Source organism: Panthera tigris, chromosome B4 (assembly GCF_018350195.1).
Source record: "Panthera tigris isolate Pti1 chromosome B4, P.tigris_Pti1_mat1.1, whole genome shotgun sequence".
Classification (NCBI taxonomy): domain Eukaryota; kingdom Metazoa; phylum Chordata; class Mammalia; order Carnivora; family Felidae; genus Panthera; species Panthera tigris.
Genome location: NC_056666.1, coordinates 35,394,166 through 35,538,344, shown reverse-complemented (window position 1 = coordinate 35,538,344; position 144,179 = coordinate 35,394,166). Strand labels below are relative to the sequence as shown.

The following is a 144,179-nucleotide window of genomic DNA, read 5'->3' as shown; positions in this document are numbered from 1 at the left end:
ATTAATCCATCCTAACCCACTTTCCTAGGGCATCTTGGCACCAGGCACTGGAGATATGATGCATAGAGCTGGCATGAAGATTGGACATGGTGCATGAGATAGGGCTCAGAGTCTTTACAGGAAGGCCAATCTCAAAACAACAGCTTAGGGAGCTAAGTGCTGTGATGCATAAGCGAAGTATTTGGCAATGTAGTAGAGGGGACATTATTCTCTCCTTATGGTGGGGAAAAAGGAGGAGGGAAGTTTTAGGGAAGCCTTCACAGTGAAAGAGACATTTGAATTAGGCGTTATTTATTTATTTATTTATTTATTTATTTATTTAAACTTACATCCAAATTAGTTAGCATATAGTGCAACAATGATTTCAGGAGTAGATTCCTTAATGTCCCTTACCCATTTAGCCCATCCTCCCTCCCTTAACACCTCCAGTAACCCTCTGTTTGTTCTCCATATTTAAGAGTCTCTTATATTTTGTCCCCCTCCCTGTTTTTATATTATTTTTGTTTCCCTTCCCTTGTGTTCATCTGTTTTGTCTCTTAAAGTCCTCATATGAGTGAAGTCATATGATATTTGTCTTTCTCTGACTAATTTCGCTTAGCATAATACCCTTCAGTTCCATCCACGTAGTTGCAAATGGCAAGATTTCATTCTTTTTGATTGCTGAGTAATACTCCATTGTGTGTGTGTGTGTATCTATATCTATATCTCTATATCTCTATCTCTATCTATCTCTATCTCTATCTCTATCTCTATCTCTATCTCTATCTCTATCTCTATCTATATCTATATATCTTCTTTATCCATTCATCCATTGATGGACATTTAGGCTCTTTCCATACTTTGGCTATTGTTGATAGTGCTGCTATAAACATTGGGGTGCATATGTCTCTTCAAAACAGCACACCTGTATCCCTTGGATAAATACCTAGTAGTGCAATTGCTGGGTCGTAGGGTAGTTCTATTTTTAATTTTTTGAGTAACCTCCATACTGTTTTCCAGAGTGACTGCACCAGCTTGCATTCCCAAGTCTTTATTTATTTTTTTAAAGTTTTATTTATTTAAGTAGTCTCTACACCCAACGTGGGCTCAAACTCACGACCCCGAGATTAAGAGTTGCATGCTCCTCCGACTGAACCAGCCAAGTGTCCCTTGACTTGGGCTTTAAATGATGAATAGAGTTCACCAATGGGAGATTCCTCAATGGATAGTTATAAGGAACAGACAGCATACAAGAAACAGAAGGAGCAAGAGTAGGAAACCATGGTCATGTTATGTTGTATACACTTGTTGGAAAATAGTCAAAATATCAGATATCCATAACTGTATACTAAATTATACTTAGTGGCTTAAAATAAATCAATATATTATTTAGTTAATGAATTGTGCATTTTGGGCAGGGCCTAGCAGGGAAGGCTCTTCCATGCGGTGTCAGCAGGACAGCTTAATGGGGCTGGAAGATCCACTTCCAAGGTGGCAAGTTGGTGCCGACTATTGGCTAGGAACCCAGCTCAGGCTGAGGGCTAGGAGACTCAGTTTTCCTCCACATGGCTGCTCAGACTTCCTCTTCGTGGACAGCTTGGGTTTCCTCACAGCATGGTGACTGGGGTCCAAGAGTTAGAATCCCGAGAGAATATACTGGTTATTGTATTGCCTTTTATGGTCTGCCATGGAAGTCCCAGAGCATCACCTCAATTGTGTTTTATTGGTTAGTTAATTATCAAAGGGAGGAGACACAGACCCTACCTCTCAATGGCAAGAGGGTCAAAAATTTGCAGACATGTTTTAAAGCCACCACTGTGAAGGTAGTAGGGTGAGGGATAAGGGAGGATGGCAAGGGTGGAAGGGTTGGGGGTAAGTGAGGTGAGAAAGGTGCTGTAGGAGATGAGGCTGAAGAAAAGTTAGATTATACCTAAATTATGAAGGGATTATATTAGTTCTTTCTAAAATATAACTCAAATCTCCCCTGCTGCAAGTCCACATCTATTGGAAAGTACCCATTTATGGGTGTGGCAGTACAGGGGAACAGGGGGGTGGGAAGGAAAAGAAACAGGGAAGGAAAAGATATAAAAGAGTCATGTATCTGTGCTAAGCTCCTTTGTGCACAGACTACAAGTGTACTTCTTTGTCTATCGCTCAGTGAGCACTGGTCAGTGAGAATTCCCAAGCTCTCCTCTTTAGGGTGTGCATCCTGCCCTCTTCTTCCCTTGTCCCCTTTCCCCGCCTCCCCACTCCCACTCTCCCCCTCTTCTCCACACACACTTTCTTTACATTATTGGTGACTGTCCCTGTGGAGTTGGTCCACTAGCTCCTCAAGGACTAAGCTTAGGTTGGAGCTCACTCATCTCTGGGCTCTTCCTGTCTGAGCAATGGAAGGGCAGACAATGGAACGAATCAGGTCTCTAGGCCTGATTCTATAACCGAGTATGACAAATCAGTATTTCCCACCATTCCATGTCAATTTCCCCTTCATTCCATCAATATGAATGAGCACAGCTGCAGGCGAGGCCCTGTGCCCAGGCTCCATTTCCCCACTGGTCATCGAATACCTCCCCTACCTGCTTCAGGGGATAGTGAAGATCAAATGAGGCAAGAGCAGTGTATTTCATTGACAAAATATAAAATATGCTATCAGGGATTTCAGAACATTTTGTTAGCAATTGAATCATTTCTTCAAAAGAAATTTTTGCAGAAGCCAAAGAAAACTATTTCAGTTAATGGCAACCCTGTTCTTCTAGTTTTTCAACCCAGAAACCTTGGAGTCATTATGACCCTTCTCTTCTCACTCCTGCTCCATCCAGGCTGTTAACAAATTCTTTTTGTTTGTAAGCTCTGCCTTACAAATATATCCAGAATGCAGCCATTGCTCCCCAACCCACAGCCACCACCCTGGCCCAAGCCACCATTGTCTCTTCCCTGGATTGTGACATCCTTCCTACTACTTATGCTGGACAACTTCTGTTTGTCCCTCCAGATCTAGGCTCTATGCTGTGTATCCTGCTCTGTGCCCTGGGAGTCTCATCTGTATGGACCACCTCTGCTGAGGCTAACAGGGAGCTCAGCTAACAGGGAGCCTCAGCAGGTGCCTGGAAAGAGAGTGAGGTCTCCTTGTGCTGGCCACGATCTTCAACCCAACACCACTATGCTTCTTCAGGAGGGCACCTCTGAACAACCATCTCTGTGTATTAACCAGTCTTCTCCAGGAAAACCGAACCAATAAGATGTGTGTGTGTGTGTGTGTGTGTGTGTGTGTGTGAGAGAGAGAGAGAGAGAGAGAGAGAGAGAGAGAATGTGTGTGTATATACAGATTTATTATAAAGAATTGGCTCACACAATTAAGCAGGTTGACAAGCCTCAAGCTAGCTGGAGACCCAAGAGAGTAGACGGTATATTTCCAGTCTGAGTCCAAAGGTCTGAAAACCAGGAAAGCTGATGGTGTTTCAGTCCAAAGGCCAACAGTCTTGAGACCCAAGGGGAGCTTTGATGTTTCCTGAGTCTGAAGGAAGGAAAAAAACCCCAATACCCTGGCTTGAAGGCTGTCAGGAATTCTTTCTTACAGAAAGGATCAGCATTTGTTCTATTCAGGCCCTCAACTGATTCGATAGGACTCACCCTCATTAGGGAAGGCAATCTACTTTACTTAAGTCTGTCCATTCAAATGTTAATCTCATCTAAGGGCACCTGGGTGGCTCAGTTGGTTGAGCTGTTGGACTCTTGATTTTTGCTCAGGTCATGCATGATCTCATGGTTTGTGGGACCAAGCCCTATGTTGGGCTCCTCGCTGAGTGCATAGAGCCTGCTTGGGACTCTTTTACCCTCTCTCTGCCTCTCCCATGCTCTCGCTCTCATAAATAAATACATACATACATACATACATACATACATAGTTAATCACATCTAGAAACACCCTCACAGACACACTCAGATTAATGTTTACCCAAATGGGTGGGCACTCTGTGCCCCAGTGAAGCTGACATATAAAGTTGACCTCCATGCTCTCTTTGGACTCCACTAGTAACTGCTTCCTTCCCATGACTTGGAAAATATTAACATCTCAGTGGCTCCAAAGCTCTGGGTTACCCTTGTGTTTCCTCTACATCTGCACCTTTGTAAGAAACTTTCCTCCAATTTTCCCATTATGAGTGTCCCACATATTTCCTGCTGGGCCTCTGTCTGACAGCTGGTCTCCCTGCCTCTGCTCTTGCCCTTTTTCAGTCTATTCTTAGAACAGCAACTGAGGGCTCCTTTTAAAAGGTAAGTCAGACCGTGTCGCTCTTCTGCTCAGAAGCCTCAGAGGCTATGCATCTTAGGGTAAAAGCCAAAGTTTCTGCCATAGCCTACAAGGCCCTACATGAGCTGAACCTGGCTTCATCCCTGGCCTGTTTGTGCTGTCTGCCCTTACTCATGGGCCCCCTTCCACAGTGGCATCTCGCTGCTGCCTGAGCAAGTCTGGCCTGCTTCCACCTCAGGGCCTTTGAGCTTGCAGTCCCTTCAGTGGTTCTGCCTGCCCTGCTGCCCCTGGGTGGCTGGCTCCCTCATTTCCATCAGGCGTCTGTCAGTCAGGGTCCCTGGCAGGAAGAGACGGCATACTTGAATTGGGTGCCTTGAGAAGAGTGCAATAAAGGGACTATTTACAGAGGTATGGACAGGGTGTGTGGGGAAATGACAGGGACACTGCCTTATCCTGGGTTGGAAACAGCAGGCACCCAATCCCTAGGCATGAAGGGACAAGGGGAGGAGAGTCCCTGGAACCTGGAGAGAGAGTGAGCTCCATGGAGATGACCATCTCACAGGGACAGTGGCCTCAGGATGCAGCCAGTCTGTGGGGACCCCACCCAGAGGGAACTTGAAGAGTAAGTCCTCCTCTTTTCTCCAGCAGGTGCTCCCAGCTATTTAAGCCACCTGGAGGCCCCCATAGAAGGAGCCCATTGATACAGCCCACCCATGTTCTGGGCCAAGAGGGGCAGACAGCATGGAGGGAGGAGCAGATGGAAGGTATCCAGCATAAGATATTTCTCAAAAATCACCTTAAATGCTGAAAATGTTCTGGAATTAGATAATAGTGGTGGTATACAACTTTGTAAATATACTGAAAGCCACTTTAACATGGGGACTCTTGTGGTGAGTGAATTACATTTCTTTTTCTTTAAATGTGTTTTTTCAGTAAGTAAATCCTTCCGTGGCTACAGGATCTAAAATTTTGCGTGCCTTCAACATTTCATATCCCTCTTCCCAGACTCTTCTTGCTTTGGGCTTTCGCTGCACTTTTTTTGCTTAGGGGTTGCCATCAAATATATCATGTACAGTATTTCGTTATGGCTTGTGCTCATCTATTGTCCACTCCACCAAAGCATAACCTCTGTGAGGACAGGGACTGTGGTCTGATTTTCTCTGTGCCGTATTCCCACCACCGTCTAAATCAGTGCTCAGTGCAAATGGGAGAATACGTGGGAAATGGATGAATGGTTGGAAGTGGAGATACTCTGGTAGGAGACAGTGTGAGGGGGGTCAGTCCAGGTCCTGCTTGCTCTCCCCCCCTCCCTTCCCAGGGCCCTGAACTCAATTTGGAAACCACCGCATAACCATGCAAAGGCACTCATTGCCCCTTCCTTTTGCAAATGTGTCTTGGGTGGTTCATTTCATCTTCAAATGACACAGAGGACATCACAAAGGGCATCTACAATATTTGTACACTACAATATTTGTTCATAGCAATATTACTTGCAGGAACCAAAAGCTGGAAATAACTCAACTGTTCACTGATGGATGAGTGGATAAGCAAAATGTGGTATTTCCACACAACAGAATAATCCATACAATAGAACATAGTAGAAGGAAATTCTGACTCAGCCGACAACTTGGATGAACCTTGAGGACATTATGCTAAGTGAAATAAGCCAGTCACAAAAGGACAAAAGAAGGGGGCGCTTGGGTGGCTTAGTCGGTTAAGTGTCCGACTTTGGCTCAGGTCATGATCTCACAGTTTGTAGGTTCAAGCTCCACGCCGGGTTCTGTGCTGACAATTCAGAGCCTGGAGTCTGCTTTGGATTCTGTGTCTTCCTCTCTCTCTGCCCCTTCCCTGCTCATGCTCTCTTTCTCTCTCTCTCTCTCTCTCTCTCTCAAAAATAAATATATTTTTTTAAAAAACAAAAGAAGTCTGATTCCACTTATATGAGGTTTCTAGAGGAGTCAAGTTCATGCAGACAGAAAGCAGAGTGGTGGTTGCCAGGAGCTGGGGAGTTAATGTTTAATGGGTAGACAGATTCAGTTTTGCAAGATGAAAAGAATCCTGATGGTTGGTCTTGGTCACACAATAATGTGAACGTACTTAATGTTACTGAATTGTACCCTCAAACACTTAAGATGGTAAATTTTGTGAGATTTTTTTTAACCACAATTTTTTTTTAAGTAGGAAAAAAGAGGAAGCATGTATAGCTGCCATGAGCAGAGCCAAGGGAGTTTGGACACTCTGCTCTGTCTTCCTGAGGCTGCTTCCCATTTTAAAAATGTCCATTGCTAAAAAATACTAGTTCTGGCTGGATTCTAGACCTTTGAAAGAGAGAGTAATGTTCATATTGCCAATGCCTTTAATCATGGCTTAGCCAATTCTTACAAGGGAAAAGGGAGGAAGAATATGGCCACGGAACAAAGTGCTGTGGTCTAACTCAACATGCCTCCTTCCACCCAGCTGCACACACAACCTCCCCCCTGACCACATAGAAACACCACATGGATGCAGGTGACAACCCAGCACCAGCCTAACTTCAACCTGGATTTGCTGGTGCAATTGCCTGTGGGACATCAGGCCCCTGACTTGTCACTTCTGCCTGGAGGGTCTGAGGCACATCAAAGCCCCAGGGCAGAGGACACAAGGCTGATTAGAGGTTGGCCAAGCAGGCAGCTGGAGAGGGTCACTAGGAGACCTGTGGGGTCTGTAAATACCTGACAGGTGGCTTATTAGAGGAAGGTGTGCAGGTGTGTGTGTGTGTGTGTGTGCACACGTGCATGTTTGGGAGAGGCAAGAAAGGAGGGTGGGAGACTGGGGCAAAAAGAAACCCCAGGAGGAGGTCCCTGAGCGGGGAGAGAGGGGCACTTGGTGATAAAGGAGATGGTGAAAGTCCACAGCTCTCTGCATCTCCCTCCTGCTCGGAGCTCCAGGAGGAGTGTGGGGAGGGGTCTCGAGGAAATTCAGGCTTCAAGGAATAGGCTTTGAGAGGAAGGACCAGGAAGTGCTTGCTGAGAGGTACCAGCCACAAGCCAGTAATTCCCTCATTTTACCAAGTGAGGGCTTGCAATGAGCAATGGGCCAGGATTGTGTGCTTCCAGTTCTGGTGTTGGGGACTCAGGACCCCCATGTATGGATAGTGTGGCAGTGTGACATTGTCCATGCCAGAAACCGATGGGCATTCACAGGACAGCAGCTTCATTGTAGAGACACACACTGGGAAGCAAAGGGCTCTGTCCTCAAACCTGGTCCACCTGTTGACCAAGTGGGCTTGGAGTCACAGTACACAGAGGAGCTCTGGAAGCCTCTGGGAGGCCACGAGTGCACCCACCTGGGGAAGGAGGCCTGGTGTTGGGTCTCAGCTTGGCCCTTAGCTAGAGGTAACTTTGGGCAAAGTGCTCCCCTCTCTGGACCTCAGTTTCCTCATTGTAGGTAGAGGGGCTTAGGCTAATTTGGTGTGCTGGAGTCCTCCTCAGGCTACCCTGACTTCCTGCCTCACTGCCTGTATCTGAAGAAAGATTGTGTTTGCTCAGCCCCAGTGAATCCCAGATCCTCTTGTGAGGGGACAGCCATGTGGCTGTGGCTAGGGGAGGACACGCATAGCATTGGGGACAGGGGCCAATGCGCATGATTTAATATGAAGATAAGTTTCATTCGTAATTAACCTGTAATTATCCTTTTAAATAGGATAAACGTTCTCCTTGCAAACTTATTTATATTAATAATTTGTTTAACAAAACTCTTTTTAGACAATAAGAGAGCTCAGGCTCTTGTGTGCAGGGATCTGGGTTTGAGCTCTAGCACTATTTCTTCCTTATTCTGTCATCCAAGGGATTTCATTTCTCTTATCTGTGAAATAGGGATGATACTCCCTGTCAGGTAGGAATGCATTCAGCTGCAAGTAACAAGATACACAGCTAACAAATAAGGATTTGTTAACCTAGAGCCAGGAGTCTGCAGTCGGCAGTTGCTGGTCTGGGTTTACTGCTTTGTGATGCTCCCAGAAGTCCTCCAGAGCTCCCTCTTTCTACCCTTCCCTCCTTCACTTGCTACAGTCCTCTTCTGTTTGTTATCTCATTGTCACAAAAGGGCTGCTGCTGTTCCAAACATCGTGCCTGAGTTCAAGGTAGAGTGAAGGTGAAGCACCATGCCAGATGCTTCTGTTCATTTTTTAAACATGAGACAAAAAATTTCTCCAGAATTTTACTCACCTCCCTGCCCCTTGCCAGCAGGCTTGTGTTTCTGACCCATTGGGTAGAAGTGAGTCACATAGTCACAATGAGCTACAAGGTAGATTGGAAATATGGGAACAGGATTGTTTCACCTGGTTTAATAAATCTTGATGTCCTTCCCGGGGCTGGACATTGTTACCAAGAAAGAACAGGAGAAGGGGGTGTTATGTGGGCAACTGGTATACCACACTCCCTAAGCAGAATCAGGATCTGGCCCTAAAAAACATCCTCTATTACTATTTACATATAAATTCTCTTCCATAGAAGGATCGACAGGCAGACCTTAACTCCCAGGACATTTTAAGGGGAGCTGGCAAAGAGCTTTTTCCCTCTTTTTCAGGGGAGAAGACAGGGTATGTAGAAAGGTCAGGGAAGGGGAGGACTCAGCTGCAGGGCACGAGGATCCATGGAGTCTAGGAGCTTTTCCTTGGCTACCAAATTCCTTCATAGTTTGGAGCACTGGAAAGAGCAGCTGCATCCATCTAGGGATCAGGAGACCTAGTTTCTAATTCTTGCCATGATGCTAGTCATCTGCATGACTTAAAACTTTAACCTCTTAATTTTGTCATTTATATACAATGATGTGTGTGATTCTTATAAGAGAGGACCATGTAAGATGGTGGACATGAGAATGTGATGTTCTATGCAAATGTAAGACATTTGAATCCTTGGAGGAAGAAGCACCTCAGGGCCTTAGTGGTTTGGGAGTCTAGTAAGCGTGCACACACACACACACACACACACACACGCAAGGTCCTCATTCAAGCACATGTATGCAGCATGTACAGATGAAGGGAAATTTCATACACATTAAAACATATGTAAAGTGTTTGTCAAGATGGGCCCAGGTGGCAAAAATTAACAAATGGAGCTACATCAAACTAAAAAGCTTCTGCACAGCAAAGGAAAACATAACAAAATAAAAAAGCAATCCAGAGTGGGAGAAAATATTTGTAAATCATATATCTTATAAAGGGTTAATATCCAAAATATATAAAGAACTTATACAACTCAATATCAATAAAACAAAGCAAAACAAACAAAAAAACCCCAAACCAATGCCCCCCCAAACCATACCACAATTCTATTGAAAAATGTGCAGAGAATCTGAATAGACATTTTTCCAAAGAAGACATACAGATAGCCAACAGGTATGTAAAAAAGATGCTCAACATCACTCATCATCAGCAAAATGCAAATCAAATCAAACCACAATAAGATATTACCTCACACCTCTTAGAATGACTAGCATTAAAGACAAAAAAATAAGTGCTGGTGAGGATGTGGAGAAAAGAGAACCCTCATATGCTGTTGGTGGGAAAGTAAATTGATGCAGCCATTATGGAAAACAATACAGAGGTTCCTCACTATCTCAAAAAGATACCTGCACCCTCATGTTCATTGTGGCATTTTTTACAATAGCCAACACATGGAAGCGACCTAGGTGTCCATTGATGGATGAATGGACAGAGAAAATGTGGTAATGGATTATTCCATTAATGTTAAGAAAATAAAATGTTATTAAGAGAATCATAAGGAAGAGAAAACACATTTATAGTACAGTACATATATATATATATATATATATATATATTTTAAAAAAACACTCTGCATATAGCCAGACTTCCCAGGATGGCGATATTCCACACCCTGGTGGCCTTGGCCCAGCGGTGGCAGCCACTGGGCAGTCTGTGGGCAGCAACGGTGGCCTGGAGGTGCACCACCAGCCATTGGTCTTTGGCAGCTGTGGCCACACATGAATGCACCAGCCTCAGGGAAGCCACGGGGCCAAGGCACCATTGTGGACAGGGGTTCTCACTTGGCCTGGGAGTGGCCAGAGGCCAGTGGTTCCCCTGAGCAGCCCCAGAGACTAGCATGAAGAGGGCTCCAGGGATGAAGGTACTGAGGGTGCAGGGCTCCCTGCACAGCAATATCCCTGCTCTCTGGGCACATTCCTCGGCTTCAGGTTGGCCTCCTACCTCCAGTCCTGGGTACTTGACCAATCTGCCTTGTGGACATGTGAGGTGCCCTGCAGGCCTATCCACAGGCTGCCGGTGGCCCCTGTGGGACTCCTGGCTACTCAGAGAGCAGCAGACACAATCTCTGTGCCAGCCACCTCTGGTTTGGTTCTGTGGAGAACAGGGCGGGCAGTCCTAAATAAATGCCTTGTGGCCTTTGCTGTCAACTCTTAAAAACCCACATATAAGTGGTCTTGCACAGTTGGAGCTCATGTTGTTCAAGGTTCAGCTGAATATTTTATATGTGCAATTCCATTGCACATCCCATAGTGCTCAGCCATAAAAAGAAGGAAATCCTTCCATTTCTGACAACATGGATGAGCCTTGCGGGTATTATGCTAAGTGAAATCAGTCAGACAAAGACAAATACTGTAGGATCTCACTTACACGTGAAATCTAATCTCCTGAACTCAATAATACAGAGAACAGTTTGGTGGTTGCCAGAGGCAGGGGGTCAGGGTTGGATGATATGGGTGAAGGGGGTCAAAAAGTACAAACTTTTGGCTAGAAAATAAATAAGCCCTGGGGATGTCATGTACAGCATGGTGACTATAGTTAATAATACTCTATTGTATATTTGAAAGTTTTTTGTTGTTATTGTTAATGGAGTAGACTTTAAAAGTTTTCATTGCAAGAAAATATTGTTCACTAGACTTACTATGGAGATCATTTCACAGGATAGACAACTATCAAATCCTTACGTTATACAGCTGAAACTAATATGATGTTATATGTCAATTATCAAAAAGGAAGAGGAAGATGGGCCAGGGGATATAAGGTGCAAAAGGGCTTGTCAAAGTGGAGGAAAAGAGGAAGAGCAGGCTGGGGCTGAGGTCAGCTGCCTGTGGTAAAGGGGTCTTGGTGATTCTTATCATGTGAGGCCAACAGGCAGTGTCCATCCGGAATCTCTGCATGGGGGAAAGTGGAAACTATGTCCGTTTCCCTTGGAAACTACCCCACTGTCCTCTGGAGGAGACTGCTGCTAGGACTGCATCACTAGGAAGGCCTTCGAGTCACTTCCATCACTTCTGTTTGTAGTGTTTCCACTCCTTCCTGGGCAGGCAGGAAGCTGAGCAGTGAGACTTGGCTGAAGTGAAAAAGGGTGGGGGAAGCAGAGAGGCCCGGGCAGCACCCCAGGGAGAGACCTCTGAATGCCCCCACGGGTCCTGGTGGAGGAGGAAGGAATCCTGGGAGAGTACCTGAGAAATTAGCTGTGGACTTCCCCTTAACAGGTGGGGGCAGTCTGCAGCCTGCGTGTGTAATGTCCCCCCCGGGACTGGCAGCCAAGATTGGAGTGGAAATAAGTCCCACAGGCCACGCCACTGCCTGAGTCTGAAAAATTGCATGAGCTTAAATTAGAATTATTCAGCCGTATCCTGGCAATGTGGTTCTCAAAACCTGGCCCTGTCATTAAAAATCCTGGGGCCCATGCCAGCTGGAGCAAGGTGCTGGAAGCAGGTGCTGAAACGTAGTAATGTTCAGCTAGGAACCCCAGTGCTAAGCCCAATGGGCCACAGCAGGTGGGAGCAGTTGGAGGCAAAAGCAATGAGGGTGGCAAGGCCTTGGTCCTGGCAGGGAGTGGAGTGTTTCCTCACAGAGCTGGGCCAGGTTCTGTGAAAATTACCTCACCTAGGTTGCAAGTTTGCTCAGAAATTGCAGCTTGGAGCTTCCCAGGGATGGCATTCCAGAAAGGCCAGGAAGGGCCTGTTAAGTGTCTACTTGCAGCGAACACTCAGGTTGGCACTATCTAGGGCAAAACAAAGTGAAGAGACCCTGCATGCACCAGGTCTGCTGTCCAGGGCTTTCTTGATGCAATCTGTAAGGAAAATATTGCCCATCAATTGCACTGATGTGTGATTACAGTGAACCCCATTAACCTTAGGAAGTTCTTACCTACTTTATCCTGAGCGGGGAGACCACACGAGTGAGGCAAAGCTTTGTCAGTTTACTCTGGCTGGGAAACTGAATGAAGCACCAGCTGGTGAGTGGTACCTTGCCCTCATTAATGGACTCTCACTCCATTGGCCAGCCATCCTCCAGTGGGATGGTCCCATGCCTTGCCCTGGTTGAGCTAACCTTCCAATTCACAATACCCTTGGGAACACCTCAGAGGCTTGGGGAAAGGGCTTCTGCCTCTACCTTGGGGAGACAAAATCTCAGAAGGTCAAGTGGCAAATGAGAGTTGGAACCACTCTCATTATGCAGGGGATCAGAGGGAGACTCTAAATTTCCTGCTCAATAGAACGAAGGGTGGTGTCAGGGGTGTGTGAGAGGAAATGTGCCACATCCTCCACATTGCCTGGCACATGGCAAGCACTCACTAAATCCTGTGGTCATCACGGCTCTCCTTGTCACTGTCACAATCCTCATACTCCTGGCCACAGTCCATGGATCAGTTACCCATAATGCAGGTAGGCAGTCTCACAGGGAGACTACAGCACATCCCTGGAGGTGGGGGTGGGTGATATCTGTGCTTGCTTCAGCAACTATTCTGGAGCAGCAGAATGAGCAATGTAGGTGAGGAGACAAAAGGCAGTTATTGGTTCTGATGAATCCCCAAAGCATTTTTGGGAACCATAGCTAGAGTTACACACAGCTAGAAGTTCATCCCTATAAGCATAAGCTGTGTCCTCATTTCTGAGAGAGAGAGAGAGAGAGAACAGGGAAAAGAGAGGAGGCATACTGGGAGGGAGGGAGGAGGGGGACCAGATGGGCTTGCTGATAATGAGGTGTGTGCTCAGGCTCATTTGTCCATGACCACTGGCCTCTGGGTCCCTTGGGTGTTCAACCTTCTGTTTCACAGTCTTGCTTTCTTCCTTTATGGTCCCTATGAAGAAGACACACTACACATACTTTTCTCTGCAAATAGTTGTCTGGAACCCCACTCCTCACTTCCTTCCACTTCCCTAACCCTCTTAGCTTTCCCCTGTCTGCCTCCCCTTCTGTTCCTCCTCTTTTCCTGTTTCTCAATTGTTCTCCATGTCTTGCCAACACTCAGCAAACCTTTGCTGAGCACCTAGTATACATCCAGCACTGTGTAAGACCCCGAGGACTCAGAGCCACTAGGATGATGGTAATTTCTTGCTCTGGAGGAAGCTCATAGGCTGCTGACGAGGGAGACACACAAAAAAATCCCAACCCAATAGGGGAGTGTGGGAACCCAGAGCTGGAGCAGCTGACTCTCACTGGATCTTTGCCCTTTGCTCCATGCAACTTCCTTTATGCTGTTGTGATGGCAGATGAAGTCTAAAAGTAAGCCCGAGTATATCCCAAACACCTGATGGTCCACTAGGTCATAAGAGTAGAGAGTAGACTCTGCCTAGCCCGTATCTTCAGGGAACTATTGGAAGGATGTCTTTTTTTTTTTTTTTTTTTCTTCAACGTTTTTAATTTATTTTTGGGACAGAGAGAGACAGAGCATGAATGGGGGAGGGGCAGAGAGAGAGGGAGACACAGAATCGGAAACAGGCTCCAGGCTCCGAGCCATCAGCCCAGAGCCTGACGCGGGGCTCGAACTCACGGACCGCGAGATCGTGACCTGGCTGAAGTCGGACGCTTAACCGACTGCGCCACCCAGGCGCCCCTGGAAGGATGTCTTAAATAGGCTCAAGGTATATCAATGGAGTGGATATCAGTTAGTGCTTTTGCCTGAAAATAACAGAAAACCCCTACTCACTTGGCTTAAATGATGGCAATTTAATATCTTACATAAGAACTCTAGACGGTCTCAAAGTTGGTTAATACAGCAGCTCAATGATGTACCAAAGGTCAAGTTCGTCCCATCTTTCTTCCCTGTCATCCTCAGTATTTTGGATTGTCCTCAGCCTAGCTCCCTTCATGGTCACAAGAGGACTGCCATTGTTCTAGGCATTATGGTCAGACATCATAATATCTTGAAGGAGATGAAGGGCTGATTTTACCTGGCATTGCTTATCTGTGAGGGATATTTGGTGCAGAAATAATCCAGCAGACTTTTCTTTTTCAACAGCCAGACTGTATTCTAGGGTCATGCTTGAAGGAGTAAAGGGCAAGGGAGCAGGACCGCCACATCTAGCTTAAAGCAATTATAATTCCCCTCCTGCTGGGGCTGGGCCCACCTCCCCAAAAGAATGTGACCACACAAAGGATACCCAAAACATTGAGGTCTGATAGGATGGAGGAAGGGAGTGGTGGACAGGTATTGTGTGATCAACCAGTGGGGTGTGGGCACTGGAGGGTGGGCAGTAGAGCCTGCCTCCAGCTGATGAGTGGCCTCTTCACAGGTTTCAGAAATATTTGGCCCTGAAAGTGGTTTTCCAGGTGTAGCCAACAAGTTAGAGGCAGCAAACAGTTAAGAAGTTAGGGAGCAGCAGCTGTGTCCTTGTCCAGTTGCTCTCCCCCAGATTCCCCTGCAGCTCACTCCTGAAGCTCCTTCAGGTCCTTACTGAATGCTTCATTCTCAGTGAGACCGTCTGTGACCCTATCAAAGAGTGCAATCCTCATTCTGAATCTGCCATACTCTTTCTCTGCTTAATTTTCCTCCTTGGTGTTTCTCTCTCTCTAATATCTATATATTTTACTTGTCTTTCTTTTTATCCATCTCCTCCTCAAGGGGGAAATATTTGTTTGTTCACTGCTCTGTTCCTGGTGCCTAGTAGCTGGCATTATTAGTAAATGCTCAATAAATACTTCTTGAGTAGATGAAACCTGGTTGCATATCAAATAATCTAGGGAGTTTGTGGGAAATGAAGTCTCCTAGGCCCTGTCCCAGACCTACTGAGGTGTGAGGCCCCAAGTCTCCCTGGGGGAACCCAGTGCAGCGTCTAGAGTTTGAGAGCCATTCCTCTGGGCTTACCTGCATTGATACAAGAGAGTTCAGCTTTGGGACTATAATACTTAAGTACAAAGGAGTGGGAGGTTGACACATCCTAGAGTCAGTGAACTGTGGAGAGATGGAGATTCTGTACAACAGTTTGCACGTTATCAAGTTTAAGGACAAAAGTGTCCTGGATTGAGTGCCTTTCTGTCCCAGCACTTCAGTCATAGACACAGGAGCAACTGCACAGAGCGATGGGGGGCTGTGTGAACAAAGTGTGGGTGCACATAAATAACTTACATGAGAACATCTGAAGAATGAAGGCAAATCAATATGAAAAAGCAAATAGGCCACTTAAAAAATAGGCAAGAAACCTGATCAGGCACTTTATAGCCCACATATGGGATTAGCCAATAACCGCATGTACAGCAGATGTACCCAACACCCTTAATTATCGAGAAATGAAGACTGAAGCCACAATGTGACACCATACACACCCACCAAACCGGCTAAAAATAAGAGGCTGACAGTATCTTGAGTTGACAAGGATGGGTATCCATTAGAACTCACACATGCTGCTGGAGGACATGTCAAATGGTATGTAGCCTGTCAGACAGGGGACAAAGCCTGCTATCCTGTGACCCACAGTACTACTCTTGAGTGCACACCTGAAAGAAAGAAGCTCAGATATTCACAAAAAGACATGTACCAAAGTGTGCACAGTAACTTTATTATTCAGAAGAGTAGAAAAATTGGAAACACTTGACGGTCTATTAATAGGTCCAACAATTCAAAGGTCCACATGGCTGAATACCACACAGAGATTAAAAAAAAAAAAAATGAACATAGTGATGAGTGAAGGAAGCCGGTAACAAAAAATCTGTATGACTCCACTGTGTGAAGTTCAAGCCCAGGGGTCTTTGATGGTAGGAATCAGAAAAATGGTCTCTCTGGGGTTAGTTTTGACCGAGAAGGCTATGAGAGACCCATGCAGATATTTTTATATCTTCATCTGGGTGGTGTACCCAGACATACTTACACAGTTATTTATAAGATTTGTCAAGTTGTACTCTTAACATTTGCATTATTTATGTGTATCTGTTATACTTCAATAAAAAATAAATCCATACTTTATTGTACAAAACAATACACATTTTGTAAGAACACATACAAACAAAAAGGTCACAGGATAGTAGGCATTGTCCTCTCTCTGACAGGCTATGTGTCATTTGACACTTCTTCCAGCAGCATATGGGAATTCTAATGGATACCCACCCCTGCCAACTCAAGATACTGTCAGCCTTTTATTTTTAGCCACTTTGGTGGCCGTGTGTGGTGCCACATTGTGGCTTCAGTCTGCATTTCCCTGATAATTAAGGGTGTTGAGTACATATGGGCTCAATAGGATGGTTGTGGGGAGGCTGTTAGGAAGGAAGGGAATGGAGGGTGGTTTGAACACAGAAGAAAAGAAATGAATAAGATTAAAAAAAATGTTCTTGTCCAAACCAATAATGAAGGTTTATAGAAACTAAGGAGTATGATTAATCCAGTTTTTTTCTGTGCCCAAGGTAGAAAGGGACAGAGTTTGACAGAAAAATTGAAAACCAAAGAGCAACAGCAGCAGTGAGGTGGAGGCAGAATGCAGGCAGAAAGCACAGGCTTTAGAAACTTGAACTTAAATGGACCCCAAGAGTCTCTGCAGTCAGCAGGCAGTGGGACTCTGTAGTCACCATCTCTTTCCAGGCTTGTTGCCAAGAGAAGGACACCTGGCCCGTTCGATGTCAAGAATGGAATCCAAGACAGTGACAGACACAAGCAAGGAAGAATCCCCGGCTCTGGTCACTCAGGGTTAAAACTTCCCACGTCCAGTGTCCTCTCTGGCAATTAAATCAGACTAAACTGACTGCTGAACTGTGTGTCTAGCAATTAACACATATACACGAAGGCCAGTTTAAAGAAACTCGTGTACAGCTATGTTTGGGTTCTCCAGGTAAGGAGGCTCAGCCACTAGCCAGTGGGTTATAATCTTGGTGTCTGAATAGGAACATTTCTCATGTGAGTCACTCAGGCCACCAGTGACAGACACTAATTAGCCTAGGAGGACCTGTGGTTTCAGTGACATAGTTGTTTTGGGTTGAACTGTGTGTTCCTCAAATTTGGATGTTCAAGCTGTAACCCCCGGTACCTCAAAATGTGACCTTATTTGTAAATAGAGTCATTGCAGATGTAATTAGTTAAGACAGAGTCATACTGGATGAGGGAAGGCCCCTAATTCAATGTGACTGGTGTCCTTATGAAAAGTGAAAACTCGGAGACAGACATGCATACAGGGAGAACATCACGTGAAGATAAAGGCAGAGCTCAGGGTGATGCTTCTAAATGCCAAAGAATGCCAAAGATCCCCAGCAACCCCCCAGGAGATAAGCCGGAGGCATGAAACAGATTCCCCCCCCATTTTCCCCCGCCGTGGCTCTCAGGTTGGAAGGAATCAGCCGTGCTGACACCTTGGTCTGACTTCTGTCCTCCAGACTGTGAACAATACCCTTCTATTGTGCAAGTCTGGCAGTCTGTGGTACTTTGGAACCCGGTGCAGTGGCCCTACCACCGACACTGAAGTGCCTTATTGGTCCTGGCCTTCCCCTACGAACCTCTCCTGCCTCAATGGGAGGGGGAAAGGACTATTTCTGCACAGCGTGGGAGATGAGCCGAAGTGTGCGCAACATTTAGGAGTGAATTTGGGAAAGAGGAGGGGTGAGGGGTGAGGGTCATGTGGGGTTAAGTGACTCTGACCCTGGAGCATCCTCTGGGCACTGCTGGTTGGGTGAAACCACAAGGGAAGGGGCTCAGGGAGGCGTCAGAGATGCAATCAGGATGGAGTCAGCAGAGGTTTGCTATGAAGGATGCTAGAAGGCTGCTGGAGATGGCTGGTGTATGTGTGTGTGTGTGTGTGTGTGTGTGCACACGTGTGTATGCATATGTGTGTGTGTATATGTGTTTATACATGACCGCACACACGTGTATGTGTGCATATGTATGAATGTGCACATACGTGTATATGCATGTATATGTGTGCATACGTATGGGTGCACACATGTGTGTACTGAGGAGAGTGAGAAGTTAAAGAAAAACAGGGAGAAGCACCCAGCAGGAGAAACTGGTCCTTTAAAGAATCCCCCCACCCCCGCCCCAAACCCTTCCTTCCCTCTTGGGCTTGCTGTGAACCTTCCTTAATTAATGCCTGTAAAATGCTCTCAGATGCTGGAAGGAAAGCAGCAGCTTTATAAATAAACACAGACTTCTAAAGGTTGACGAATGCTGGAGTCCCTTAGGGGGGAGGAGAGAGCTGTGCTGTGCTGTGCTGTGCTGTGCTGTGCTGGGGGAAGAGGCATAGGAGGTAGCTGTCGTGAAGCCAAGGTTTTGGTACTGGTTTGGCCATTAACTGGCTGTACCTCCTTGGGCAGGTCAAAACTCACCTCTGGGCCCTGTCTTCATCAGTAAAACGAAAGGGTCAGATTATGATCACAAAAGCCTTTCTCATGGTTACGTTTTATGATCAGTGAGTGCCTTTGGTCAAGGTCACAAAGTGCATTTGAGAGAAGCAAGCAGGACCTCCCATGGGGTGCTTGAAGGGATGCTTAGAAAAGGTACATAATTTGCCCAACACCTCAGATCTGATCAATGGCAGAGCTAAAATGGGGCTGTAAAGCCATCCTCCACAGTCCAGAGCATCCTTATCCTGGGCATGGAGGGAACCTGTCTCTAGGTGGTAGTGAAGGCAGGGAAAGTGGGAGCCACCTTACACTCAGGACCAGTGACCACCTTTGACAGTGACCTCCTCTGAACTTTCATCTTAATCCAAAAGGAAAGGCCCAAAAGGAAAAAGGAAGCTGGATGCTGAGATTGGAGGAAACCACGTTTAGTTCAAACCCTTCACTTGACAGAGGAAGCTGTGGCTCGGAACATTGACATGACCTGGCTTTAGTTACACACAGCAGATTAATGACAGAGCCAGGCCCAGAATGTGGCCTCCTGACTTTAGACTCCTTGTGTGCAGTCTGATTTCTTTTAGGCTTGGTCTAAGGCTGGTGCTAATTGCACGGCTGAACCAGGGGATCTCTAGAAGAATATATGTGGTGACCATTTGTTCCCATTTGCTCAGGATGGTGCAAGTTTATGCCTACAGTTTGATGTAATTATTAATAGTTCATGCCCAGAAGTATCCTAGTTTGGATGACAGATTTTGTGGTCACCTTATTGCTGACAACTGGGTAACACCAAAGTAGAGAGAGGTGGGGTGCCAGGGAACGTCCCAATTCAGCTCAGGTCATGATTTCACAGTTGGTTCATGAGTTCAAGCCCTGCATGGGGCTCTCTCCAGTCAGTGCAGAGCCCGCTTGGGATCCTCTGTCTCCCTCTCTCTCTGCCCTTCCCCCACTCATGTGTAGGAGCTTGCACTCTATCTCTCAAAAATAAAATAAAATATTAAAAAAAAAAAACAAGAAGAGAGGGGACTTGAAACTATGGAATTCTTGGCCTTTAGGCTTGAAAGGACCTCTGTTCACCACAAAATCCCTCCAAGAGGTTCTGTTGGCTTCAGCAGAAGTGGTGCTGTTATGGAGATACCATTCTTTCCTCCCACTGGAGTGGAGTGTGATGGTACAAAGAGAGTCCTGCAGCATCTGAGTTAGAGAAGGTTCCCTGAGACTCCCGAAATCAGAGACAGTCCCCACTTACTTAACAGTTGTCCAAATACCTGCTTCACAGTGTTGCTGAGTCTGGAACTGCAGAGAGCTCCTCACATGTAAGGCATCACTTTTTATTAAGTCGAATCATCTTATCTTCTAAATAAGAGAAACTGACATCCAGAGAGGGGAAAAGTCATGCAGCAGGTTAATAGCAAAGCATGAAATAGAACCCAGGTCTCCTGGGCCTTGCTCTTTCCTCTCTGCTGCCCTGGCTGTTGGCATTCCCACAGGGCAGCCGGGCCTGGGCAGTGGGGAGAAGGGGGGGGGAGCTGTCCCCTCACCATCCCACCTCAATCCACTAAACCAGGTGAATATCTGTGGGTTCCAGTGCAAAGTGCTGCTTCCCTCAGGTTCTCCAGAGGGAGCGACAGCTGGAGTGGGTGGAGAGCCTCCCAGGGATCCTGAGTGGCCTGCCTGGGAAACACTGACAGGAGGTGGGGAAGCTGTCAGGACAGACTTTGCTGAGAGCCACAGACTGTAAGGAGGCTGAGGGGTCCTCTGGGATACAACAGGACTGCACACTCACAGAATTTGGGGTAAGACCCTGGGAGGTCATCAGTCTGGGCCCAGATTTCCTCATTCCTAGGACTGGCCCTGCTCCGCTGTCATCAGCCCCAGGGAGGAATCTGGATTTGGGGAAGCACACACCGTGTGTTCTCCTTTCCCCAAGCCTAGGCGAGCCTGCCAACATGGCCATCCCACCTCCTGCCTCCCATCCCATTCAGCTTGGGCCCCTGGGGAAGGATTGCCCTGCCTCTGAATGACTTAGTAAAACGGTCCAATTAAGAAGTGAACTTTGAATTTTAGTTTCCTCAGCCATAAAATAGGGGATGCTTTGCAGGATTTCAGTGAGGGACAAATGAAATAAAGTACTAAGTACTGAGAAAAGTGCCTGGTACATATGAAGAACTTAATAGGTGCTATCTGCTATTATTATTATTCACCTCTAGCCAGCATTTCCTCATCTTATCTCATGATCATCAACCTAGGCAACCAAGCAGGAAACCTGATTCCTTCTCTACTATCCGCAGATGAGTAATTAATCATCTTACTTACTACTAAGTCTTACTGATTTTGCTTCCTAAATATTTCTTGTAACTGTCCCTTCTTTTTCAAACAACCTCAGCTACCCCTCCCTCAGACCAGGTCATCATCCTCCTCCATGTGAACCCCTGCCACACCTCCCCACAGTGTCCCTGTTGCTCATTTTCCCTGCCTTTGCCCTCTCTTCAGTTGCCAGGGATCTGACCATGGCCCTTCCTGCCTGAATCGCCCAGGCTCCTTGTTATCTGCGGAGTCTGGCCTGGGCTTTCTCCAGCCACATTTCCTGCCTCCCTCTAGCTTTCCATTTAAATTCCAGCAACACCAAGTGGCTTGTGTTCTACCTCCCTCCTTCCCATCCAGCTACACACCATTGCTGCTTCTTGCCTTCTTATCTTACACCATCTCTTTTTGCCTTGAACACCCGCCTCCCCCCATTTTGTCCACCCTTACCTGTCCTTTGTGAATCGGCTCAGGCCTCCTCTTCCTGGAAGTCTTCTCTCAACCTCCTGTCTGTTTTAGGTGTGCTGTAATATCCCATGCCCATCAATAACTGCCCTTACCACGTCTTACAGTTAGTCTCCTTCCAACCTGGACTGTGAGATCCTTGGGTCAGGATTAGGTCCCTTATGTCTCCCCACACAGAGAGCTCAGTACATGTTTACTGAGTGAATGAATGAATGCAAGCATGCATGAATGAAGTGGCCCCAAACTTGGCATGAGGAAAAGAGTTTAGGGAAAGGCAGCTCATTTCCAAAGGGTGGGAAAGATAGACATGCTTTTTGGATATATGAACCGGAACGAGGCACATTCCTCTAAGAGGAAAGGGAAAGCACTGGGGAGGATGAGCATTTTCCAGGAATCCAAAACTAGGAGTAGCTGTCTTTTTAGCCGATGTTACTGTGTTTGGCCTGGGGATGACAGAGGCATCTGATGGGTAATGGACATTCAGACACAGGCTGGGCATTTCACTGCAGAACAGAGCCCCCCATCCCATCAGGGTCTGATATTTACGGATTTTCTGTCAAGCCACAGTTTCTCAGCCTCTGGGCATGCTGGGTGAGCTACTATGCATACAGCAGGGAATAAAACTTAAGGAACTCATAACCCTGGGGAAGTGCTATAGGAAGGAAATATGAAAGCATCAAAAAGAATTCTGGACAGATCTATGATGGAGCCATAAATGGCAACAAAGAGAAGCTGGGATACACCTAACCTTTGAGGCTGATGGGAGTGAAGAGCAACTCCTCCCTTGCCACATTCCCTGGGGCTGCTGTCCAGAAGAAAACGCCACTGCGGAGCATAGATGGCTCTGACCCAAAGCGACAACTTCTATGCTCCCATGATAAACACACAGAAAATAATTTTCTTTCCTGCTACTGTCTTGGTTGAAGAAAGAGACAGGAGGTGGTGGGATTCAAATCCAGAACTGTTTGGCCCTAAGTATATGTTCTTTGCCATATGGGATAAGATGCTCATGGCAGCCTACCTGTTGGGACTGCCATCTTGGTCTTTTGAGCCCTTAAGTTGATTGTGTAGGCTCTAGCTGTGCTGAGGAAAGACATAGTCGGCATTACTTCTCAGCCTGGTGGTAGGAAGTGAGAACAAATCTCTTGGAGGAACCAGAGCTTCTTTCACTGCTTATGTCTTCCATAGAATTGTGTGTGGACACAGCTGGATGGGACCTGTCATGGGGCCACTGACAATATGCAGTCTTCTAGACCAGTGGGCTTATTGTTGCTGTTAGTGATGCTCAGCATCACTAAGTTGGGAACACCCACTGCCTCTCTTGAGTGTTTCAGCTCCTCCCAGCCTTGGCAGGATGTCCTACCTGGATTTTCACTCGGTAGCTTGTGCCTTTCATCTTGGTCCTTAGACTTATAGGGGAATTCTTAGGTTTTGGCTTACAAACATTGGGTCTCCCACCCTTTCTCTTGTCTATTTAGAATGATCTTTACTTCCTTCCTGTTGTGCCCTTGTCCAAGAGGACTGGCTTATCCAAGAAACCCGGCTGCATGGTTTGGGCTGTGCTAGCTGGCTCAGAGCCACAATGCCCGTCTGCACTGCTCAGTCCCTGGAGAAGGTTAACAACAGAGCTATGCTTTCCACCTCCCCGTTGGTGTTTTAAGACCACAGTCGACACACGCAGTTTTTATTTGTGTACTTTTCTCAAGGCTCGAAGTTGTTGGAAGGCATTACTCATAACTCAATTTGGTGAATATCTATCTAGATACTCGAGGTTGAGTTAAATATACCAAGTATTTGTAACTGCCTCTCTCACTATCCTAATTATAAGAGGGAGGGGGATGCCAACCACTTGAAACCTGAAATCAAGTATTCAGCAAAATGCTGGGGAGACCCACCAATCTGTGCAGCCAGGCAACTTTACATGTTGAAGTGTTGCTACAACCTGCTGGCTGCAAACGATAAATTTAGCCTTAAAGATGGCTCAATGTTCCAAAGCTTAGGAAGCAAGCTGATTGCTTTGGAAAGGGAGAAGGAGCCGCATGTCTGAATAGAGGAGGAACTGGAGAAAAAAGGGCTTCTCTATGGCTAGAAGGAGGGAGCCGCCAATTTGTCCATAGATTCTAGAGACCTCACTCCTAACACAGCACCATCTACCTCCACCCCAGGCCAGCCCAGCCCTGTCCTGTCCTGCCCAGCAGAACAAAGAACTGTCTTCACAGTTCAGTTGAGTTCCTCTCCTTCCTTGCCTTTGTACTAACATATGGTTGAATCCAGGTGAAGCCTGGTATTTAGAGGCCTGGTCTTTGATGGGACACCTCCCATTGTTAGCATTACATACCTGGGGATGTGGGCTCTAACATGTGTCAACTGTTGCTTTTCTCTTTAACACCCAAGAGAACTGAAGATAGCCAATGTCATCCAATTTTATCAGCAAGACTGGGTACAAACACTAGAAAATTCTTAAAGATGCTGGTAAATGTTTCTCTCACTCTGCAATTACCTCCATGCCTGGTTTTCTAAATGGGGAGACTGAGCAATGTGTCTTTTCAGAAGTTCAGGGACTATAAATTCTATTAACAGCACTGTCTTCTCTGGTTTTACAAGTAAAATGGCACTTCACCTATAAATGCAGGGACAGTAACAATACGATCTCGGGTCACACTGACATCTTTGTCTTAAAGAGCTCATGTCATCTCCTTTGGAAAGAAGGGGTAAATGTTACTGTTTTCATTTTACTGATAAAGAGATGAAGGGGAGAAGAGGGTATAGTAAAGTGACCACAGAAACGTAAGTGTCAATATAAGACTTAACACTCAGTCACAGTGGATGACAAATGATGGTATGTGAGGTTCACTCCAGCAGCTTCAGGCCTCATCCCAGTGGCCGGAAGACTGGGACACACCAAATAGCACAGAGGGGGGAGAACGAACTCATAGAATGCACAGCACGTAGGAACCGCTTTCCACAAATTGCCCCCATCTAAGGACCCTGTGTGGCGGGTCTTACTTTCATTCTACAAATGAAAACAGCATCTCTGAGAGGCTCACCTACGCAGGCGCTGAAGGCACTGCCTGATGAAGGCTGTGTGTTCTGTCCCCACACCTCGCAGAACTGACTTCCGTAACTTCTGCAAGCTTGAAATCCACCATGTCGGAGAACACTGCCTTTAGGCATAATTATCTCAGTTTTGCATCTGAAATTCAATTAGCTTAAAACTGCTGCCTGGGAGCCAGTGACACCTAGGAGTGGCATCCGTGATGGTCTCAGAATTTGGGATGAAAGTAGGAAAAAGAAAAGTCAATTTATATATGAAATCTAATTTGGGGTACCTTAGATAACCCATTTTATCTATTTCTCGGACTCTCTAGAGGAAGCTCTTTGTACAAAGAAGGTCTCCTCTGTTTTGCCATGTAGAAGAAATAAGCACTCAATCACCAAGTGCCCTTTAAAAGGGTGACTTGGTCTTTGGTCTAAATGAATTGGGCCTGTCACTTTTAAAGTGATTCATTCCAGTAAAGGATGGACAATTTATTACTTTTCAAAACAGATCACTGTGGAGTTGACCTAAAAAGTCCCGAGTGAAGCCTGCAGTGCAGGTCTGACCCTGCTGGGCCCAGGTCCTTTCTTCTATCACATAGCACTGTGCATCCTTTCACGTTAGGTGCTGCAATTGATATTTCTATTCTATTTATTCATTGCTGAGGTTAAAAAAATAAATATTTCAGAAATTAGCCATTTTCTACCCCCAGATATATTAAAACATTTAAAATGGAATTCATTTCTTTCTAGTTAGAGAAACAACTCTAAACATGTAATTAAGATCAAAGAGACTTTTTTAAAGAAAAGGTTGGCAAGCGGTTAAGTATATCATTGATTTTGTTCCAATTTTAGTATGTGTGTTGCAGAAGAGAGCACAATCGCTGATTTCGGGATAATAGGTCATGTGTGTCTCTCCCCTTGCCCCATTCTCCTTATGAGAGTATGGAGGTATTACATACACAATTATTAATTTCAAGTATTTTGTTAGAACATCACATGGGTTTACATCTGTGTTAGATATTGTAGGAGATGTCAAAAAAAAAAAAAAAAAGAAAAGAAAAAAGAAAGAAAGAAATCCTTCCTTCCTAAACGTAGGAGGGTAACAGTAGACTCCTCAGTCCAGTGAATGGCACATCACAAGGGTAATAAGAGTCAATTCCTTTCCTGCCCACCTTTTCTCTGTAGAAGAAAAGGCACACTCCTGCAGGAGCAGGGGAAGTGGTATTCCCAGGAACACTACTGATGGTGTGCTTGCATGAAGGTCCACAGCTTAAAGCCCAAGTCTTAGCATTGGAAGCTATCAGGAAACCTATTTTTCCCATGCCTCCTATATGACCTATAAAATGAGAATAAAACCTGTCTTCTGGACAGCATTCTAGAGATTTTTTATGATCTAAGAATAAAAAGAGCTATAGAAATGCAAAGCTTTATTTATTACCAGTATTCAGCAGAGACTAATTCCCATATCGACACTTCTGGGCCTTAACAACAAGGGCTCTTCTGACTCCCTCCAAGATTAAGCTCCTCATCTCTGTGAACATAAAATCAATCTGCTCTGTAGCTTGAAGAGTCTTTGTCATTATGCCCCTAAAGAACCTAGCACCTCTCTTCAGAGGCCAAGAGAAAGCTTTAAAATCTTTTGTAGACTTCTTCTCAGCATGTTTTGCTAAAAATGACAAAATGTTCATTTGGAAGCATAGGCAGGCATATTCGGCTGGTTAGGTCCAAAAGAAATAACAGGAGCTGGGACAAACGAAGTGTTACTGGAAATCTGGGCCATTTGTGGACTCCTAGAACAACTCGCCTCTAGAAGCTAGCTATAAATATCCTTAGAAATAATTTCCCTTCAAAAGCCTTGGGAAAACATGCCAACTGGATTTTTACAAATGAAACGTTTACTTTGGTAAAAGAAAACCTCCAAAGGCTAGGGTAGGTCCGCGTAGGTTAGTATGTGGGGTGACACTGCCACCTGGTGACTGGCATGCGCTACAGCACAAGGAGCTCAGCAACAGGGAAACCACACTCCCCGCGTTCAAAGAATAACCAGAGCTATTAATAAAAAAGAAACCAAGTTTCCAGAACAGTCCTTCCTACTGAGAGGCTACTTCTTGTAGAATTGGCCCCATGTCTGCAAGGAAAAAATAATTTAAGCTTGGAATTTACTGTGTGATATGAGCAAAAGACTTCTATCTGCTTGATTCTTAGTACAAGGTGTAACCAAAGGATGTGATTAAAAAAGAGCTTGACTGAAAAAAATTCTGAAATGTTTTAATTCATATCGTACATACTTTTAAAAAAGGCGGAAACATTTAGGGTAACACCACTGACGTGAAAGAATCTTGAGCCACAGGACCTTGAAAATCAGTCTGAAAATGTTTTGCTTTCACATTGTCTTTTTCATGGCTGCTTGTGTCATGCTGAAGAGATAAGCTTCGTAGATTATATTCAAGAAGTTGTCATCGTTCTGGAAAACAAAATCAAAAGACCCAAGGGAATGTGATTTGGCTGGTAGGAACCAAAGGCTTCCTCTGTCTTGGAGCTAAACTGGCATTCTGACACTCAGACGCTCCACTCTGCCTGTCTGCTCCAACGGCTGGTGGTTTTTCACTGCACACGAGAGTGTTAAGTGGGACTGGAGGCCTGACCAAGTCAGCTGCTGGTGTCCAACAGTCATATGAGAAGTAGCAAGTGCTCATTACCTACAGCACGGATGGGCAGCCCAGCCACATGGCAGTATGGGATGAGGGTCACTCAAAAAAAGCCCGGGTCTGTTTCAGGAAAAGATACAGGTTCTAACAGAAGGCTGGAGTGGGAGGCAATGATCCAGGTCAGTGGTCTCTTTGGTCAGGAGATAGCTGGGGCTTCTTAAAGGTTCTCCAAGTCTCCCACAATATATACACTTTATTTCAACATTAGTTAAGATTTACTTGCAACATGCTTCATTTATATCATCGAAACTAGCATAATTCTCCCATTAATTATGGAAAGTTTTTGGTCTGGGTGAGTGGGCAGCAGTTAGACTGGCAGTCTCTGGGCTCTACTGCCTGGCTAGGACTGAGGGAGAATCATGGGTCTAATCAGTGGTGCTCTTTGTTTTTAATTCTAGAGACTTCTCCCTCCCACTCAAATCCTTTAAAGCTTTAGCAATTCACCCACATTTCACATTCCCCCTTCATTCCCTCTTGGCACCCCACGCACATAGAGTTATTCTCATGCAATGAAAGAGTGATTTCTCCCTGTTTTTCCTACAAAGTAGCCACAAAGTCCCTGTGCGTGAGACTGTGTCCTACCAACAGGCGAAGACTAAAAACAGTCTGCATGAGTGACTTCCAAGAGTCCATCAGGAAGATGATGTCTACATGGGGAAAAGTAAAGTGTATGCAGAGAGTGGACGGATCATAATTTTCTACCTAGCAACGTACCGGGCCTGCTCTAGACTTTTGCTGGAGTCTTGGCTCCTGTACAAAGATCTTTGGAACAATGTTTTTTTAAATGGAATGAACCAGAAAAAAATGTGAAACTTTTCAATTTAAGTTTTTTTTTTTTATTGCACATAAAAAAGAAGTTTATAGATGTCCTAAGTCCTCATGAACTTATGAGTGGCTTGAAAAGGTGGGAAATATTTTTACCCTGATATTTGTTTATGGATTATATGGATCAGCAACTCATTTGTTGCTGATCTTTAGTGGGCTGCTATTCTGCTTTCACACTTGGACACTGATTGCTAGCCCTCTCTCCTTCCCTTCCCTCCAAAATACGTGACCTTTAAAAAATGTTTTTAATAACAGAGACCACAGGCTTTTTAACTAGGACGGAACATCTGTGGAGTGCTAGCCAGCTCTCTGAAAGTCTGCCAAAGCTTAAGTAAAGTACCACAAAAATTTTCTTAAAGACTATATCAAAGACACCTAACTATGTTAACTGAGGTGTTTGAAGTCTGTCTGGATAAAAGTGTTCCACTTTTCAAGGCCTAGCATATATTTTTGGGGTATGCTTCACCTGGTAGACTGCTGAACGGCCTCCGGAGGCCCATCCCTTGCAGTCCCATTACTACCATGGCCCCAGCCCAGTGCAGCAGGAAGGAGCACTCTGTAGCCAGACTGCGGTTGAATCCTAGCTCTGCTATTTCCTAGCTGTGGCCTCAGGCCAGTCACTTAGCCTCAGTTTCCTTGTCTTTAAATAGAAAAGATAATAGGGTTGTTGTAGATGGATTAAATGAATTAATATATGTGAAGCATTTACGACAGCGCCCGGCACAGAGCTCTCTACATGTGGCCACTGTTATGTTGTTACCTCATGAGCCAAGTGAGACAAATGGCTGACAAAGAAGTCCCCTCCTTCTTTCCTGTCCTATCAGTAGGTTTCAAAATTATTTGTAAAATATGCCCTTAGTAGTCACAGCCATTACTTGCTTCCCTACCTTTTTCCTCCTTCTTCAACAGTCCTTGTGAACCTTCCCCTAAATGCTGCCACTTACTCAAGATGGCTCTCACCTCCATTTCCCCATGGTGAGCTTTCTGGGCACCAGCCAGCACCTACAATCCTCCCAGTGGCTGATTAATTATACAGTATACGTTTCTTTCTTTTCTGGCAGGTGACAGCTTGGAGGACTTAGTCAATACTACAAAATCCTTGATGGTCTGAGACACCCAAAGTCCACAGCCAGTATTTTGAATCTCACCCAGCTAACTGAGCATGGATGCCATTGAGGTTTAGGTTGAATTGTTACATGGTCCTTTTATTCTTGGGGAGTACTAAGTACGCATTAGCTAACTGAGTCTTTATCTCAAAGTGGCAACCAACAGGTCAGCAGGGAAAGGGAAGAATAGAGATGACGTGACTCTCCTACCTGAATGAGATACAGCAGTGCTTCCTGAAGCTGGAGCTTGGTAAGTGGGCTGCTGGTGACTGCAGGGGGTTCTGGGGTCTGCAGAGGCAGGAGGAGGCTGGTGGAAGTGGCAGCTGGTTCTTGGCTTCCCAGAGGCAGGAGCCCACTGTCCCTCTCCTTTGGTGGGGCACAGGTGGGTTGTGTGAACACCATAGGGGACATGAGCAGAGAAGGAGCCACTGTAGCAAGGACGCGCGGAGGTGAGATGGCCTGCTCACAGCAAACACACACAGAGGGCAGGAGTAAGTAGCAACTCATTGAAAAGAAAGGTAGACAGATAAAGAGGCCCCTCGCTGGCAAGAATGGATATAAATGAGTTTCAGTATTAATTGCTCACAACTCCACTAGGTGGAGGAGCCTGTAGGAGACTGACTCCTGCTCAGTTGTCTCCATATTTTCCTTTGTCATCACTAAGCTGCTCTGGCAGTCTGCCGCTGTGACTATTGTTCCCACTGCATATAAAGCTCATCCTCTGAGTAATATTTTCTGCAGTTTACCACCATCACTTTGCAGCATGCATTTAGGACTGCTGGTCTCTTCCTCAGGGCCAACTGGCCACTACTCTGACCTAAAGGTCCAGCAACCCACGTGAGTTGTTACACTTGCTGGGGGCACACACACATTTCCGCTCCTGATTTCTCTATGTGGAGGAACCTTCCCGGCCTCTCTCCACCTGCTCATGATTTCTCACTAGGAGGGAGACATGCTTATTAGGTTCACCCCTCCTAGTCCCTCCCTGATAGGATCTGCCAGCTCACGGAGAGCATCCAGCTCAAGTATGGGGGCAGGAAGGGCCAGTGGTGCTCAGCACTGCCAGTGACTTATCTGTCCAAGACAGTATGTCTACCTCACTTGGCTAAACACCTAAAACCAAGTTTTCCAACAGCTTTTCCAGTTATGCAAGTGACATTTTATCCCTGTCTGACGGACTCCTACAGCTAGCTCTCATTTGTTTCTAAGGCAGGTGAGAAAAAATGCCCCAAAAGAACTCACGAGAAGAGGGCATAAAGGCTGATAGTCTAGAAGCTGCTGTGATTTTTATAATCACTCCCTCAGTATCTTTTTAGGCAGAAAGAAGCCTGGAGGAAGGCAGGTTGTTTGTTTTCTTTAACTGTCCCTATCTGCCATCGCGAGGAGAGGAGCTAGAACAGATGCCACCCACAGTGCGGGTCCCGGCACCCTTAAGGAGAATGCAGTGCAGGCTGACGGATGCACACTGTCGTGATCAGCTCTCCACGCACGTGGGCACTGAAGAGAAATGAGAATTGTGCCCACTGAAGTTGATGTCAAACTATTAACCCCAACTTTTCTAGCGTCCCATCTAAACCACCAAGAGAAGCAGGTATCAAAGAAAGGGACACTATTGCACTGAAATGAGGAGGGGGGTGGGTAACAATCGTTTCTTTGAGATTGTCATAAATAATCAACAACACTTTGACTCATGTATACAAAGACTTATGCTATGTGACTGTGATCTTTGTTTTCAAAAAGGTGAAGGACTTTTGAGGAACCGTTTAAGCTACGGTCCTGTAAGCAGGACAAAAAGACCAATGCTGACATCTGTTAATGAACAGAGAGAATGTCCTAACTTTTTTATTTTTTTTAATTTTCTTTTTTAAAGTTTATTTATTTTTGAGAGAAGGAGACAGAGCATGAGTGGGGGAGAGGCAGAGAGAGAGAGGGAGACACAGAATCTGAAGCAGGCTGTAGGCTCTGAGCTGTCAGCACAGAGCCCGATGTGGGGCTTGAACTCACAAACTGTGAGATCATGACCTGAGCTGAAAGTCGGATGCCTAACTGACTGAGCCACCCAGGAACGCCAAGAAATGTCGTAACTTTTAAACCCAATGCCTTTTCACTGAATTTGTACCCATCCAAATGGGAAAAAAAAAAAAATCAGAGGTCTCCAGATGTTACTCATAGGTGATGAAACAGCTGTGGTTTTCTCACCACTCCAAGTTACTGATAAACTTAGAACTGCCTTCCTCAAAGGACAGAGTATTTCTGAAAGTATTTCCTCCTGTCTGGCACTTTGTGTGTGTGTGTGTGTGTGTGTGTGTGTGTGTGTGTGTGTAGTTAGATGGCATACTCACTCCTCTCTCAATCTTCATTAAGCTATACCAGCAACAGAAATAAAACCAGCCTGCACCTCTGAGGTGGTGAGTCTGCATGCCTTGTCACTTGTCACACACCTGCAGGTATGTACCCACAGGAAGCACGGTGCCCGGCACGTAGTAAGTGCTCAAAGGTATTTAGTGAATACATGGATAAACAGTAATGATTTTAAAATAATCAGAAAAGATCGAATGTTTGGCATCTCACAGTATTTCAGAGCAGACAGTAAGTATCCATGGTCCAAGATTAGGGGGTTCTCGGCACATCCGTGTTGTTTCCCGTGTTCACGTGCTTGTGTCAGGCCTTATGACACTGTGAAGATTTAACTGTACAAATAAAGTATCTCTAAAAGGCGGGAAGCCCCCAGATGGCTAAGCAAAGAAAGGATGCTCTCTCCAGGCAGAAAGTTATGGTGATAATCAGATGCACAGATATGGCGCTCGGCGCCCTGCTCTGCACAGAAATGTCCCTAGAGCACAGAGGCTGATGTCAAGCTTCACTGCAGTGCAGCAATACCGCCCCCACGCCCCCACCCCTGTAGACACGCACCTGAAAAAGAGGAGTCTGCTTTTCTGTGCTGGGTGTCTTGTCTATCCAGGACTCCAAGGTCTTCCCTGTCCTAGAGCTCTGGGTTACCACGGGGAACTTTGCTGCCAAAGCCGGCCGGTTAGATGCGTGCAACTGCTGCTCCTGCTGTACAATCTGAAGCTTTTTCAGTAACTCTTGAGGGGAGATCACTCCAGAGCTGCTCATCTGATTGCCAGAGAGGGGGAGTGTCGGTCTCGGGTGTGTTGACTGCTCTTTTCCGTGAGCCTGATGTCCTGGTGTCTGAGGTGGAAGGGAGCCATTGAAATACCCCACCTGTGCCTGCACCAGTCCCCTTACTGGAGCGCTAGGGGTGGCAGCGGGGAGAGTGCTGCTGAGGTTTGGGGCAGCTGAGCCAGCAGGTGCTGGTATACTAGGCTCATACTTGTTCGCTGACCTTGGGGTGCTCTGAAGCTTCTCCAACAGGTTCTGAGTTCTGGAAGCACTCTGTACATGACAGGAAGTCCCAATGCTATGGGGAGACCCTGGCTGGACAGGTCCCAGAAAAACCTCCCCAGCAGAACAGGTATTGCCATTTTTACAGGGCCGGTTTTCAGGCAGCTCTGACAATGGATGGAGGTCTGTACTCCTGACCATGAGTTTCTGAATGGCTGGACAGAGCTGTTTCTCGAGGGGGGGTGAGTGTCTTCTGGGTTCCTCATAGGAGAGAGAGCGTACAACCCCCTGCCTGACCGGAAGTTTCTCCTGCTGCTGCTGCTGCTGCTGCTGCTGGTGGCGGATGGTCTGTGGGGACCCCACAGTTTCTTGACATGTAGATTTGTCCTGCTTCCCAAAGAGAGCTGTCAAGGACAAGTGTTGTGGTTCAGGGTCTAAGGTCTGGAAAAAATAAAAATGTCTGAAAATGGTTCTATAGACAATTTGGTTATATAGGGGGGCTATGAAACATAACTAACCTCACTGATGATTTATTCTATTTACACAGGATCAATTAGAAGGGATGAAAAAACTATAATTATAGTAAATTTTACAAATTTAAGACCTCCTTTTAAGGTCAAAAATTTTCAGTATTCTTCTCTACCACCCCTGAGATAATGGTCATATTCTAGCATCTGTTGATAAAATAGGTCCTTGATGGGCTTGGGGTTCACAGACAGGGAACCAGTATGGTACAAACATATACTAAAAGGGAAATAATCTCTTCAACAGGAAGTCCGCCTAACCCTGCAGAGTACAAGAAGATGCTGAGAATGCACAGGAATGTGAGGATTTTTGTAGAATTATAAATTTAGGACTGGAAAGAAATCTAAGTCATCTAATCTAACTTGACCCTTTCAACTATATACCAGTAGCTTTAAAACAATCATCATGTGCATACATACTATGTGCCCTGGCCCGATCAGTCACAAAGCTACCTCCTTCCTGCTCTGTATCACCTCCTGCTCCTTCTGCTGCTTCCTGTGTTGTTGGACTAAGAAAACATGAGCTTCATTCTAAAGTCAACCTATTCCAGTTTCTCTATTAAAAAAAATTTCCATGGAAGGCAAACAAAAATAAAAGAAAGCTAAAACATAATTAGAAAAGACTTATTTTTAAAAAAAATCAACATGAGCCTTTCATTTAGATAGTCTTTATGTCTTTTGGCTCTATATTCATTTTCAAAATTAATTTAAATGAATTCCTTAAAAACAAACAAACAAAAAAATACCAAACCTTTAATGAGGAATAACCATAGGAAACAGAAATAGCCACGTCACATTTGTAATCAATAATGGGACTTCCAGATTAGCAATTTTGTTAATGCTGCACTATTCTGAAAAATATATGTACAAAATATGCCATCATATTTATATATTTAGATGCAAATGCCATGACAAATCATCAGGTCTACAGGGGAATTGTATGCCCCTCCTCAGAACAGGAATCCATTTCTGTACACTCAGTGCCCAGCGCCACACCCAGTATGGTGGAAGTGCTCAGAAATGTTTAACTGACTTGTTGCCTTGGTGTCCTTCCCTCAGTAGCCTTGGGAAGCCAACCACCTACCTCAGAAGAACACAGGCCTGCCAGGTAGTATTCCTGTCAGCTCTGACAATGTTACGAGTTTGCTGTTTTTTAAAAAATATATTATCTAAGAAGTTCAAGTCCACAAGAGATGAGCACAGATTATGGTAAATGCCAAAATTAAAAATTTCAACCTGCTTCTAGGAAGAATACATTAATAGTAATTTTTTAAAAATCTTGAATTTGAAATCTCTCTTTCTTGGGTTTACCTTGAAGCACCCTTGAATAGTACCAGGCTCTCCCTTGACTATACTCTGGGTCAAAGTTCTTTAAGAATTCTAGAGAGACATGGCAAATGAAAAGCACAGGACTTGTACCTGGCTGGGCCGAGGTATGCGCTGTTGCTGGTTTTCACTAGGCTTCACTGGAATTGGTTTGATGAGATTGGGGTTGTCATAGATAGCAGATGAACTGGTTATCTGTTTTGGCTCAGAACAGGTTTTACACTGAAATGGAAAAAAGAACCTTATTTTTGGTGAAAAAGAAGCTTTAATCTTTTTAAAAGTACATAACTTGTTGCTCTTTATTTTATCTAATTGGTAGCTATTTTTTGATAAATTTTTGTGCAAAAAGGAAAATTACTTTATCTCCTCTGATATGAACTATATTTAAATGAGTATAAGTCAAATTCAAATTTAATTTTTCTTTGTTGTACAATTTCAATGCCCTAAAAATATTACCAACAGTGTCAGTCTGCAAGACCCAGAGACTCTGAGATACCTAGATGCTTGAAAGGCTATGGATATGCTTAAGAAGCAATAGTTTAAAGATACAGAGTCTAGGAGCACCTGGGTATCTCAGTTGGTTGAGCATCCGGCTCTTGATTTCAGCTCAGGTCATGATCTCACCATTGTGAGACTGAGCCCCAAGTCACGTTTTGCACTGAGTATGGAGCCTGCTTAAGATTCCACCCCCCCTCCCCCCCGCCCCTCCCCCGCTCATGGAAGTATGTGGACACACTCACTTGCTCTCTGTCAAAAGAAATGGAGAGAGTATCACTTACTTAACCATATGCTTATTGTTGTTTGTTTACATTATTTCACACTTTTCAACATGGTATAATAAAGATTTTTACTTGTGGAAAAAAAAGAAATGGAGAGTCTAATGCTTTTCAATGAAAACAGTGATAGAAACAATGATTTATTATTTTTAAATTTTTTAATGTTTATTTATTTTTGAGTGAGAGAGAGAGAGAGAGAAAGAGACAGAGTGTGAGCCAGAGAGGGGCAGAGACAGAGGGAGACACAGAATCCCAAGCAGGCTACAGGCTCTGCACTGGGAGCACAGAGCCCTATGCGGGGCTTGAACCCACAAACTGTGAGATCATGACCTGAGCTGAAGTCAGACGCTTAACTGACTGAGTCATCCAGGTGCCCCAGAAACAATTCTTTAAATGCCATGTCTGGATAACTGTATGGTTTATTCACCCACTAGCAGTTGACTTAAAACTGGGGAGTTGCATTATCAAAGTAACTAAACTTTTCAGTCTACAAACCAAAAAGTAAAGCTGATTCAAACCATTGATTTAAAAACTGCTAACATCATCTTTATTTAATAAATGACGTTTTACATAAACAGAATAATTCAAATCTGAGTGTTCTGAGCCACTCACTACAAATTAGAATTTCACAGAGAAAGAGACAAGAGACAAGACTCATCATTTCAAATACTGAATCATTATCATACATTAATCTAACCAACCATGCAATTGCTAACACAGTAGGATTTATAACAGCAAGAATACAGCAATGATGTCAGTATCTACCTTGTTGAAACACCAAATAAAACTGAATATAAAACCATACCTTCTATTCTATATTCTCCATAGCATTGCTAGTTTCAACTGTCAAGGCCTCAGGCCAGAAAATATCTCACACTGTCCCTGACATGGAATGAGCTATAAAGACACTCTTATTCCTCAAGAATCTAAGGTGTTTTACAGTTATTGGGTTGTATTTTCTAATTCAAGGATGTAAGAGTATGGGGTCAATTACCACCATGTTCACTTGTGTTTGTAAAATTAATTGTACATAGGACTTATTTTCTTCCAAGAATCCTATCAATAATTTGGGTATTTGGCACTAGATTGATTGGGAGGTGAAATCCCTTTGAGTCAAAAAATGTTATTTCTAATTCTTAGGTGAATGCTGGTGGCTGCATGGACCAACTGGCCTGGCTTTCCAAGGCAATAACCAACACAAGACAAGAATACAGCCTGAGATAGAGTCACTTACAAAATGTTAGCATGGAAGCCTAGAACTTCTGCTTGCTATGTAAAAGAAAGAGGACACTCAGATTACTTTCAATGAATGACTGTGTCTGTACTTTTTCATCCTCTCTGTTCAGGGACCTTGAATTCAAACAAAGAAAAACAGATTTTCCCCCCACCTTTGCTATACACATATCTGCATGGGCCGAGAAGCTGCTGTTTCTTGCTATGCATAAGCCCCAGATAGCCTTTCTAAGTAAAACTGCTATAAGCTGTCTTCTGTGTCACTATCTATCCATCACTGAAGCCTTGCTTTCATGTAAAAATTGTTCTTTATCAAATTGCTCAGAATTAAACATCATCTGCCTCAATAGTTCGTAGCTCATTTTCCAGCTGTTTAATTTTCTATGCTTCTCTCGACCCAAATAACTCTATGATACTTGGAAAAAAACACAGAGCTGGAAAAAGTGCATAATGGATTCTCCATAGAGATCCTGAGGCACTTCTTTAAAGCCTTAAAAACTATGTCACATGATCTCATTTTCTCACACAGAAACACACAAACATATGTACCCATGCCAAGAGAAAAGCCTGGAAGAAAATATACTGAAAGCATTAAAAGTAGACATCTTGGGGTTATAGGATTATGGATATTTTTTATTTCCCTTTTCTACTTTTTTGACTTTCCTCATTGAACATCAAACGACACTTAGTAATTTCTTTAATTTTATAAATAAATCACAGTATATTAAAAGAGACTTATTAATTCTTGCCTTAAACCACAAAACACAACATAGTCCATTTCTGCACACTCAGAACTTAACTATGCAGCCAAGGATCCTTTCTGGCCCTGGTTCTTTTTCTTACTGAGCGTTGGTGGTTTTACTGTATTGCTCATTTGCATATCAGCTAGAAGTCTAATAGGAGGTAAAAAGAGATGAAGCTCAAATTAACATCATGCTACTTTACAGCAGATTCACAGAAAGTTGTTGCTTAGGGGAAAAAACAAAATATTGGCCAAAATAAGGTTTTTAAATTATTTTATTAACTTCATGTAAGTAATTGCATCTGATGTCAGTAGGCTTCACTTTACCAATATCATGTACCTCTAGCTCAAAAGTTTTCCTCCTCTTAATTTTTGGGATTTTCAAGAATTGAGTAATTTTAAAGTTGGGCAGCATCCCAGAAATCACTGAGTTGAATCCCTACCCAGAGAAGTGAGATTCTTTTCTAGTATCCTGGTATGTCATCATGTGGTTTCTTCCTGAATACTCCTGGTGATGGGAGAGGCACTTCCTCACACGAGAAGTCCGAGGGAAATCTTGTTTTCTTTCTCTTTTGCCTCTTTCTGTGTTCCCCCTTTCCTGTACCTCACAGCCATTTTACTCATGATCTCCACATGTTCTGAAATGTCTGTGTGTGGGAGAGGAGGTAACACAAACACAGGCAAATATAAAGCAGGTTTACACAATGCAACGGAAGTTCACAGAGGAGCATATACATCAGGTTGTGTAGATCAGAAATAACAGGATGGACAAAGACCATTTGAAATGGGCCATGAAGGGCTAATCATACGTTGGCAGGTAAAGAAGGAGAGGGGACAGCATGGGAAGAAGGCATGAAGACACTTGCAGGAAGTGACACTGTTACTCTGTTTGGTAGGAGTTTCAAATATTTGTGGGGGGTGGTGGAGTAGAAGGTAGTGAGATTAGAAGAATAAACTGGGGCTATGTTATGTAATCCTTGGAGAGTCCAAAGGTTCATATACTAGGCAACAAGAAACCAGGAAGAATTTAGACCAGAGAAGTAATGTGATGATTCAGGTGCTCCTGGGTTACATCACTGGCTGTTAATGACAGAAGGAATAATTTCTTCTGCTTATCACACAGTTGGAGCAATTAACATTATGCATATAACATGTATTTGGGTTTAGAGAAAAGCAAGTCTATACGCTGATTAAACATCTGCACCTCACGTCAACACTATAACAACCAATATGGGGGCATAATGATGAATAGAACACTGTTTTGACCTCAACAAGTTTATTATTTTTATTTTTTATTTTTTTAATGTTTTTTTCAATTTATTCTTGAGAGAGAGAGAGAGAGAGAGAGCAAGCATGAGTGGGGGAGGGGTAGAGCAAGAGAGGGACACAGAATCCGAAGCAGGCTCCAGGCTCTGAGCTGTCAACACAGAGACCAACGTGGGGCTCGAACTCACAATCCGTGAGATCATGACCTGAGCCGAAGTCGGATGCTCAACCGACTGAGCCACCCAGGCACCCGTGACCTCAACAAGTTTATAGTGGTAGAAGTTGACTTAAAGGTAACAAACGAGGAAGAACAAAATAAGTTCTAAATAGTAACAGACTGCTGAGTTCAGTAGAAAGAATAATTAATTTGAATGAAGAGATCTGGGAAAATTCCATGTAAAAGTGGAATTTTAACTGGGCTTTGAAGGATATGTAGATTCTGAAGGGCAAACAAAGTGAGGGGAAACACTGCAAGTTGTAGGTACGGTATAAAGTGATAGCCTACATGACATCTCCAAAACCACGTGTGAGTGTTTCTGTGTGTGTGTTCTGTGTCCTTTGATGAGACAGTCAGGTGCGGCTATAAGAGGAGACACTGGAGAGGCTCAGGAAACAAAATTACACTCAAAGGTCCTAGAAACAGGAGGCACAGGACGCCCCGCAGGGCCACATGGGGCAGCCTCAGGGTGGGCAGGGAGCAGAAAGTGGGAGCAAAGGGAAAGCCAAGACTAGAGCCTCTGCTGGGGTTTCTGCACTTTAGGACTGGCTAGTTTGGATAACTGCAGTATGTTCTACACTACAGGGTGGTCCCTAGTAGCCTAACCTGGTTCTGAAATGATTAAGGCAGAGGAATATTACCTCCTGGGGTGCTGGGGCCAGATCCAGGAGGGATGGCTCTAGACTGGTTAGTGTGCATGTCAAAGGCATCCTCTGACTGGGCCCTTTGCTAGTTCTAAGAATGGGCTAGCCCAAGGAGGAGGATTCTGTCCCCAACCAGAAGACTTTTAAGATGTCAAAACATCATAAAAGAAAAATAACACAATATATGTGTTTGCGTATGTGAATGTGTGTATGTGTGTGTATGCATATGTGTGTGTGTATTGAGAGGAGGGAGGGAGAAGAAAGAAAATAATTTTTGTTCAATATTTGCATTCATTATTTATTGGCCATCGTTAAGCTGTCCTCACAGAACCTAAGTTCCCAGAGGGCAAAAATGTCACCTTTTAAGATTAATCTTTGGTGTGCCTAACATAGTGCAATTAGTAAAGTATAATGAGTTGACAGTTGCCAAGTCATTAGGATATCTTTCAATGGCTGTTAAAGAATTAAGCAAAACACAAAACTAATACAGAAATAGTTGTTACTGACTGAATCTGGCATTTTAAAGCATCCTCTGTCCAGGCCCTCCAATCGAAGGATAATGAAACTGTGGTTAATTCAGATTCATATTCATTTGTATTCATTCCCTCAACAATCATTTATTTAGCACCTATGTGCTGGGAGCTCTGAAGGTTCTGAAGATAAATGAAGGATGTTCTTAGTACTCAAGTAGCTCACAGTCCAACAATCAAGAGAAGGTCAACCATCAAGTCAAAGGCATGCTAAAGAAATTCAGTCCGTTGTCCTTTACTATGTACCCTCCCCTCAGGATTTTTCTGAGCTTCCTTGTTGTGTCATTGAAGTTGTTTTCTACCTGCCCTTTCCCCCTCTTCCCTTTCATTTTCTGTAAACTATAAAGTTTAAGAAAGCTCAAGACTTAGATTCAGGATCTAATGACATGTAAGAACATGTCGAAGTGGTGCTACATGTTTCTGTTTCACATTATATCACATTAGGAGGCATGTGATGTCTGGTTATCTGACTTTTAAAGGCACTGATCAGTGGATTCAGATGGTGGCAGATTGATCCTTCCATGGTCAAGTTTCCATCAAACTTTCTCATAATATTAACATTACTAATGACAATTGCTTGAATCACTTATTTTACTATGGTGATTTTAAGTTCTATCACTTCATCTACATTTAATAGCTGGAATTCTTGGTTGAGAACTTTCCCTCCTAAACCAGGATTATGAGGTTACTCTGAAAATTGGTCCCTGCTGGGCAGGCAGGGTAAATGCTTAATTCCTTCCCATAAACTACCAATTATCAGAGGAACGACTTGGTGTCCTAATACCTCCAAGAATAGCCAACAATTATTTTTTGTTTTGTTTTATATTTTTAGTCTGCTTGCTCTCTCATCACCACGAACTCACAGATTATATATATGCAATGTGTTTCAATCCATTGTAGTCATTCTTATTGATGTTAGAATTTGATGTTTTGGTTAGCGGTCCCTTCACGTTGACTTCTGTGCCCCTTTCACATAACCCTATTGTTTGATTTTCCTATCCCAGACATGGGATATAGGAATTGGGAATTTCTTCAAAGAGCGCTGATACCTTTTAGGAGGGAACAGTATTTAGAAACAAAAATCTTGGGGCCAAGGGTGCTTATTGCTACTGGGTTGTCACTTATCTCTAGGTCTCTTCAGGGTAGAAGTTAGTAACTACATATTTAAGAAACCAAATATGAACTAATTCTCACACTTCTACTTAAAATTTAACGTTATATGACTTTAACTTAATATTTTTCTCTCATACGAAAGGTTTTGTTCTGAGCACATAAACATACTCATTTATTATATCCATGACAGCTAAAAAAATTACAATGCCAATATTATTATTAACAATAAAACCACTGAATGAAGTTTACAATTTCTTTGCAGTTCTTTTTGTCCTTCAAATATAATGCTCTAAGGGTCCTTATGTCCTTCAGATATAATGTACTAAGGGTCCAAATATGGGGCTCTGAAGTCACTCTAATTTCTTTTCTAAGTAATTATATCACAATATGATATTCAGTTATGTACATTATTTCAGCTGGTTTCCAAATCCTAGGTTTTAATTATCATTTTTCCCTAATTTTCTTTTTTCCTATGTTTCTAGAGAGTGTCAATCTTTTACTTCTCAATTTTTATAAGAGCAGTGTATAAAATAGGGAAATTAACCCTCTTCCTGTTGCTTAAATATAAATGTTTCTCAGTTTTATGTATCTTTCCACTTTTTAAAACCAGGCAAAACATTTATTTTTTGATTTTTATATAGCTGAATGAATTGCTTTTGGGTTTTAAGATATAGTTAGGAAGATTTTCCCTTTCCAGATTACAAAGAAATCCATACAAATTTTTCTCTGGTACTTGAATGGTTTTTTTTACATTTAAATTTCTAATAATTTGGAATTTATCCTGGTATAAGGGACAAATCCAATTTTGTATTTTTCCAAATGGCTACCATTTGTTCCCATTTCATTTATTTAAATATCCACTCAAATAGTTGATTTGAGATTTTCATCTTTATCTTCATCCTAAATGACATCCTAATGGGGGGTCATTTTGGACTTTCTCACCTGTCCCATTGGTCTCTCTGGCTGTTTATGCATCGATACCATCAAGACCATAGTGTTTTATGTGCTTAGGTGTTAATGCCTTAATATTCAGAGTTTGCTGCCCCTTCTCTCCCAATAGTGCCCTTCTTTGTCAGAGTTTCTGCTGCTTTTCTTCCTGTATATTTCTTGATGAACTTTACAATCAACATGTCTGGCTCCAGAAAAGAAGAAAATAAACCAGTCTTTATTTGTTTAGGAATCATCTTAAATTTACAGACTAAACAGAAGTGAAAGCTTTAAGTTTCATCTTCTTACCCAAGATCAGGACATATATTTCCATTTGGTCAAGTCTATTTTTATGCCTTCATACAGGTTTTGCCCTTTCCTTGTTACCTTTATTCCAAAGAATGTTATATTAATAGTTGCTACTGTAAATGGGGTCTTCTAGTAAACCTTCTGATTGGGTACTATTTGTATATATGAAGCCTGCTGATTTCTTAGGCTACCTTTTAATCCACTTAAAACAAACAAGTCTTCTTTATCCTGCTGAAAGCAAATAAAGACTTAACTTGTCATACAATTTTGTTTGGTGGAAGGAATAGCGCTAAGCCTTTCCCAACAAGCATATTACCACTGTAGGATTTAAGTTATGTTTCACAAGGGAAGACAAAAACTCACCTTGGTGTATTCATCTTTGGCCTTGGTGAGCATTCGCAAGATATCTACTTCCTTGCCCTCTCCTGAATTGAGGATCATCGGGGAGTTTCCTGCTCCAGCTCCCTGATGGGCTTTCAACTGTTCATACTGAGTTAGGCTAGAAAAACAGAGGGGAGAATCCACAGAAGAAAAACGAACTCAACATAAATGGCTTTTAAAACCATCCAATTCTCACCCAGTTGTTTTTGTCTTGCTATAGTCATAGAAGTAAGACTGCTTAGGAATTGAAAGAAGAAAAATAAGAGTGGCGGTCCTGAGTACAGTGAGTACATAAATGAATCCAGAGTAGGGGTGGGCAAACTATGTCCTGCAGGCCAAATCTGGCCCACCACCTACTTTTGTAAAGTTACAAACAGACACACTGCTACTGTATCACTTAGCTGCCTCGCACAGTAACTGCCGAGTTGAGCAGATGTGACAGATAACTATGGCTTTACAAAGCCTAAAATACTTGTTTTTTTGTTTTGTTTTGTTTTTCAGAAAAAGTTTGCTGACTCCTCATTTAGAGCATTTGACAGGACTCATTAATTGCTGAGGAAACCCAATTTAGAGTTCTCAAACACTGAGCAAACGGCATGGCATATCGAGATTTCCACCCCCCCCTCCTTGTTTCAATATGCCTTGAAGTCAAAGCAAAATTGATTCCAGCAACTCAAATCCTGTAGTCCTCTGGCAGTTTATGAACTATGAAGATTCCACTCTAGAAGAGGGGCATTACAACAAACAAACAAACAAACAAATGGAGCAATGTAGAGTGTCTTCTGTTTTCCTGAAAACAATACAGAAGGGAGACCAGATTGCTCCTATGTGGTGCTAGGTGACACTGAGAAAAATACTTTTCCTTTTGTGTGCTTTGACTTTCAGCTCAAATTTTTACAACTGCCATGTCATTTATGGTAAAAGAGATCTGAGAATTTACTGGGAGATTTAATTCTAACTGAGGAAGGGCTCGGAATCCACACATATCAGCTGCTTATTGCTAGTCAACAATCAATTTCCTGCCCCAGCTGTTAAGTAATTACTGCAGAATGCTAACAATTTTAACATGGCCTCTTGGCTGAGCCACAGGGTATTTTTTAATCTATATAAAATCCTGCTATTATTATCCATTGCACAGTTTACAATAACATGAATGTGTTAGGAACTAGTTGTTATGGTGGTAAATACCAGTTTGAGCACACTTAATCACCATCTGCAACTTGAGCTGGTTACCTACAATTAGCTATCACAAGCTAGATTTTCAGAAATCTATTTATAAAAAAGTGTTCCCCACATTTCGTTTTGGGGGGTCACTTTTAAGTCATTTCCTTGCCTCAGGATTTAAAATTGGAAAATGGTTCTTTTACAGATGGAGATGCTTTGTCAAATCCATGCGGGCAGCAGCCATACTGTGTGTTTGGCGAAGTCCAGTCACTGGCTGCGATATGGCATGTGTAGGAAATTTAGTTCATTCTGAGGCTTTAAACCATCCCCATAAAGCAGGGAAAGAACTGCCTCCCAGTGAGCAGCGTCGGGGCTCAAGAACCAATCACAGAATAGACAGCATGCTTACCTGGGCCTTCCTTTCAAGGCAGTCAGGGGAGCCAAGAGTGGGAAAGTCAGACAGTGATTTAAATTTCCCAAAATGCAGATGGGACAAACCACAATGTATCAAGAGATTAAAAGAAAAAGAGACTAGCTACAAAAAAAAAAAGACTGTCTACTGATCACTAAACTAATATTAACCCAGATATTTCCAACAAGATTGAAAATAAAGTCTACGTACTCAACAGCATTTGAGATGTGAAGAAATTCTGACCTCCCATAACCATGGGTATGCAGTTAAAGGAAAGAGTTTAGGGCAGGAAGGAAATGGAAGATCTTAGAGAATGTGTAGTGGCCTTTAAAATGGCTCAGAGTGTTCTTTTTACTGACAGCTATACTAATAGCTTTTCAAAGAAAAAAACTGCTAATTTGCAAATGAGTAAAATATTGACGAAAACTGCCATCTGGAACAATTCATATCATCGATATTTCACACATGCAAAAAAAAAAAATGAGGTGAACTGTTCTACCTACTGAGGGATCTTATCTAGTGAAAATGTAAAAATATGTCTGTTTTTCATCTAAGTAGTAGTAAATGTTTTCCTAACCACTGTGGAAAGGATTGCTGTGAGAGAGATATTCTGTTAAGAGTATAGTGCAGTCATACTGGGAAACACAAACAAAATCATCATGTCCTGAAAAATACTTAGCCTTTCAGTACCTACTTTTTCATAAGCTCTGCAATTCTTTGGCATTCTTCCTTATCATAAAACCAAATTCCATAAATGGACACTGCAAAAAACACATCAAACAAATTATGAGCACCTTCAAAACTACAAAAGGGAAAGAAATTCCCTTTCCATCTTGAAGAAAATACACACTTACAAATAAATGAAACCAATCACTGGAGTTTAAGCTTGAAAACCTAGTACTCGAATTTTCTAAGGCCACAGAGAAATCTGTAGTGGTCTTATGCGTACACAGACACATATATATACCCCCAATAAAGTATGTTGCCCTTAACAATATAGTACCTGAACATAATGGGCATCTGGCAAATGCTTCTTAAATGAATGAATACAGGCTGAAGACTAAACTCCTGGCTTTGAAGCATCATTGTTTCTAGACTCCATCTGCACATTTATATATGTATTTCATCTTTAAGTATTCAGAAACCTGATGCACAAATTAGGCCTAGAAACCTCTCCCCTTCTCTCAGGAATATGTTAACTGAAAAACTGGCTTTGTAAGCTGTAAGTTAAGAAAGAGTACAGAAAAAAATAAAATTCAATAACAAATCTCTGCCTTCAGAATGTACAGAAAACTTACAACTGTTGAAAGATGAGATGTGACTATGTCTTACTCATTTAGGAATGAAAGAAAAATGTAGTAAGTTGTAGCTGCTATGGATTCATCTAACAATTTTCAAATAAACTGTATACTTTAGTATGTGCCCATTTACATCATTTTTATAGCAAAGGCTAAACAGTTCCAAAGTACATTTATAAAGATCTAGTTAAGGATTTGGTGGTATTAATCATATAAATGATGCATTAACTACAGATACATTTAAATAATCTTCATTGAAAACAGCAGCAATGTTACGATAGAGCAATGAAAAATAACAAAATATTAAAAAAAATTTTTTTTTTAACGTTTATTTATTTTTGAGACAGAGAGAGACAGAGCATGAACAGGGGAGGGGCCAAGAGAGAGGGAGACACAGAATCTGAAGCGGGCTCCAGGCTCTGAGCTGTCAGCACAGAGCCCGATGCGGGGCTCGAACTCATGGACCGCGAGATTGTGACCTGAGCCGAAGTCGGCCGCTTAACCGACTGAGCCACCCAGGCGCCCCAACAAAATATTTTTTTAAAGGAAAAACTTTAAAAATTTAAACGTTCAAAACATTTAATTATATACATATTATTTGGTCATTAAAACAGCTGATATTTTAACAACTTCTTTTCCCCACCTGTCTGACCAGTGCCTCAGTGTGGGATTTCTGCTTCTTGTCAGTAATGATTCAGATACAAAGCTTCAGGAAATGTCTCTTTAGTGCTATTTTAAACAGATATATTTTTTAAAAGGAACCCTATAAATCTGAATTACTGACTCGCCATAAGGTGGCAATGAGGTTTTAAACTTTTTATATGATTAGTGTGCCAGGAATCTTTATCTTACCTACATGTGAAGAGGAAAAAAAAAAAATGGAAAAACCCTCCAGCATTTTCCTGAACAGGACCATTTTATCCTCCTAGAAATACATACACATATTTCTCTTTAGTACATTGATAATCTTTTGAAAAAAGAACATCTGAATTCTGAAGCTTATGTGCTGAGAGCCTCAATACTGAAAAGAAATTCTTTCATCTCAAGATCATTAAATGTGTATCTTAAAGCTTTTCACTCAAGGTTCTTTGCAAATCCATCCACACTAATGTCCTATTCTGATTGCCTACACAGATTCCTATACACTCACCCATTGAGCCTTGTGTCCTTGTAAGCAAAAGTGCATTAGGTCACTGACATTCAACGACAATAAATCTGAATACATTTGTGTGTTGTGGCAGTTTTAATTGTAGTTATAAAACTAGGAGCCTGGTCTATTTTTTGGTTACAGTGAAACCTTTCTTTTCTTGGAGACTGGGTTTCCCAAAACTATCAAAAGAGAAAGGTGGTAGCAGGGGAGAAAAACACAGCACAACTAAGAAACTCCAGGCCCACTGGCAGAGGAAAACGAGCCATTTGTGTCTCATCTGTAGAATGTATTAGTAGAAATGTTTTGAGTGTCATTTTTTTTGTTTGATGTTACACATTTGTGGCATTTGACATAAGGATTAGGTTTTCATAAGAGTTAGATGCCAAGGAAACTGTTGATACAAACAGAAAAGCAGTCTGACAATGTCATTACCATGAGGTAACTGAAATGTAGATTTAGGAAGGAAAAATGCTATGAAAACATCTTTCAGATGCCAAAGCAGAATGAAGGGAAGATCAGGTCTGTAATGACTATTTAAGACATGGTGGAGGTTTCTTTAGGACTTGACCATTTATCTCTAAAACAACGGGACTTCAAAATTAAAATGGGATCATTTTGAAATAGCACTTTTCATCCCAGTTAATACTTAGTTTGAACATAAAATTTAACTAGTCGGTGGAGAAAAAACCAGACCGACTAACAGTCCCGGCTACTGAAGGGTAACACTGAGATAAAATGTAGAACTGGACCTAAGTTTTTTTCTCCTTAAAATAGTTTCGCAACTTGAGTTGCATTCCACCAGGAAAGGGCCAACAGTTACATGAGCGTGCACATTCCAACTGAAGTTTTCTGCCTCTTAGGCCCAAGGTCTCCCAACCCCTGGACAAAACTATCACTCTTCCACACAAGAGGCTATATCAAAGCAGCTCGTGCTGATATATAAAAACCAGAGATCAACATGCCTCAGGGAGGTGATGAGCTGACAGGCTGACAGAAACCATTAACTTCACATTTCAATCCCAGTTTTCTTGTACAGCCACTGGGGGAGAGGCCCATCCATATGTAGGCAGTGAGTACAGCAGGCAAGACAGAAAAAAATAGGTTGAAAAGAACCAAAAAAGAAGGTGTGGTTTCTCGAATTCTAACACTTAAAAAGGAATCACCGGGACCTAAATTTGCGAGGTGATACAGCGGTGTAAACTTGTAGAACAATGAAATGGGAATGACTTCTGGGCTTTAAGAAATTACAAGGAGAAAAGCTCATGAGGAGATTTGTTTTAAAAAACTGACCTATTAGTCCACATCTGGACATCCACCATGCTTCGAGCCTTTGTTCAGCCTGCTGCGCCTGCATACCAGCCGCTTCCCAGGCACCCTTCTGCCGAGTCAGAGGTGAAGTTTAAGGGCACTTTGGTGCATGAAGCTCAACTCAACTGTTTCTACATCCCTCCTGGAGGTAAGTAACCCAAAAGTGGAGTAAAGGCTAGAAAGAACACGTTGAAGTTTACTCTAAAATATTCTAATGACATCTAGAATGTGTGATGTAACAACTCATCTTTTTGGCAATCCTCTTCGTATTTAATGCAGGACTTTCAATAGCACAGTTGTGAAATTTTGCTGAAAACTGTACTGTCCTGGTCTATCTTATGCTTTGGAAAATTTCAATTGAAAAAAAACAGTGCTTGAAGCAACAGGCAATGTAATATTGCCTTCACCTATCTATTTAAGCAACAATCTTCCACTTTCTTTTTAATTCTGCATGCAAGATTAAGGAAAGTAAAAATTCCCCCATTAGATTTCATGTCTGAATATGTAGGTACACACAGATGACAAAGAGAGCAAGCTGATTATATCTGATAATGGTATTTTCTTCTTTTTAAATTTCTTCAGCAGAAAAATTGAAAGCTGATAAAAATTTAAGAGGGTAGTTAAGAGGTCATTAGAGGCAATATCAAAGGTCCTTAAATGCACTCTTGGATTCGTATTAGCCTGGAGCATTAGTTCATTCTGGATGTTCTTTGGGGATTTACCTCATCTGGCTTATGTTCCTAACAAGTATTTCTATATAGGATGTTCTTTTAAGCCATATATCATTTGCCCCATGTTTTACCCTAAATATCTTTCAACTCCAAATCATGAATGGTAGTGTGCAGTCGTCTAATAAGGATTCATGCTAATATTTGTGCAACTTCAAAATATAAGGCATATTGCCATATAGTTAGGAAGTAGATAATTCATAATTACATAGGTAAAGTTTAAATAGACATGAGAAGGATATCTGATTTGGTAATGCTCTCTTCTCTTTCTCTCCTTAATTTTTTTTTAATGTTAATTTTTGAGAGAGAGAGAGAGAGAGAGCACGCAAGCAGGGGAGGGGCAGAGAGAGAGAGGGAGATGCAAAAACTGAAGCAGGCTCCAGGCTCCGAGCTGTCAGCACAGAGCCCAATGCAGGGCTGGAACCCGCAAGTCGTGAAATCATGACTTAAGCTGAAGTTGGACACTTAACCAATTGAGCCACCAAGCGCCCCATTCTCTCTCCCTCTTTAATAATTTCATTCAAAAGCAAAAGGATATATGCTTCTTAGAATGCAGCAAAGAAGGCATTTAAATTCTCTTTTTTAACTAGGAAAGCTATGGAAATGTGGCAGTGTAAATTACATAAATCTCTTCTGCGCAGTTAAGGATAAACCAAAATTTAAAATTCCTTCAAACCCCATTCCTTTCACCAAGTCTTTTCCAAATGAGTGGAATAATAACCCCAATGTAAGGACCAACATCTAATTGATGTAAACACTTGTTTTTGAGACTTTGCTCAAATATCATGTTTCTTGAATCTTTCTGTAAGATTGGCCACGTTGACGATGACTTGTCACTGGTATTTGGTGGTAAGTCTGTACACCCAGCTCCTACCCCTTGAAAGATCACCGGTAGTTAAAAAATCAGAAGTTAGAATCATGAAGTTTTAGAGCTGGAAGGCAGCTAAGAAGTGTGCAGTTCAACAACCTATTTCACTAATGAGGAATGTGTGGTCTAACAAGGCAAAATGACTTAGTCAATGTCATTTTTACTGGTTCAATCTGTTTTCTCTAAAATATGCTCCTCCCCCCACCTTACAAATGAAGTAAATAAAGATTGAAACAATTTTTATGTTTGAGGTGTAGGCTTGGTTTTAAGAGATGGGAATTAGCCTTTTTTAAAAACAAGTTTGATATGGACTCTCAAAAAGGAAAAAAGGAAAGATGGGAGGGAGGGAGAAATGAGGGTAGAAGGAAGGAAGGGAGAGGGAGGAAACAAAGAGGAATCTGAGATTTCTAGTATTGGCAGTATTTTTATGGCAGTGAATGCTAGGACAGCAATCATACTGCCCATGTTCTGGCAGCCACATATGGGAAACGCAAGCTCTGTTTGGCTGTTCTACGCTGACTCTGTACCTCTACCCCATTTGGAAGGCTTTGCACTAAAAATGTTTTCCTTCATAATGTTCTTTAATGCCTTTAGAGCAGTGTTCTTTCATTCACCTTCTGCCTTAGCTCTACTGACCAAACACGGACACAATCTTGTAAAACAAAATCTTCACTGGCCACGGAGAGTCTACATAGCGGTGTTATCTTTGGCCCCCCGGTCTGGTTCTTTTCATATGACATAGCTTTACTGCACCTCACAAATCAGTGATTCCATGATATCAAAATACTGGAAGGTTCACAGTAGATGAGAAGCAGTTTCTATTTTATGGGTGACTAATACTCATGAACATTTTGTGAGAAACAGTAGAAAACCTAAATAAATATTGTGAAGTAAAAACAATTCTTTTTTCTAAATAAATTATCTTCATTGTAAAGTTAATGTCAGAAACAACAACCACAAAAACAATCTCTCAACTAAAGCATTATAGTAATTTGGATTAAGTTAATATGTATCTCCAACCATACACTAGCATTTATTACTTCAAAAGAAAAGGATGGATTTATCTTTTAAAAGGTTTTTATTTAAAACAAATGCATGTTATGTCATTAGGCCTCCCTAATCTCCACAGAGGTCGTTATCCAAATGAGAAACTTTAGGTCTGCTACTAGCCTCAAGTTCATGAAAGGCCAGATGGAATCTTTTTCATGACATACTAATTTCCTAATTTTATTTATTTCAGGGGAAAGTTCCTTTAATCTGAGATTTAACGAAGTAAATAAACATTAAAAAAATTAGGAAGCAGGAAAAGTTATCGGTAATAATAAATAGGAATTACTTATTCTTCTTTTTGGCCATTTAAATTTATATATATATATATTTTTTTTTTTTTAATTTTATTTATTTTGAGAGAGAGAGAAAGAGAGAGAGAGAGAGAGAACTCATGTGTGCATGTATGAGCAGGGAAGGGACAGAGAGAGAGGGAGAGAATACCCTAAGCAGGCTCCACACGGACAGCCACAGAGCCCGATGTGGCGCTCGATTTCACCAACTGCAAGATCATGAACTGAGCTGAAATCAAGACTTGGACACTTAACCAACTGAGCCACCTAGGTGCCCCTACATCTTCTTTTTGTTCATAATCCTGTGGATTAATTTCAAAATCTCCTAGACCACAAATAACAAATATGGGTTCCCTAAAGTGTCTTTCCCCCTCTCTGAGCTAATAGTTGTCTTCAGAACTATGAGTTTTTCCCATTCCTTTAGGGATAAATAATCTCAACTTCTTTGTTGCTCCCATAGTTTTTTGTACACCCTTGAACCAAAAAAAGAAAAAAAAAGAGCACATGTCATAATTAAGTATTTATACAACTGTTTGCTCCACTAGACTATGAATTCCTGGAAGGTAGGACATTGTTAATACACCCAGCATAAGACTAGCATGGGGTAGACAGTCAATAAATACTTGCTGAGTTGAACTGAAATCAGACTACAAGATCTTATACTATCAATATTCCTTGTATTGCTAATATTAATAGTTATCACTATTCTGGGCTAATTACACATCACAGATTAGATGTGCTAGATCCTCTGTATTCAATGATAACAACTTCTACCAGGGATTACATAGCATGGGAATTCTGCTAACATTGCTTAACATTTCTCCTTCTAACCGAATTTAGTTTCACACATTTGGTAACCTTCAGCATTAGCCATCTTGATGGGATTTTGTCACTGGGGTTGAACTCCCTCAGATTGTATATTTCTATTGCCCCAGCACTTTGTAGGCACTAATGTACTCATTTCATGTGTATTTATTATTATGACAATTCTACCATATGCCAGTCTTCCTAACTGAATACCTGTCAGGCCCTGGCAACTAAGAGCTCAAAGAATGCAATTAATCTGCAAAATCACATGCATTTATCTTGAATCTCAATGTAGCAAAATAAGTCTTATCGCATACAATTATAGTTTATGAAAAATATATGTTTAACCTAAACATAAAAGAGTGTTTCTACATGTCAAAGCTTGTTCCAATGAAAAGCAGACTTCGTCATATTTGACTCAGATTATTTAACCAAGTGTTTGATAATTACAGGAATAGTTTTGCTGAAAATATCCTAACTATTAAATATATGATCAATGAAAAACTTCTAAGATTCCATATAGCAGTGGCCTAGAAAGGAGCCAAATGTTACTTCTTTAAAAATTTTTTTTAAATTTTTAATGTTTATTTTTGAGAGAGAGAGAGAGAGAGAGATAGCATGAGCAGGGGAAGGGCAGAGAAAGAGAGAGGGAGACACAGAATGTGAAGCAGGCTCCAGGCTCTGAGCTGTCAATACAGACAGCTTGAACCCACAAACAGTGAGATCAGGACCTGAGCTGAAGTTGGCCGCTTAACCGACTGTGCCACCCAGGCGCCCCCAAATGCTACTTCTTGATTGAAGAAAAATAAGCCAGAGTTTCTGTACTTTTTCCAATTTGACCTCAATCTATAATTATGGATATAGGAGATACCACTTTTCCCAAAGCCCTTTATGTTATAAACATTGAATCATGTTTTGGTCCTACTTAAATTAAATTAGATCTCTAAGGCTGTATACAGGATAATTTTAACACAAATTCTTGGCTAAAATCGTTTTATTTCTCCAAAACCCCTAAGAACATGAAAAATTCTAACTTTTCCTTCTGTGGGTTAAGAAGTATATTAATCCAATACTTTCAAATTGATTATTTGAAACTATTTTCTAAGTGGTTTTTGGACAAAAGTCAATAATAGAAAAGAAAGACTCTAAAGAAGAACAGATATGAGCACTCAGTGCAGCCATAATGAGCACTGACTATGTGCAAAGCACTGTGTTAGGGTAGGGAAACTAAAAGATGCTTCACACATTAAGCATTTCCGAAAGTGTTTTGGAATCCAGTTTTTTTCTGCCAAGATTTAGACTTCTCTTGTGCCAAACTGGGCTCTGAAAAACAAAATATAAAATACAGTCTGTCTCCAAGCCACAAGTGTAGTGTATGAATCCAAATAGCATCACTATGCAGATGTTTCTTTGGTAAAGTTGAGAATCCTAAAAGTGTTTTTTGGTTCAGGATAAAATAAAAGTGACTTCACTTTAATTTCACTCACATAGTATCTGTGTATCAGCTTTGCTACATGGGTTCTTTATCTAACTGTGCCAGATTGTTAAGTCAAATAAGTTTAGAGATGCATATACACAGCTCCCCATTAAATTCATGTGACTGTCCTATATCCACTGAGTCCTCTGGTAATAATGGAAATCTGGAGGCTGCATAAACTGGGTGGTCAGGGTGAAGAGAAGTATTGTTTCCCCGCCTTGTGTGTGTGTTTCAAGGAGCTAGCAAGTATCACAACTCAACACAGTAAAAAAAAACAAAAAAAAAAAACAAAAAAAACCATGAAACCTAGACATACTACATGGCTCAAAGGTGAAATTTTGCTTTATGTGAGGCTTTTCAGATCCTTCTTTAACTGATAGGATGTGAATTCTTTAGATTAATAGTCTCCTCTAGAGTTTAGATCTTTTCCTTTCACCACGGACTGAGCATTGACAGAAGAAAAGAGTGATTCTGGGTTAAGGTCAGAGTGACAGGTTTCATCACTCAAGTCACAGCAGATGTACAACCCTTAACCATATATTAAAACACACTAGCTTTCTGAGCAATGGTGCATAATAAATAGGTCAATTTTTCAGTTAGAATAGTAAAGGAGGCTGACAGACACAGAGTAAGATTCAGCGACCACACTGTAAGGTTTAAATTTTGGTGGCCTTCTTTCTTTCTCACTAAGAACCCCAGACTTCGAGCTGGTAGAAAGAATTCTTGGTTACCTAGTGCAACCAACCACTCCTCTCATGTACAGTAAAAGAGCAAGACTATATCAGTTACCTAGTCTAATTGCATATGAAATGTCAAATTCCTTGTCTCCCATTCCATACTGCATATGATTTGAATGAGTTTACTTTAAGGATCTTGTATCACTGGACAGATCCTTAATAGAACATTCTCTTCTTATTCCTGCAAATACTAAGATTCTGGTAGAATGTCAAGTATTTTTAGCCATATAATTACTTTAAAGATCTTTCTTGACTCTAGAGGGCTTTAGGGGTTCAATAAAATCCCTGAAGTTGTATGCAAAATGATGTGTCTATATGCAAAGAAGACATTTTTGAAGGTAAGAAGTACAAAGCATAACCGCCCCCCCCCCCCAACAATGCCTGGCACATGGCAGGCAATTAAAAAATGTTGCGAGGGCAGGGAGGAAGAAAAATGTTGCGAGGGCAGGGAGGATCATCAGATCCTCAAAGGAATTTGTGACTCAAAGAAGGTTAAGAACTACTATTTGAGGATCAATACACCAGTAAATACCTTAGAATGGAAAAATAACTCTCAATTATCTGTGGGCAGATAATGTGACTTTCATTTTCTTCGTAATAAATTTACACAGAGTTCACTTTTAACCTTTCAAATTGGTTTTGTAATAATTGCCTGAACTGATTCCAAGGTTAAAAAAACAGTTGATAAAGTCTTGAGGTCTTCAAATTTGTTAAGATGTAAGACCTTTTCCTCCTCCACGTGGCCTGAAGTCTAGGAGAGAGCTTCAAAAACCAGACTTTGCATCCTTGGCCACAGCAAGGGTGAACCACACAGTTCAGCTTCTGTTACTGCTCTACATTAGCTTGAGAGGTAGGATTTTCAATCTTTACCATGAAATGGCCAACAGTGAGGAATTCAGTAAAGTTGGGCAACATTGTGGCCCTTTCTCAATCACCCCAAGCAGAGTATCTTCAAAGCTGGACAAAAACATCAGACATATATCCCTAATAACAAATCTAGAATTCATATAAATGATTTGGGAATTACATTAAGTACATTGTGTCTATTTCTTATCTAGATCTGTTCATTTTCTGTGCTTATTTGGTACCACAGAACACAAAATATTAAGATGTAGTCTCTGCCCTTGGTAATCTATTACTCAGGTCACTGCTTTCTCAATAGTCTAGAGAATCAATAATCAACCAATTAATGACAGAATAGTGGAAGAGAAAACATTTCACAAAATGCATTTGACCTATCTTTGTTTGAAAATTTGGCTTTCTTACTGCTATTACTTATTATGACTATGCCCAGGTATATTTCAACTGGAGCTTTGGAAAAAAATTAAAGCTTATATTTCATAATATGTTTTCTAATAGCCATCAAGAAAAATTGTATTAATTGCTTACTACATATGAATTGTTTACTATATATTTTGTTCTAGAAAAAGGACTGCAAAATAGATGCTACGGCTTCTCTCTGCCAGAAAACTGACTTTATTATTTTTTTCATTTTATTGTTTTTAAATTTACAGCCAAATTAGTTAGCATATAGTGCAACAATGATTTCAGGAGTAGATTCCTTAATGCCCCTTGCCCATTTAGCCCATCCCCCCTCCCACAACCCCTCCAGGAACCCTCTGTTTGTTCTCCATATTTAAGAGTCTCTTATGTTTTTGTCTCCCTCCCTGTTTTTATATTATTTTTGTTTCCCTTCCCTTATGTTCATCTGTTTTGTCTCTTAAAGTCCTCACATGAGTGAAGTCATATGATATTTGTCTTTGACTCACTAATTTCACTTAGCATAATACCCTCCAGTTCCATCCACGTAGTTGCAAATGGCAAGATTTCATTCTTTTTCATGAAATTTCATCAAATTTGATCAAATTTCATTTGATTGCTGAGTAATACTCCATTGTATATATATATATACCACATCTTCTTTATCCATTTATCCATCAATGGACATTTAGGCTCTTTCCATACTTTGGCTATTGTTGATAGTGCTGCTATAAACATTGGGGTGCATAGGTCTCTTCGAAACAGCACACCTGTATCCCTTGGATAAACACCTAGTAGTGCAATTGCTGGGTCACAGGGTAGTTCTATTTTTAATTTTTTGAGGAACCTCCATACTGTTTTCCAGAGTGGCTGCACCAGCTTGCATTCCCACCAACAATGCAAAAGAGATCTTCTTTCTCTGCATCCTCCCCAACATCTGTTGTTGCCTGACTTGTTAATATTAGCCATTCTGACAGGTGTAAGGTGGTATCTCATTGTGGTTTTAATTTCTATTTCCCTGACGATGAGTGATGTTGAGCATTTTTTCATGTGTCGGTTGGCCATCTGGATGTCTTCTTTGGGAAAGTGTCTATTCATGTGTTTTGCCCATTTCTTCACTGGATTATTTGTTTTTGGGGTGTTGAGTTTGATAAGTTCTTTATAGATTTTGGATACTAACCCTTTATCTGATATGTTGCTTGCAAGTATCTTCTCCCATTCCATCAGTTGCCTTTTAGTTTTGCTGATTGTTTCCTTCGCTGTGCTTTTTATTTTGATGAGGTCCCAGTAGTTCATTTTTGCTTTTGTTTCCCTTGCCTCCAGAGATGTGTTGAGTAAGAAGTTGCTGTGGCCAAGATCAAAGAGGTTTTTGCCTACTTTCTCCTCGATGATTTTGATGGCTTCCTGTCTTACATTTAGGTCTTTCATCCATTTTGAATTTATTTTTGTGTATAGTGTAAGAAAGTGGTCCAGGTCCATTCTTCTGCATGTCGCTGTCCAATTTTTCCAGCACCATTTGCTGAAGAGACTGTCTTTATTCCATTGGATATTCTTTCCTACTTTGTCAAAGATTAGTTGGCCATACGTTTGTGGGTCCATTTCTAGGTTCTCTATTCTGTTCCATTGATCTGAGTGTCTGCTCTTGTGCCAGTACCATACTGTCTTGATGATTACAGCTTTGTAGTATAGCTTGAAGTCCGGGATTGTGATGCCTCCTGCTTTGGGTTTCTTTTTCAAGATTGCTTTGGCTATTTGGGGTCTTTTCTGGTTCCTTAGAAATTTTAGGATTATTCATTCTAGCTCTGTGAAGAATGCTGCTGTTATTTTGCTAGGGATTGCATTGAATATGTAGATTGCTTTGGGTAGTATCGACATTTTAACAATATTTGTCTTCCTGTCCAGGAACATGGAATCTTTTTCCATTTTTTTGTGTCTTCTTCAATTTCTTTCTATAGTTTTCAGTGTATAGATTTTTCACCTCTTTGGTTAGATTTATTCCTAGGTATCTTATGGTTTTTGGTGCAATTGTAAATGGGATCGATTCCTGGATTTCTCTTTCTGTTGCTTCATTGTTGGTGAATAGGAATGCAACCGATTTCTGTGCATTGATTTTATATCCTGCAACTTTGCTGAATTCATAAATCAGTTCTAGCAGTTTTTTTGTGGAATCTTTTGGGCTTTCCATATAGAGTATCATGTCATCTGAGAAGAGTGAAAGTCTGACCTCCTCCTGGCCGATCTGGATGCCTTTTATTTCTTTGTATTGTCTGATTGCAGAGGCCAGAAAACTGACTTAAAAAACAACACTGAAAAGGGGAATGGAAAGCTAATTCCTTCCACTCAGGAAAAAAGATCAAGTTGTACAGGTTTTCATATATTCAGCAAAAAGAAACATTTCTTCTTTGGCCCTGTGGAGGAAGTAGATGGCCCAAGCCAGAGGAAAGGGGGCATAGCCTTCCTAACAATCTAGACACTACAAACGCAAATTAAACTATTTCCATTACCTCAAATTACTTAAAACTTTCAGTTGAGGTCAAATTACATGAAGGCTTTGGTGTCATTTGTTTTAAAATCCTGAATATGTGTTTTAGAATAAAGATAGTGAGTTATACCAGGTTGAGGAAGCCAAGATAGAAATTGGAGAAGTGTTAGTTTAGTACTCTCATCAATTTAGAAGAAGAGATCAAGATTAGAAGAAATGGTGGTTAATCATGCCAGGATAAAAAAGAAAGGTAACCAATTATATTTAAGTATTCATTTATGTAAAGAGTCTTCTTTTATAAAATTCAATTGTTTCCACTTTTTTTTCAATGTTTATTTATTTTTGAGAGAGAGAGAGAGAGAGAGAGAGAGAGCAAGCGGGGAAGGGGCAGAGAGAGAGACACAGAGAGAGACATAGAATCCGAAGCAGGCTCCAGGCTCCAAGCTGTCAGCACAGAGCTCGATGGGGGGGGGGTGGGGGCTTGAACCCATGAACTGTGAGATCACGACTTGAGCCAAAGTTGGACACTTAACTGACTAAGCCACCCAGGTGCCTCTACATTATGTATGACAAAAGGGACAGAACTCAAAGTGTTTTGTTTGATGAGTTTTGGCAATAATACACTCTCAGGTAAGCAGCCACCCAAAACAAGATATAAAACATTGTGATCACTTTTTCAGTCAAAAACTATAGCATTTCCACCACCAACCCCAGCAGATAAAATCATTTTCTCACTTCTATCACAATAGATTAATTTTGCCTGTTCTTAGACTTCATATGAATGGGATCATACAACATGTACTCTTTTGTAGATGGCTTCTTTTCCTCAGGATGCTTTTGAAATTCATCCATGTTATTGAACCAATCGGTAATTCATTCCTTTTTATTGCTAAGTAGTACTCCCTTATATGGATATACCAGATTTGCTTGTCCACTTACTTACTGATGAATGGACATTTGGGCTATTTCTAGATTTTTCTGGCTATTATAAATAAAATTGCTATGAACATTTGGATAAAAGTCTTTGTATGGACAATATTTTTTCATTTCTTTTAAGTAAATACTAAAGAATGGAAATTGTTGGATCATGATAATTATGTTTATAGGTCTATAAGAAATTGCTAAACCATTTTCCACAGTGGTTGACCATATTACCCTCCCACCAGCAATGTATGACAGCTTCAGATGTTCCCACATTCTTTTTAAAAAAAATTTTTTTAATGTTTATTTTTGAGAGATAGAGCACAGGAAGGGGAGGGGCAGAGAGAGAGAGAGAGGGAGACACAGAATCTGAAGCAGGCTCCAGGCTCTGAGCTGTCAGAGCCTGTCCCCTGGGCTTGAACTCACAAACTGTGAGATCATGACCTGAGCCAAGTCGGACGCTTAATGGACTGAGCCACCCAGGCCCCCTGACTGTTCCACATTCTTATTAACATTTAGGTAATGTCAGTTATTAAATTTTGGCCATTCTACTAAGTTATGTGGTATTTTCATGCTATTTTTCATTTGCATATCCATCCAATGTGCGATAAACATATGAAAAAGTGCTCAACACAATTAATTACGGCAAAATGCAGATTAAAACCACAATGAGATATCACTTCAGAACTCCCAGAATAGCTCAAGTTAAAAGGAACAATATCAAGTGTTGACAACGATATGAAGCAATTAGAACTCTTATACATTACTGGAAAGAGAATAAACAGGCGTGCAACTTTAGAAAACTGTTCAGCATTATCTATTAAAACTAACAAACCTCTGTACTACATATAAGTGGTTGCTAAAAACGCAAAACAATTAAGTGCATATACCTACTTGAAAACCATGGTCCAGAATGTTCATGGCAACTTTATTCACAATAGTTTAAAACTAGAAATAATTCAGATAACCCACCAACAGGAGAATAAATTAACAGATTGCAATATTCTGATGCTATAGAATACTATATAGCAATAAAAAGCAATAAGCTATTGCTACAACATAGTTACTTAGAAGTTTCTGGTAATTATTGTTGAGCATCTCTTTATTGGCTACTTATCGATCTTCTTTTGTAAAATGTCTGTTAAAAATATTGCCAATTTTTAAATTGGGTTCTTTTCTTCCTATTACTGAGTTCTTAGAATTATTTACATATTCTGGATATAAATATTATGTCAGATATATGAAGTGAGAATATTTTTTCCCTGTCTGTGGCTTGCCTTTTCATTCTCTGAAAGGTATCTTTAGGGGGCACCTAGGTGGCTCAGTTGGTTGAGTGTCTGACTCTTTCGGCTCAGGTCATGATCTCATGGTTTGTGGGACTGAACCTCACATCGGACTCTGCACTGTTAGCCTCTGCTTGGGATTCTCTCTCCCTCTCTCTGCCCCTCCCCCATTCTCTTTCTCTCTCTCTCAAAATAAATAAAGAAAAAAATTTTAAAGGTATCTTTAGAAGAGCAGAAGGTTTTTTGTTTGTTTGTTTTTGTTTTTGTTGTTACAGTTTTGTTTTGTTTTTTTTTTTTTTTTTTTTTTAAAGGGGAAGGCAGATAGGTGGCTCAGTCAGTTAAGCATTTGACTCTTGATTTCAGCTCAGGTCATGATCTCACAGTGGTGAGACTGTTTAGGATTCCCTCTCTCCTCCCTTGCTCCCCACCCTGCACCCAATGTCCCCTTGCCTGCTTGCTTGCATGCACAAGCTCTCTCTAAAAAACAAACAAAAAACCCTGAAGTTTTTGATTTGATAAAATTTTTCCTTTTGATGGGGAACAACTTATCATTTTTTTTCTTTTATGGTAAATGCTTACAAGATTTAATTTAAATCTAGTGTTTGGTAATACTACCTGTTTTTAACTGTTGTTGATAAAGTCTTACAGATTTGGTTGCTTACACAAACATGGAAAAAGATTTCTTATTTAATTCTCAGATAAAGTGTCTATAGCATAAGCATTACTGTTTAAGCCATGTGATTGTGATTTAACAGGGCCACTGGAAAATAGCAACATGACCTATTTTCATATATCCTAACTTTGGTGTAATGAATAAACTTCTTTTTTTGGGGAGGGGGGTGCATTTTAAAAAGGTGATTTTATTAAAGCACAGGGATAGGACCTGTGGACAGAAAGAGCTGCCGTGAATAAACTTCTTAAATATCAAATAAGAATGCCTCAATAAAACAAATTTGAAGGAAACATTCTTTTTCTTTAAATGTTTATTTATTTTTAAGAGAAAGAGAGAGACAGAGTAGGAGCAGGAGAGGGGCAGAGAGAGAAGGAAAAACTGAATCAGAAGTAGGCTCCAGGCTCTTAGCTATCAGCACAGAGCCCAGTACGGGGCTCAAACTCACAAACCGTGAGATCATGACCTGAGCTGAAGTTGAACATTCAACCGAATGGGCCACCCAGGCGCCCCTGAAGGAAACATTCTGTAAAATGTTTTTTAAAACTTAAAGTTTCATAAAGAACACTCACATAAGATTAAATTAACATTTTCCCACATTATATATCTCTTCCTAGAACTGTTAAATTTCTCAAGATGAGAATGCATGAATTTTCACAACTTGCAATAATTTCTAGAAACTTTTAGGTAAATGTTACTACTATCTATATAAAATCAACCTTGAGGAGCAGAGGAATTCCTATGTAAGCTGCTGAAATTATTTAGTATTTTGAGTTTCTATCCAGGAACCACACAGAGCTTTAAGTTATGTTTATTGGCTGTTGGATAATGCCCCAAAAGAAAAAAGATTGAAGAAATAGTTGTGAAATTGTTGGTTAAGCTTTATTGGTTGCCTTGAATAAAGAAATCTAATAAAAACTCATAGCAAATATTTAACTGTGCACACTTAATGCCAGGAATTAAGGAGAGTGGAAGGATATCTTGTCACGTAGGAGCTTGCTAATGGAGAAACTAAGACCAATATCTATAAGGTAAAATATAAGTACTAGTAAGTGCCTGCTCCATATTTCCAGCTCAGCATTTAGCATATTATTTTGAACACTTATATTTATATGTCCGTCTTGTGTGCTAGGATAGTAAACTATAAGAGGGAAGGGATGTGCCTTATTCATTAATGAACTCTTGAAATCCAGCATTGATCCATCACTATCAACAGACAAGTGCTCAATAAGCACCTAAACAAATCAAAGTATATGTTGCAGCAAGAAATCACAGCTAGACACAGGAATTATAAAAACAGTAGGGAGAGGTCAAGTTTCACTTGGGTTTTGAAATATGAGTAGAATTTATATGGTAGAGATTGGTCAGGGTAAGGGAGAGAATTCAAGGAGAAAAAATAAGAAACATGTTTAAAAACATGGAGATAAGAAATTAAAGAATATTCTGGGAAAAACATATGTTGTGTTTGGTTACAACAGAAAACAAGCGTAGAAGAATAATGGTAGACTTGGCCAGACAGGTAAACCGGGACCTGACTATAGTAAGGCTTAAACACCTTGTGAAAATGTTTTCTTGGTAGGCATTTAAGATTTTGAGCAGGAAAATGACTTGATCAGACTTATGCTTTAGGAAGATAAATCTAACAGTGGTTTTGCATGGAGGGGATAATAAGCCAGCTGCAAATTATAAGGCTAATGTTATATCATCCTTTTTATATGTTCCTGGGCCCAATTTGCTAGTATTTCTTTTTACTATGGTAAAACATAAATAACATTAAGCCTACCATTTTAACCATATTTAATTACATAGTTCAGTGCATTATGTACATTCATGATATTGTGCAACCATCAGCACTATCCACCTCCAGAACTTTTTCATCATCCCAAACCAAAACCCTGTACCTGTTAAACACTAACTCTCCATTCCCTCCTCTCCAGCCCCCTGGTAACCACTATTCTGCTTTCTGTCACTATGAATTTAACTCTACTAGGTACTTCATACAAGTGGAATCATACAGTATTTGTCCTTTTGTGTATGGCTTATTTCACTTAGAATAAAGTCTTAAAGGTTCAACCATGTTGTAGCACGTATCAGAATTTCATTCCTTTTGGGGAACCTGGGTACTCAGTCAGTTAAGCGTCCTACTTCAGCTCAGGTCATGATCTCATGGTTCATGGGTTCGAGCCCCGCATCAGGCTCTGTGCTGATAGCTCAGAGCCTAGAGCCTGCTTCGGATTCTGTGTCTCCCTCTCTCTCTGCCCCTCTCTGCTCATGCTCTGACTCTGTCTCTCAGAAATAAATAAACATTAAAAAACTTTTTTTTTAAAAATTAAAATTCTGCAACTTACATTAAAAAAAAAAAAAAAAGAATAATTTCAGAGCCACCTGGGTGGCTCAGTGGGTTAAGCGTCCAACTTCGGCTTGGGTCATGATCTCACTATTTGTGAGTTCGAGCCCCGCTTCAGCTTCTGTGCTGACAGCTCAGAGCCTAGAGTCTGTTTCAGATTCTGTGTCTCCTCTCTCTGCCCCTCCTCTGCTCACGCTCTCTTTCTCTATCAAGTAACTGATAGTGTTGCCCAGGTTTCTATATCCTTGCTGTTTTCTGTCCATTTGTTCTATCAATTATAGAAAGTGGAGTACTGAAGTCTTCCAAGTATATTTGCAAGGTTTGATTTCTCCTTTTATTTCTATTACTTTTGCTTCACATATTTGGAAGCTCTGTTATTAGGTGTATGTTAATGATTGTCATGTGTTTTGGATAAACTGACCTTTTTATCATTATATCATGTCCATCTTTATCCCTGGTAATTTTCTTTGTTCTGATGTTTACTTTGTCTGATATTAAAATAGTCACTCTAGCTTTCTTTTAATTAGTATTTGCCTGGTATATCTTTCTCTATTCTTTTACCTTTAATTTATCTACATCATTACATTTAAAAAGGGTTTTTTAATAAGCAGCATAGTGTCGGGTCATGATTTTTTACCCAATTGGACAATCTCTTTTAATTAGTATGTTTAAATCATTTATATTTAGTATGCTTAATATAGTTAGATTTAGATCTACTGTTTTGTTTCATGTTTATCCTTCCTGTTTGGTTCTGATGTTACTTCCATTCTTGCCTACTTTTGTATTACTTGAAATGTTTTTAGTATTCTATTTTACCTATTGGCATCTATATCTGTTTGTATTTTTTTAGTGGTTGCTCTAGGGATCACAATACACACACTTAACTTTTCACAGTCTACTACATTTTTCATTTTACGATTTCAAGTAAACAGAAAGGCTTTGCAACTATATAGGTCCCCTTGCCCTCCCCCTTTATATTATAGTTGTCACACATATCACATCTACATACAATAACCCCCCCCCCCGACAACATTATAACTTTTGCTTTTAATAATCCTGCGCATTTTAAAGATCTAGAGAGAAGGAAAAGTACTTTTTATTTACCCATATATTTACTACATATATTGCTCTTCCTAAGGCACATTACAGTTCCAACTTTCCCTGTGGTATCATTTCCCTTCAGTCTAAAGAATTTCTTTTAGCATTTATTTCAGAACAGGTTAGCTGACAAAAAATTCTTTTAATTTTTCTTTATCTGATGTCTTTAATTTCACCTTAATTCTTAGGGGACATTTTCACTGGGGAGAGAATTCGAAGTTGACATTTCTTTCATTTCAGCACTTTGAAATGTTGCCCCACTGTCTTCCAGGCTCTGTGGTTTCTTAAGAGAAATCTATAGTCATTCAAAACATTATTCCTCCATATGTACCATTTTCCTCTGGTTGCTTTCATGATTTTTTAAACTCTGCTTTTCAGCAGTTTGGTTATGATTAAGAGGCACAGTTTCCTTTGGGCTTATCCTGTTTGGGGTTCAGTGAGTTTCTTGACTCCATATATTTGTGTCTCACCAAGTTTGGAAAGTTTTCAGTCATTATTTCTTCAAAAACTTTTCTACAGCAGTCTTTTTCTTCTTTCATGGTACTCCAGTGACACAAGTTCAGACCCTTTAATATTGTCCTATAGGTTTCTGAGGCCCTGTTTTGTTTTCATCTGTTTCCTCTATATCTTCAGGTTGGTGATTTCTACTGATCTATCTTTGAAGCTGCTGACTCTTCATTCCTATTCTGCTATATCTCTATTCTGCTATTAAGACCATCCAGTGAATACTGTATTATTAAGTTCCAAATTTTCCATCTGGTTTGTTTTTATATCTATTTCTCTGCTGAGAATTTCTCTTTACATTCTTTTTAAGAGTATTTAGTTTGGGGGCACCTGGGTGGCTCAGTGGGTTAAGCGTCCAACTCTTGATTTTGGCTCAGGTCATGATTTCACAGTTCACAGGATGAAGCCTGGCCTCAGGCTCTGTGCTGTCAGTGTGAAACCTGGTTGGGATTTTCTCTATTATCTCTCTCCCCCTCATCCCCATGCTCTTGCTCTCTCAAAATAGATAAATAAATAAACATTAAAAAATCAGTTTTACCTCATGGATCATAGCAATAATAACTATCTTAAAGCCACTGTCTTATAATTCCAACATCTATATCATCTCAGGGTAGGCATCTGTAGATTGGCTTTTCCCTTGAGAATTGATCAGATTTTCCTGTTTCTTTTGCATGACTAGCAATTTTGGATTGTACCAAATGTCCAACATTTTGGTTACATTGTGAGACTCTAAAAACTCTTAAAACCCCCCAGAGAATGTTTATTTTGTTTGAGAAGGTGATCAACTCTTTTAGGGTTAGATAGGAAGTTCTGTCTTGCCTTTTGTGGGCCATGGTTCTTATGTCCGTTCCATTTCAAAGCTGTGTACTACTCAGGTGTTAGTCTAAAACTTGGATGGTGATTTATATTGTAGGTGAGTTCTCAAAGCCTTTGCTGTTTCTTTGTCTTTGTTACATGTATGTGAACCTCAGAGGTGAGACCAGGACATGTGTCCATTTATAATCAGAATTAGGAGATTTTCTTATTCAGCTTTCTCCTCTACAGTCTCCCCAACTTTTGAGCTCTCAGGGACCCTTTCCCCCAGTCCTCTGGCTATAAAGTCAGGATATCTGTCAAAGTTTTAGCTTATCACAGTCAGCTAGTCTATATAGGTTGGGATGTTCACAGGTAAAGCAAAAGAAAGATAAAAATATATAGTGGGAATTCTTCCCCATCTTTAGACCACAGGGGTCCTGGTTTCCAGTTCCCGTGGCAGAGACAGGCTGTTTTTTTGGAATCTTTAGGTGACTGTGCCACCACCATCACTGCCACAGTGGCAGTTCAGCTTTGCGCTGCAATTGGCTTCAGGGTAGGGCTAGGAGAGGAAAAAAAGGGGGACTGAGGGAGATTCTTTTCATGCTTTGTAGCTTACAGGAGTCCACTTCTCCAGTTCTGAAACTAAAAAAGTAGTTTCTCCTAGTTTTTGTTGTTCTTGTCCATAGTTCTGCAACTTGGCCCACTCTTGAGTCACCATCAGGAGATAAAGAATGAATAAAATCCAGAAATTCACCACCATACTGGTTGTTCTTTAAGCTTTGATTTCCCTCCCCAATATGTCTGTTGTTTACTTGCAGAATCTTCACTTGTTGCTTTTTGTATTTAGGACTTTTAGTTCTGTTTAGATGTGAGAGAGATGTCTCATAGTGAACTTACATTTTGGCTGCTGCTGGAAGCTTTGGTCATAAGGAGTTATAACATACCCCCAAGTAACAGATAATGCCTGAACCAGAATGGATGTGGGAAGGGAAGGGAAGAGAAAACAGGAGAACCACTACTGAACTAGGGCTTAGCAACTGTCTGAGAAAGCTTCAGTTTACTTTACTATTACCAAACATGCTACAATACAATTCATATGAATATTTAGCCTTACAAATAATCTATTAATACAAATGAGCACTAGAAGTCCTCTGACCTGTAGCTAAGGAAGTTATACATTTGGGGATATACATAAGTTTTATTCTTGAGTAAATTTTCCTATACAAATAATGCTATACATGCTAGTGCTATATTTCATATGTGCATCATTATAATGTTAGTGTGCTATTCTTCAGTATGTGTACACTGGGCTAAAAAGACTCTTGTGAGTTGACTCAGAAATCTAACCAACTAAAATATTATTTTTATGAATGCATCCTGATATCCAGTTTTTTAAAGTTTTAATTTTTTTATTTGGAGAGAGAGAGAATGCGCATGAGCAGGGGAGGAGCAGAGAGAGGGACAGAGAAAATCCCAGGCATGTTCCATGCTGTCAGTGAGAAGCCTGATGCAGGGCTCGAACCAATGAACTGTGAGATCATGACCTGAGATGAAATCAAGAGTCGGATACTTAACCAACTGAGCCACCCAGACACCCCCTGATATCCAATTTTTTAAAAATGTTAATCATTATCAAAATAATACATGTACATAATTTAAAGTCATATACTATAAGGTTTATAATAACAAATAGCAGAACTCTTCTTTAGCCATCACATTCTTTATTACTGTACCTCCAAAGCCACCTTAATTATATACATGACAATTATTACCGCTCTCCATTTATTTCTCATCTAACTTTTCTTGAGGCATTTAAACTTCTTTTTCTATATGTTGTATATACACTACTTCCTGATTTTTAAAAATTCATTGACGATTTAGTTTTCTTATAATACACACACTCTTACATATAAACATACTTTCCCCCATCCTTCCAATAAGTATAAAACCATTCTACAGTCTGTTTATAATTTAGTTATTATAACTTGCAAAGCCATATATAGTGTACTATAATTACATTTCCTTTCTTTTACAATATTTTGTTTTCCCAGGAATTAAGAATTGCCTCCTTTTGTTGTACTTTTCCCTCCCTCTCTCGGTTTTCAATGTTTTTACAGCCTCCCAAACTTTCTTAACAAAAAACTATAAATGTCCCAATAGATTCAAAGTATTAGCTGTAAAGTTTTTCCTGGATACCCTTCCTGAAGCCCTTTATTCTTATACTTTAATTTAAACTGACTGATCTTTAGTTGCACAGGGTTCATTATGGGATTCCTTTTTACCACTGTTGTTAGAATTCCTTTACCTCCATCCAGTGTTTGGATTCCCTTTTTCTTGAATGGTTTATGTATCAGTCACAGCAGGCCAAATTATGCTTCAGTAACAAATGACCCCCAAATCTCAATGGTTTACAATGATAAAGATTTATTTCATATACACATTACATGTCCATCATGGGTCACTTTTACCTCTGTACCATATTATCCTCACTCTAGGATCCAGGCTGACAGAGCAGCCTCTGCATAGAACATTGCTGGTCATCAGAAGGAAAAGAGACATGGTGAATCATGAACCTGTTCTTAAAGTATCTGCTCAGAAGTGACACAAGCCACTTCTATCCACATTTTACTGGCCAAAGCAATTCATATAGCCATACGTGAGTTCAACAGGGTCACTACGTATCCTCCAGGATGGTGGGTCATAGGGGTAAGAACCAAATCATGTAGTCAAGTCTGACACCAACAGAGCAGAGATTATATAAACTTTTGCAGGGAAGCAAAGTTAATAATTGTGAATAGTAAAAATATCATAGCATATCTTCCTCTTTCTTGTTTATTTCATCTTTTATGTGAAATGCATCCCCTGCCCTTGTGGATTTATGTCTTTTTGATTTCTTTGTTGTTATTTCAATAGTTATAGGAGAACCATAGGAATGTGTTCAACATGCCATGTCATCTACTAACCAATTAGTTTAAAACGGCACTGCTAGGACATGGCATGTTTGAAAGAGGAGGACTGCCCATATATTATCTTTTTCATTTAGTGTACCATTTTCCATTATTTATATCAGTTTTTATCAGATCCTACAAATGTCAATAAAGGATTTGAACTGTGTTTCTTTCTGAATACAAAACTACCCAATATGGTAAATTCCCTTAAAACTGAGGAGGAGGTTCTAAAACAACTTTGATCTTAAATATCTTGATTTTGCTTTTATCATTTTCTCTAAGCTCCAGGCTTATGTCTGCAATGAAATCAAGCAGCTCAAAAGAATCTTGTTCTAATCCTGTAGCCACACACAATGATACATTCAACATGTTGGTCTAACTCTGAAATCTACCTGCCAGTGCTGTCTCTAATGTAGATATTACGATATATTTGGGAAAATACAGTCTTTTTTAGGTGTACGATGGAAAACACAGTAAATGGTTGCTAAAGGATTATAATATAAAAGAAATGGTCAAATTCAGCTTTTTGATACATTATTTTTATTTGATTTTCTCCTTTCTAATAGCTGAGATACAAGAGATTCTCAACTTAAAAAAAATGTTGGGGGCACCTGGGTGGCTCAGTCAGTTAAACATCAGACTCTTGGTTTTGGCTTAGGCCCTGATCTCCTGGTTCGTGGGATCAAGCCCCATGTCCAGCTCTGTGTTGACATTGCAGAGCCTGCTTGGGATTCTCTCTTCCTCTCTCTCTGCCCCTCCCCCACTCACTCTTGCTCACTCTCAAAATAGAAAAAACTATAACAAAAACACCTTGTCTTTTATTTATATATTTTCATATTTGTATAGTAATACTGGTTTTATTTTCCTAAAGTCTTTCTTTCTCTAGTAACAGAAAGCTATTCAGAAATGGTAATTAAAAGGCATTGAAGGTCACCTGATTTGTTGTATTGGCCTTAGGTCAGTGACTAGATTTTACCAGTCACTGCTCTGTCAGCTTTTTTTTTTTTTTTAATTTACATCCAAGTTAGTGAGCATATAGTGCAATAATGATTTCAGGAGTAGAACTCAGTGATTCATCCCCTAGATATAACACCCAGTACTCATCCCAACAAGTGTCTTCTTTAATGCCCCTTGCCCATTTAGCCCATCCCTCACCCAAAACCCCTCCAGCAGCCTTCAGTTTGCTCTTTGTATTTAAGTCTCTTATGTTTTGTCCTCCTCCCTGTTTTTATATTACTTTTATTTCTCTTCCCTTATGTTCATCTGTTTTGTACCTTAATTCCACATATGAGTGAAGTCATATGATATATATATTTTTTACATTTATTTATTTTTGAGAGAGAGAGCACAAATGGGGGAGGGGCAGACAGAGAAGGAGACACTGAATCCAAAGCAGGCTCTAGTCTCCCAGCTGTCAGCACAGAGGTCAACACGGGGCTAGAACTCACAAACCATGAGATCATGACCTGAGCTAAAGTCAGATGCTTAACCCACTGAGCTACCCAAGCACCCCCATATGATATTTGTCTTTTTCTGACTAATTTTGCTTAGCATAATACACTCTAGTTTCATCCACATTGTTGCAAATGGCAAGATTTTATTCTTTTTGATTGCTGAGTAATATTCCATTATACACACACACACACACACACACACCACATCTTCTTTATCCATTCATCAGTCGATGGACATTTGGGTTCTTTCCATACTTTGGCTATTGTCAATATCAATGCTATAAAATAAACATTGGGGTGCATGTACCGCTTTGAAACAGCACACCTAGATCCTCTGGATAACTGCTGGGTCAAAGGGTAGTTCTATTTTTAATTTTTTGAGGAACCTCCATACTGTTTTCCAGAGTGGTTGCACCAGTTAGCATTCCTACCAGCAATGCAAGTGTTCCTCCTCAGCATCTTTGCCGACATCTGTTGCTGCCTGAGTTGTTAATTTTAGCCATTCTGACAAGCGTGAGGTGGTACCTCATTGTGGGTTTGATTTGTATTTCCCTGATGATGAGTGATATTGAGCACTTTTTCATGTATTTGTTAGCCATCTGGATGCCTTCTTTGGAAAAGTGTCTATTCATGTCTTTTGCCCATTTCTTCACTGGATTATTTGATTTTTGGGTGTTGTGTTTGAGAAGTTCTTTATAGAGTTTGGATACTAACATTTATCTGATATGTCGTTTGCAAATATCTTCTCCCATTCTCTTGGTTGCCTTTAGTTTTGCTGATTGTTACCTTCACTGTGAAGAAGATTTTTGTCTTGATGAGGTCCTAATAGTTCATTTTTGCTTTTGTTTCCCTTGCCTCTGGAGACCTGTTGAGTAAGAAGTTGCTGAGGCCAAGATCAAAGAGGGTTTTGCCTGCTTTCTCCTCTAAGATTTTGATGGCTCCCTGTCTTACATTTAGGTCTTTCATCCATTTTGAGTTTATTTTTGTGTATGGCATAAGAAAATGGTCCAGGTTCATTCTTCTGCATGATGCTGTCCAGTTTTCCCAACCCCATTTGCTGAAGAGACTGTCTTTATTCCCATTGGGTATTCTTTCCTGCTTTGTCAAAGATTAGTTGGCCATATGTTTGTGGGTCCATTTCTGGGTTTTCTATTCTGTTCCATTGATGTATGTATCTGTTTTTGTGCCAGTACTATACTGTCTTGATGATTATAGCTTTGTAATACATCTTGAAGTCAGGAATTGTGATGCCTCCAGCCTTGAAAAACCTTGCTTTTTAAACTTTGAAGTATAAAATAAAAAGATTAAGTATTTCTTAAAAGGTAAGCTTTGCTCAAATGCATCACTGATATGTTAGTGCTTTCACTGCTTGGTCCTGGGCTTTTGAAGTTAGGCTTTCTCAGTTCAAATGTTATTTCCATCTCAAAACTGTCATGGATCCTGATAAATTACTAAATCTCTTGAATCTCAGTCTCCTCAATTTTAAACAATAAAAGAATTTCCAAGAAAAAGTCATAAGAGTCATATAACCCATTTAAAGCCTTGACATGGTACTTGGCAGACAGCAAATGCTCAGTAAATGTTTGTGGAAGAAATGAATTTCAGTCCGTAATTAACAGCTGTCTTATTTACTTTTAAAGCTTATATAGGTCAAGCCTTATTATAACGAAGTTTAAAAGCTATAAATCCTTTACTATAATAAAACCATATATTTTGTGTTTGGTCAAAATTCAAAGTTGCTTATTTATTAAACATCTTTTTTTATTAACTGAAGAAACTTTAAGATTTTTACTTCATTTTGCTCTTCTAAATTCATCCAATTCAAGGCAGGGTTAATTGTCTCCCTATGTACCATTTTTTTTTTTTTTTAATTTAATGAATCTAAAACACTCCAAGAGAAAACTCACCACAAACCTAAATCAACTTTACCTGCTGAAATGTCCAAACATGGCCTGTGACACACCTAGACCACAGTGAAATGCCAAGACCATACAGAGAAGATTCTTGATTACACAGGTCTTGGGGGATATAGAGTCTTAAAAACCATTCTTGAGTGAAGCTGGGTTCATTGTTCAAAGGACAATCTATATGACAGCAGAGAATATGTAAACCATAAGCAATCATTACATAGAGTATTTGAATTCAGAAACATTTGAGAGGTATCTGAAACTCTGAAAGCACCTGGGGTAAACTCTTCTGTGAACCTTTGATGTCAGAGACTGAAAAGGCTTTTACAAATGAACAAAAACCAAAGACTACGGCTGCAAAGGCAATTAGTACCAGATATTAAGGAGAAAATAAAAAGCAAATAAACCCAGAAAGGTAAATAGATCCATTCCCTACCATTCTTTGTTGTTTAACCGATTTCATTTCTTTCTTATGGAAATTTATGAGAAATATTTTGTTATGCATCCCAAAGGCTGCCTTCAATTTGCATTCGTGTTTAATAGTGCAGAGAACAGTACAGGTGATGTAGAAAAAGCAAAAAAAAAAAAAAAAAAAAAAAAGCAGAATTTATGGGTTTCTGTCAGGTCTGTCATCTCATTGAGCCTCACTTTTCTCATCTGGTGAAAATGTCTACACTACAAAATTGTGATTACAAAATATGGTAAAATAAATGAAAATGCCTAGAACAGTGCTGTTCAATGGAAATATAAGACAAACCACAAATGTGAGCCACATATGTAATATTAAATAAAAATTAAAAGAAGCAGGTGAAATTAATTTTAATAGTATATTTTATTTAACTCAATAATTCAAAATATTATCATTTCAAAAGGTAAATCAATATAAAATTATTAATTAGATTTTTTTTACATTCTTTTTTGATAGTAAGTCTTTGCAAATCTGTGTGTATTTTATACTCACAGCACAGCTCAATTCAGACTGGCCACATGTCCAGTGCTCCATGGCTGCTTGCAGCTTGGGGAGACCCTACTAGAGAGCAGAGGCAGCTTGGGGCGACCCTACTATAAAGCCACGGCAAAGCTTAATAGGTTTATTATATCCGAACAGTATTTCTTATTAGATAAACCCTGTGGGACTTAGGAAAGCTGTTTTTTAAATCAACCACCTTAAAGAGAATTTGTATTTTTATATTTTTGACATAGTATGTGATATATAATACATAATACTGTGATAAGAATTTAAAATAAAATACCATCTATACTGACTAGACCAAGTATTTATCCCAAGTAAGAGCAAACAAAAAGGATTATTATAAATCACTAAAGTCATTTATATTTATTTTTGTGGTTATTTTATTAGGATTTGAATTGTATATTAATTTGGCATAGAATCTAATAATCTAAAAAAATAAAACCTGACAGAACTATAAGCATACAAATAATTCAAATACCTATAAGCTACAATTGACTTAACTACACTCCCACCAAAGAAATAGGAGTAAAGAACAAAATTTTCCCTATATTACTATTTTTTTTACTTCACAGGACTTACCATTGGTAAGTCATGTTACAGTTTTAATGGCTTTTTTTCTCATAAGAATTTAACTGTATTCTCTAAATAATAGATGACCACCTTTCATGACAACTTAATTATATGTGAATATAAGTTAAAATACTATATTTCAAAACAATTCACTGAAGTTAAAACATTAAATATTATTTGCATTACATTCATTATTAAAATTACACTGAAGAGTATACAGTCAGCAACTTCTTGTACCTTGACCTCAAAAGCAAGGTGGCAAACGTATGGAAAACATTTCCTAACTGCAAAGTCTTTCTGCAAGTTACGCATAAAGCACAGATCATGTGCATGCGCATACAATTTATATTTAAGGATGCTCTCATTTTCTGTGTATGGAGATGTTCCTGCAGTTTATATACTTTTCATCATTCTTCTCTGGGCTGCCCAATAGTTCAACACAAATGGTCAGATAAGATATAAGAGTAAAATGGAGAGAGAATATCGGATAGGTCATTGCTACCTCATTTCAAATCAGACAAGGCCTAGTTAGTTATCTAATACTACAAAGTGTTATGTAACGTTGAACATTATAAAGTGTTATGAAATTCGTAATGAGCAAAACTCTTTTGGCTTTGGTTTTTCATTTACTATATGTTCAAAAGATGGCAATTCTAGAATATAGGCCCTCTCCCTCAAACATCCTGTCAGGATGTTCAGTCAAAAGTGATACATAAGGAAAAAGTGCCACTAGCTGAATCACTAATTCTGTATCTGTACACTGCCTATGTGTCTGTCCCTCTATAGTCTCCTGACCAAGAATTCACCTCACCTAGCCCTGCTCAGGCTTAAAATCTCCAGTGGGTTCTACTACAAAGTGGTCTAACTGCAAAAGACAGGGTTCAAATACTTCCATCATCATATCACATTGTTTTCATTTAAACTTTCTCAAGGAAGAAGATATTCCCTCTCAACGGGACATGCATTTCCCAAGCTAACTGATGCTGATACTAAACACAAACACAAACACATCCACTATACAATTTAAAACACTTGGCCAAACTGCAGAAATAAAACTACCAAATGCATTAAGAAAGACTCACATCTGGCATTTCTGTAGAGAAGGAAAGGGTCCTGGAGCTGGAAATCCAGGTCTTTAGTAATGGGTTCTGTCCTGTTTTCCATGCTCAACCTATTCATAATGGTGAACCCATGCTTTGGAGAAGCAGACCTAAAAATCACAAGGGGTGGGGAGGATATCAAAAGACAAGTTATTCAACAGAAGTACACTTTTAGTAGAACTAGTATTTGAATGTCTCTCAACCTTTTTGCATATGTGTGTGTGTGTGTGTATATATATATATATATATACAGCTTTGTGCAAGCAGACTGTACACATACAAAGCAATGATTCTTTTTAAGGTTTCTTTTTTTTAATGTTTATTTATTTATTTTGAGAGGGAGAGAGAGTGAGAGAAACAGAGTGAGAGACAGAGAGAGAGAGAGCTAGCAGGGGAGAGGAGCAGAGAGAGAGAGACAGAGAGAGAGAGAGAGAATTCTAAGAAGGTTCCATGCTCAGCACGGAGCCTGATGTGGGGTTCGATCCCATGACCTGAGCCAAAATCAAGAGTCAGACACATAACCAACTGAGTCACCCAGGTGCTCCTAAAGCAATGATTCTTTACTATTGACTAATAGAATTAATGTACTAATTTATGCACCACTTCATATGTAACACATACAGCATGACTGCCATTGCTGTTCCTTTGGCAAAATCAAGTCTTACTCATTTAGCTATGTGTGTAGAGATACCTTGTTTCCCTATTTAGGTTGTAAATTCCTTTAAGGCAGGAATATTAACCACTTTAAAAAATTACAGACACACTTTTGAAGAATCTTGATAGTTAATAGAGAATGCACATCACAATCATAATGAAGAAATTTTTCATAGAAAATGTTTGTGTCGGTTTGAAATTTAGAGAAATGATGCCACTCACTCTGGTCAACAAACTTGTAAAGAGATTCAGTACAATTAAAACATTACAGAAGTAAGCAAACAGCTTCACAGATAAACCAGTATAAAAGTTTTTCTCCATAAAAATGTGGCATTTAGTGATTTTTATTTTTTGTTTCATTGAATAAACTGTCAGTGCCTACTCTCTGTCAGGCAGAAAGAGCCCAAATTTTACACCAAGTAGAACTCTACCAACTACATGTGCATTTGTCTACTCTTGGGTGACAGCCATATAGTAATCCAACTGTGCAACTTCTGGTGACAAATGAAACACCAAATGCTTCTATGCTGAAAATGAAGCAAGCAGAATTCATTTATTTACTTGAAACTAGGGCAGCAGGGTAACAAACCCACAGAAATGTTGTGAGCAATAGGAAGGAAAGGTGTTCATGTTTTAATTTTATTTCACCTTAGCCATTTAATGCTAATAAAGAAGTAAAATAAAGCTACAGTACCACCTACAGAATTTTCTTTTGAGACTTCCAATTTTAAAGTTGATGGAAGGCAATCATTGTGTAACTTATTTTACAAAGAGGTAAAGCAGAGGTGGGCATATAACCAATACTAGAAATAATCATTACAATCATTTCAACTTAAATTCTCAGAAAGTATGAAAACTGAGTTCCAGAGATCTCTGACAGAGGGTCCTTTGGAAGTGTCAAGCTCAAAAATCACCAGTGGGTGTCTCTATGAACTCTCTATCACAGAAAGCAAGCCATGGGAGGAAATAAAGAAATAATTTTTTAAGTGTTTTAGGTGTTTTTATACAGAATCAGAATTTGATTCTTCAAGTATTTCATTATCACAATAGGACCTCACCTCTGTAATAGTATGGTTATTATATCATCTCATAATTTATAAAATAGGCTCAGGGGATAAATGTGCCAGTTGCTTTAAAGCAATATCCGTAACAGAAGTCAAAATATTATCACCAGCAGCTCCATTACCTGTACTAAACACTCCCTTCTGACTTTTATGAGCTTTCTGTCATTCTCTACTGAGAAAAGACCTCAACATGCTAGAATCTGACATCTATCTGGTCGGCGGGGGGGAGTGGAGGGGGGTTGGTGTACCTCCCCCCTAGTGGGGGGGGAAGAGGAGAGAGATGGGAGAAGCTCCTATTGTTGAGGAGTTAGATATGGGGAAGAGATTAAGGAACAGGGAAAGAGTTGTTTCTCAACTTAATGGTTTAAGTGACAGCTCCATTTGGAACTCAGAGTATATTAAGAAATACTTGAGAATGCAAAATCTACATTTTTGGGGGGTACAAAAAGGTATAATTTGTTAATCTTCTGCAGACAAGAGAGAGAGAGAGAGAGAGAGACCCTACTAAAAATCCCTAAAATAAATCATTAATGTATATGAACACATCTTTTCTTTCACTTCTCAAAAGATTAATACATGTGAAAAATGAATGAGAATGTGTCATTTGTGTGCTTAGCATATATCAGAGTTCAACCGTTTGGTTTTCTTTCCACACTTCAGAATTCTCAAGAGTAATCTACACTCTACTGAAGACACTCACTTGGTGGTATGCTCTGGTACTGTGGAATGTAAACTGAAATAGCCAACGGCTCTTGGGCACTCCCACTTTTCTGAAACCTTGAAGAAACTGGACCTCCTCCTTACCTCGTTCATCCATTCCTTTGTTTCCGCTCCCACTATGGCCTCCGCCTGCACCTGCACCTGCACACTCTTCCACCATTCCTGCATGGTGCCCGCATCTGGCCTCTGTACCATTCTCATTTTGCTTGTATTTGTACGGCTGGCTCTTCTCCATCTCTCTGGGGCCCTAAAACTTGACCATTAGCTTTTGTCACTTTCCTGTCCTTCAGAGAACACTCATTCTCTCATGGCTTCAATGACCAAATTAAGGCAGATAACTCCAAACTCTGTATCTCCATCCCTGACCGGGACCGGGCATCTCCACCTGAATGCCCTGCTATCATTCCAAAATCGTTATTTCAAAATAAAATTATTTTCAGCCCAGATTCTCGACCTCCTGTCTTTCCATTCTGCTCCTGGTTCTGTCAGTTTTTCAGTCTTCCCTTTCAAAACTTCCATTTTTTAAATTTATTGAAAAAATTTCATCACTCCTTCTATATGTGCAATGTTTCAAGAAATCTTCTCCAGCTCCACTCCTACCATTTTAGTCCCTCCCCTCCTCATCTCATATCTACTCCACTGCAATAATCTGTCCAATGTCCTAACTCCAACTTCTTCTGGAATCAGTGCATCTTCATAATGCTAATGTACTGACTTACCCCACACATTTTGCCAGAACTATTATTTCCCTGGTCATAAACCTTCAAGGACTCCCTACTGCTAAGAAAATAAATGTCAAAATCCATAGTCTGACATTCTAAGCCAGCAAAATCTCTTCACCCTCACTGTCTCCTAACTAACATAAACCAGTAAAAACTCTCTGCAGCCACAAGTCATTTTCCTTACTGTTCCTTCACCACACTGGGTTCTATGCCTCGGCTTCCAAAATTCTTCCTGTTGAGACAGCCCTTCCCTCTCTTCTATGCAAGTCAAGTACTACCTTATTCCTAAGGCCTACTTGAGACTCACCAATTCTAAAATGCCTTCCAGAATCACAGCAGCCCATTCATTGCTTATAACCTATCAACTGGCCGTGAGGATAGGCTATCTGTATTGGGGTTTATGTTTATTTGGGGGGGGGGTATCTTTAAATGTGAATGTGTAAAAAATATATACTTGCGTGTGTGTCTCTGTGTGTGTGTGTGTGTGTGCATTTTCTATCTCCCCAGTGAAACTGTTTGCTCTTGGGGCACCTGGGTGGCTTAGTTGGTTAAGCGCCTGACTTTGGCTCAGGTCATAATCTTATGGTTTGTGAGTTTGAGGCCAGTGTCAGGCTCTCTGCTGTTAGTGCTGAGCCTGCTTCAGGTCCTGTCTCTCCTCTCCCAGCTTGTGCTGTTTCTCTCTCTCAAAAATAGATACTTAGGGGCACCTGGGTGGCTCAGTCGGTTGAGCGTCTGACTTCAGCTCAGGTCATGATCTCACGGTCTGTAAGTTCGAGCCCCGCAGCATGCTCTGTGCTGACAGCTCGGAGCCTGGAGCCTGCTTCAGATTCTGTGTCTCCCTCTCTCTCTATCCCTCCCCTGCTCACGCTCTGTCTCTCTCTCTGTCAAAAATAAACATTAAAAAAAAATTAAAAAAAAATATACTTAATATATAAATATAAAAAAAAAAAAAAGAAACTTTGCTCTAAGAGGGTTTGTACTAGGCCTTTGTATTTTATCTTTGTCCTCCCACTGACAATGATGGGCCTTAGCTATGACATTTTATGTGAATAAGACATTTAGCTATTAAGACAATATACATACTACATGTATCTGTATGCATATATGATGTTAACAATTTCTGATACAAATGACAAAAAACTTGAGTTTATTAAATCTATCCTGAAACACATTCTATTGACTATATAATGGAAGACTCAAAGACATCTTTAATTTTGGTGCATATTTCTTTAAAGAGTCAAAGGCGGGTGTGTGGTGAGGTGACCAATAAAATCTTTTTCCAAATAATGATTAAATAATCTGATATTCTTAATAGTGTACTTCTCTCCTTGCCAATGCATTATATTCAAGGACCTTGTACCATTAATTTGAATTAAAGGATAAATACTTAATACTATTTTTAAAAGAATGCAAAGGGGCACCTGGCTGGCTTAGTCGATTAAGCATCCAACTCTTGATTTCAGCTCAGGTCATGATCTCATGGTTTAGTGAGTTCAAGCCCCACATTGGGGTCTGCACAGGCAGTGCTTAGAATTCTCTCTCCGTCTCTCTCTGCCCCTTCCCCACTCATGTTGTCTCTGTCTCTCTTTAAATAAATAAACTTAAAAAAAAATATATATATATATAGATAGATATATATATATATATAAAAGAACACCAAGATTTAAGTTTGTCTGTATTGGAGTTTAAGTTACATTCTGCAATTAGTATTCCTCACATGCTACCAAGTGACATTACTCAGTATTCTCTTCTTTATATCAACTAATAACTTCAAACTAAGATTCAGGTTTTTTTCTTCTTTTTGAAATAAAACTACATTTGAGGAAGAGGGACACAATGGAGTCAACATATTCTTTCAAAGACTGTCAGTTTCTTTGTAAAAGTAAAATTTTCTTACCTTGTGTAAACAAATAAAGTTCCTTCCACATCAGTCTTTTCCTAAAAAAAAAACAACACAGCAAAATATATATATTTTCTTCATTAATAGTAACTTTCACAGAAGCTAGAGAACATTCCATTTCAAGTAGGGCCAATCTATGTAATATTCCTAGGACAAGGAGGAAAGCAGTACTGCCTCAGCCTGGCAGTAGCCCTGCTGATTCGACATCGGGAAGCATCCATTCTCCTTTTGTCGTTTACAAAATAAACCATCATTATCTCTTTTCACCAAAGACAGGGACAGCAACACACCTCTGGCTAAAACAATACAAAAATTTGCTCCATGGATTTCATTTGAAAGAGGAGACTAAAAGTGTGCTGCCTTCTCTATCCTGTGAGCGGAGTATATGGCAAGCTGCGCAAATCACTCATGTCTGCCTTTCATTACGCTTCTATTTTCTGGGTTCATTATCTCTTGCCATATCCTGTCACCTAGGAGAGCAGATGATCTGCCAATAATAACTCTACTTTGACTACAACATAGAAGAGTGGAACAATGCTGTAGTTTTCAGAAAAATTAATCACCAACATGGTGTGGAATATTTAGAGTCTAGTTTGGATCTTTGAAATCAAGTTAGAAACATTGCTAGGCTAGGACTCAAGAAATGTCACAGAAACTGGTTAAGTGGTAAAGTTAAAGTGATCAACTCATTTCAGTTCATTTGGAAAGGCTCTCTTCCATCTCTCTGAAGACAGGGGCCCAGGCCATGATGAAAATGTTCATCAATATAATGCATAATAAGTTTTAACAGAAAACAAGTTATAATTCAGAATTTCAAAGGCACTTTTGTTATTTACATGTTTTAGTTTCAGCATTCCATTTAACCTAATATTTTATTATTAATCTCTATTATCAAAATCATTTGAAATTTAAGTACACTGTAGTTGTAGGAGAAATATACTCTTTAAGAACAAGGGTATATAATATCAAGTGGTAATTTTTTAAAGATATATTTTTAAATAATCTCCACACCCAACATGGGACTCAAACTTGCAACCCTGAGAATAAGAGTCACATGTTCTACCGACTGAGCCAGCCAGTGCCTTACATGCCTTTTTTAAAGGCACATAAGGGGCGCCTGGGTGGCTCAGTTGGTTGGGCGTCCGACTTCAGCTCAGGTCATGATCCCGTGGTCTGTGAGTTTGAGCCCCGCGTCGGGTTCTGTGCTGACAGCTCAGAGCCTGGAGCGTGTTTCAGATTCTGTGTCTCCCTCTCTCTCTCACCCTCCCCTGTTCATGCTCTGTCTCAAAAATAAATAAACGTTAAAAAAAATTAATTTAAGAATAATTTGTAAATATTGGGGCACCTGGGTGGCTCAATCGGGTAAGCATCTGACTTTGCTTCAGGTCATGATCCCTGGTTAGTGAGTTCGAGCCCCACATCGGGCTCTGTGTGGACAGCTCAGAGCCTGGAGCCTGTTTTAGATTCTGTGTGTGTGTCTCTCTCTCTCTCTGCCCCTTCCCCACTCACACTCTGTCTGTCTCTCAAAAATAAACATTAAAAAAAAAAAAAGAAGTAGAGATTAAATTTTTGGATTATTACATTTATAAGAAACTGAAATTGAGATATGTACTGGTGAAGAAACTAGACTAAGAGCCTATATATATGTATTGCTAGGGGCACTTGCTGCAAGGCCAAAACACTTTTCTGTCTTCCAGTATTTGACCTTGGACTGTTTCATCTTAGTGATCCAAACCAGTCTGTTTCTATGGATTGGTACACATAAAGCTAAAAGTTTTTGACTTGTTTCCTTTCTTCCTCCATGAAATAGTAATAGAAATTACCTTTTCTTAAAAAAAATAAAAATAAAAAATACTTTAATGCCCAATTTTAGTTTTGAAAATCCAGAATCAGAAATATAAAAGGCATGTTTCTTCTGAAATTATTCTCCAACTGGTAATAAGCAATTTTTTTTATTCCACATATAAGTGAAATCATATGGTATTGGTTATTTCTTCCTCTGACTTATTTCACTTAGCATAGGGTCCTCAAGGTAATGGACCCCCCTCTTGATAAAGTGTTAAAGAATTTGTGGCCATCTTCAATTGCAACAGGTCCTTAAAAAGTTAGAAATTCTCTGTGAATGGCTAGGGGCCATACTTCCACACCCCAATACCACCAGTCTGGTCTCCCTGTATAATGAATATCATCAGGCAACAGCTTTGGAGTTTTCCTTGGGATCCAGACCCAAGTAACTAGGTAAGTCTGCACCAAACAAAATCCACTGTGTCCACTGCCCACCATGAGCACTGTCATCAGCACTGAATTAAAGTGTATAAGGGATTTCTTAAATCCTGATTATGAATACTCAGAGTAGGGTTCTTTCCAGGTCATACTGGGCTAGCTAGTTTATTCTTCATTCTTAGCTAGTTTCTCCACTGAAAAGATAGAACCAGTCTATACCACTCAGATCTTGATGGAAAACACATATTTTTTTGAAAAACATATTTTAAGTGCTCTGTTACAACTGGATAAAAAGGACTTTGTTAATGTAAATTCTGATCTATCATAGCTGAACAGCTCTAATTCATGCGTGCATTTTCCTGGTGCCTCCAGAGTTATCCAAGGGTAACCAGATTCCCCCCCCCCCCCCGGGCAAAGCCCAGGGTTGAGGTTCTGGGGTATAGTTAGAACAAGATTTTATTAGGTCCTCCTTAGCTCCTCCAGGCAAGGAGGACTTCTATGTTAAATCATTAGTTTATAGTTCTGGGGAATTTTAGCTAAAATTTTAAAAGTACAATTTAATGGTTTAATATTACACTTCATTATAAAATCTAACATGTATTAAAAAAACTAAGCAGTTCAAAATTTAAAATAATAAAATGGAATATAAAACAGTGCTAGCTGGCAAATTATTGGGACTTGGCATAGTATTTGGCACTTTTGAAACAACCCAAAGCAATCTCTGCATTTCTGATTATCTATGTTAATATAATGAAAAAGTAGGTCTCCATTTATCCTCATAAATCGGTCTCTCTCAGTCATGCATGTAGCACCTAAGTCAACTGTGAAGCTTTTAACAAATAGCAAATGCCTGGACTTCACACCCAGAGATTTTGATCTGGCAGGTTACACCATTTAAAACTCCAAGTGATTTCGATACACAGAAAACTTAGAAAACCACTAGCTAGAAACAAGAGGACAAAAGTCACTCTGAAGCAATTTCTCAAACTCAGCACTTTCAACATCTGGGGCCAGATAAATCTTTGTCACAGGGCTTGTCCTGTGTGCAGGGTATTTAGCAGCAGCTCTTGCCTCCATCCTTTGGATGCCAGCAACAAGTTCCCTGGAGACAAAGTCAAAACTAGTTACAAACCACTGCTGAGGACTGACATGAAAATAAATAAGGTTATACTCTTCAACTGACACATAGGGATTTGTGGGGGAGCAGTCTTTCCAGATAATGGGAAGTAGTTCCAGCTCTAAAATTCCCATCCCAGTCATGACATAATCTTTCTTAATCCTTCCTTCAAGTACCTCATTTTCTATCTACCCTTTATTACTAATACCTCCTGCTCTGAATGCCTGAAGTCATTCTTCATCTATTACAGTGTAGTAAGAATTCTCCTCCGTTACATCCCATCTGCTTTCTTGCATATACTTTCACCTCCAATCTCAAGACTGTTCGTTAAACTTTTATTAGGTTTATATTCAAAAGGGTCCCATCCTGAGGCCAAGTGATGGCATATGGAGAGAGTGGTGACAAACCATTTACCCTCAGCAACTGCTCTGCATCTGAACTAGGTCTCTTTTTTCCGGCTACCACAGCCTTGAAGATCAGTACTTTGAAAGAATGACCTTTTACTGAATGAAATATGCCCCGTCTGAAGGCAACAAGTCCAGGAAGCAGGAAAACATAACTCCTGTAAATAACGCACTGTGACACTTCTGCCTTTTGATGAGGCTTTAGAAGGACTTCACTGGCTATCTAATAAACCTCTGTAACTATTTTAACAGGTATCTATCATACAGATCCTGTCAAAAGCCTACATAGGGGACAATTGTTTTCCATGATTAATGTTCTCCTCTACATGTTAACAATATCTCAAGATTCTCCAGACTCTACTCCCACTGTTCAGTCAGTTCACAGGACTATACATCCTCTGTCCTTATCTACTACAAAATTACCTTGACAGAATTAACACATTATGCCTTTGGCCTTTTTTTTTTTTTTTTTAATTTTTTTTTTCAACATTTATTTATTTTTGGGACAGAGAGAGACAGAGCATGAACGGGGGAGGGGCAGAGAGAGAGGGAGACACAGAATCGGAAACAGGCTCCAGGCTCCGAGCCATCAGCCCAGAGCCTGACGCGGGGCTCGAACTCACGGACTGCGAGATCATGACCTGGCTGAAGTCGGACGCCCAACCGACTGCGCCACCCAGGCGCCCCTTTTTTTTTTTTTTTTTTTACTAGAGCAGTATAATAGTAATACAGGTATAGAATATCCTTGTATTTTTTCTAAATTGTCATTGATGAAATTATCCAGTACATTGCTTAATGTCTTTAAATAAAGACCCAGGTGACAAATTCTCCTGAAAATTAGGAAGAAATAACCTCTCTCCTGACTAAGTGGCATACTTTCTATTACAGAGCAATGAATATTAAAGAGCTCTCCCATTTTCCTTTTTTGCATGATTACTAGGAGTACAGACCTAAATTCCTTGCTCCATTCCAGTAAATTTCCTCAGTTAAGAACTTCAGGCAAAGCTATTCTCTTCTCCCCCATTTTTGGGTCTCCTTTTCAATCTTTTTACTTTTGTTAATGATTTTCAGGTGAATTTTTATTACAGACTGCTCAAGATCCACACTAGAGATAAGGAGGCTATGTACATTTACAAATGCAAATGTTAAAAAATATGTGAATTTGTTCAATATGCATGTTTTCCTTGCTTGAATTTTGATGTCTTGGAGAATACATTTAAAAAATCACCTGAAATCCATTAATCTAGGCCTTATTCTTTATACTGTTTTCTAACTTATTTAAAAATGATGGATGGCTATATAATGGATGGATTAATATTATTTGGGACAAAAATCAATACGAGGAAAAGAGAAAAATCACATCTCTATATTCAAGTGGGTGGGTTACAGAATCACACGCAGTAATTCCTGCAACAGGACACAAGTGTCTTGTGCTCCTACCCCATTCTAACTGTGAGGAAAATTAAATTTTATCCCACTGCTATTTACTGGGGTTTTGCTTTGAAAAGTGCACTAAATAATTCAGCTCCCAAACGGACTCAGATTTTAAACCCATTTTGGTCTTGGTAGGCTGTGGTGTAATGATTATCCCAAGAGCGTCAGCCTCCTTCGAAGTGTTAGACCCAGCCCCATTTTGTCCTTGATCTCCCGATGCTTGCTCTTTTCTTGGTGTATTCCCTGAGTTCACAACTTCTACCAAGGCTTCACTTCTCTTCGTCCCATCTAAGACAGATGTTCCAGAACCAGAACTCGGTTTGTCCATCCGTCCCCTAACTCTGCCTCCCCTACAGCCACGTTTTACTGTAACAGAACCCTGCTTTACTTTCTCGTAGTACATCAGTCTTCCGGCCTCGAAACATCAGGGCCCCCTCCTTCCTTCAGCTCTCAGGGTCCCGTCCCTGATCGGTCTGGTCTCCCCACGTGGGGTATCGTAGATATTTAAGTCTTTTCCCCAACTTCAGGTGGCTTCTCAGAGCGGCCTCCCTCTCCCCCAAAACCTTCGGCCCAGGAGTCTAACTGCCACAGCTTCGGCCTCAGGCCGCGATCCACCACCATCCACCTCCATCCACCTCCAGGGCGTCAGCGTCTGGTCCCCCTCACCGGGTTCTGGAGCCCCGAGTCTGACCACCCCGTCCCCACCCTATCCCTGCCTGCACGGCCCCGTCGCGTCCGCACGCACCCACTCGTTGGCCCGATGGCCGAAAGTGTACAGAGCCACCTGGCTGGCTACGTCCACGATGCGGTTGATATAGGGGTCGTGGCGCTGCAGGGCCGCCAGGCTGATGTCGCGCCCCTTTCCCACCAGGCCGCCCGCTGCCACGGCCGCCATCTTCCCTCCCTCCCCGACATCAACCCCGAGCTGTCGGAAGCCACTCTCAATAGATCGCAGAACGAGCGAGCCACCTTGCAACCGAAAACACGCGGCGACCGCAAGTCCAGGGAGGCCTTCCTTCTCCAGCCATGCCCCCACCTCCTGTGACGGACGCAAGACATTACTAATCGATGGCCGCACTCCCGCCGGCGACGATCGTTGCCACTGGCAACGGCAAGCCCAGGCTGGAGGTCTGAATCCTGTACCCCCTCCCCAAGAACTGTTTTCTTCTTCTGTGAGCCTTGGAGCTGCACGCGCAATAGGGTGTATCTCTTGGATGTGTTCGACGTCTTGGCATGTATTTTCTTTGACGCTCAGTGATCAAATCTATAATAATAAGCCTCAAGCCTCAAGCATTAATAACTGAGGAGAAACAGAACTGTGATTTCTGTAGGCGCTAACACCTACAGCTTCTCAAAGCGTGGTTCTCAAACCCCCTGGTAGTTCTTGAGACCCTTTCAGTAATCGGCCAGGTCGGAGCCATTTTCATGGCAATACTAATATATATTTGCCTCTTTCACTGTGCTGACATTTGCACCAATGGTGCAAAAACCATGGCGGTAAAAGTGCAGGTGTCTTAGGAAGAATCAAGGCGGCGGTACCACACTGTAAAAGCCAGTGTCACTTAAGAGTGTTCTCAATAAAGCAGTAAAAACTATTGACTTTATTAGAGTCTAACTCTTTGGTTCACTTTTTAAATTCTGTGTGAAAAAATAAGAAAGAAGTATGTTCAAAGCACATGTGCTGAATATGAGAGTACTGTATATTTGTCTCCATGAAAACACTTCTGTGCTTGAGTTAAAAGCCGAGTTAGTATATTTTATTTTTATTTTCATAGAACACTATTTTTACTTGAAAGAAAGATGGGCAAACTATGGTTATTCAGACATATTTGATAGACATTTTTTCAAAAATAAATAACATGCATCTGTCACTTTCAGGAAAACAAGGACAATTATTGTTGCCAATGATAATTTTTGAGCTTTCAAGCAAGAAATCGAAGTTTAGAAAACATATATCTACTACCACAAGTTGGACAGCTTCTCAGTACTTGAGGTCTTTTCTGATGAGGTCAGTAGGCATTTACAAAGTCTGTGATAAGGATTTGGTCTTTAAACCTTGAGAGAAGATGAACATTCGTCAGTTTGATTATGTATAACTGGATGTACCTTTTTGTTAAAATCTTTTAGTAAATGTTTAACATTTCTTTTACAAAGGAATTTGCCTTTGTATCTTGAGGCCAGTGGGCAAAGTCTACCTTTCCCAATATTTTAGGGAACACAGATACACCCTAGTTGTCTCCCTAGCAGTTGGTCCAATGCCTTGTGAATAGAAACTTAGTAAATGCTCACTCTATTGAACTAAACCATGAGATGCTTAAATTTACTTATTAAATGTCTTTTTTTTTTTTTTCTTTTAAGAGCTCTTGACTTATAAAATACTGGAATCTGAGTTGGGATAAAAGAACCAAATATATCAAGTCCTGATCTTTCAGAGTTTACATTCTGAGGGAGATTGAAAAATTGAATCTTAAAAAAAAAAAAAACTTTACATAGTGTAAGAAAAAAAGAAAAAGGGGAAAAACCTTGAGGATTAGAAATAACACTCAAAAATGATAATGTCGCAATGACTTCAGCATTGCCATATTGTTCATCTCCTGGCCCACAGAACTTTGTTCTGTTTTTTAAGATTGCTTTTCTCAGGGCGCCTGGGTAGCTCAGTTGATTCAGTGTCTGACTTCTGCTCAGGTCATGATCTCACAGTTATGAGTTTGAGCCCCATATCAAGCTCTCTGCTTTCATCGTGGAGCCCACTTCAGATCCTCTATCCCTGTCTCTCTCTGCCCCTCCCCCGCTCATCCTCTCTCAAAACTGAATAAACATTTAAATAAATAAAATTATTTTTCTCCAAACTCTTTAAGCTCTAGCCTTCTAGGATAAAGACAGACTTCTACCTAATTTCTATTTGAATAACCTGTGTAAAACAGGTCATTTCTTATCCAAATATAGTAAATTGCAGGCTCTATGTTAGTAAAAAGACCATTTACAATAGGCGAATTCTTTTTTAATCCCTATCACTTCAACTTCCATTGGCTTCCAAACTGCTGGCATACTTCCACTGTGTTTCCAAAAGCCTCATTATGATACCTTGAACATCTATTGGTAACTTTGGGGTTTCATGATTATTTTATAACTGTCATTATGAGATAAAACATGTGCTAATACTTGGTATTTAAATTTGTACACCACAATTTAAGACAAGTTTGTAGTATGATAAATAATGTCCAGGTCTGTGATTTTTATACCATTGCAATGACTAAGATAGAATTCACCACCTAATCCATAAAGGTAATTTCAGGAACAGAATATGTTTAACTTGTTTGAAAATAGGGATATAACTGAAAAACGTTTGGTTTTGTAGCTATGTATGAATACTTGTAAACAAATATAAATTGACTTTTTAGGGCATAATAATCTAGAGACAGAAATACACAGTCTACTTTATTAGTACTCTTTTCTTTATTGTGTAAATAACCTCTAAGTTTTGCATTTGTCCTAGTGTAGAATGTGTTGGAATGGAGGGGAAAGAGGAGTTTGCAGGATACTCCCTAAGAGTTTGTGATTCTAAAATGATTTAAACAAATTCTAATGTTCTGCTTGTGCTGCCTGTACAAACCATCCTTTTTGCTAGGAATTTTGTACTAAATGATAATAGAAGTAAAGAATTAATGAATGCCCTCTTTCTCCTAGTGGAGGGAATGGTTTGAAACTGTGTTATCAGTTGTTTTCAGCGCAAGGTTCCTTTCTTTTTCAGGCAGCAGTACATAGTGGAACAGGCACCCTTTGGAAAGGGAAATTACTTTAACCTCTTTTTATCAGTCACCTTCAGCAAGTGACCTCACCTGTAACTTAGGGATCCTAAATAACATCCACCCTACCAATTTTATAGAGTAAATGAGATCAAGTTAGAAAGAGTACTTGAAAAAGATTTGCAATCTATAAAATGTTCTGCAAATGAAAAAAGCTATTATGATTATGATTATTATAACTGTACTATCATTAGTATTATTTTCTTCATTGCTATTACTATTTATAATAGAAGCCCAGAAGGATCCTTCTTGTCCAATTACCTGGTCAATGCTCAGTTCATCTCAACAAAGTTTTGTGTGACAAGGAGCTCATTAATTCCACAGACAGTTCAGTCCTAGGATTTTTACAAGATGGAGAATCTGAGCTAAAACATACTTATCAGAAACTTCACAAAAAGAGGAAGAAATAATATAGGAGATATAGGTATGTGTTCCATGAGATTCCAAAGCAGTTAAGATGTGAAACAGCCATCAGAAGGCCTTGGAACAGAAGAGAAGGGGCAGATGTAGGGAAGGAAGGGACTTGTTGGGTGAACCTTTGCTTGAGCCTGTAAAAAAGATCAGAATTTCTCCATTCTGGGCCCAGCCACTGACAGGATTAAGCCTCTGTTAACCTGACCTGGAGTGGACATGGGGTAATTGGAGCTCTTTGGTGTGGGGAGACCACGCATGCACATTCTCTTCTAATCTCACTTTGCCTTGAGTCTGTCTGCCAGTCCTACTAAACCTATTCATTTTGTCTCATTGTCAGGGGTCAGGCTTAGTGGGCTTAGAGGACCTCTATAATAACAACATATTCAGCTACTTCTCAATGCTCAGAACATACTAAAACATGAGGAAGTGCCTTGAATTCCACACAAAGAGATTATAGGCTTAAAATGCAAAAACCACTGTGGTAACTTATGTCCATGAGTCTCAACACCTGATTGCTAAGAAGGCTTCAGGAAAGGGTGAGTTGAGAGGGCAAAAGACAAATCTCCCTGTTTTGAGAGTGCATGGTGGAAGGGACCATAGAAGTTGCATAGACCCTCTGCTGTGTCTCTGCAAACACAGGCTGTTCTGTGTCACGTGATTCAGGAAGTTGTTATTGAATGTGGCCAATTTCATATAAAGCAGTTTGTACTGGGACAGAGTGGGGATGTGGGGGATTCCTAGTGGACTGTCCATTAGGACAAGGATAGTAAACTGAGTTACCTCTCAAATTACCTAGGTGTGTGTGGTGCTAGCTGGTTCACCATAGTGGTACCAATCCCATAGAGGAATGGCTTTAGAATTATTTGACTTGGGTGGAGTCCACAGTTCTAGGCAAGTCACTTAACTTCTCCGTGGAATATGGTGATTGAATTAGAAGAATTCTTCCCCCTCTAGATAGCGTGACTGTCTGTTGAACCACCTCCATTCAACAAACCTGTAGATGATCCCAGAAACGATAATGAACAATCTGTTTAGTGCACAGTGAAATTAGGTCAAGATAGCAGCCCATTAAGGACTTAGTAATGTTACATCAAAACTGAGGGCTGAATGTTTTAATCAAGAAAGGGAAAGGTGTCTTCATTCATTGTGCTCTCTTGTTCTCAGATGGAAGCAGTCATTGTTCAGAGGAATGAATGTTTATCCTTGCCACCCGTTAGGTCGCCTGCTGCCAGGAGTGATCAGCTCTCTCTGCAGATTTTTAATCCAGGTGAAATACATATTTCAAGTTACCTTGATGATTTACATGGCAGCCTATAGGAAGCAGTCAGAAAAAGTGTCAGGGACTCCTGGCTGGAATACATTCAAAGAGTTTTCTAATTACTTATTATTGATGCAACCCTACCATGTCAGCTCTTCACTTTGTGATTGATTTTTTTCTTTTTAAACTAATGTATGAATCCCCAAAGGAAAAATGAACAGCAAAATATTGTGCTGAACTAAACTTACGTCCAAGGAAAGAGGCTTTGGAAAAACAATTGGTTTGGTCAGAAGCTAGGACCCTAAAAAATGGGCTAGAGGCCTGAGGGGGAGGTACAGAATCTGCTGATAAAATGCTGATATTTCAAAACATTTCCCAGCCTGGACCCTTAAGCGTATCGTATGTAGTCTCTATTGAGTTGACAAACTACAGCCCACAGGCCAAATCTGGCCCTCTGTTTCCCAAATAAAGTTTTATTTGGGGCACAGTCATGTTCAATGTATTGTCTGTGGTTGTTCTCACCCTGGAACAAAGGAATTGAACGGCTGCAACAAAAACCAGATGACCTGCAAAGCCTAAAATATTTACTATTGTTTCCTTTGCAGAAAAAGTTTCCTGACTCCTGGTATATTTGTTTTTTTGAAATGATTTTTTTAAAGTTTATTTATTTTGGGGCAGAGAGAGAACCCCAAGCACGTTCTGTGCTGATAGCATGGAGCCCAATGTGGGACTCAAACCCACCAACTATGAAATCATGACCAGGGCTGAAACCCAAAGACAGATGCTTAACCGTCTGAGCCATCCAAGCACCCTTCCCAATAAGTAACTTACATCAGTAGGCACCCAGTTTGTGCACATTGTAAGCACATAATAAATTAGAAAGGGCGACAAAGTTTGAAGCCTAGTTTTTATTCTCAAGGAACTTAAAATCTAGTTGAGGAGATGAAGATAAGCATACATGGAAAAATGGTGAAAAATAAAACATGATATATAATCAAGGGTTAAATTTAATGTGTGGACAAGCACCAGACTTTAGAGAAAGGGAAGGAGGGTGTGTGAGTCCTCTAGTAGTTGGAGCAAGCAGTATTTAATATAATAAAGTTCCAGGATACCATAAGAGCTTGAATGCTCCCTTGAGGTCCACTGTAATTGGGTTTGACCTGTATTTCTACTCTAGTGTCATTTAAATCACTGATATTTTTGGCCCTGTGCTTAGGGGATACCTTAATGACCAGAAGTATTTCTGAGTAACTTTAACTGATTGATTTTTCTGGGATTTGGGATTCCTTCAATATCCCTAAACTACAGAGAATTTAATTCAGTCATAGTGGCATAATGTCTTTCTTTTTGGAAAAAATATAGTGTAATGATTAAGAACATGAGCTTTAGAGTCAAAGAGACCCAGGTCTAAATCTTGGCCTCATCTTCTCCTAGCTATATAACCTTGGGGGTTCTGTTAAACTCTGGACCTCAGTTTCTTCATCTACAAATTAAGAACAATAATAATGCCTACCTCTTCAGGCTGTCATGAGAACTAAATCATATAATGCATGTGAAGTGCTTAGAATATAAAGCGCTTGGTACAAAGATGGGGTTTGATCAATGTTTAGTCATTGGCCATTACTTTCTTAAAATTTTTTTGACATTTATTTACTTTTTGAGAGACAGAGAAAGCGTGAGTTGGGGAGGGGTAGAGAGAAAAGGAGACACAGAATCCAAAGCAGGCTCCAGGCTCCGAGCTGTCAGCACAGAGCCTGACGTGAGTCTCGAACTCACAAACCGTGAGATCATGACCCAAGCCGAAGTCGGACCGACTGAGCCACCCAGGTGCCCCTTCTCCCCCTTTTTAGTTTGTTGATGGTTGTGATTCTTAATTTTTATCATTGTCGCCATTGCCAGTCTCCTAATTTATTTCCATAATGTCCTTGGGAACTTGGGGACAGGGAGCACTATATAAAAAATGCAAATACAGATCTACACTTTGATGTACTGGCAGGAACCTGGACCTCTTTCAGGCTCTATATTGACTGTCTTTGGAGGAGAGGTAAGTTGACAGTTGTACTAGCCTTGTGGATTGAGGATCAGCATCTATAGGTTTTCACCTATTTCTGTGATGATAGGAGAAATCATGTAGAAACAAGACCAGTTTTTCTTGTCTGTAATGGGGGGTAATAACACTTATTTTTGTAACTGTTCTGAGTATTCCTGAAAGAGCTCTTTGAAACACTTTAAGTATTTTGATGTAGTCATAAAATATAAGGCTTTAAAATCAGGATTTGAGTGTCCAAAGAAGGCTCTCCTTCCTCTGTGGATAAAAACAATGATAGCATTGCTTTTTGTTTCCCTTGAGGTAATTTGAAGATTAAAGGACAGGGTGTTTTCTACATTGCCTGTTGGTAATAAACGGCCTTCTGCAGGGCTTTGACCTTCAATGCTGTTTTGGAGACTCCTAGGAGCAGTGGCCATGACTCTAGCCAGCCTCGCTCATTTTATTACAGAGTTGTTCCTCTGAGGGCCTTTAATGTTAATACATTTTCAAAGAACAGCAAACACTGAATCCATTGTTTGGTTTTAGTTGCTTTTGTTAAGAATTATATGGGCTTTATAAGAAAATGAGAAAATTTCAGGAAAACAAGCATGTTTATTTAACCCAAATAAACCATGATTAGTCTAAACAGGGAGAATTATTGTAATAAGTAGGGCAGCTTCTGTCTCTCTCCTTCCCTGTGAAGTAGATAGGAAGTATTGGTGTATTCATTTGTCAGATATCCTTTACATTTAATCATTTATTCATTCAGTGAACATTTGGTAAGCTCTTATGATGGAACTGGCACCGGACTGGGAGCTGAGAATACTACAGTGAGCAAGACAGGCATGCCATGCCCTCCTAGAGTTTAGTCTAATTGGGAAGATGGACACATAAACAGCTAATGACAATCAAGTGGTCGGTGCTATGTAAAAGGTTTGGGATGCCATGGGAGCACATGCTGGAGGCTCAAGAAAGGCTTCAGTTTCTTTAAATGAATTGCCAAGTATAACAAAATGAAGGTGTTGTATATCTTCTCTTTAGGCTCAGACCAGGGTGGAGTGGCCCTAAGATTGAGAGACTGGGCCCTGGTCATTCTTACACTATGAGTTTTCTTGGGTGGTTTGAGCTTTTTGGTCTTAGAGAAGCCCTAGAGACTTGTCTGAGTGGGGCCGTAGACATCATCCTAAAGCCACCTTGATACCCTCTGGTCTTGGAGGACAGCCGACTAACTAAGACCCTCCCAAAGGCAATCCTTTCCTCCTTAGGGACTACCAAGTCTTAGTCCAGGTATTCATCTGTATGAATAGTATGTACTCGAACTACCAACAGTTTTCACCTGATCAGCCCTCCCTTATTCTCCTTGGGATCTCCCTTCCCAAGGGGGCAGACTGGATTCTCTACTTCTTCACACTTGTCACCCTGAGGGAGGGCAGAGGAGACCTTGTCAGCTATGAAAGGGCTAGTTTACTAATCAGTAGACTCTTCTGTACTCTGTCCCTTTCCCCAGTGCTAAGTGATCATCTTTAAGTAGGGCTAGCAAGGCATACTCATTGGGTTACATTTATTCCTTCTTATTCTTCCTAGGGAGCTATACAGCTTTTGTTCCTTCACTGCATTTCATGAAGTAAGCTATAGTGTTGGCTTGTCATAGCCCCAATTTCCCTTCAATGGGGCTAAAAACTCCAAGAGAAGGCTGACTAGGAGTCCACATATGGAGATATCAGGAGCCCCCTCTTTGCTCATACCCGAGGTTAAGGATAGATGAGGGACAGGCATAATTCCTAGGCATTCAAACTTGAATTGTCACCAAGATAACTGGTTTTAGCCTCTTCTTTGTGTAGAAGAAAGCTAAGCTAGAGGAATGGCTTTTGTGAGGTTACATCAGTTTAATTTTTTTTTTTAACGTTTATTCATTTCTGAGAGACAGAGAGGGAGGAAGACAGAGAATTCAAAGCAGGCTCCAGGCTCTGACCTTTCAGCACAGAGCCCAATGAGGGGCTGGAACTCATGGACTGCAGGATCATGACCTGAGCTGAAGTTGGATGCTTAACTGACTGAGCCACCCAGATTACCCAAGTTTACATCACTTTAGAGAGAGCCTAGAGAAGAAGTTCTCAAGCCTTGGTGGAAGGCATTTAAAAAGAAGTACCAATGGCCAGGGCTCACCCAGACTAGTTCATCAAACTCTCAGATTGGGCCTTGGTAAATCTCCTTAAAGTAAGTCTAACTGCAGCCAGGTTGGAAAGTCCCTGGACAGCATGGCCAAAGACATGGCAGCCTGTGTGCCAAAGACAAGCTTCCTAGGTTTGAATGCAGCATGGCCAAAGACATGGCAGCCTGTGTGCCAAAGACAAGCTTCCTAGGTTTGAATGTGGCTCAGCTATGTCAACCTCAGTTTTCTTTCTATAAAATGAAGTTTCTAATGAATCCTACTTTGTAGCATTGTTGTTGAGAATTAAATGAGAAAGTACAAGTAAAGCACCTGAAAGGTATCAAGTGCCTTTAAATAAAATGGCAATGATAGAACAGGATTAGACTGTGGGTCTACTGATTTCCAGACAATGCTCTTTCCACCTTTATTAAGGCCTATGGGATCAATTCAGTGGCAATTGGGCTGCTTCATCCTTTAAAATGATTCACTGTATTAAAAAATGACATGAAGGGGCACCTGGGTGGCTCAGTTAAGCACCCGACTTGGGCTCAGGTCATGATCTTGCAGCTCGTGAGTTCAAGTCCCCCGTTGGGATCTGTGCTGACAGGTTCTTCGGAGCCTGCTTCAGATTCTGTGTCTCCCTCGCTTTCTGCCCCTCCCCCACTCATTCTCTCTCTCTCTCTCTCTCTCTCTCTCTCTCTCAAGAATAAATAAACATTAAAAAAATTAAAAAATAAAATATAAATAAAAAATGACATGAATGGCCTGGTTTCTTAAATAGGGAAGAGTATTCCTTATTTTAAGCTTCTTTTTCTTTAATGTTTGTTTATTTATTTATTTATTTATTTATTTATTTATTTATTTTCTTAACTTGAGTAATATTTTTATTGGAAAAAAACTGTTTCCCAAAACATACAGTTAATGCAATGAATGGCATTGTTTTGTATTTTTTTGCAAATCTCTTTAATATCTGGTTTAGCAAAAGAAAGCTACATTGTCACGTGGGCTCTGCATTCAGTTTGTTGTGATACATCAGTTTGGTTAAAGGACATGAAAAGAATCAAAATATTGCCTACAATCTTTTTGATAATATACCAAAAACTGACAAGGGGTAGTTCCTTAAAGTTAGTTGCAAAATGGAATCTGAAACCATATTAATTAACTTCTCATAATCTGTTACATTATAATTCAATGCCTTGCACTTTGCAAGAATCTTTTACCTATGAATGATTTTGTAATATCATGTACTGATTACCTAAATCAATATTGGTTAACTGTTTTTATGCTGGTCTCTCAAATACTGATATAGTTCATGACACGATATCAAAAAATTTCATTTGCTAATATCATCATTAATCTCATGAGAAAAAATTTTAAGTTATTAGGATGCTATTAAGCTCATAGTGACATATACATATTTTTCAAAATCCTAGCTTTCACTTAAAAGCTTAAATTTCGTGGATAGCAACAAATGCCATCAGCCATTTGTCTTACAGTGACATACTCATTTCTTTTTTTTATGTTTTTTTTTAATTGAATTGTTAACTTTTCAGAGTAGTTTTAGGACCACAATAAAATAAAGGGGAAGGTACAAAGATTTTCCATATACTCCCTCCCCACGCACACACACATGCACACACACACAGACACACAGCCTCCCATTGTCAACATCCCTCATCAGAGTGGTACCCAAAGTTCATAGTCTACACTGTGGTTCACTTTTGGTGTTGTACATTCTATGAGTTTGGAAAAAAGTATAATGGCAGTCATCCATCATTATGGTATCATATAGGGTACTTTAACTGTCCTTAAAAAGCCTCTATGTGTGGCCTATTTATTCTTTCCCTACTGACCCCTGGGAACCACTGATTTAATAGTTTTTGAGGAATTTTGAATCTACTATGTTCATTAGAGATATTGATCTGTACTTTTCTTATACTGTCTTTGGTTTTGGTATTTCGGTAATGCTGGCCTCATTGAATGAGTTAGGAAATATTTCCTCTGCTCCCACCCTCTGAAAGAAAGTGTAGAGAATTGATTTAATTTCTTCTTTAAATGTTTGGTAGATTTTGTCAGGGACACATCTGGACCTGGTGCTTTCTGTTTTGGGAGGTTATTAGTTACTGATTTTATTTCTTTAATAGATATTCAAATTGCCTACTTCTTGTATAAGTTTTGGGATATTGTGTCTTTGAAGGAATTGGTTCATTTCAACTAGGTTACTAAATTTATGGTCATAGCATTGCTTATAATTTATTATCTTGTTAATGTACTTGGGATATACAGTGAGTTTCTCTCTTTCATTTCTTTGTTTTTAATATATGAAATTTATTGTCAAATTGGTTTCCATACAACACCCAGTGCTCATCGCAAAAGATGCCCTCTTCAATGCCCATCGCCTTCCCTCCCCTCCCTCCCACCCTCCATCAACCCTCAGTTTGTTCTCAGTTTTTAAGAGTCTCTTATGCTTTGGCTCTCTCCCACTCTAACCTCTTTTTTTTTTCCTTCCCCTCCTCCATGGGCTTCTGTTAAGTTTCTCAGGATCCACATAAGAGTGAAAACATATGGTATCTGTCTTTCTCTGTATGGCTTATTTCACTTAGCATCACACTCTCCAGTTCCATCCACGTTGCTACAAAGGGCCATATTCTTTCTCATTGCCATGTAGTACTCCATTGTGTATATAAACCACAATTTCTTTATCCATTCATCAGTTGATGGACATTTAGGCTTTTTCCACAATTTGGCTATTGTTGAGAGTGCTGCTATAAACATTGGGGTACAAGTGCCCCTATGCATCAGTAGTCCTGTATCCCTTGGGTAAATTCCTAGCAGAGCTACTGCTGGGTCATAGGGTAGGTCTATTTTTAATTTTCTGAGGAACCTCCACACTGTTTTCCAGAGTGGCTGTACCAGTTTGCATTCCCACCAACAGTGCAAGAGGGTTCCCGTTTCTCCACATCCTCTCCAGCATCTATAGTCTCCTGATTTGTTCATTTTGGCCACTCTGACTGGCGTGAGGTGATATCTGAGTGTGGTTTTGATTTGTATTTCCCTGATGAGGAGCAATGTTGAGCATCTTTTCATGTGCCTGTTGGCCATCTGGATGTCTTCTTTAGAGAAGTGTCTATTCATGTTTTCTGCCCATTTCTTCACTGGGTTATTTGTTTTTCGGGTGTGGAGTTTGGTGAGCTCTTTATAGATTTTGGATACTAGCCCTTTGTCCGATATGTCATTTTCAAATATCTTTTCCCATTCCATTGGTTGCCTTTTAGTTTTGTTGATTGTTTCCTTTGCTGTGCAGAAGCTTTTTATCTTCACGAGGTTGTCTATTTATTTTTGAGAGAGAGAGAGAGCAAATGAGCAGGGGAGGGGCAGAGAGAGAGGGAAAAAGAATCCCAAACAGGCTCTAGCTTGGAACGAACTTGATCCCATGAACTGTGAGATCATGACCTGAGCTGAAATCAAGAGCTGGATGCTTAACCAACTGAGCCACCCAAGTACACCTTATTTTAAGCTTTTTACATTTCATTCTGTTTAGTGTCTCTTGCTTGCTATAATTTATTGATTTATTTGTTCATTCATTTGTTCTTTGATTTGACAAACGTTTGTTGTGTTCTTATTTGGTTGCCGAATACTATCTAAATATTGTCAATATGACAAAAAATTAAAAACAGATCCTGCTTTCCAGCAGTTTAGAGTTTGATGGAGGAGATACACTAAAGCAAATTACCGTACACTGTATTTACTATGTCAATAGATTTATAAAAATAAATAAGTAAAAGTTCTTTTTTTTAAGTTTACTTATTTATTTTGAGAGAGAATACATTCAAGTGTGCACATGGGGGAGGAGCAGAGGGAGAGGGAGAGAGAGAATCCCAAGCAGGCTCCACACCCAGCACAGAGTTGTACATGAGGCTTGATCTCATGACTGTGAGATCATGATCTGAGCTGAAATCAAGAGTCAGATGCTTCACCAACTGAGCCACCCAGGCACCCCAAATAAGTAAAAGTTCTAAGAACAGTTTCTAGTCCTCTAGGCAATCTGGGTGACCAAAATACTATTATAGTTTTGGTATTATTTAAGGTGCCAGATGCTAGCTTCAGCCCAAGACATTCTGACTTAATTGATAGGGGTGTGACCTGGGCATCAGGATTTTTAAAAGCTCCCAGGTGATTTTAATGTATATTAAAGTTTGGGATTCACTGATGTATGAGCTTCCTGCTCATCAAGGATACAACTGTAGGTAGACTGGAGCTAGATGCTTAGGAGGCTTCTGGATGTGGCTTGGACTTTGGGACTGGAGATTATTCTCTAGTCAACAGGCTGAAGTTTAAGAGAGAAGTGACATCTGATTTCCAGAAAGATACTTCTGGCTGCAATGTAGAAAATAGATAGGTCTGGAGACAGGGTAACCCATTAGGAGAAAAAGATGACACTGAAGGCCTAAACTGGACTAGTATGGTCAGAGAGTGATGGTATCAAAACCCTGGGCACACCGGGGAAAAGAAAAGGAGTCAGGGCAATGGAAATGTTTTGCTTTTGCTGGTTTTCAGCTTTGAAATTGAACTGCCATCTTGGTAAACATCTAAAGAATTCAGTTGCTACTTCATAGGTTGGTCTTTAAATGAAGGCTGCTCCTTCAAGAACTCTCAAGCATTTATGGATTTCAGAATCATACAGAGATAAGTTTTCACCCTTAAAAAAAAAGGATACAGATTTTTTAATTATCCAGTTAATTTTGGCAAAATAGATAATTACACTCCCAGATAGACTTTTTGGAGGGAGAGGAGAGGAGTGGTCTGGTTACTTACATTGATCCAATTACTTGGATAATTGCCAAATATCCACTTATGTGATGTGAAGATTTTTTTTTTTTTTTGGCCTTATCCAATGCTGCTTATAATCAAAACGTATTTTTACTGTTGTTGGGTCTGTGGAGCTAATGTGACTCTGGTGGTGAGATGATTGGGTTCATTTGCCTTGTGCTGTATCACATTTCTTTGCCAGTTGAGTCTAATGCCAGACTCATCATTCTCAGGAAGGAGGTAGAAGAAAGCAAGAAGAGCTGGCTGGAGGCTTGCATCTTGGCTGGAAGGCATAGCACAACAAATCAGAAAGAACTTTGGTTGCCTTCTAAACTGACACAACACAGTATTAATGTCTCAACCAAAGTGAGGTTCTGAATATTTGTTAGAGACTTCTAAAGTATAAAAAGTCATTCTGTGCTCAAGAGTCATACAAAATCAAGCCACTGGCCAGAGTTTGCAGACCCTTGGTCTAAACAGTGAACAAAACAACACATCAAGGGCCAATATGTAGCATTTGCTGATTTCTCTGCTATAGATATTCCCACTAAGACTTGATTTCACATAGCAACACAAACGTCGAATGTGGAGTAGGAAAGAAATGCTCAGTAGCCTATGGTTTTCCACCCTACAAATTCAACAGACCTAAGTAAGTCCAAGAACAAAGATAATGGCAAAATGTAGTAAAGCAGTTAGGAAGTGATAAGATTTTGACTGTTTCTTCCCTTCGTTTTTGATGTAACTTATTTAAGTGTAAGCTTACATATTTGATACCTGCTATGTTTAACAATTGGTTCACAAAACTTCTGAAAATTTAACAATCTTCTCTCATCAGCTGGTGCAAGCTGCTCCTGTGCACCACTCATAGCTGTGATAGGCAGAATGGAAGGGAAGGTGGAATGCTGAGAAATAACTGGGGTAAAAGTGAAGGAGTGTGGAAAGACGAAATTCAAGGGTGTGGACAAACACTTCATCCATCAACTGAGATATAGCCAAGCTTGGGCATTGCACAAGACAGTAGCTGATTTTACAGAGCTAATTTGGTCTCTCTCTATCTTAACAAACATGACTCAACTAATTTGAGAAGAAAATCAGTTCAGTTTGACCAATACCCGGTAGGGACAGAGAACTTGACTTAATACAGGGCACATCTGATTTTAAAAACTAGTACTCAAATTTACATGTGAATAAAACTATAATGGTAAAACAAAAGATGGAGCTTTTCCCTTATCATCATGCTGGGTTTTCTTTCCCAATCCAGCTCTCTTACAAACATGCAAATAAACTGAAACCAGCTAAAGCATCAGTCCCAAGTCCCTAATTAAAAAAAAAAAAAATTAACCCTCCTTTAAACATTGTCTGATGAGGGGGTAAAATTTATCACTCTCCACTGAGAGATGGGATTCCTGATTTCTGTGGAGGCTATTGGAGGGAAAAAGGTAGAAGTCAAACTGGGTGGCTCCCTGAGTTGTTACTTGGGCTCTAAGCTGCATGAGTCTTTAACTGCCCCAGAATAGTGCAGAATGGATGGTTTGGTAGGGAGGAAAGAGGAAGGGGAAAAGCAGAGGTTGAGATGCTTAAGGATGGGAAGTAGAATCCAGATGGCCTCTAATGGAACATGTTATTTTTGTGACAGAGTACTATTAACTATAGCGCTGTTTGATTTGCTCACAGACTGATTCAGTTTTCAGTGCCCATAATATGTTAAATATTACTTAATATGAAGTACATAACTGCACATATTTAATATTTACTACCTAATGGTATCCTTAAAATATCAATGGTAGATGGTTTTATGTTTCTGTTGATTTCTCATGTTCCTTAACTTTGTGTAGGGAGAAATCATTTGTTAAATTTCTTATGTTTCTTACTATACAGTATTGTGGCATGAACATGGTGGGCAATCTTTAAAATAGGGTTAAAGACAAACATTAAAGGTATATGATTCTTTCAGAGATCTTCTCTCTCTCTCTCCCTCCCTCTCTCTCTCTCTCTCTCTCTCTCTCACACACACACACACACACACACAAACACTTCTCTTGGAAGCTGAAGGAAAGGCAGGAACAGAATCCTATCAGCAAAAGCCCTTTAATGGACATCAATAAAAATAATTGCAAACTTTCACTGAGGAATCTCTGTATGCCAGATACCATGCTAAGCATTTACATGCATTACATCATTTAAATTTTAGAATAACTCTGTGAGATGGGTACTAATATTATCCAGACTTTTTAGATAAATTAACACGGATCAGGAATATTAAATAAGTTGCTCAGAGTCACTCACAGTAGTTGGGAGAGCTGGATGGGGTGCCTAGGACCATTTGTTCTCCAAATCTGTGCTCTGCACCTTTACTTCCTGGTACCTTCCTTCCCAAATCATTAATCAGGATAGGTTTCCTGAAGTCGATTTACATGGAGTTAACTTCAGAATGAAAGAATAAAAATAGAAGGCACTGGGGGATGGGAGAAGGTAGACTCCTTAAGACAGATACAGTAGAAAAGAAGGAGAAAAATTCTAGATGCTGTAAGCTTCCCGAGTCTATAAGTACACTTGGCTGGAATGAAATGGTTGAAGGGGAAAGAAGGGAAGACAGAAGGGCTGATTTGGTGGAAGGCCATGGAGGGAATAAAATTAGACATTGTAGTTACAGAATAGAAACTCTGAAACTACACTGAATCTACAGCATCTCAGGAATGGAAGAGAACTTGAATGCCATCTGCCTAATACATAAATTTGCTCTGCGTCTTGACAAGATGGTTGTTAAGCCTCCTTGAATGCCCTTGAAGATGGAGAACTCATTAGGCAGTGTCAACAGATGGTGTATTAGAAAGTTTTTCCTTGTGTGAAACCTATATATGCCAACCAGTAACTTCTCCTCAGTGGCCAGGAACTGACTTTTTAGTGCCATATACAACAAGTCTCAGAATAGTTCCTAGGGTAAATACAGAAATATCCACACATTGACTATTTTTTCCCAGTAGTAAAATTATTCCTAGATATGGAGTTCACAAATATTCCCTAATCACTGATTATCATTCAGAACACTTCTCAATCAACTGACATCCTCCTAGGTAATAATAATAATAATAATAGTAATAGTTGATAATAGTTGAGTGGGTATTTATATGTCAGGAGCTTTATATGTGTCATTTCCTAGGTGATTATTTCTGTCTTATAGCTGAGGAAGCTGAGGCTCAGAGAGCTTAAATAACTTGCTCAGGGTCACCCAGCTTATAGACAGAGGAGTTGGGGTTTGCATACAGACAGCTTGGATACAGAACTAGAATACCCAATAAATAAACCAATCTGCCTGGTATAAAAAGAGAAAGTTACGGGGGCACCTGGGTGGCGCAGTCGGTTAAGCGTCTGACTTCAGCTCAGGTCAGGATCTCACGGCCCGTGAGTTCCAGCCCCGAGTCAGGCTCTGGGCTGATGGCTCAGAGCCTGGAGCCTGCTTCCGATTCTGTGTCTCCTTCTCTCTCTGCCCCTCCCCCCTTCATGCTCTGTCTCTCTCTGTCTCAAAAATAAATAAACGTTAAAAAAAAAAGTATTATATAAAAAAAAAGAGAGAGAGAATGTTACGGAAGGTAGAATCTACCCAGGGATATGTAACTTGCACAGTCCCACTTAGAAGGGCTCTGAGCTTGGTTTAATGCTCTGCTGTCCTTGTCTTAAAATTTCTAATGTATTGGGAACAGGGAGCCCTGCATTATCATTTTATAGTGAGCCCTGAAAATTAACTGGTTCTGGGCCTACCAATGAAAAAATCAAGCTAACAAAGAAACTACCTTTTTTTGGCAGTGTGGTGCATCTAGTGTCCTGTAGTTATGAAGGTTAATATGTTTTGGAATGACCTGTAGAACCCACTCCCCATTCTGTGGCTCCTGATTCACTGCCCTGGAAAGCCCCAGAGGGCAGCTGCAGTGGTCTGGGCACAGGACATGTGGATGGCTTCTTTCCTTGTATCTTCAATGCTGTGCACAGAGGATGGGCCGAGTTCTGGCAAGGATGCTTTTACATTTTTGGTTTTGTTACTTTCTACTCCTTTGACATCGTGTTTTCTGTCAGATGAAATTTATGGGCACATTATAATAGTTGACAGGAACAACAAGCCTCCAGGATTTCCCCGGGAGAGACTTCCACCTGCTGAGTGAGAGCTTCCTCCTTTTGGCTAACATGGGAGCTCTTGGCTCTCCTCATTACTTCCGCAGACTGCTGTAAATGCCAGGAAGGTGGACATCACAAGAGTCGACAGAGGTGAGATCTGGAGCTGCAGCAGGATCTTTCAGTAACTGTTCCAGGAAAAGTCAGCTGGAAGAGGTCATGTCAGCGCTCCTTGAATATCTCCCTTCATTTGTCTTAGCATATCCAGTTGAACAAAAATGTGCCTGTCTAAGTAAATGTGACTCAGCCTATGGCTGCCAATTAAGAAAAAGGACAAACAACATGTAATAACACACATCCTCCCAATACCTTCTTTATAACATCAGTTGCCTGATATGATATTTCACTGCTCATTAGTCTTCCTTTAGACTGTGAATTCTTTCAAAGTGGCAGGAAGGTATTGAGAGCACTGGATTGAGAGTTAGGAGCGCTGGGTTTCCGACTAGTTTTACCTGTCCTAATTAAGTGAGGGGGTTAAGTAAGTAATTGCCAAATCCTGCTTTTCATATCCAGCCCAGGACTTTTATAAGGCTTTGTAATTTGGGAATGGACAGATTTTTAGCTTGAGTTTTCTTCTCTTGGCTCAAAGTACATAGGCTTTTGATCAATGAAGAGGTATTTTCTGATGTCTTTTTATTCACTGCACTGTGAGTACAGCATCAGAGTGATATGTACAGGCAAACAGGCTTATTATGAGAAAATCCCATAGAGGGTTGCTTTCTAGACTTTCCACACTTTCCACTTAGGGCCATGGAGTCTTGGCTCTGACTGTCAGGCAGGATCCACCTGGGCCATATATTTGCATATGACATCCTTAGATGGGATACAGATTTGGCTGCTGTAAAAGAAGCCCAAAATAACAGTGAATTAAATGGAGGCAGACATTTAATTCTCTTTTGAGCAAGCCAGTGCTTCCCAGTGTCAGACACCCAGGTCCCTTCTATCTTGTTAAGTTAACCTCCACACCTAGGCTGTTGCCTTCACATGCATGGCCCAAGATGGCTTCCAGGCATAGTCACTGTACCGGTAACAGGATGAAAGAAGAGGACTGAAAGTAAGCTGCAGCCATCGCATTCCTTCCTAGCCTATCAACCAGAACTCAGTCTGTTGGAAGAGGGGAATGAAATATTTATTCTAGGTAGCCATGTGGGACACTTGCCAATGGATATTGGCAGATAAGTAGCAGTCTCTGACATGTGGTTTTTATCTTAGGATTTGATTAAGATGAACAAAAGTTCTGTTGGGAGCATCTGCACCCTTGACCTGTCAGAAGATCTCTACATACATTTAGTATATGAACTTATATGTGATGAATTATGAAGACTAAAGCAGGTTATGGCATCAACAATCCATCCTCCTCTGAGGAGTTAGTGTAAATCTTCAGGCCGTGTGGCCATGGATACAATCTCTGTACTGGCTCAGTATAGGTCTCCTCAGAATACCCCACAGGGTTCTTGTTTGGACTGTGCTAGAATGTCAACTTCTAGCTCTTGGGCTTCATTTATGGACTTGTCAAAGTGTAGTCTCTGGGCACTGGTTTCTATGGAAGGCAGGCTTAGCTTCCTCCTAATACCCCCAACAAAATGCTGTAGCTTCCAGTTTTTCTAAACTGAATTCTCTGCATCTCTGTGGGATATCTGTAGGGAAGGGGAGGAGGCCCCTTTTGGAAGGAAAAGTTACTTCCTACTTAGAGTCAGGGTGGAAAAATGATCTCTGGCCATACGGAAACATGTTCTGTAGTTCCGTGTTCCATGCAACACCTGTAAATGCTGATACCAGGCAGTGGTGTCTCAGCAGAGCAGGGGCAGTGTGTGTGAACCCCCCACCCCCAGGCCAACATCTGGTAGGCAAACAACAAGGGACATTGTGGGGTACACAGGGACTCTAGAAGTGAATGTGACAGTATGCTTTTCCCATCCTAGCTCTGTATGCTCTGCACAATGGAGGGGCATGCATTTTTTTGTTACCCACCAGTTTACTCAAAGCCTCTAAAATCATTCTTGGATTGCTTTATTTTTAGCCTCCAAACAAGGCTGAGCCTTCCTGCTCTTCTTTTTTCTCTCACATTCCAGCCTCTTGGAGTGTAGTTCTGTATTCTGTATTCTGATTCAAGTTCTCTTTGTCCATTGAAGACTCCAATACCTCTTCTTGGAGAAGCCCTCCCACAAAATGCCAGCCTCTGAATTTTTTTGACACTTGCTGATTTTACCTCATTTTTCTTATATTCGTTGACTTGAACTATCATTGATCTATATTGTTAAGTACTTAAACTCACATGTTTTTGTCATCTTTTCTCAGGTTGTAAACACTTGAATTCTTTTGTTCCTGTATTTATCAGTCATTTACTAGGGCCTGCTCTGTGCTAGGTACTGTGCTAAGCACTGGGTATGCAAAGACAAACAATTTCCCTCCTAGCACCTGCCTTAGATAACTGAGGAGGGAGGGCAGTTACTAGAAACAGCAACAGAGCAAATAATTATTCTACTGGTAGACATATGTGTGAATGCTTTGAAAAATAAGAAAATCAATTGCCTGGGAATGTTGGAAAGTCTCATGAAAGAGCTGACATTTTTAATGACCTATCAGATGGAAGAGATGGGAAGTTGCTGACGGAGGGAGACAAGAGTGTTAATGTCTATGTTCCACGGTTTGAGGGAGGTGGGGGTTGGAGGTCTGCATGTGTTTGGGTGGGGAAAGGAGAGATGAGCAGGTGAAAATGCTGAAAAGGTGAGGTGGGCAAGATGGTGAAGTACTTATAGGCTCTGCTAAAGTTTTTGGGTGATCTTGTAGTGAATGCGGACCTGAAAACTCTTAAGGAGGGGCATGGTGTGATCACATCTGTATATTAGAATGATGATGTTGACTTCAGTGTGAAAAATAGATTGATTGGGGTAGGGAGTAAGACCAGAGACAGGTGGATCAGTTTGATACACATTCCTGCTGGAAGATGGCACTAGCAAGATGGGGTGGGGAGAGGTTAGGAATGAATGAAGGGAGCACATCCGGGAGGCATGAGATTGACTCACTGTATGTGGAGGAAGCTGTAGGCGCCAGAAGCCTTCACTCCTCTGCAAAAGGCCATGTCTTACCCCATATATGATAAAATATCAACTGACTTTTAAACACTGTATGGGACACCTGGGTGGCTCAATTGGTTAGGCGTCCAACTCTTGGTTTCAGCTCGTGTCATGGTCCCACGGTTTCATGGGTTCAAGCCCTGTGTCAGGCTCTGCACTGGCAGTGTGGAGCCCGCTTGGGATTCTCTGTCTCCCTCTCTCTCTCTGCCCCTCCCCCACTCATGCTGTCTCTGTCTCTCTCAAATAAACTTAAAAAAATTTTTAAACACTGTGTACAAGTATACTTTTGTGAATATTTGAGTTTTGATGTTAACACCTCAGATTTAAACATTGATATCATTATTTTTTTAATTGATTATCAACAATTCGTGTGAGTTTACTGCCTGAGTACAAGATGGTGTGATGATGATGACCAGCCTATTTGGTGGTCAGACTATTTTCTTATTAAGTAGCCTTTGTGACATTTTGGGGAGTTCACAGTGTACATTCTGGGAGTACATAATCAAAATGCATTCCCTGCCATGTTACAAAACAAACAAACAAACAAACAAGCCTAAAACTGCAAAATGTTTCTTTTACTTCAGGTTTCATGAGTTAAAAAAAAAAAGTAGAGAAATAGTCCTCTAATTCTTTCCAGCCATTCCCCAAAGAAAGGTACTTATGATGTTTTATTAAATTCAAACAGTGAGGGGTTTTTTGTTTGTTTGTTTACTTGCATCAAGCCAGCAATCTGAACCACGATGTTGGGGGTGAGGGGAGTTAAGAAAAGGAAAATGTCTCCTGGTATAATCTCTCTACTAGTACTAAGAAAGGCTTTGTCCCTTGGGTGGTATATGCCACCCAAATGGCAGAGCAAGGGGATTTAGGAAAATGTCTTTTCTTTTTTGTCTGGTGTTGCCCATAACCACATAATTGTTTTTAACTTAATTGGTTCAGATGCTGCATTGTTTCCAAAGGAGATCAATCTTTCTTCTCTCCATCTCCCTCCTGTTTTTTTCCCCCTATTTGTTAAGCTCCTCTGCTTTAATGCCTAAATGCTTAACAGTTTATCTGCGGATCCCCTTAGCTCCCAGATACTGAAAATGAATTATCTTTATGTTATGGCTGCTATTAATATATTCCTGTTTGTCTTGGCCTCTGAGTTATGGGTAGCTGTCTGCCTTGAACATTGCGTCATAACAGTTGTATAACCTCTTTCAAGCACTGCAGCAAACTTGAATTTATAAATGCCTGTGGAGTGAGAGGGGCTGACTTGAGCATGAAGTTCCCTTCCCTGGAGGTCTCTGTCAGTTGATCTTTCCAGAGTGACTATAAGAGACTCTTACTTTTCCTGGCATTTCTTGTCCAATTATTCATTGACCAAGTTTAATTGCAGGGATCCAGCAAGATATCAGTATCAAGTTTTAGAAAGAATGAAGTGGGGTTGTGTTGATTGACATAAAATTCTAATAAATGATCCAGCTTAATAATTTTAGGCTATTTAGACAAAACACACAGATCCAGAACTGAACAGCTTGTCTCCTGGGAGGGGATCTGTTGGGTTAGTAACATTTAGCAGTTAGTTAAAAGGGATGCAGAGAGCTCTTTGGAAGGCTTGGGTTTTGAACATTTTCATTTTGATCTGGGATTGCATCCTTGGAGGGATTCCACTTGCACTTCTTACCTGAAATCTTCACCAACTCTGTACAAGGTCATCAATTCAAATAAATATCTTCGAGTGAGGTGGCTAGAATATTCCAAGTTTCCCCACAGCATTAAATAATGCCTAAGGATGCAGTATTTGAAATTAAAATTTTTAGGTTTTATTTTCAAAAGAGCTTCACGAATTTCTATTTAAGTGGGTCTCAAACTATGTTCCACAGAGTCACAGGGGTTCCAAGAAAGTGTCTCAGGAACTGCCTGGGACGTAGAAAGAGATTCTATGTTCTTCCTATGCCACTTTCATCCAGAACAGCTCCACACTTTTATATACTTTATATGTTGGCCTTCCAAGTAAGTTTAATTCTAAGAATGAGTTCTGCTGCTTAAATAATTGGAAAACAATTGCTCTAGTCCAACTTCTCAGTTTTAATAGAAGAAGATACTGAGGGCCAGAGAGGTTGTAAAATCTGCTCACAGTCACAATACCAATGACCAAGATGGATCTAAAACATTGATCTCTTGTCTACCAGTCCAGGGCTCTTTACTTTTCCTAATGACTATTAGATTCCTCAGTGTAGCCAGAACCAGCATGAACCTAATAGCACCAACCTTAGAGCTAAGCTAGAACCAAAAAGAAAATAGATTCTGCCTATAGAGAGGCTGGAGAGCACAGAGGTTAAACATGAGGGCACTGGATTTGGACTGTTGGGGCTCAAATCTCTTCTCCACCCTTAGCTGTATGACCTCGCATAAGCTACTGAACTTTCCTTGCGCCCTGCTTCCTCGGCTGGAAAACAGCTGTTACGATGATAAAATAAGTCAGTGGTATACAAGCACTGCCAACAGTGTGTGACAGGTAGTAAATACTCAATAAACATTAGCTTTTATTTGAAAGTTTGTATCTTAAGCTCTTTGAATACTGGGATTTCTGTAACTTTCCCTTGGATGCGTTGTAACCTGTAAATCCTATTACATTTGGTGCTGAGGATGACCACATTTGTGGGTATGTGTCCCCTAACATTTGTTAAAGACTTTATCACATGGCAGGAGCAGTGATAGGATCATATGCTATTTGAACTGGAAGCTTGTCTTATGTTACAGATAGCTGAGTGAGAGCTGAGGCCCCACGATCAGAAATGACTTGCTCAGTCTTCTGGGATTTTCCAAATTGTGACATCTGACACAATCCTGGGGAGCCTGCAGTCTATCCTAAAACTACTTCTTATTCTTTGCATCAATATGTTTATGTTGCAGTTAAAATTTTTTTAATGTTTATTTATTCCTGAAAGAGAGAGAGAGCACAAGCAGGGTGGGGCAGAGAGAGAGGGAGATACAGAGTCGGAAGCAGGCTCCAGGCTCTGAGCTGTCAGCACAGAGGCTGGCGCAGGGCTCGAACTCGTGAACTGCAAGATCATAACCTGAGCCGAAGTCGGGTGCCCAACCGACTGAGCCATCCAGGCATAACCACCCCCCCCCCCAAAATTGTTTTTATTGAGGTAAAATTCACTTGACATAAAATGAACCAGTTTACAGTGTACTACTCAGGGGCATTACATACATTCACGATGCTGAGCCACCATCATGTCTATCTAGACACCAAACATTTTCATCACTTCCAAAGGAAACTCTGTACCTGTTGAGCCGTCACTCTCCATTCCTGTCTCCTCCCAGACGCTGTCAACCACTAACCTACTTCTTGTCCTTATAGATTTACCTATTCTGGATTTTTCAGATAAATGGAATCATTCAATATGTGAGCTTTTATATCTGGCTTACCTTACTTGGCACAGCGCTTTAAAGGTTCATCCACATTGTAGCATGTATCAGTGCTACATTTCCTTTTTATGACTTTTATATCGCATTTCAGTTAAAGGATTCCATGCTCCCTTTTGTCTCCCATCATCCCCCTGAACTGAGGCTAACTGATTGTTACACAGTTTTCTGTTTTACTATTTCTCTTTTCCTTTCCACTCCAAACCTCCATCATCGATAAGGGACTGCACTATGGTTCCCTTTCTTACTACCAACATATCCCTAGTTTCTCAAGACAGGAGCCCAAGAGCAGACAAAGCTCACCCACCTGCTATTTTATCTAGAGTATATCTGTGAGGCACCCCTTCCTGCCATTTAGATACATGCTTATGCCCAGGTATTTGTGAACTCTGAGGACCAGGCTGGCAGCTATTCTGTGAAGAAGGAAGAAACCTCAGAGGCTGGACAGTTCAGCCTCTGGATGATACCTAGGTTCTGTACACAACCCATATGGCCGTGGAGAGGCTCCCTTTTCATCAATGCCAGCTCTGCCTGCTTTTTGTCACACACTCCCAGCCTGAAAGGGGAACCAGCTAGCATGTGGCCCACTCGGTCTTGGCAACAAGCCATAATGCAGATGTCATTTCATGATATTGAGGTGTTCTGTTAACCAGGTGAGTTCCTTGTCTGTAAGGATGGACATCTGAACTAGAGAGAAGGAAATTTAAAAAATAACATCACTATACTAATGAGGCCCAATAATTCCTATTTTAAGGTTGGATCTAATGCTGAAGAATCTCTGGCATCCTTCCTTGGAATCAATTACAGTCAATTTCATCACATTTTACATCAGGTAAAGGAACATTGTCAAGATAAAATCTTGCCCAACATAGTTTTTGTTTTGTTTTGTTTTAATTTCCTTACTCTCATAACCAACAACTTCATAGATTATTTTGCCAAAAACGTATTTTTTGAGCCAAATTTTACGGGTTCAGTCTTTATTTGGGCTGTGGTGAGGAAAGCAGCATCCTCCTGTTCTTGATCTCACATTGGTTAGCTGTACTGCTCTGGTCCTTCTCCATGGTTCTCAGGTGCGCCCTGGTGTTGACCTTTTGTCTGCATGCAGGGGCCTGTGTCCTGTTTCTTTAGGTGCTTGTGAGGTTGTGTCTGTCTCATTGATGGGATTATTTGTGCTAATCTTTCCAGAGGACAGGCAAGGGCCACAGCAGGGCAGAGCTGCCTGGGAGGGGTCAGAGCAGGCAGCCAGAGATCTGATGGGCAGCAGAGCCTCGGCAGGTATAAGGCTATGCTCCACAGTTCTGAAGCTGTGGACAAGCCAACCTGTAGGTCTAGGCACCAGGAGCATGAACTCAGTGAAGTTGAACTCAGAGTAGCTGAGGCAGAAAGGATCAAATGTGAACTTTTATGCCACAGGTGAGTTAAGTAGCCAGCAAGAGGACCACTAGCAGGTTGGGACATGGCCCATGAATTTAGGTTTCAAAACAGAGGCAAGCTTTGTCCTGACCTCTTTGACCTTCTTTTCTGTTCCCTGTGTCAGGCAAGAATCCACAGTGGTGTGCTGGCTGCTGGAAGGCAAGACAAGCCTCCACACGTGCAACTTATTTCTGATTAAGGATGGACAGAGAAGCTCAGACCTTTTCATAGGTCTCCTAGCATGAGTTGTTAATTAGATTTTGTTCTGTTGTCGCATAGGGATCTAGAGACACTGCTGCGTAACTACCCATGGCCATTCCTGGGCCACCTACCAGGCAGACCTCCTCATCATCAAACTTGGAATATCCAAAGGGTCAGACACCTCTCGACTCTCTTAGGGGTCCAACCTGGATTCTTTCTCATCACTGTGGTCTCAGTATGGGGAAACTCTGGAGCTTATCCATGCTTTCCCTTCACTGAGGTTTCTGGTGTCCAGGTGAGCTTGAACTGGCTAAATGGTGGCCCAGGTTCCTTAGCACACAGATGGGTAGAATGGCGAATGTGGGGTTGATCTGAGTTCTCCAGGCTCAACCATTTGGAAGACAATGATTTACTATCTCCTATCCCTCCTTCCTTGTCTCATATCTTTCTTTGGGCAGAAAAGGATTGAAGAATGAGTTTCTTTTTATTTCCACCCTTATTTTCTATGGGAATAAAGTTTCAAAATAAGTCTGCTTGAGTGTCTACCTCTTTTCCTCTCCTGCTTCCCCTTACCCCAGAGCAAAGTTTCCGAATGCAAAACGGAGTCACCATTACAAATTCCTTTACCCAGGTTGCACCCCCAACTGATTAAATCAGCACCTCTGAAGTGGGTCCCAAGCCCAAGCTGTTTATGCTCTCTCAGTAGGCAGTCATGGTTGGGAACCAAAACTGTAGCAAAACTTCCTAACAGTAGCCTAGACAGGGTCATCTTGGCCAATGGAGGCATCTCTCTGCTCTGCCTTCCTGGATGGGATCACCAGGAGGCGAGGCTTCGCTGCAGGTACAGTTCTGCATCTGAGGCAGCACAGCAGTTAAGAACTTGGCTTCTGGCCCTAAGTTGTCTAGCTGGAAATCCTGACTCTGTCACTTACTGCTCTGTGTCTTCACCAACAATGCGGGGCTGATAGTTGCCCAGGCTTTGGAGGGTGGTTGTAAGGAGCCTTTGAGTTATTGCACACAAAAGGTTTAAGGGATCATGGCCCATAGAGGTGCTAAATAAATATTATTATCTGTTACGGAATGATTCGTTTTCGTAAAACTTTATTGTTGAACATGATCTTTGCCTCTTGGTGGTTCCTCCTTGGTCCTAGTGTCAATTTCCTCCTCAAAGACAAATGCTCCACCCCTGCTGTGAGGGCTGTGCAGGACTGACATAGATGTGAGTGAGGAGCACCGACTGCTGGTGTCCTGGTACCTGGAGATGGAGGGCACACTTTGGGCCACCCCTGGGGGAGATTCCTATGGCCCCAAACCCCAGTCCCTCTCTGTATGGAATATCTTACGGTTTTAGGTTTCATCTGAGTGTTTGTATCGTAATGACTCCCATTGGCCTCAGTGTCGCAGACTATACCTAACATGAACAACAATCTGTCACCAGTCACATCCTGGTGCTCCTCCAGGCAAGAGGTTCAAGTGCGTGCTTATAGGTGGCACACAAGTTCAGAATAACTCTGATGCTCTTGAAAAGGATTTTTTAAAATGGACTTAGCATCTTGGTTTTCCTTCCGTTACTAACTAAACCTACCAAATGCATCTTTAAATGAAGTCAAAGTTAGGACAATTGATGTTTCAGAATAATTGACAAGCATGAGAACCTGCTGGAAACAGCAAGGTTATTAGGCAGATGTGTTTGTGGGTGTTCAGATGTGAATTAAACCGACCCATTACACTTGTTTGGTGTTCATTGGGGCTGCAATATTTTTATGCAGAAGCCATGAAAGGAGACACAGTTCAGTCGTGTTTATTAGTGACCTTGTCTTGTCCTCTGAATTATGGACAGGCAGCTCAGAACATCAGGAGGTGGTGCTAACAATTGTGCCGTGTTTCTGTGTATTCTGTATCTGTGAGATGTTGCTGCCCTCTCGGGCTTGAATTTTGAAGTAGAGAAAGTGAATGTGGCTTTTCAGATCGGAAGTATTTATAGAACTAGGTTCTGATATAACAATGGCTGAAGCCCTTGTGCAGGAAATAAGAACACACCAGAAAAGAAAGAGAATCTCCCTCCCTACAAAACACCTTCCTCCTGACAGTGTCTACTTTTGGGGGGAGTCTTCTTTATGACAAATTGAGGGTTTGCCAGTCTGATCAAAGGGATATTAGACTGAAAATGCGGGTGGTGGAAGAAAGTGCTAAGCCAACCCTATGGCACTGAGAGGAGCACTGGGCTGGCACAGTGATGCAGCTGAACCCTCCCTGGAGGTGTCCCGCTGGCCTAGTCTGCTTCTGGAGAGGAGATGTGTGGGATCTCCAGTCCTTGACTTGTAAGGAATCCTGGGGCATGTGTAAGCAGCTCCTCCCACAAGTGAAGCCCAGTCTCTGTGTCCAGCTGGCTCCTCCTTCTGGCTTCTGACACAGGTGCCCTAGAAAGCCCACCCGCATACCGTGGCCATTAACCTGCTCGCACAAGCAGACACTGTCTGGGCCGCACCTCTGTCCTGGAATTCTGTGTGGGGCTCAGGCATCTGATACCTCTGGCACCCAGAACATGGATCCCTTTTCCCCCTCCAAACCCAGACTACTTTTATACCTTAAAAATACAAAAGCCTGGCTGTATGTTCTTTCCTGGAAAATTGAGCTTTATTTCCATTCTTCTATGCTAAATGCCTCTTGGGGTCTTACTGTCCTTGAATGGTCAGTGGCATTATCTTCAGGGCCTTGAGTATGATTCATGCTATAATTCTTTTGTTTTCTTTTAGGTTTATTAATTTATTTTCAAGAGAGAGAGAGAGAGAGCAGGGGAGGGGCAGAGAAAGAGAGTGTGTGAGAGAGAGAATTCCATGTAGGCTCCACACTGTCAGCACAGAGACCGAAGTGGGGTTTGAACTCACAAACTGTAAGATCATGACCTAAGTTGAAATCAAGAGTCAGACGCCCAACCGACTGAGCCACCCAAGTGCCCCTCATGCTATAATTCTAAGGGCAAACATTTTCTAGCTGTCTCATACTAAAACAGATGAGAACAACAACAAAATTCCACCCCCCCCCCACTATTGTATCATAACACCCCTCGCCCCCGCAGTCAAACCTCCAGCAATCATCTCACCACAGACAGGAGCATAACATGGCTAGATGCCCAGGAACTACAGAAGATGCAGTTTCCAAAGGAGCCAAAGGAACCATAGGAATCACAAATAGAAGCATCACATCTAAAATGACGGTGGTTGATGATTTGTGCTGGTCTGGTCACCACCCTGAGAGCTCAATTCTGGTAGCATGTTTTTGTTTTTTTTTTAAATGTTTATTTATTTATTTTGAGAGAGAGGGAGAGGGAGACAGAGAATCCCAAGCAGGCTCCGTGCTGTCAACACAGAGCCCCACGGGGGGCTCAAACTCACAAACTGTGAGATCATTACCTGAGCTGAAACCAACTGAGTCACCCAGGTGCCCCTGGTAGCTTATTTTGAGAGAAACACTGATAGAGAAAGAGAGATGAGGATGGCAGAGAATGTGAAAGTAGCTTATGTTTTGGCTTGGAGAGTAAAAGATTCATAGAAAAGGGAGGAAGATCTTATATATATTATTTCATATATTATCTATATTATGTCTCTATAGTAATGATCTATATTCTAATAATAATAATAATAGCAATCATATTTTGAATATCTGCTATGTCTTAGATCTTTGGAATGTGTTAACTAGACAGCCCTCATGACAATCCTGTTGGGTACAGATGATGAAACTGGAGAGGTGAAATGACTTGCCCAAACTCCCACACTTAGTAAGTGCAAAGCTGAGATTCATGTCTGAGTCCTTCCAGCTCCAAAGGCCATGTTCCATCTTCCTTGTCTCCCTGCTTTGTGGAAGACAGTACGCTTTCTCTCGGTGCCAGAAGACTGAATTAGAGTTACAGAGAAGGAATTGAAGCAACAGAGATTCAACTCAACATTAGGCAGAACTTTCCGTCATGCAGAGTTGTCCAGAGATGAAATGAATAGCTCTACTTTGAGTTTCTAGTCCCTCAAAGGTCTTTAGGCACAGGCTGAGGGGCTGATGTTGAGGGTGCAGTGGGGGTTATTGAGTATTATAAGAAGGAGCCACCAGATGGCCCATAGTGATCCCTCCTATTTTATTAGTCTACGTGAAGTAACTCCCCCAAACATACAAGCTAAAAGAGAAGGTCAGTTAATATGCTGGACCAATAACCAATCACTCTGAAATAATTCAAGGACTAATTGTGCCATCCAGTGTTATTAAAGCTTGTTATTTCTCATTCATTCATTCATTCACTTACTCAACAAGTATTTTTCTGAGAGCCTACTATGTGCCAGGCCCTAGATATATAATGGTGATTAACACAGAGTCCCTCTCCTCAAGGCAGAGAAAAGTATAAATAGGTGATTTTAATTCTGTGTGTAAATATAATTAGGAAATTACAGGATGCTGAGGGATGCCTAATGCGACTAAGTGGAAACAATTCAGGAGCTACCAAGGTGAAACCCTGAAGAAAAGACAGAGATCCAGGCAAAGAAAACAGCACATGTAAAAGGCCTAGAGGCTTGAGAAACTATGGCTTGAATGGGAAACTCCAAGCCCAGTCATGCACTTCGGGTGTGAGCGCCCCCTGCTGGTATGGGTGGACCTCCGCTCCCCTGCAGGGCCCAGTCTCCTCTGGCCCCACCATGGTGCATGTGACCTATGAGAGAGGATCCTCAGGTCTGTTCCAAGACAATGTCTCCTGCTGCTCTAAAACTTGCACGTTAAAGTCTTGCAAAGGGGCAGTTGGCCCTGAAAATTTCACTAGGCCAGAGCCATTCTGAATTTCTCCACAGAGATGGGGGCACCATTCTTTCTTCCACTAGGTATTATGCTTTGTCACTGGGAAACAAGGCAGGGCTGCTTGTGTCCCGGTGTTTCTTGGAGTCCCTTGGTTCTGCCAGCATCAGCTGCAGTTCATTAGACTCACATGGCAGGGAGTGGACAGGGTGTTATAGAGGGCAGGAGAGGGGGAGGGGAAGAACTTGGAAATGACAGCTCTGTTTCTTCCAACTCCGTTCTTTTCCCCCCAAAACCCCAGCACACAACTCTTCCATACAGACACCTTCCCACCTCATGCAGACAGAACACTGTGGGTCTTACACCCTTTCAACAACTTGGACACATCTGATTCCCAGTGGGGGGCACAGCCCAGATTCAACCTGGGATCCCTATGATGAGTACATCTATATCTAGGTGTGCTTGTAGAACACCAAAATGTGACAGGTAAGGGGATCATCTTATTATTTTCCAACCTCCAAGGCAGGACTGTACTTAAACCATCTCAGACAGATGGTTAACTGTCCTATTTTAAAAGATCTCTAGGGAGGACGATTTCGCAATTCCCCATGGCTGTCTGTTCTAGTATTTAATCATCTTCATTACCAGCGAGTTCTTCTTTATGCTACATCTAAATCTCTTTGGTTGTGATTTAAGTCTTGTTCCTTGAGGGTAGATGCTGTGGATCTTCTGCTTTATGGGAGGGAAGGATTCTGGTCCTAATTTTGCAGGCTTGGGAATCATCCATTCTATTTTAACCCCCTTCTTTGGGGGTTATTTATTTATTTTTTAATTTATAAACATGAGGGTTGAGTTAGGGCTGATTCCCAAGGAGTTGTCTAGCTCTAAAAGCTGTGACATCTCAAACTAAAAGTGCTGCACAGGTATCCTGTGTGATTCAATACTCCGTAGAAAAAAGAATGCTTTGCTGCATGAAAGGCTTGTGGCTGAAATTTGAAATGAGGCTATATAGACCTAGTCCAGAAAGCCATCTTTCCATTAGTGACATAAGATGGGACTTTAGGAAAGGATGGACAATGGAGGGGCTGCTGCCACTCAAAGCTGGACCTTTCAGAGTCTCTGCAGGGCCATCCATGACCACATTTTGTGGGTGCTATGCCAGCCTCTAGTCCCTGACAACTGAGAAAGTGAATACCTGGTTGTATAGAAGGCTAGCTTTTCACCCTCCCCAACCTTCTCTATCTTTAAAAAGTCAGTGCTTTAGGAAGGATAATACGTTAAGCCAATACTGTGTAACTCTTCAGTGAACTGAGAAAGGAGCTGTGACAGACTCATTTTTGGTTTAGAGAGGCAGTGGTTGGCATGGGAGGATTCAGGCTGCCTGAGGATGGAGGTTTGCCAGGAACGAAGACAAAGGCCCCACACAAAGAGCAAGAGGATGCTGAACACAAAGTTCACTTATTTCCCATTTTTTCCCAAAGCATTCTTGTTTGCTACCTTTGGTATGTGTGTCCAGAGGACAGCTTGCTGAAGGCAGGTATTAGTTAGCTCACTTTAGGGGAGAGCTGTTGGGTACAGTTTATCCCAGGCAAAGTTCTACCAGCTAAGCTCACTGAGCATCCGGCCTCATCGGTACAGATCTTTCTCGACTTGTAATGGGGTTATGTCCTGATAAATCAATTGTAAGTTGAAAATATCAGAAGTCAAAAGTGCACTTAATACACCTAACCTCCTGAACATAACTTAGCCTAGCCCACCTTGATACTTACACTAGCTTACAGTTGGGCAAAATTATCTAACATAAAGCCTATTTTATAATAAAGTGTTGAATATCTCATGTAATGTATTGAAGACTACTGAAAGTGAAAAACAGCATGGCTGTAAGGGTAAAGAATGGTTATAAATGTATCGATTGTTGGCCATGTGATCACGGGGCTGACTGGGAGCTGCGGCTCACTGCTGCTGTCCAGCATTGTGTGAGAGAGGATTGTATCGCATATTGCTAGCCCAGGAAAAGATCCAAAATTCAAAATTCAGAATCCAAAATTCAAAGTACACTGAATGCATATTGCTTTTGCACCTTCGTAAAGTCAGAAAATCTTAAGTTGAACCATCATGAGTTGAGAACCATTGGTCCTTAGCAGTGAAGGCAGCTTCAGCCAATGACAGGATCACATCATGAGACAGATTAACCTACCACTCACTTGTATACTCTTACCTCCTCAAGTTCTTTAAAAAGCTACAGAAATAAAGAATTTGTTGTTGGGTAGGCATGCCAGGAATTTTAATCTTCTACAAATATAAATGTGAGATTGTTGAATTTCTCTTGCTTTTATTACTGGTATCATCAAACACAGCCCTAGACTCACTGTCTGCTGACAGCCATTCTTGTTTTATTATCTCAGAGTTATCTGGGAGTTAAAGTGTATTAAGGACCCAACTCGGTCTTGAAATTATTTGTTAAAAACTGTAGGGTACTTAGATGGCTATATACTGTATGATTCCAACTCTATAACATCTGGAAAAGGCAAAACTATAGACAGTAAAAAGATCAGTGGCTGGGATGGGGAAGAGATGAATAGGCGAGCAAAGAGGATTTTTAAGGCAGTGGAAATACCCTATATGATATTATAATGATGGATATAGTCATTATACATTTGTCCAAACCCACTGAATGTATAATACTGAGAATGACCTTGTAGGTAAACTATGGATTTGGGGTAATTACGCTGTCAATATAGGTTCATCCTTGGTAAAAAAAAAAAAATATATACCACTCTGGTGAGGGATGTTGGTTCATCAGAGAGGGGATGCTTCTCCTTCTCAACTTTATGGTAAACCTAAAACTGTAGCAAAACAAAACAAAATAAAAATAAAAAATCACGTTGTGCCTCTGAAGGGGAGAGAAAGAGCAGGACCATCCTACCTGGATTGGAGTCTTTTAGGAAGGGGTGTGGGCAGATAAAGCGGGGGTGTGTTGCAGAGCCCATTCTTACCGTTGTACAAGTCAGGGAAGAATTTAAATTAGCTCAGGATTCTAACCATCCCCCACCTGATGAATAGCACAAAGTTTTGAAAATACCTGAGCCTTCTATATAGCTTCTCAAAGCTTGGGGACTGGCAGCATCCTCCTCCTCCGGGAGCTTGTAAGAGAAATGCAAAATCTCAGGCTCCACCCCTGTCTGTGGAATCAGTCTGTATTTTAACAAGATCCCCAGCTGACATATACATATTAAAATTTCAGGGGCAGCTGGGTGGCTCTGTTGGTTAAGAGTCTGACATCAGCTCAGGTCATGATTTCCCAGTCTGTGGGTTTGAGCATCAGGCTCTGTGCTGACAGATCAGAGCCTGGAGCCTGCTTCAGATTCTGTGTCTCCCTCTCTCTCTATCCCTCCATGGCTATTCCTGTGCTCTCTCTCTCTCTCTCTCCCTCAAAAAGAAATAAACATTAAAAATTTTTTTTAAAAATTTAAGGAGCACTGGAAAATGAGAGTCCTTCCAGGTAGAGTCTTAGCATATGATCCAAGGCAAAATTGTGAAGGAGTTCTTCGAATTCACTAGTCTACTTTTTGATAGTCTTTTTTCTCATTCAAGTTTTCTTCTCCCTCCATTCCTTTCTACTCTCGTCCCCTTCTCCCCAGACTGCCCCCCCTCTAAAAAAAGCCCAGATAGACAAATAATAACACAGACTGTATACTCAGTATGGCCCAGGTCCCTTACATACTGGGACAAAAGAGATATGAGAAGATAATTCATGTTAAATTGTAAGTGACTTCAAAACTTGAAGAGTTCTTTTGTTGGGATATTATAAAATAGGATACTTAATAAATCACTAACCTAAAGAGTGCATTTCTATTTGTAGAAACTGAGTCATTGTGGTACTCTGATAAAGACTGTAGACATCTGGGAGATAGGGTGACTTTCTTAACACTCATTTGACACTTTGTAGGCAACCACTTAACTACATAAGAGACTGACTTAACTGAAAGGATGACCCCTAAAGCTTCTCAGACTGGTAAGTCCTCATTGCTCACAGACACTAAATTCTTAGTGCTGCATCTCAGATACGTTTTTCTTATCTGTATTATTTTCATGTACTTGGCCACTTAAGGTACTAAGTCCAGGTTTAAAAATACGTGATGGGGCACCTGGGAGGCTTGGTTGGTTGAGTGACCAACTTTGGCTCAGGTCATGATCTCATGGTTCAAGAGTTTGAGCCCCGCATCAGGCTCACTGCTGTGGAGCTTGCTTTGGATCTTCTGATCCTTTCTCTCTTTCTGCCCCCCAGCTCTCTCTGTCAAAAATAAATAAAGTATTAAAATAAGTGATGGATGTTAGAAGAGTTTTGATAAGCCAAAGGAACATAAGATAATTTTATTTAAAAATTTTTTTTTAAAGTTTATTTATTTTGAGACAGAGACAGCGTGAGTGGGGGAGAGAGAGGGAGACAGATAATCCCAAGCAGGCTCTGTGCTGCCAGTGCAGAGCACAACATGGAGCTTGAACTCACAAAACCGCGAGATCATGACTTGAACTGAAACCGAGAGTCAAATTGCTTAACTGACTGAGCCACCCAGGTGGCTCAGAATCTAAGAGAATTCTCGGGGCACTTGGTGGGCTCAGTCAGTAGAGCATTTGATTCTTGATCTCAAGGTCACGAGATCAAGCCCCACGTTGGGCCTAGAGCTTACCAAAAAAAAAGGGGGGGTGGAATTGTTGAGATAATATTTCTGGAGATACGTGGACCCATGCTTAATAGGTGCTAGTGGTTTGCCAGGCAGCTTTGACATGTGATAAATGCTCAGATGTTTTTGTGTCCATTTTCTTTCCAGTTACTGTAGGAACAGATCTGACTTGAGTGATATTTCCCCTTTTTATTGCTTGATCTGATTTTTCTCTCATTTAAGTCACTTCCTGGAGATGCAATCCAACATCACAGCAACTCCCTGACTGTCCTGGGCCCAAATGTTTTCAGAGGTGAAATCCCTAAACATGAATTTTGTCAATAAGTGATAGTAAAAGACAGATGCTAGGAAAAGGAGATGGATAAATACAGGTGTTACAGATGGGACACTGGCAAATGCAAGGATTGCAAATGCTTTGTAAGTAAACACAGCTTTTATAGGTAGGAAATTGCAAAATACAGTTGCTATGAGCGATGGTCTTTGGGGCCAACAGTCAGTCCCTTGCATGTAACAGGGGCCTCTTACTAGAAAAATAAGAGTCAAAACATGCATATAGGGTCCCAGATCCCTAGAAGAGGGTCTTTTTAGCTAGATAGCCCACTAAACAATGATGAGCAGACAAGTGAAGCAATTTCCCTTTAAACTAATCATTGTGGGTAACCTACCAGGGAGCTTCGTCAGGAACATTAACTACCAGCTCAAGGCCACCCTTTCATGTAGATACTTCTGTGAAGTGATTGAGAGAAGTAGGGCAGGTCTCCTGGTCTCAAAATATCTCCTCTGCCAGTCTGTAATATGCCTAAAATTGCACCATTAGCAAATATTCCTTTGGATAAACTCCCTACCACCTCCAGAGATTGATAGAACAATCATTCATTCATTCATTCATCAAATGTTTCTTAACCACTTACTATGAGCCAAACACTATTCTAGGGAACAGAATTTTATAGGCAAATACAACATGGTTCTTGCCCTTGAGATGCTCAAAGTCTAGTCAAAGGGACAGGAGGTAAACAAATAACTCAAATAAACAAATGGCAATTAGCGATATAACTAGTGCTCTGATACAGATAATTGCAAGGCTCTGTGAGGGACAGAGGAAGAGGATTCTCACCCACCTGAACAGGTGAAGCTTCAGGACATGACTCTTGACCTGAGTCTTATAGGATACAAAGGATGCCAGACAGATGCCAGACAAGTGCCAGACAGATGTCAAGGATAGGGGTTGGCAACTTGGATGTGGAGAGAAGGAATGGGAGGTGATTTTGGACTATGGGGCTCTGTAAGCAGGAGGGAGCATCCCTGTGTCTAGGCAGAGGAGAATAGACCTTGGGTTCCCATGGAACATCATGTAGGCATTGCATGCCTATGTGTGTTTAGAGAGTGCTTCTGCAAATTGGGGAGGGGAGGCATGGCAGAATTTATGCCCAGAGATGGAGGATGGCCCAGACCAATTTGTCTACTTGGTCACTTTGTTGAAGGCACGATAGCACCCTATTTCTCTTCATTCAACGTTCATCCATCCCTCTTTATTCAACGTTTTGCCACCCACATGCGGCTTTTCTATCCAGTGAAGTCTCACTCCATAGCTTCAACAATGAGAGGGTTAACCAGCAGATTTTTGAGGTTAGACAGTTAAACTCCATCTGTGTGTTTTTTTTTTACATTTATAATTTGGGCATTTAAAAAACTATTGAATATGGCTTAAATGGGGTCTTTGTGTAATGGGAAATGTTTTAAGCCCCATGCTTACCAAACTTCTATAACATTGATCTGTCCCAGGAAATGGAGCCTGCTCTGCCCTCTGCAGTACAATTCATCTTAATGGGACCTTAGCTAAATGCATGACTTGGCAGCAAATAATTTGGTTAATCTAAGTACTCCCTTTACAGGATTTGCTTTTGGAGTTTTAAGGGAAATTTTCAAGCAGAAAATGGTTACTGGGATAAAATTGTTGAAATTTAGTTTGCCTTTCATGGGAAATTTGGCAGAATTTGGTTATCAAACTCCAGGTGTAGGCTGGGTAGTGTGGAGACGTTGAATATTCTTGACTTCTGCTTCTGAAGAATTGTTTTCAAATATTTTCTCTTCAAATAGATAGTGTGGACTCTTACATAAGCAGTGGTGGCCAACTCTTTCTCCTTTTTCCAAAAAAGGAATTAAAAGACAAAAAGAAAGGACTGGAATTGTGCTTAATGATACTCAGGTTGGACCAGAAATGATTACTGGGTGCTACCACAGATTGTCAAATATGATTTAAAATTCCATCTTTCTGGTAATTTTCTACTTCCTGCTATTTTTCTACTTTTACTCACCACATGTTTTCATATTAATGTTGTTTTATACTCAGAACCCTCTTCTAGGGGGTTTCCCAGTTTATGGTTGAGGGAACTGATACTCAAAGAACATAAGAGACTTGGCTAAAGTTACACAGCCAGGTAGGAATAGATACAAGCTTTGAACTCAGATTTCATTCTAATACCTAACCTTTTTGGCTCCCAGACTGTACATTAAAATATGACAGATTCAGATCTGTTCAATAAATCCTGACTGAAGGCCAGAACCAGGAGAATTTCTCCTGAGGCTGAGAAAACCCAATCTCAAGTTGTTGAAAGGGTAGACCCAAGCAGTGAAGTCCAATAGTCTTCTCTGTTGGGTCTCTATGGATTAAAAACATACTTGAAAATTGAATGATTCTGTCATGGAATAAAATACAAATAATCTGGGGTCAAAAAGAATCCTCAGGAGTGTTTGGATTGTCATTTTCCAAAGGATGTTTTCTATACTCTCTGGGATAACCAGAGACATGACCACATGACACTTAGCATCTCTTTCTCTAAGAATCTCAAGACTAAAAGCCTTGAGAAGGGAGGCAAATTGCTGAAGACCATGTTGGGGATAAACAAAGGGTGGGAAGGAGAAATCAGACATGTTAATTTGTTTCACAAACACGTGCTTATAGACCAGGCACCTGGCGTTGGGAGCCCACCTCTCCTTCTGAAGAGCAGTGCACACCAGTGTGGAGGCAGAGTTAGCCTATCCATAGGCTGCCCTAGTTGGGCCTCCCTAGGCCTCAGTCCTTGTTGAGCCAGGAGTCCCTACACTGCTTTGCTTGCATATTTCCCAAAAAGAGTTTCAAAAAGTATGTGCTTCACTATGCATTTTCAAGTTAACATCCAAAAATTTTCAAAATAAGTTTAAATGGTTGTAAATGATGCAATTTCTGGTGCTTTGTAGATCTTGACAGTTTAAAATAAAATAAAACTGTTGCACCCCTCTTTAAAAAGTTTCCAATGAAATATAAACACCATTGCTATTTGAAACCTCTATTTATCCACTCAAAAATATTATATAAAAGCTGTTTTTTAAATAAGATTGTGCATCATTTCTTTTTCACCTTAGAAACATATTTCCATTTCATTTCCTCCATAAAAGTTTTACCCTGATGCAATATATTTTTATGCTGAAAAGTCTCTCATTGATTACACAATCATACTATTCTGCAACAAAAAGAGGTATATAAATTTAAATGTAAACTAAAAAAATTTCCTGTGACTATAAGGCTTGGTGCTACAAGTTTCTTCTGGGTTGAATTATCATCACAAATATTATTAATATACAATCGAGCAAGACAACATACATACATTATGAGCTTTTTTAAAAATTCAAGTATAATTAACATACAGTGTTACATTAGTTTCAGGTGCACAATATAGTGGTTCAACAATTCTATACATTTCTCAATGCTCATCAAAAAAAGTGTACTCTTAATTTCCTTTATCTATTCCATGTGTCTCCCCACTCACCTCCCCTCTGGCAACCACAAGTTGGTTCTCTGTATTTAAGAGACTGTTTTTTTTTGTTTGTTTGTTTCTTTTTTTCCTTTGTTTGTTCATTTGCTCTCTTAAATCCCATATATGATGAAACAATATAGTATTTATCTTTCTCTGACTGACTCATTCACTTAGCATTTTACCCTCTAGCTCTATCCACATTGTTGCAAATGGTAAGATTCCATTCTTCTTTATGGCTGAGTAATACTCCATTGTATAAATATACCACATCTTCTTTATCCATTCATGTCTGGTTGGGCACTGGGATTGCTTCCATATCTTGGCTACCATAAATTCCACTGCAATAAAGCATACAGGGGCATAAAATCTTTTTGAATTAGTGTTTTTGTATTCTTTGGGTAAATACCCAGTAGCGGAATTACTGGATCATTCTATTTTTAATTTTTTGAAGAACCTTCAAAAGCCTCCAGAATGGCTGCACCAATTTGCTTTCCCACCAACAGTGCATGAGTGTTACTTTTCTCCACATCCTCACCAACAATTATTTGCTGTGTTTTTGATTTTAGCCATTCTGATGTATGTAAAATGATATCTTATTGTGGTTTTAATTTGCATTTCTCTGATAAAAAGTGATGCTGACCATCTTTTCATGTGTTTGTTGAACATCTATATATTTTCTTTGGAAAAATGTGTATTTTTAATTGGATTATTTGTTTTTTTTGTGTTTTAGTTATATAAGCTCTTTATATATTTTGGCTATTAATCCCCAATGAAGTAATGATTAATATAAAAGTTAAAAATTATCCCAAATGTATCTCTTACAAAGATGGATGACTGGAGAGGGTATGGTGTTTGATTAAAGGAGGCTTTCTGGACATCAGTATTTCAAATATCTCCTTTTTTGGTGCCCTGGTGGTACTCGCATCACAGGGAAATGGATCATGGAAGGATGTGTGTGTGTGTGTGTGTGTATAAAGGCATGACTTTCTTCTGTAATGTGAATGAAGGATGCTTGTGAAAGCTCAGAAGAGAAAGAGAAAGTGGCTGGCAGCCTCCAGCCTCTGCCCCAGTTTGTCCTTCAAATAGTGTTAAGATTGGATATATGTGAAAGTTGGGGATCTGGAAACTGATTCCATTAAAACAATCCATGTACCATGAAGATAACCCATACATCAGTTTGAAGATGCCATAAACTACTCCAAATACTTTCCAAACCTGCTTAGGAAATTGCTAACATGTTCTTGATGTATCTAGATAAGACTAGTTTGCCTAGACTATTCAACATAAATACAGGCATAAATATACCTTTACTTTCAGTAGATTTTAAGAGAAAAGTGTGTTTGGGGGATATTTCATCTACAGAATCAGTTGAAATGGATATTGTCATTGATTTATCTAGAACAAATAAAAGCTATTATATGCCACATAAATTATAAATGGCTGTCAATATTACTCTATCACAAGATTGTTATGGTTACAACATATCCTCTTATGAATTAGAATCATTGAATGATTTTATGCTGATTGGAATGGGAACCAATTCAACTAATCAGAACTTGGCATATCCCTAGCACACATGGGTCACAGACACACAGAGTTGTTGATTTATACTAGTCCGTTAGTCAGGATAGGCAATGTCGCACATTGGTGATGACTTCCAAATTTTGGAGACTTAGTACAATAAATGCTTATTTCTTGCTCATTCTATATATCCAGAGGGGGTTTGTGGGAGAGGTTCTGCTGCACAAAGTCACTCAGGGATCTAGGCTGATGGATGCTTCTCAGTCTTGTAGCTGCACCATCTGGATTATGTGGCAGAAGAGAGAAATGGGAACATCGCAATGGGTCTTTCATCACTTCAAACTTGAAGTGACACATGTCATTTTTACTTACATTTCATTAGTCGGAACTAGTCCCACAGTGTGTACAGGTACAGAGTAATTGAGAAGTGCACTCTTCCATGTGCCTAGAAGGGGAGGAAAACAATATTACTGGAATTAAACTGTAGTAAAGTTGATATAGGTGTCAGTTCATAAGCAGCATTAATCATCTTGGAAAAAAATGATTACCAAGGGTTGGTGATAAATAATAAAACAACGAGGTTATATTCATTGCAAAAAATGATTATAGAAGCAGGACTGAACATGAGAAAAACAGAAAACTTGAATCTGTTTTGGAAAAAGGCAAAACTGGCAAACTTTGAAAGAATGAAACTTCTCTTCAAATATGACTTTTTAACCTAAGACCTCTCTAGTAGGTAGAGCTGGTTCTGCAGGGTCATATGAAGAGATAGTTCCAAGTCTCCTGTTGCACTTGAAAACTCTGCCAACTTCTTGACTCTACCAGTCTCCACCTGGTTACTGAATTGAAGTCATTTAGCAAGTTCATGATAGTCATCACTAGGAAGATATTCTTTTTGTGGACCATGTAAGCCCTTCAGCTTTGCTTTGTCTAAGTTGTTACCTAGATGTGTTATGGGGCATTGACCTCACTGTAATGGTGGTAATGTTCAGCTATAACTTCTTCATCTCCTGGGGCTTGGAAAGTCACTTTTCAACAATTTAGAAGATAGAGTGACTAAGCCAGATCAAGCGTAATTAGTTATAGGAAATTTGGGTTTACTTTCTGAGAATGTAAATATTTGGAATTATTCCTATCTAAGTAGCTTATATTAGTATTGTTTCAGATTTAGTACAGGCAGGGGACTGCTGCAGGTTGATCCAGGGTATCCCAATAAAAGATCCTTAGAATCTATAGTCAGAATAGAGGACCATCTTCAAAAAAGAGGTCTTGGGGAACAAATATCCTTCTCTTGTCCAATAAGGTACCCTTCCCCCAAATGTCAGGCAAAGGGCTACCTCACCTATGTCAGATCAAGAACCCAAAATTTTCAAGGCTATGAGAACTCTAGTCTAACGTGATTTGTGATCTTGTAGGGAAGCAAGGTGGAAATTAATGCCATGGAATTCTAAAAGGGATAGATGCAAAGTGACTACTCAAGAAAGAATGATCCAGAGCACAGGTATGAACTGAACCATTATCCATGGGTAAGAAAGAGAAAAACCAGGTGTCAGAGAGAAAAGACATTATAGGTTTAATACCAGCTGGAATATCAAAGGAAAGGTGAAATTACCAAGAGTGGTATTAATAGGAGGGCTGTGGATTGAACAAGAGAGTTGATAACTGCTTTCTGATGGCCAGGGGGGGAAAACATGTTTTAAAGATAATAGAGAACTTAGAATGCATTTACAAAAGGATGGAGGGAGAGGAAAGAACGTTTATAAAGTTGGTTAGAAGAGGAAGGTTCTGGAAGGTTTACTGAAGAAAACACTTTACAGTTTACTTTGAAAAACATTTTCAGAGCACCTGGGTGGCTCAGTCAGTTAAATATCCCACACTTGATTTCGGCTTAGTTCATGATCTCCCAGTTTCATGAGTTTAAGCCCTGTATCAGGCTCTACTCTGATAGTGCAGAGCCTGCTTGACATTCTCCCTCTCTCTCTGCCCTTCACCTGCTCATGCTCTGTCTCTCAAAATAAATAAATAACTTTAAAAAAAATTTTAAAAAATAAAATAATAATATTGCTCCAAAAATAGTAAGATACCTAGGAATAAGCCTAACCAAAGAGGTGAAAGATCTATACTCTGAAAACTATAATACTGCTAAAAGAAATTGAATATGACACAAAGAAATGGAAAGACATTCTATGCTCATGGATTAAAAGAACAAATATTGTTAAAATGTCTATAATACCCAAGAGCACCTGGCTGGCTCAGTTGGAGGAGCATGTGACTTGATCTTGGGGTCATGAGTTTGAGCTCCACATTGAGTATAAAGATTACTTAAATAAATAAAACTTTAAAAAATGTTTATACTACCCAAAGCAATCTACACATTTAATGTAATCCCCATCAAAATACCAACAGCATTTTTTCACAGAACTAGAACAAATAATTCTTTTCTTTTTAATTTGAGAAAGAGAGAGAGAGAGAGCACAAGTTGGGCAGAGAGGCAGAAGGGGAGAGAAACAGAGAGAGAGAGAGAGAGAGAGAGAGAGAGAGAGAATACCAAGCAAGCTCCATGCTCAGTGCAGAGCCTGATGAGGGGCTCAATCTATCTTATGGCCCTGGGATCATGACCTGAGCCAAAATCAAGAGTTGGACGCTCAACCTACCGACCCGCCCAGACACCCTGAGAACAAACAATTCTAAAATATGTATAGAACCACAAAAGAACCTGAATAGCCAAAGCAATCTTGAAAAAGAAAAAGCAAAGCTGGAGGTATCACAATTCTGGACTTCAAGTTACATTACAAAGCTATAGTAGTCAAAAAAGAGTGGTACTGGCACAAAAATAGACACATAAATTAATGGAACAGAATAGAAAACCCAGAATGAACCCACAACTCTATGGTTAATTAATCTTCAACAAAGCAGGAAAGAATATCCAACAGGAAAAATAATTTCTCATCAACAAATGGTGTTGGGAAAACTGGATAGGAACATGCAAAAGGATGAAACTGGATGATTTTCTTATACCTCACAAAAATAAATTAAAAGTGGATTGAAGACCTAAATGTGAGACGTGAAAACTTAAAATCCTAGAAGAGAGCACAGGCAATAACTTCTCTGACATCAGTCACAGCAGCTTTTTTTCTAGATGAGTCCCCCCTGAGGCAAGGGAAACAAAAACAAAAATAAACTACTGGGATTACATAAAAATAAAAAAGCTTCAAGGAGCCTGGGTGGCTCAGTTGGTTAAGCATCAGATTCTTGATTTCTGCTCAGGTCATGATCTCACGGTTCATGGGTTTGAGCCCCATGTGGGGCTCCACGCTGATAGTGCAGAGCCTGCTTGGGATTCTCTCTCTCCCCCTCTCTCTTCCCCTCCCTCACTTGCTCTCTCTCAACATTAAATAAACTTTAAAAGAAAAAAAACAAAATAAAAAGCTTCTGCACAGCCAAGGAAACAATCAACAAAACTAAGAGGGAACTCATGGAGTGGAGAAAAACATTTGCAAATGACATATCTGATAAAGGGTTAGTACCCAAATTATATAAAGAACTTATAAAATTTAACACTCAAAAACAAATAAACCAGTTAAAAAATGGGCAGAAGACATGAACAGACACTTCTCCAAAGAAGGGACATAGATGGCCAACATACACATGAAAAAATGCTCATCATCACTATCATCAGGGAAATGCAAATCAAAACTACAATGAGATATCGCTTCACACCTGTCAGAATGGCTAAAATTAACAACACAGGAAGCAACAGGTATTGGTGAGGATTTGGAGAAAAGGAACTCTTTTGTACTATTGGTGAGAATGCAAACTGGTGCAGCCACTGTGGAAAACAGTATGGAGTTTCCTTAAAATATTAAAAATAGAATTACCCTAGAGGTGGCTGGATGGCTTAGTCAGTTAAGTGTCTGACCCTTGATTTAAACTCAGGTCATGATCTCATGGTTGGAGGTTCAAGCCCCGCATCAGGCTCTGCGCTGACAGTGCAGAGCCTGCTTGAGATCCTCTCACTCCCTCTCTCTCTGCCCCTCCCCTGCTTGTGCTCTGTCTCTCTCAAAATAGATAAATAAACTTGAAAAAGCCCAAAAAACAGAACTACCCTACAATCCAGTGATCATACTACTGGGTATTTACCCAAAGAATAAAAAAAAACACTAATTCAAAGGGATACATGCACGCCTATGTTTATAGCAGCATCTACAATAGCCAAGATATGGAAGCAGTCCAAATGTCCATCGATTGATGAATGGATAAAGGAGATGTGATACGTATATACAATGGAATATTATTCAGCCATAAAAGGAATGAAATCTCGCCATTTGCAAAGACATGGATAGAGCTATTGAGTATTATGCTAAGTGAAATAAGTCAGTCAGAGAAAGACAAATACCATATGATTTTATTCATATGTGGAATTTAAGAAGCAAAACAAGCAAAGGGAGAAAACGAGAGAGAGAATCAAGAAACAGACTCTTTTTTAAAAAAATATTTATTTTTGAGAGAGACAGAGCTTGAGTAGGGGAGGGGCAGAGAGAGAGGGAGACACAGAATCCAAAGCACGTTCAGGCTCTGAGCTGTCAGCACAGAGCATAATGTGGGGCTCAGACCCACCAAGGGTGAGATTATGACCTGAGCCAAAGCCAGATGTTTAACCAAATGAGCCATCCAGTAAGAAACAGACTCTTAACTACAGAGGACTGATGTTTACCAGAGGGGAGGTGGGGCAGGGTGGGTGAAATAGGTGGTGGAGATTAAGGAATATACTTGTTATGATGAGCACCAAGTGATGTAAAGAAGTGTTGAATCACTATATTGTACACCTGAAACTAATATTACACTGTACATTAAATAACTGGAATTAAAATGGAAAGTTAAGGGGCTCCTGCATGGCTCAGTTGGTTGAATGTCTGACTCTTGATTTTGGCTCAGGTCATGATCTCAGTGGCTCTGCACTGAGCATGGAGCCTGCCTGGGATTCTCTCTCTCTCTCTCTCTCTCTCTCTCTCTCTCTCTCTCTCCCCCTCTGACCTCTCCCCTGCTCACTCTCTCTAAAATAAAATTAAAACTTAAGATTAAATTTCAAAAAATAAAAAGAAAAGAAAAACATATTCTATCTAGCACAGGGAATAATTTTGGAATTGGCCAGGAACAGTTAAGAAGGTAAAGAGGTTAGGGAGTCTGAGTAGCAAAATGAACTATGGGGTTTAAAGTCAGGTCCACTCCTACTCAGCTGAGTTGGTGTGGACAAGTTACTTAACTTCCCCAAATGTTCAATTTCTTTAAATAAAAACTGGGGATAATGTTTACCCCACAGAGTTGTTACATGTGTGAAGTTGAGTATTGAGGGAAAGGAGTATCTTCTGTAGTCTAGCAACTGCGCTAGGTTTATTTGCCACTCATTCAAGTATTAACATATGCCCATAATTTCCATTTATAAATGAAGAACAGAAAGAGAGAGAGAGAGAGAGAGAGAGAGAGAGAGAGAGAGAGATTGCCCAACTAGTAAATATTGGACTTGAGATTGAAATGAGAATGGGTGAAGGGACTCAGTCTGAGTGAAGGTAGTATGTGAGTTGAATGGAGACTCCTCAAAATATATGTCCATGTCCTAATCCGTAGAACCTGTGAATATTACCTTATTCAGAAAAATGGTCTTTGTTGATGTAATTAACTGAAGGATCTTGAGATGAAGAGATCATCCTGGATTATCAGTGAGTCCACCAACAAATGATGTCTTAAATGTGAGGCAGAGGCATATTTGACAGCCAGGAGAGGTGGAGGCAATGGTGACCACAGAGACAGAAATTGGAGTAATGTGGTCACAAGTCAGGGAATGCCAACAGCCACCAGAAACTGGAAGAGGCAAAAAATGAATGGTCCCCTGGAGATTGACCCCGCTGAATTTTTTTGACTTCAGCCCTCAAATCTGAGAGAATAAATTTCTGTTGTTGTAACCCATCCATTTAGTGGTAATTTTTTATTGCAGCCCTACGACATTAATACATATGGGAATGGCTTCCACTCTGTGAAGGCCCTTGAGCACCTGAAAGGTGGACACAATATTGGACTGGTTCTGAGACTTACTGAGGGGATTCCTTCTGAGGGTCAGCAGGCCACCCATATGAAGCTGACTTTCTCAGGGCCTTGACAAGTAATCAAGAAAGTCATTTTAATGACTTAGCTCTTCTTTGGGTATCAGCTTTTCTTTGCAAAGAGCCATAAGAGATGAGGCCACTTGCCCCATTTTTCAGATGGGGCAAACAGGGGGACAGGCTACTTATGTGACTTACCCTGGACCGCTGAGTTGCTGAGTTAGAAAAGAGAGTGCCATGATTTGAACTCACATGTGGCATATGAATTCTCCTGCGAGAACAGCTGGTCTTCAGGATTGGGCCATGAACCATCTCGCTGCTTTCTACCTTTGGGCGTTAAGTATTGCTGAAAGTCACAAGGGTGGGTATTTTACCACAACGTTATCCCTGCCATTTAAGCTTGCTCTAGGATGAGGATTGAATTCCCCCCACACCTCAAACACTCTGGCCTCCTCTTTGGAATTGAAATTGGGGCTGAGCTGCCAGGAGAGCTCTCCTTAAATGCAATATATAAAGACAACCCAATGGGTTAGCGGGAATCTGTTTTTATCCTATGGCTTCTAGATAAGTAGGTGAGGAGGAGGGATTCCAATGTGATATAGAAAAGAAGTCTGTCAGTAGAGGTTCTTCAATACTGACATGGGTTATGAAGGCAGCAGGGTTATTGTGGGCCTCTCAAAAGGAGGGCAGGGATCACTCCACCCTCTTCAGCTCTGCTCACTGAATTGTGAGTAGGGCGAGTTTTCCTGAAGCCTTTCTCTCCCCTCCATTTTAGATCCAGTACCTGAATTGTCTTGTGTAGTAGAGTAGACTGCACACAGCCTCTGGATTTGCATAGACTTGGGTTCAAATCCCAATTTTAATGTGTTTATTTACTTATTTTGAGAGAGAGAGAGAGAGAGAGAGAGAGAGAGAGAGAGAGAGAATGTGAGCGGGGGCAGGGGACAGAGAGAGAGGGAGACAGAATCCCAAGTAGGCTCTGCGCTGCTAGCATGGAGCTTGATGTGGGGCTTGATCTCACAAATGCTGAGATCATGACCCGAGCTGAAATCAAGAGTTGGACACTCAACGAACTGAATCACTCAGGCACCTTTATATTTTTAAATGCTTTATAGTTTTAAGTGGGCAGGGGTGAGTCTCTTTGGCAGGGCTGTGGTGGAGTCACATATTAGACACTTGATAAATCTTTCTTACGGGGATGAGGGATGATAACAACTTTAAATGAGCACATTGCACACTCCTTACCTGGATTATTAATTCTCCCAAGCACTCTAGAGAGGTAGGTACTATTGCTAGTTCCATTTTGTAGAAACTGGGCATTAGGAGGTGAAGTCAGGAGTCCACATTCCCACAGCTTATAGCAGGGAGGGCCTGATTCTACGCTTGGCCTGTCTCCAAAGCCCAGGCTCTTAACCATGGTTAAAGCACCTGCCATGGTACCAGACACTCACTAGGTGTTATTAAGTGATGGTACTTAGTCTGAATTCAAAAAGTATATATAAAGAGCACCTATGTTCTGGGCACTATTTACTCCTGAAAACATCTAGGCAAGTGACCTGGGAAATGCTGGGATGAATCAGTTAGGTTTGATTAAGGAAGCAGTACCCTCATGAGTACTGGGGGTGACAGGGAGGAAGGGATTGGTTATAGGGCTGAGACTTACCCAGTGATGGGTCTGAAGTAGCTATAGATCAGCAGGGCCAGAAGTCTGGAAGAAAAGCCAGATGTGAGGTGGGAGAGAGTGAGGCCAAAGTGAAACCCCCAAAGGAACTTTTATTTTTCTCTTGCCACTTTCAACCTTGACTTTGAAACCAAAAGCTGGTACCCTTTACCACAGAACGGGACCTGAGCTTTGCTCCAGACTCAGAGTAGCTGAAGGGGAAGATGTGGCAGGAGCTGGGGAAGGCTGTGGGCCCACACCAACAGGGAAAGTCCCCGGATGGGTCACAATGTGTTGACAAGTTTGAAGCAGCCCCCGTAGCCACACACTGACCTTCACAACATGAAAGCTGCCGTTTCACTTCTACCTTCCAAATGCTCCACAAATATCTGTTGTAGGCAATCCTGAGAAACTACATACAGAAGGTAATGCTAGGAAGGAATTAGTTAAGTTGGCCTGATGCAAAACCGCTGCACCAATGTTGCAATGGTGCCACTTCACTGATGCGCATGGCCTTACTGAGGTACAGAGGGTAGATAACCTCTTGGAAGGCACATTGAGGCAGAGCCTTCTGACTCACTTCTTCCCTGGCAGCCTTGGGTCAGACAGAAAAAAAGAAGAATGTACCTGTGATCCTACTTCCCAAAGAAAGCTCTTGTCAACATTTTGGTGTGAAGCCTTTGTAGTCTTTTTCTTAGTTCAAATATACACCTAGTTCAAATATTCAAGAAAAATGGAATCTTAGCATACATGATATTTTATAACCTGTTTTTCTTTTAGTGTGAATAGCCTTTTCCATGTCATTAATATTATTCCTTAACATTGTTTACATCTGCGTAAGAATTCCACAGCATGAATGTACCTAGTTTATCTATGAAGTGGTTAATGGCATAGTCTCTGAAGACAGACTACAGGGATTCAAATAACAGGTCTTCCAACATTTGCTAGCTGTGAAAACGGGCAGGTGAGTTAGCTATCCTTAGTTTCCTCACCTGCAAAATGGGGGTAATAGTACTTCCCTCAGAGGGCTGTTCTGAAGAACAAATGACTTTTTATATGTAGATAACCTACCTCTATTCTGATATTATTTAATCAACCTTCTAAATTGAATATTTAGATTGTTCCCAAGCCTTTCACCAAGGCTTTCACTTTTACACATACACCATAATTAACAAATTAAGTATAGTAAATATTTGTGGTCACATTAGGGAATCTCTTCCAGAGTGAATCATGAACTCTACATACGTTGAGTGTCCATAATGTACAAAACATTATGCTATTCACAAAGAAAAATGAACACAGTTCTCTTCCTTAAGACATTTGAAATGCAGTGGGGGTGGAGAAAAGGCACATTCATATACAAATATAATATTATGTACAAACATACCAGCATGTAGACAGAGGGCACAAATGAAGAACCGTGGGAGAGGAGAACACACCTTCAGCTGGGGAATCAGACAGGCAATGGAAGAGATAGAAAGACTTCACCCTCTGCTCCCATCACCTCCCAGATCCTCAAATCAGAATTCAGAATGGTTTTCGTTTGTCAGGTTCAGAATTTGTTACCTCGAGAGAGAGCACCAAGGGCTGTGTTCCAAAGGTTCCAGGGATAGAGGTGTACAATGCAAGACCAAATATTTAGGAAATACCTTTTTTTCTGGAAAAGGAAAGAACACATTTCACAGCTGAATAGAGAAGTGAAAAATGAAACTAAAGAAGCATGAAGGTAATATTTACTTGCTAGATTTATACGGTGCCTACCTTTAGAAAAGCCTGGCTATAAATCCAGCATGTGCCCTCCCCTCCCGCATCCCCCCCCCCCAACATACATATACTCTGTTCTGTTATCAGGCTCTGAATTCTCTGAAGCACATTTTGCGGTCATTTTACTATCATTTTAAACTCTTCATCCTTCTACCCACCCCAGATCACTCTCAAACATCCTCTCCAAGAGTAGATGTTTGGAGTCAGACACTCCTAGGCTAAATCCAGACTCTACAGTTTACCTGCTGGGTGACCTTGGACATGTAACTGAAGTCTCTAAGTCTCAGTTTCCACATCTATAAAATGGGGACCCGAAGAGCAATATCACATCACCTATTGCACCTAGGGATGCAATGAGGATTACACGAGTGAGGCCTGTAAAACACTTACACAGTACAGATCACTCAATGGTGTGATCACTTATCACTCTGACATAGGCTTATAAGGAAGGCCTTAAGAAGAGAACCGTGTTCATTTTTCTTTGTGTGTTCATTTTTCTTTGTGCATCCTGAAACTAAGTGGAAGAGATATTTAGATTTGTGTCATTTCTAATTTTCTCTGTTAGGTTGAAAATTGAGTATGAAAACACCAGAATGGTGAAGAAGTCAGATTTCTCTTGTAACCAACAAAATCTAGACTGTTTCTAAATCTAGGCTGCTTTTCTAAAGGTAGGCACTGAATAATCTAGACTGTTCACAGGAGAATGAGGATGACTGATAATGTGTAATGCCTCTCCCAGGGGGCATTTGCATTTTCAACTGGGGCCAAAACCCTTGGCCAAAGGAATGAAGATGGAATGGTGGGATTTCAGCTACCAGGCAGGGGACAGTGGGAAATATTTTGATGCAGTGAATTTTAGTACTCCTAAACCATTTCAGGTACTCATTCATTCATTCACTCATTCATTCATTCAATGCATATTTATTAAGTAACTACTGTCTGCCAGACATTGTTTTATGCACTTGAGATACAATAGTGAACAAAATAGACAAAGATCTCTGTCCTCATGGGTTTCACATTTTAGTGGGGGCATAAAGACAATAAATAATATAATTAATGAATAAGTAGGCTTTATTACGTTACGGATTAAATACCATGTAAAAACTAGAGAAAAGGGGAGAGTGGCAGTCCTGGGGGGAGGTTGGACAGGTTGCATACTAAATATGGTGGTTAGGGGGCGCCTGGGTGGCTGGGTCGGTTAAGTGTCTGACTTCAGCTCAGGTCATGATCTTGCAGTTTGTGAGTTCGAGCCCTACGTTGGGCTCTGTGCTGACACCTCAGAGCCTGGAGCCTGCTTCGGATTCTGTGTCTCCCTCTCTCTCTGCCCTCCCCCTGCTCACGCTCTGTCTGTCTGTCTCTCTCTCAAAAACAAACAAACAAATAAATAAATAAAATAAATATGGTGGTTAGGATGAGCCTCATTGAGAAAGTGACATTTCCCCAATGTTTTGAAGGAAGTGAGGGAGTTCACCAACTGGACATCTGAGGAAAGAGTGTTTCTCAGTGGGGACAGTTAGAGCAAAGGGCTCAGGGAATGTGTGTGTGTGTGTGTGTGTGTGTGTGTGTGTGTGAGAGAGAGAGAGAGAGAGAGACAGAGAGAGACAGAGAGAGACAGAGAGACAGAGAGACAGAGAGATGGAGAGGGAGGGAGATGGAGATGGGGAGGGAGAGGGGGAGACAGGAACTGAGAGAGACACAGAAAGAGAAAGGGGCAGTGGGAGAGATAATTCCTGTAAGTGCTTGGGGAACAGCAAGGATTCAGTGTGGCTGGAGCAGGTGGGAGAGCACTAGGAGATGAGAAGGTGTGCACTACTGTTCAGGTGAGTTTGTAGGCTACTCTAAGGAACTTGGCTTTTACTAAGTGAAATGGGAACCACTGGAGGGTTTTGAGCAGAGGAGTACAGTGATGTGACATTTTAAATGGATCGTTGTGACCACTGTATTAGGGATATACCAAAAGTGGGGAGGGAAAGGTACACCAGCGGGATCAGCTACTGCAGAAACTCAGGTGAAGGATGATGTTGGCTCAGACCAAGGGGGCAGTAGGGGAGGAACTGAGAAGTGGTAATATTCTGCATTTATCCAAAGGTAGAACAAAAGGGATGTAGGAGGATGAGAGAAAGGAGTCAAGAATGACTCCAGGTGTTTGGCCCCATCAGCTGGGATGAGGAAGGCTGTGTGAGGAGGAAGGCACAGAACATAAGGAATTCAGGGTTTGGATATGTCAGGTTTGAGGTGTCTGTCCCACTCCCAAGTGAAGACTGAGGTTGGCTGTGTAGCCTGGCACTCAGAAAGTCTGGGCCGGAGATACAAATCTGAGATAGACAGTTGCTTAAAGGCATGAAGACGGATGGGATCACCCAAGGAATGAGTGTGGATGGGAAGTGAGGCGGTCTGAGGGCGGGAAGGTAAAGGTTTTCCCAGAGGGAATTGCAGGTTCCCCTGCTAGAGCTGACGAAAGGTCCATTCTAGAGCAGCCCGGGCCTGCAGGGGGTGCCCTGGAACTGGCTGTGGTTGCAGTGATGGAGAGAAATGTTTGCTTCTCCGGGAAGGAGAGACGCTCAATAGATTCCTTCGGGAGTGGCAGGAATAATTAAGAGAAGTAGGTAAGGATATCCTAGTAGCACACGTGCTCGGCTGCCTCCAAGGAATTGGAAAACCTGGGTCTATTAATCTGTTCAGACATCTGGGCACCACCGCCTAGCCTACGAGGCCCCGCCTCTCCAGTCCTTTCTCTCTCTCTCCCCTCCCCTCTTCCCATCCTCGCCTCTACATGTCACTTCTACAACCGCTCTGATTATAATTGATCAAACAGAATCACGGAATCACGGCTCATTTTGCTGTTTTGTTCAGTGGCCCGATCTGCAAAGAGACTCTGGTAGTTGGGCAGATTGTATTCTCCCCTCTTGGAATTCCGCTCACAGAGGCCTTCCCGTCGTGGTCTGCCGCGCAGGGACACGCCGGTGCCGCCGAGGATAACGAGGGCGGGGGGCTGGAGGCGGGCGGGGTGGGGGTGGGGGACGCGGCGCCGGCGGCGGGGCGCGAGGGGGTGTGTCCGCGCCCCGGCCCGCCCGCCCCCCCTCCCGCCCTCCCCGGGGGCGCCCCGCGCGGCCCCTCACCCCCGCCCCTCGCCGGGCCCGCCGCCTCGCCTCGCTCCCCTTGACGTCATGTGGGCAGCAGGCTGGCTCGCGCGGCGCGGCCGAGGGCCCGAGCGGGTGCTCAACTTCGGGCTCAAGTCCGCGCGGTGCGCCCTGAGCCGTGCGCCCGGCTCCCCGCGCGCCGCCGCCGCCGCCACATCTGGAAGCGTTCAGCGCGTCTGCCTCCAGCGCGCCGGGCGGGCGGGCGGGCGCGGGCAGGGGAGGGCGCGGGCGCGGCGGGGCTGGGCTGGGCGGCAGTGAGCGCGGCGCTCTCTCGCGCGCCCGGTGTCTCCCTCTCCCTGCCTCTGCAGAAACAGCTCCCTGCCAGAACGGCGCTCGGCGCGGCGCGGCCCGGAGCGGCGGCGGCGCCTCTTCCTGCCTGCTAGCCCTCAGGAGTTGCTGGATCTTTTTGACAGAAAAAAGCCTACAGGGGCCTCGAGGAGGACTCGCCACGAGCGGGCAGAGACGGTTCGGCCCCCTGCTGGCCCGGGCGGACCCCCCTCCCCGCGTCCAGGGGTCCGCTGCTCCCCCACTCCCCTCCTTTCCACCTCTTCTCGCTCTGCCTCTCTCGATTTATTTTTTCGAACGGTGTAGCCGCCAGAGGTGCGGTGCTAAATTCTTGGAAGGGGCCCGGATGTACTGAGGATGCATTACAATTTCACAAAAGGAGGCAGTAGTGGAAAGGAGCAGTTTTTGGTGTTTGATGCAATAATGGGAATCAGGTAATCCTCAGAAGGGAAGAAGAAAATACTGCAGATCCACGGCTTCCTTGAATTTGCACGAAAGCCGCCGACCTCGGAGGAGGGATTAATCCAGACCCGCTTGGGGGTGTTTGGCCATTTCTTCCTCTTTGTGGCTTCTTCTCCTTTTAAAACAATTTTTGGTCAATGGTCAATGAGAACACGAGGATGTACATTCCAGAGGAAAACCACCAAGGTAAGGCTGGACCCCGCCGCCTCGCCGGGGCTCCAGCCCGGTCTCCCGCCCGGTCTCCCCGCCCTCTCCACCCCTCTCCCGCTCTCCCCCGCGCGCTCCCCGCGGCCCCTGGGCCGGTCCCTGCGGAGTTGCCCCGGGCTGCGTCCACGAAGGGCGCCGGGCAGCGGGGCGCCTCCGCCTCGCCCGAGCGGCCGGGAGCCCGGCGGGACCCGGGCCGGAGCCGCCCGCGAGCCGGAGCGGAAAATTCCTGCCCCTCCCCCTCCCCGTGCCCGGCTTCTCCAGAGCATGTGTTTCCTATGAAATTCCAGGCGAGGGGGAAAAGTTCCCCAAGTGTCTGCTCTGCCTCGCTTTCTCGCGTTTGCCTGGGAAGCCCAACTGCCCGGCCGGCGGCGCCGGGTGGGGGGAGGGGGCGCCGCCGAGCCCCCCGGGCCAGGGTCCCTCGCCTTGCTCCGGGCGCGGCTGGGAGCGCGCGCGCGCACCCCGCCCCAGGTCGGCCTCGCGCCCCCGGCCGCCGCCGGGCATCCCGCTCGCAGCCGGGCGCCCCTTCCCCCCGGCAGCGCGCTCCAGGTGGCGGGTGGGGGCCCGGGATGCAGATGTGAGACTCGGCGCCTCTCTCCCTCGTTCCTGTCTCCCTTCCTCTCGCCCGGCTCCCTTTCTCCTCTCTTCCTCTCTCCCTCTCTCCCTCTCTCCCTCTCTCCCTCTCTCCCCCCCGGCTCACCTACACCCACACCCACCCACCTCTCTACTGCCATTGACCCCGAGTGCACCCACGCCCCGTGTGTTCTTATTCGCACCCACATGTGGGCTAGCACCTGAGGATGTAAGCAGTTAGAATTCGGGCGGTGTGTGGGCTTTGCTTTTTCATGTTTTAAGGAAATAATGAAAGGGTGTGCCAAGCTCACGCGGCTGCACACTATTGCCCAGTGTTTGCCAGCATCTCCATCCTTGGCATCAAGTGTCACCAGCTCCCCCCAGTGAGGGGGAAAGGCTTTCAGGTAACTCCCCACTTCTTGGAAACTTTCTCCCTCACCCCCATCCCCATATTAACAAGTTATTATGTTTTGGCATTGCTCAGCGGTTAAGGTTATGATGGAGTGTGGAGGGTTGGTCTTGCTGGAGTGTGGCAGCCTCCAGCTTCATCTCTGTCTTGTCTCTATGGCTTTCTCTGTCTCTTTTGGGTGTAGTCTTTCCTTTTTCTCTCCCAGTTTCCCAAGCCTCCCTGTTTACAATCTTCCTTTCAATTTCTTCCTCCTGAATACCTGTCGCTGTTAGTCCTGTTACTTCCTGGGGTATACTTTAAGTGATTCTCTGAGGACCCCAGCCTGGTGTGTGTGGCGGGAGCGGTTGTCTCCATGTCTCTTTATTCCAGCCTCCTCCTGCCCCCATCTCCACCATTTGGGGACAGAGCCCCTGTCCTTTAGAGCCACCTGGCTGGTCTCTGTCCATCCTGAAACCGATTTGAGGGTCAGCTGTCCCTTTGCTTTCCAGCTGGGGTGGCAGCGTGAGGATTTTGACTTCTTGGTAGAAAGAATTTTGTCAAGGGCCATGGGTTCTAGGGTGAGCCAGGGCTTTGTCATTAGGACAGCTTCTGTCCCTGGATTTCTCGATGCCATGACCCTATCCCTCACCTGTTCTCCTGTCCCCTTTCTAGCAGATGGAGCAGTGGATGCATTAGGAGGGAGAGGGTGAGAAACACAAAGGAAAGGGTGATATTTGTGAAGTGTGGGGATGGATGTCTCCCCTCCAGGCTCTCAACTCGGTGAGCAGCCTTGAAGAGGAGAGCTCAATAGTATTGTCCTTACTATCACTAATGATGGCAGTATACTGTGGTAAGAATTATTATTCGCATAACGATAATATTAGTTTACCAGGTCCCCTCTTAGTGCAGGATAAACCCCTCTTGGCCCCTTTCCTTTCTTTTGCCCCTTTGTTCCCTGGCATCCTTCCTCCCACCCCATATGCAGGGAGCAGACATTAAAAGTAGGAGCACTGACCCTGGAAAGGTTTATGAGAAAGATGGAGGGACAGGAGCAAGTGAGCCGTGGCCGGGAGCTCTGCCTTTCCAGCAACATGCCAACAAACACTATGGCAACCTGAATTCCAGTTCTCTCCCTTGAAGCTGCAGTGATTATATAATTCACATGAGCAATTTTGCCTCCATTCCTGGATGCGGTTCTCAGGTGAAAGAGCACCAGGATCCCTGTCTCCCCTCCATTTCCCATCCCCCTTTCCCTGGTCTTTGGCATTGCCCAGGGTTTTTTTGCAGGGAGGCGAGATGGAGGGTGATGGAGGTAGGGAAGGGCAGACCTGGAAAAGCACGAATATCTACAAGGAAGGGGTTGCTGTGGTTTAATAACCAAAGGGGTGATGAAACATAATTGGGGGTTAGAGTTTCAGGAAAGAGAGTAGAGAAGCCAAACAATTACCTCAGATCAGTGATGGTGACGAACCAAAGAGTGGAGAACCGAAAAAGTTGCCAGTGGTGGGGCTTTACATTCTTCTCTTCCTGACATAGTTGAAGGCACTGGATGCACTGGCCCTTTCTCCCCAGCTTTTCAGTGCTGTGTGTGTGTGTGTGTGTGCGCGCGCGCGTGTGCATTGAGAGTTGGGATATGGAGACCAGTGGCCAGTGCATTGGGATAGCCTGAAGGTTCACTGAAGGACTGACTTTTGACCCTGGGCTTCAGGCTGGGAGTGGCTCATGTGGGCCTTGCCTCACCTCTGGTGCCCTATCTACTCGGTCCCACGCCAACCTCCCACTTTTCTGGGCTGATTTTCCATTGCAGGCTCCAGCTAGCAAATGAGTTTCTTAATAGTCAACCAGTTAGCAAATAAAACATCAGAATGTCCCTTATCTGCTGGAGACAAGGCAGAGGGGAGAAACATGTGTTCTGGGAGGGAAGACATACTGTGCTTTTCTTTTAACTACTTAGCAATACGGCAGAATAGTAATCATCATAATAAAGTAATAATAATAATGATCACAGTTAACTCTCTTTACAAATGGTCATAGACAATGTTGCTTGCACCTTAGCTTGTGTGGGTTATAGAAAGCATGACATTAGCTTCTCTTTCTCTGGGTACTGCATGGAGGAAACTGGAGAAAAGGGGCTATTGAGGCTCAAAATATCATTCCTAGTATTGCTCTGATACTTTACAGTGTATCAGAATACTACATAATAAACTATATTACAAGAACCAATTATTCATTATTTCCATAGAGCACATGCTAAGAGTATTTAAATGCACACGTGCGCGCGCGCACACACACACACACACTGAATAAGGAAAAGATTTCAGATTACACAAGAGTTTAATGCACTTTGGGGACCCAGTGAGTTGTGGAGAGGAATATTGGTAATGCAGCCCCCTAAGACTGTTTGGACATTTCTACCTCATATGGTAGAAATGTTAAGTGGAGAATTGTTCTCTACAAGTAGATGTTACAGGTATAGTACTTTGCAGATGAAACGGTGAGCTGTTAGCCCCTGCAGCTGCCTCTCAGAGTCTTGGTGATGACTTGAACTCTTCCTGCATTTTTTTCTTTGAGTGAACATTGTCCTAGGTGGGTTCATCTATGTATATAAGACTTTGGACTTAACACTGAAGCATACCGAATGGGGATTTTGAGGCCCTGCTGATCTTTGTATCCTTACTTCTGGCACAGGTCCCCACTCATTCAGGCCCTTGATACATGAATGAATGCATGCTGGTGAGAACGAATGAATGCAGACCTAGAAGACCTAAAGTGGATGTGCTTTCTGCCTCTCCCAGTAGGTGGCACTCCAGGGCTTAGGAGTCAGGAAAGGGGCAGTCTCCCTGGGTTTGGTGAGGAAAGATACTGGGAGAGTTTGGAGAGAATTTCCTGTGTGCTGTGACTCTTTGCTTATGCCTATACCTGCCCCAGTGCAGAGAACCCCAAAGACCAGTGTGTGTTCCCGTGCCAGCACACACACCAGAGGACCCCCCAGTGTGACTGAGGCCCTCAGTGACCTTGCCACCCTCTGGTAAAGAAAACCCACTTTGGATTTCTCCCACTTTTGCACACTCTTACCTCAGACTTCTGTTTACCTCTAAAACAGCATCCTACTCAGCCTTGAGGGAGCCTTTTGGGTGATTAGCTGAACTTGTTATGGCTGTATATTAATTTTCTCCCTGATTTACCATAGATGTTTTAGTAACCAGAGGGGCCAGGACTTCCCAAGCCCAGTGGAATATGAGGTGACCAGAAATTTGGGATTTGGAAACCCTAACCTATAGGGTTACAGAGCTTGTCAGCTCAAAGGCAAGAAGGCGTTTTCCTAACTTTATTAGGGGAAAAAAAAACACAAAACAACTGGGTACACTTCACAGCTGATTTCTGTTTATGAGTCTGGCTGGGCTCATGCTGGGTAATGGCAGAAAAGCTCCCGAGACCCAGGTTAGTCAGTAACTGAGATTTGTTCTAATTTTCAGTGATGTTTTCCAACTCCTGGTTGTTTCTTTTCTATCCCTTCAGTTGGCCTTCTTAGTTGTGGCAAATTCTGTGAGGTCTGAGAACCTCTTGCTATCAGGTTAAGAAGGGACGAATGAGTGGACCATAGCGTTTTCTTCCTTTTCAGTAATTCTTCCTGCCTGGTGAGGCATCTATTTGTTACATGGTAGTAACAGGTCAGCTGGCGTCATCCCCACTTTTCCTTGCTGGGACTCCAAAATCAGTG

General features: G+C 41.4%; 2 protein-coding genes and 1 long non-coding RNA gene across 5 annotated transcripts in view; 2 read left to right on the top strand and 1 right to left on the bottom strand.

Annotated features, from left to right (window-relative positions):
* Positions 1-26,807: 26,807 nt before the first annotated feature.
* Positions 26,808-85,306, bottom strand: DCP1B (decapping mRNA 1B). The gene is made up of 9 exons (XM_007092811.3): positions 85,117-85,306; positions 79,191-79,231; positions 74,116-74,243; positions 44,803-44,869; positions 42,515-42,650; positions 34,488-34,616; positions 32,113-32,985; positions 29,410-29,658; positions 26,808-27,024 (listed from the first exon to the last, which is right to left on the bottom strand). Exons 1-9 carry the CDS (start codon positions 85,264-85,266, stop codon positions 26,944-26,946), a joined length of 1,854 nt encoding a protein of 617 aa, XP_007092873.2. The 5' UTR covers positions 85,267-85,306; the 3' UTR covers positions 26,808-26,943.
* Positions 85,307-88,682: 3,376 nt separating this feature from the next.
* On the top strand, positions 88,683-110,330 carry LOC122240270. Of its 2 annotated transcripts, none has more exons than XR_006219743.1 (4): positions 88,683-88,812; positions 88,929-89,127; positions 89,756-89,858; positions 110,252-110,330. It is a non-coding gene; the product is annotated as an uncharacterized LOC122240270 (long non-coding RNA). The 2 variants fall into 2 exon arrangements; XR_006219742.1 differs by lacking the exon at positions 110,252-110,330 and adding an exon at positions 102,938-103,296.
* Positions 110,331-139,178: 28,848 nt separating this feature from the next.
* Positions 139,179-144,179, top strand: part of LOC122240267 (voltage-dependent L-type calcium channel subunit alpha-1C-like) — a 181,758-nt gene continuing 176,757 nt past the window's right edge. For both annotated transcript variants that reach the window (XM_042991491.1, XM_042991492.1), the window contains exon 1: positions 139,179-139,479. In XM_042991491.1, coding sequence (XP_042847425.1) covers positions 139,431-139,479 — 49 coding nt within the window. In that variant the 5' untranslated portion in view covers positions 139,179-139,430. The remainder of the gene's footprint in view (positions 139,480-144,179) is intronic.

Excerpts from the sequence above, each read along its gene's own strand:
- DCP1B (XM_007092811.3), bottom strand. The coding sequence starts at position 85,266 with ATGGCGGCCGTGGCAGCGGGCGGCCTGGTGGGAAAGGGGCGCGACATC. Across the intron at positions 79,232-85,116 it reads GCCATCGGGCCAACGAGTGG|GAAAAGACTGATGTGGAAGG; the intron begins GTGCGTGCGGAC and ends TTTTTTTTTTAG. Across the intron at positions 34,617-42,514 it reads CCAAAGATGAATACACCAAG|TGTAAAACCTGTTCTGAGCC; the intron begins GTGAGTTTTTGT and ends TTTCCATTTCAG.